Below are 144,179 nucleotides of genomic sequence, written 5' to 3' on the forward strand. Positions count from 1 at the left end.
ACATCGACCCTAAACATAAACATACTGCCAGAGTTGCAATGGAGTGGTTTAGATCAAAGCATATTCATGTGTGACAATGGCCCGGTCACAGTTCAGACCTAAATCCCATTCAGAATCAGTGGCAAGACTTGTAAATTGCTGTTCACAAGTGCTCTCCATCCAATGTCACTGAGCTTGAGCTATTTTGCAAAGAAGAATGGATATAAATCTCAGCCTGTAGATGTGCAAAGCTGGTAGAGACATACTCCAAAAGAATGGCAGTAGTAAGTACAGCAAAAGATGGTTGCACAAAGTATTGGCTCAGGTGAACTGAATACAAATATACGTCACTATTTCCGGATTTATAATTTAAAAATATTTAGAAAACCATGTAACATTTCCTTTACAATTCACAAGTACTTTGTGTTCTGTTTATATTACATAAAAGCCCAATAAAACATTTAAGTTTATGGGTGCAATGTGAAAAAATTAGGAAAAGTTCCCAGGGTATGATTATTTTGTACACCAAGGGTATACTTATTGGCAATGTAAACTTACCGTCTATGCTTACTTAGATTAAATAGAAAAAAAGAGATGAACGCTATAAAGTGTTACAATTTTATTCCAGTAAAGAAGTAGAAAATATTTCTGAATAAATTATATACAGTACATAATACATTACATATGAGCGGCTCAAGATTTACAACTGATGTCAAAACGCATTTCTTTTGTTAGGGATTATACAATGCTCCACATAGCAATATACAGTTGGACCTCTTGTGTTTGATGAAAAAATAAAAGGGGCGATCCCCCTTTACCTCTTCACCAGGAAAAGTGCGGACAGACATGACAGATGCCGTGGTACTGGCAGCCTCAGTTCCTTTTTCATTGATCTCCAGAAATGTTTGGTGATAAACCCCAGACACAAACATACCGCTCTGCTCTGTCATTCCTGAGAAATCTGCTTTGGCCTGGCTGAACGCATCCGAAATTCCGAGAGATGAAAGAATGCTTTTCATGGAGGAGCTTTTCTCTATTCTGAATTTCGGCAGATGTACTAATACATTCATCATCTTCATTTCTGAACTGTCCATCAATGAGTTTAATTTTTCAGCAGACATTTTTGTCACCTGAATAAAAAAATAAGTAGTTAAATAATCTAGAAGACTAAATATTTTCTCAATCAACCTGAAATTTAAGACCTAATGTGATACAAGTAAAATATATCTTTGTACCGTGTTAGCCAGTAGAGATAAAAAAATTGTTTAAAAGAACAGAGAGTCCTCAGTGGTTGATACCTTTTAATGGCTAACTGAAAAGATGGTAATAATTGCAAGCTTTCGAGACTACTCAGGTCTCTTCATCAGGCATGGTATAACACAAAATCTGAAGAGTCACGTATTTATACACAACAGGACTTAGAATAGTGCAGTAAAAAAAAAAAAAAAAAAAAAAAAAAAAAGAACAAGTTATATGAAACAGAACTATCTCTATGGCAGGGGGACAAGCTGTTCTAGCCATAAATACTGCTGCAGTTCAGTGTGAAAGTTTTATTGTCCTTTGATAAGGGTCTGGTCCAGGGCTGTGACATGCTCGGATGGTCAGAGGAGCACATCTTTTAACTGATGTAAAAAGACATGAATCCATGAGACACATTCATTCCTTCTCTGAATGTGTCAAAGGTCATCATAAGTTTGTACTCCCATAGTCTCCTGTCTCTCTGGGACTTGAAGTTTCCTTTCAATACCAGCAATTTCATGTCCATGATGCTGTGGTCTGGGTTACAAAAATGTTTGGCCACAGGTAGATCCATCCTTTTTTCTCTAATTGTGTGGCGGTGAGAATTCATCCTTGTCCTGAGCTGTTGTCCTGTCTCCCCTACATACAGACCCCCAGTTGGACATTTGGTACATATAATTAAGTACACCACATTGGTTGTGGTGCAGCTGAACGTACCTGGGATCTTGTAGTCCTGATGTGATCTGGGAATCTTTATCTTGTCCGTTGTCAATATTAATGGACAGGTCTTGCATTTTTTCTGGTTGCAGGGAAATGTTCCTGTTGGTGTTGGAGAGGACAGGGAGCTTCTGACAATGATGCTTCTTAGATTTGGGGGCTGTCTAAAACACAGAAGTGGGGGGTCTGGAAAAATAGATTTTAACCGGGCATCTTTTTGCAGTAATGGTTGTAGTTTCCGTGCAGCTCCTCTAAACACCTCCAGATGTGGATTGTAGGTGACTACAAGAGGGACCCGGTTGTTCTCTTCTTTGGTTTTATAATGTAGAAGATGGTTTCTTGATATTCTGGTGGCTCTTATAATCTGGTTTTCAATTGTTCTTGGGTGGTAGCCTTGATTCAAAAAGGTTTTTCTGAGGCCCTCAAGGTGATTGTCTCTATCTGTACTGTTGGAACATATCCGATTGTACCTGATAGCCTGGCTGTATACAATAGAGTTTTTTATGTGTTTTGGATGAAAACTGTCCCATTTCAGGTATGTTGGACGGTCAATTGGCTTCTTGTACAGGGATGTCTGTATTTCATTGTTCCGTAGTTTAATGATGGTGTCCAAGAAGTTGATTTCCGTGCAGGAGTAGTTGAGTGTTAGGTTGATGGTGGGATGAAACTGATTAAATTGTTCATGGAAGGTCTTCAGCTGCTCCTCAGACTCTGTCCAGATGATTAAAATATCATCAATGTAACGGTAGTAGGCCAGAGGCCTGATAGGACAAGAGGATAAAAAGTCACTCTCAAGCTTGGCCATGAAAAGATTTGCATATTGTGGTGCCATTTTGCTTCCCATTGCAGTCCCAGTCTCCTGTAGATATATGTCATTGTCAAATTCAAAGTAATTATGGGTGAGGATAAATTTTGTAAGCCTCACCACAGAATTGGCATCAGTTCCTGTATTTTCCAGGAAAATTTTGCAAGCATTTAATCCATCCTGGTGTGGAATATTCGAGTACAAGGATTCCACATCCATGGTGGCAAGGATGGTTCCCTCTGGAAGAGGACCTATTGCTGATAGTTTTTTCAATAGGTCAGTAGTGTCCTGGATGTAGCTGGTTGTATCCCTTACCAAGGGTTTAAGGATACCCTCTACCCATCCAGAGACTTGTTCAGTGAGGGTGCCCACACATGAAATGATGGGTCTTCCTGGGTTTCCAGATTTGTGAATTTTGGGAAGCATGTAGAATGTGCCTATTCTTGGACTCACCGGTATCAGTTCATCAGTTCTTATGGATATGTCAGGCAGACAAGAGGCCAACTTGTTAAGTTCCTTGTAATAGTCCTGTGTAGGGTCAGACTCCAATTTCTTATAGTAGCGTGTGTCCATCAGTTGTCTGTGTGCTTCCTTCATGTAGTCTGATTTGTTCATCATGACTATTGCACCCCCCTTGTCTGCAGGTTTAATGATGATTTCTTTGTTGGTTTTCAAAGATTTTATGGCCCTTCTCTCCTGGGCACTGATGTTGGATGGTTGCCTCCTGTGTGTGTCTAGGAAAGTGGATTTTACCAAATGTCTGAAAGTGTCTATATAGTTATCCAGATGAGGGTTGCGTCCTGGTGGAGGTGTCCAATCTGATCTTTTCCTGGTTGTCAAGATCCGTCTTCCTTCAGTCTGGGAGGATTCTGAAACATCTGCATCGCTAAAATATTCCCTCAGACGTAGTCTCCTGAAGTAATCTTCCATGTCGCTGCAGAGTTCAATTTTGTCTAGAGCTTTAGTCGGACAAAATGAGAGTCCTCTAGAAAGCACAGCAACTTCCATTTTGTTTGGTTTGTAATCCGAGAGATTGATAACACAGTTAGATGCTTTTGTGCCTTGAATGGACTTGGTTTCCAAGTTGTCAGGTTTTGGCTTTGTTCTCCACCTGTTTGTATTAAGTCCTGAATTGAGGCGCAGTCTGTGTAGCTTCTTTTCCTTGTTGTGGATCAGAAGGGTTCGTAGTCTGTAGTAGTATTGTTGTACTTCTTGTTCTGTGCTTTCTGGAAGTGTCTTCCTTTGTGTTTCAAATTCCCTCTGGATTTTACTCTTGATGCTGTAGAAGACATGCAAAAGGTGATTCCTTAGTCTCTCAGAAGTCCTGTGACAAAGGTTTTGTGCATAATGGGTATTGTAGGTATGTAGAATTGGGTTTGTAATCCAGAGTCCTTTGGGGATCAGATTCTCCTTTTTGCATTTGGATAAGAAAAATATGTCGCTGTCCAGTTGTGCGCGTTTCTTCAGAAGTGTCTTTAGTTCCATGAAGATGCGGTACATTCTGGTATCCTCCATTTTGATACAAGTAAAATATATCTTTGTACCGTGTTAGCCAGTAGAGATAAAAAAATTGTTTAAAAGAACAGAGAGTCCTCAGTGGTTGATACCTTTTAATGGCTAACTGAAAAGATGGTAATAATTGCAAGCTTTCGAGACTACTCAGGTCTCTTCATCAGGCATGGTATAACACAAAATCTGAAGAGTCACGTATTTATACACAACAGGACTTAGAATAGTGCAGTAAAAAAAAAAAAAAAAAAAAAAAAAAAAAGAACAAGTTATATGAAACAGAACTATCTCTATGGCAGGGGGACAAGCTGTTCTAGCCATAAATACTGCTGCAGTTCAGTGTGAAAGTTTTATTGTCCTTTGATAAGGGTCTGGTCCAGGGCTGTGACATGCTCGGATGGTCAGAGGAGCACATCTTTTAACTGATGTAAAAAGACATGAATCCATGAGACACATTCATTCCTTCTCTGAATGTGTCAAAGGTCATCATAAGTTTGTACTCCCATAGTCTCCTGTCTCTCTGGGACTTGAAGTTTCCTTTCAATACCAGCAATTTCATGTCCATGATGCTGTGGTCTGGGTTACAAAAATGTTTGGCCACAGGTAGATCCATCCTTTTTTCTCTAATTGTGTGGCGGTGAGAATTCATCCTTGTCCTGAGCTGTTGTCCTGTCTCCCCTACATACAGACCCCCAGTTGGACATTTGGTACATATAATTAAGTACACCACATTGGTTGTGGTGCAGCTGAACGTACCTGGGATCTTGTAGTCCTGATGTGATCTGGGAATCTTTATCTTGTCCGTTGTCAATATTAATGGACAGGTCTTGCATTTTTTCTGGTTGCAGGGAAATGTTCCTGTTGGTGTTGGAGAGGACAGGGAGCTTCTGACAATGATGCTTCTTAGATTTGGGGGCTGTCTAAAACACAGAAGTGGGGGGTCTGGAAAAATAGATTTTAACCGGGCATCTTTTTGCAGTAATGGTTGTAGTTTCCGTGCAGCTCCTCTAAACACCTCCAGATGTGGATTGTAGGTGACTACAAGAGGGACCCGGTTGTTCTCTTCTTTGGTTTTATAATGTAGAAGATGGTTTCTTGATATTCTGGTGGCTCTTATAATCTGGTTTTCAATTGTTCTTGGGTGGTAGCCTTGATTCAAAAAGGTTTTTCTGAGGCCCTCAAGGTGATTGTCTCTATCTGTACTGTTGGAACATATCCGATTGTACCTGATAGCCTGGCTGTATACAATAGAGTTTTTTATGTGTTTTGGATGAAAACTGTCCCATTTCAGGTATGTTGGACGGTCAATTGGCTTCTTGTACAGGGATGTCTGTATTTCATTGTTCCGTAGTTTAATGATGGTGTCCAAGAAGTTGATTTCCGTGCAGGAGTAGTTGAGTGTTAGGTTGATGGTGGGATGAAACTGATTAAATTGTTCATGGAAGGTCTTCAGCTGCTCCTCAGACTCTGTCCAGATGATTAAAATATCATCAATGTAACGGTAGTAGGCCAGAGGCCTGATAGGACAAGAGGATAAAAAGTCACTCTCAAGCTTGGCCATGAAAAGATTTGCATATTGTGGTGCCATTTTGCTTCCCATTGCAGTCCCAGTCTCCTGTAGATATATGTCATTGTCAAATTCAAAGTAATTATGGGTGAGGATAAATTTTGTAAGCCTCACCACAGAATTGGCATCAGTTCCTGTATTTTCCAGGAAAATTTTGCAAGCATTTAATCCATCCTGGTGTGGAATATTCGAGTACAAGGATTCCACATCCATGGTGGCAAGGATGGTTCCCTCTGGAAGAGGACCTATTGCTGATAGTTTTTTCAATAGGTCAGTAGTGTCCTGGATGTAGCTGGTTGTATCCCTTACCAAGGGTTTAAGGATACCCTCTACCCATCCAGAGACTTGTTCAGTGAGGGTGCCCACACATGAAATGATGGGTCTTCCTGGGTTTCCAGATTTGTGAATTTTGGGAAGCATGTAGAATGTGCCTATTCTTGGACTCACCGGTATCAGTTCATCAGTTCTTATGGATATGTCAGGCAGACAAGAGGCCAACTTGTTAAGTTCCTTGTAATAGTCCTGTGTAGGGTCAGACTCCAATTTCTTATAGTAGCGTGTGTCCATCAGTTGTCTGTGTGCTTCCTTCATGTAGTCTGATTTGTTCATCATGACTATTGCACCCCCCTTGTCTGCAGGTTTAATGATGATTTCTTTGTTGGTTTTCAAAGATTTTATGGCCCTTCTCTCCTGGGCACTGATGTTGGATGGTTGCCTCCTGTGTGTGTCTAGGAAAGTGGATTTTACCAAATGTCTGAAAGTGTCTATATAGTTATCCAGATGAGGGTTGCGTCCTGGTGGAGGTGTCCAATCTGATCTTTTCCTGGTTGTCAAGATCCGTCTTCCTTCAGTCTGGGAGGATTCTGAAACATCTGCATCGCTAAAATATTCCCTCAGACGTAGTCTCCTGAAGTAATCTTCCATGTCGCTGCAGAGTTCAATTTTGTCTAGAGCTTTAGTCGGACAAAATGAGAGTCCTCTAGAAAGCACAGCAACTTCCATTTTGTTTGGTTTGTAATCCGAGAGATTGATAACACAGTTAGATGCTTTTGTGCCTTGAATGGACTTGGTTTCCAAGTTGTCAGGTTTTGGCTTTGTTCTCCACCTGTTTGTATTAAGTCCTGAATTGAGGCGCAGTCTGTGTAGCTTCTTTTCCTTGTTGTGGATCAGAAGGGTTCGTAGTCTGTAGTAGTATTGTTGTACTTCTTGTTCTGTGCTTTCTGGAAGTGTCTTCCTTTGTGTTTCAAATTCCCTCTGGATTTTACTCTTGATGCTGTAGAAGACATGCAAAAGGTGATTCCTTAGTCTCTCAGAAGTCCTGTGACAAAGGTTTTGTGCATAATGGGTATTGTAGGTATGTAGAATTGGGTTTGTAATCCAGAGTCCTTTGGGGATCAGATTCTCCTTTTTGCATTTGGATAAGAAAAATATGTCGCTGTCCAGTTGTGCGCGTTTCTTCAGAAGTGTCTTTAGTTCCATGAAGATGCGGTACATTCTGGTATCCTCCATTTTGATACAAGTAAAATATATCTTTGTACCGTGTTAGCCAGTAGAGATAAAAAAATTGTTTAAAAGAACAGAGAGTCCTCAGTGGTTGATACCTTTTAATGGCTAACTGAAAAGATGGTAATAATTGCAAGCTTTCGAGACTACTCAGGTCTCTTCATCAGGCATGGTATAACACAAAATCTGAAGAGTCACGTATTTATACACAACAGGACTTAGAATAGTGCAGTAAAAAAAAAAAAAAAAAAAAAAAAAAAAAAAAGAACAAGTTATATGAAACAGAACTATCTCTATGGCAGGGGGACAAGCTGTTCTAGCCATAAATACTGCTGCAGTTCAGTGTGAAAGTTTTATTGTCCTTTGATAAGGGTCTGGTCCAGGGCTGTGACATGCTCGGATGGTCAGAGGAGCACATCTTTTAACTGATGTAAAAAGACATGAATCCATGAGACACATTCATTCCTTCTCTGAATGTGTCAAAGGTCATCATAAGTTTGTACTCCCATAGTCTCCTGTCTCTCTGGGACTTGAAGTTTCCTTTCAATACCAGCAATTTCATGTCCATGATGCTGTGGTCTGGGTTACAAAAATGTTTGGCCACAGGTAGATCCATCCTTTTTTCTCTAATTGTGTGGCGGTGAGAATTCATCCTTGTCCTGAGCTGTTGTCCTGTCTCCCCTACATACAGACCCCCAGTTGGACATTTGGTACATATAATTAAGTACACCACATTGGTTGTGGTGCAGCTGAACGTACCTGGGATCTTGTAGTCCTGATGTGATCTGGGAATCTTTATCTTGTCCGTTGTCAATATTAATGGACAGGTCTTGCATTTTTTCTGGTTGCAGGGAAATGTTCCTGTTGGTGTTGGAGAGGACAGGGAGCTTCTGACAATGATGCTTCTTAGATTTGGGGGCTGTCTAAAACACAGAAGTGGGGGGTCTGGAAAAATAGATTTTAACCGGGCATCTTTTTGCAGTAATGGTTGTAGTTTCCGTGCAGCTCCTCTAAACACCTCCAGATGTGGATTGTAGGTGACTGTTTTAGACAGCCCCCAAATCTAAGAAGCATCATTGTCAGAAGCTCCCTGTCCTCTCCAACACCAACAGGAACATTTCCCTGCAACCAGAAAAAATGCAAGACCTGTCCATTAATATTGACAACGGACAAGATAAAGATTCCCAGATCACATCAGGACTACAAGATCCCAGGTACGTTCAGCTGCACCACAACCAATGTGGTGTACTTAATTATATGTACCAAATGTCCAACTGGGGGTCTGTATGTAGGGGAGACAGGACAACAGCTCAGGACAAGGATGAATTCTCACCGCCACACAATTAGAGAAAAAAGGATGGATCTACCTGTGGCCAAACATTTTTGTAACCCAGACCACAGCATCATGGACATGAAATTGCTGGTATTGAAAGGAAACTTCAAGTCCCAGAGAGACAGGAGACTATGGGAGTACAAACTTATGATGACCTTTGACACATTCAGAGAAGGAATGAATGTGTCTCATGGATTCATGTCTTTTTACATCAGTTAAAAGATGTGCTCCTCTGACCATCCGAGCATGTCACAGCCCTGGACCAGACCCTTATCAAAGGACAATAAAACTTTCACACTGAACTGCAGCAGTATTTATGGCTAGAACAGCTTGTCCCCCTGCCATAGAGATAGTTCTGTTTCATATAACTTGTTCTTTTTTTTTTTTTTTTTTTTTTTTTTTTTTACTGCACTATTCTAAGTCCTGTTGTGTATAAATACGTGACTCTTCAGATTTTGTGTTATACCATGCCTGATGAAGAGACCTGAGTAGTCTCGAAAGCTTGCAATTATTACCATCTTTTCAGTTAGCCATTAAAAGGTATCAACCACTGAGGACTCTCTGTTCTTTTAAACAATTTTTTTATCTCTACTGGCTAACACGGTACAAAGATATATTTTACTTGTATCAAAATGGAGGATACCAGAATGTACCGCATCTTCATGGAACTAAAGACACTTCTGAAGAAACGCGCACAACTGGACAGCGACATATTTTTCTTATCCAAATGCAAAAAGGAGAATCTGATCCCCAAAGGACTCTGGATTACAAACCCAATTCTACATACCTACAATACCCATTATGCACAAAACCTTTGTCACAGGACTTCTGAGAGACTAAGGAATCACCTTTTGCATGTCTTCTACAGCATCAAGAGTAAAATCCAGAGGGAATTTGAAACACAAAGGAAGACACTTCCAGAAAGCACAGAACAAGAAGTACAACAATACTACTACAGACTACGAACCCTTCTGATCCACAACAAGGAAAAGAAGCTACACAGACTGCGCCTCAATTCAGGACTTAATACAAACAGGTGGAGAACAAAGCCAAAACCTGACAACTTGGAAACCAAGTCCATTCAAGGCACAAAAGCATCTAACTGTGTTATCAATCTCTCGGATTACAAACCAAACAAAATGGAAGTTGCTGTGCTTTCTAGAGGACTCTCATTTTGTCCGACTAAAGCTCTAGACAAAATTGAACTCTGCAGCGACATGGAAGATTACTTCAGGAGACTACGTCTGAGGGAATATTTTAGCGATGCAGATGTTTCAGAATCCTCCCAGACTGAAGGAAGACGGATCTTGACAACCAGGAAAAGATCAGATTGGACACCTCCACCAGGACGCAACCCTCATCTGGATAACTATATAGACACTTTCAGACATTTGGTAAAATCCACTTTCCTAGACACACACAGGAGGCAACCATCCAACATCAGTGCCCAGGAGAGAAGGGCCATAAAATCTTTGAAAACCAACAAAGAAATCATCATTAAACCTGCAGACAAGGGGGGTGCAATAGTCATGATGAACAAATCAGACTACATGAAGGAAGCACACAGACAACTGATGGACACACGCTACTATAAGAAATTGGAGTCTGACCCTACACAGGACTATTACAAGGAACTTAACAAGTTGGCCTCTTGTCTGCCTGACATATCCATAAGAACTGATGAACTGATACCGGTGAGTCCAAGAATAGGCACATTCTACATGCTTCCCAAAATTCACAAATCTGGAAACCCAGGAAGACCCATCATTTCATGTGTGGGCACCCTCACTGAACAAGTCTCTGGATGGGTAGAGGGTATCCTTAAACCCTTGGTAAGGGATACAACCAGCTACATCCAGGACACTACTGACCTATTGAAAAAACTATCAGCAATAGGTCCTCTTCCAGAGGGAACCATCCTTGCCACCATGGATGTGGAATCCTTGTACTCGAATATTCCACACCAGGATGGATTAAATGCTTGCAAAATTTTCCTGGAAAATACAGGAACTGATGCCAATTCTGTGGTGAGGCTTACAAAATTTATCCTCACCCATAATTACTTTGAATTTGACAATGACATATATCTACAGGAGACTGGGACTGCAATGGGAAGCAAAATGGCACCACAATATGCAAATCTTTTCATGGCCAAGCTTGAGAGTGACTTTTTATCCTCTTGTCCTATCAGGCCTCTGGCCTACTACCGTTACATTGATGATATTTTAATCATCTGGACAGAGTCTGAGGAGCAGCTGAAGACCTTCCATGAACAATTTAATCAGTTTCATCCCACCATCAACCTAACACTCAACTACTCCTGCACGGAAATCAACTTCTTGGACACCATCATTAAACTACGGAACAATGAAATACAGACATCCCTGTACAAGAAGCCAATTGACCGTCCAACATACCTGAAATGGGACAGTTTTCATCCAAAACACATAAAAAACTCTATTGTATACAGCCAGGCTATCAGGTACAATCGGATATGTTCCAACAGTACAGATAGAGACAATCACCTTGAGGGCCTCAGAAAAACCTTTTTGAATCAAGGCTACCACCCAAGAACAATTGAAAACCAGATTATAAGAGCCACCAGAATATCAAGAAACCATCTTCTACATTATAAAACCAAAGAAGAGAACAACCGGGTCCCTCTTGTAGTCACCTACAATCCACATCTGGAGGTGTTTAGAGGAGCTGCACGGAAACTACAACCATTACTGCAAAAAGATGCCCGGTTAAAATCTATTTTTCCAGACCCCCCACTCCTGTGTTTTAGACAGCCCCCAAATCTAAGAAGCATCATTGTCAGAAGCTCCCTGTCCTCTCCAACACCAACAGGAACATTTCCCTGCAACCAGAAAAAATGCAAGACCTGTCCATTAATATTGACAACGGACAAGATAAAGATTCCCAGATCACATCAGGACTACAAGATCCCAGGTACGTTCAGCTGCACCACAACCAATGTGGTGTACTTAATTATATGTACCAAATGTCCAACTGGGGGTCTGTATGTAGGGGAGACAGGACAACAGCTCAGGACAAGGATGAATTCTCACCGCCACACAATTAGAGAAAAAAGGATGGATCTACCTGTGGCCAAACATTTTTGTAACCCAGACCACAGCATCATGGACATGAAATTGCTGGTATTGAAAGGAAACTTCAAGTCCCAGAGAGACAGGAGACTATGGGAGTACAAACTTATGATGACCTTTGACACATTCAGAGAAGGAATGAATGTGTCTCATGGATTCATGTCTTTTTACATCAGTTAAAAGATGTGCTCCTCTGACCATCCGAGCATGTCACAGCCCTGGACCAGACCCTTATCAAAGGACAATAAAACTTTCACACTGAACTGCAGCAGTATTTATGGCTAGAACAGCTTGTCCCCCTGCCATAGAGATAGTTCTGTTTCATATAACTTGTTCTTTTTTTTTTTTTTTTTTTTTTTTTTTTACTGCACTATTCTAAGTCCTGTTGTGTATAAATACGTGACTCTTCAGATTTTGTGTTATACCATGCCTGATGAAGAGACCTGAGTAGTCTCGAAAGCTTGCAATTATTACCATCTTTTCAGTTAGCCATTAAAAGGTATCAACCACTGAGGACTCTCTGTTCTTTTAAACAAATTTTTTTATCTCTACTGGCTAACACGGTACAAAGATATATTTTACTTGTATCAAAATGGAGGATACCAGAATGTACCGCATCTTCATGGAACTAAAGACACTTCTGAAGAAACGCGCACAACTGGACAGCGACATATTTTTCTTATCCAAATGCAAAAAGGAGAATCTGATCCCCAAAGGACTCTGGATTACAAACCCAATTCTACATACCTACAATACCCATTATGCACAAAACCTTTGTCACAGGACTTCTGAGAGACTAAGGAATCACCTTTTGCATGTCTTCTACAGCATCAAGAGTAAAATCCAGAGGGAATTTGAAACACAAAGGAAGACACTTCCAGAAAGCACAGAACAAGAAGTACAACAATACTACTACAGACTACGAACCCTTCTGATCCACAACAAGGAAAAGAAGCTACACAGACTGCGCCTCAATTCAGGACTTAATACAAACAGGTGGAGAACAAAGCCAAAACCTGACAACTTGGAAACCAAGTCCATTCAAGGCACAAAAGCATCTAACTGTGTTATCAATCTCTCGGATTACAAACCAAACAAAATGGAAGTTGCTGTGCTTTCTAGAGGACTCTCATTTTGTCCGACTAAAGCTCTAGACAAAATTGAACTCTGCAGCGACATGGAAGATTACTTCAGGAGACTACGTCTGAGGGAATATTTTAGCGATGCAGATGTTTCAGAATCCTCCCAGACTGAAGGAAGACGGATCTTGACAACCAGGAAAAGATCAGATTGGACACCTCCACCAGGACGCAACCCTCATCTGGATAACTATATAGACACTTTCAGACATTTGGTAAAATCCACTTTCCTAGACACACACAGGAGGCAACCATCCAACATCAGTGCCCAGGAGAGAAGGGCCATAAAATCTTTGAAAACCAACAAAGAAATCATCATTAAACCTGCAGACAAGGGGGGTGCAATAGTCATGATGAACAAATCAGACTACATGAAGGAAGCACACAGACAACTGATGGACACACGCTACTATAAGAAATTGGAGTCTGACCCTACACAGGACTATTACAAGGAACTTAACAAGTTGGCCTCTTGTCTGCCTGACATATCCATAAGAACTGATGAACTGATACCGGTGAGTCCAAGAATAGGCACATTCTACATGCTTCCCAAAATTCACAAATCTGGAAACCCAGGAAGACCCATCATTTCATGTGTGGGCACCCTCACTGAACAAGTCTCTGGATGGGTAGAGGGTATCCTTAAACCCTTGGTAAGGGATACAACCAGCTACATCCAGGACACTACTGACCTATTGAAAAAACTATCAGCAATAGGTCCTCTTCCAGAGGGAACCATCCTTGCCACCATGGATGTGGAATCCTTGTACTCGAATATTCCACACCAGGATGGATTAAATGCTTGCAAAATTTTCCTGGAAAATACAGGAACTGATGCCAATTCTGTGGTGAGGCTTACAAAATTTATCCTCACCCATAATTACTTTGAATTTGACAATGACATATATCTACAGGAGACTGGGACTGCAATGGGAAGCAAAATGGCACCAGAATATGCAAATCTTTTCATGGCCAAGCTTGAGAGTGACTTTTTATCCTCTTGTCCTATCAGGCCTCTGGCCTACTACCGTTACATTGATGATATTTTAATCATCTGGACAGAGTCTGAGGAGCAGCTGAAGACCTTCCATGAACAATTTAATCAGTTTCATCCCACCATCAACCTAACACTCAACTACTCCTGCACGGAAATCAACTTCTTGGACACCATCATTAAACTACGGAACAATGAAATACAGACATCCCTGTACAAGAAGCCAATTGACCGTCCAACATACCTGAAATGGGACAGTTTTCATCCAAAACACATAAAAAACTCTATTGTATACAGCCAGGCTATCAGGTACAATCGGATATGTTCCAACAGTACAGATAGAGACAATCACCTTGAGGGCCTCAGAAAAACCTTTTTGAATCAAGGCTACCACCCAAGAACAATTGAAAACCAGATTATAAGAGCCACCAGAATATCAAGAAACCATCTTCTACATTATAAAACCAAAGAAGAGAACAACCGGGTCCCTCTTGTAGTCACCTACAATCCACATCTGGAGGTGTTTAGAGGAGCTGCACGGAAACTACAACCATTACTGCAAAAAGATGCCCGGTTAAAATCTATTTTTCCAGACCCCCCACTTCTGTGTTTTAGACAGCCCCCAAATCTAAGAAGCATCATTGTCAGAAGCTCCCTGTCCTCTCCAACACCAACAGGAACATTTCCCTGCAACCAGAAAAAATGCAAGACCTGTCCATTAATATTGACAACGGACAAGATAAAGATTCCCAGATCACATCAGGACTACAAGATCCCAGGTACGTTCAGCTGCACCACAACCAATGTGGTGTACTTAATTATATGTACCAAATGTCCAACTGGGGGTCTGTATGTAGGGGAGACAGGACAACAGCTCAGGACAAGGATGAATTCTCACCGCCACACAATTAGAGAAAAAAGGATGGATCTACCTGTGGCCAAACATTTTTGTAACCCAGACCACAGCATCATGGACATGAAATTGCTGGTATTGAAAGGAAACTTCAAGTCCCAGAGAGACAGGAGACTATGGGAGTACAAACTTATGATGACCTTTGACACATTCAGAGAAGGAATGAATGTGTCTCATGGATTCATGTCTTTTTACATCAGTTAAAAGATGTGCTCCTCTGACCATCCGAGCATGTCACAGCCCTGGACCAGACCCTTATCAAAGGACAATAAAACTTTCACACTGAACTGCAGCAGTATTTATGGCTAGAACAGCTTGTCCCCCTGCCATAGAGATAGTTCTGTTTCATATAACTTGTTCTTTTTTTTTTTTTTTTTTTTTTTTTTTTTTTACTGCACTATTCTAAGTCCTGTTGTGTATAAATACGTGACTCTTCAGATTTTGTGTTATACCATGCCTGATGAAGAGACCTGAGTAGTCTCGAAAGCTTGCAATTATTACCATCTTTTCAGTTAGCCATTAAAAGGTATCAACCACTGAGGACTCTCTGTTCTTTTAAACAATTTTTTTAAGACCTAATGTGGCACATGTGAATTCAGTGAGTACACTTAGCTGTGGAAACATCTTTCAGGTATGTGCAAGTAAGAGTAGAGGGTACCTGAGGCAAAGTAAGTGACCACTTGAGTCATGGATGGTGCAACCTGACTCTTCATATTTGTTACTCATGTACTTTTCCCTGCAAGATGAGATCACCAATTCTTACTTATTAGGCTATGTGCGCACGCTGCGTTTTTTTCTGACCACAAAGATGCAGCATTTCTGGCCCCCAAAAAAAGCAGAAAAACACACCCCCCGAAAAAACACATAAAAAAATCGCAAGCGTTTTTGTGCATTTTGATACTTTTTTTTTTGCTGCATTTTGCTGCGTTTTTTGCTGCGTTTTTCTCCATTCAATTCAATGGGAAAAACGCAAAAAGAATTGACATGTGGCATGTATGTGGTCACCATAAAACACAGCAAAAAAACTGCACTGTGCAGACAGCAAAAATGAAATCTCATAGACTTTGCTGGGGAATGAAATGCATGCAGTTTTTACAGCAAAAACGCACCCAAAAAACGCACAAATTCGCGGCAAAAAAAACGCAGCGAGCGCACATAGCCTTACAGTGAAATCAAATGTATTCATTCTATTTATGTTTTATTACTTCTGTATAATGAATATCATTTGAGAATTATTTTTTTGTCTGTGTTTTCTTTAATTCAAAAAGGGGAATGAGCACATATGAACAAAACAACAGTAATGCTGCAGGTTTTTTTTTTTTTAAATATCGTTTGCCATACTTTAAAACTGTCATTTTAATTTATGGGTCAATACAATAATTTTAACACCAAACTTAGCAACTTTTACACAAAAAAAATCACTTTCTTAAAGGGAATCTGTTAGCAGGTATTTGATATGTAAACTGAAGACAGCATGCTGCAAGGGCTAACAGAGAATTCAGGGATGCCTGTCTTGTCAAAGTCCAATCTGCAGTTTATGTGCTATGTTTGTTTAAGCAGCAGAACTTATCATTGCTCTGACTACAAAGTCATGCGCACGGCTGTCTGAGATGCCCCTCCTCTAATTGACACCTTACTGTCAATGTACAATCTGTATTAGGCCATGTGCACACGTTGCATTCTATTCCGCAGCGTGTAAGTCACTGCCTGTGCATCTCAAAACGCAGCCAAAAAAGCTGCGTTCTGAGACGCATTCGGCAGAACGCAACGTGCGCACATTCCTGGAGAATTCATGCATTCTGGATGCTTTCTCTGCCATAGACAGAGTGGGAAAAGCATCCAGAACGCACATTTTTCCCAGTGCGGTCCCACTCGGCTCTGCAGCATCCCCATAGACTTGCAGCAGAGCCGAGTGGGACCGCACTGTCAAAAAGAGCATGGCTGGCTGTGAGACAGTGCCGCGCGATCAGAATGAACTCGGATGAACTTCACCCGACTTCATTGTGATCGCGCGACTCTGTGCGCCGCGGCTTGATTTGCGGTCACACGTGAAGGACTCACCTGTGATCGCAAATCCCCTGAGTGACTGCAGTGAGCCGCGCGATCAGCTGTGCTTTCACTCAGGTTACTCGCAGCCACAGCTGCAGTCCTCCACCTGAGAGCGGTGGCCGCGAGTAACCTCAGTGACAGCACAGCTGATCGCGCGACTCACTTCAGTTGCTGCATGGAGCTCACAGGAACGGCAGTGTTCTACTGGGGCTCCTGTCAGCTTCCAATGTAGCAGAGCTGAAAGCGTCATGGGACCTTGCGTGGATTAGATCGGACCTGGAGGTATTTTTGAGGGGTTAATAAAGTGGTGAAAAAGGGTGTTTTTTTGTCTTTCATTCCAAATAAAGGATTTTTTGGATGTGTGTGTTTATTTTCTTTAACTTACAGGTTAATCATGGAAGGTTTCTCGGGGAGACGCCTGCCATGATTAACCTAGGACTCCTTATTACCCTGTTTGCCACCGCACCAGGGCAATTTGGGTTGAGCCGGGTAAAGTCCCGGGACTGTCGCATCTAATGAATGCGGCAATTCCGGGCGCGGCTGGCTGATATTGTTAGGCTGGGGGGCTCCCCTTAACAGGGAGCTCCCCATCCTGAGAATACCAGCCTTCAGCCGTGTGACTTTACCCTGGCTGGTATCCAAATTGGGGGGACCGCACGTCGTTTTTCTTTCAATTATTTTTTTTTTTACTGCTCGACATAGACACACCCACCGGCGGCTGTGATTGGTTGCAGTGAGATAGCTGTCACTCAGTGTGGGGGCGTGTCTGACTGCAACCAATCATAGGCGCCAGTGGGCGAGGGAAGCAGGGAATACGTGATGCATTAATGAACGGCCGGCATTTTCAAAAGAGGAGAAGCCGCCACAGTGTGAACGCCGTGCAGCGCTGCGTCGGTGATCGTGGATCGTGAGTATGAGAGAGGGGGTGGGAGGGAGAGACCGACATGGACAGAGAGAGAGAGACAGAGAGAGAAACCGACCGACAGAGTGAGAAAGACGAAAGATCTGCGTTTGTTATGTTAAAAAAACATGCGGATCGCAACAATAATGCAATGCTTAACATTTTGGCAGTGTTTTTCGACAACTCATTGATTTCAACGGGTGTAGAACGCTGCCGAAATGGCAAAAACAATTGACATGTTGCTTCTTCAAACGCAGAGATTTTTACATATTTTTGACAATCAAAACGCTGCGTTTCAAAAAGCATCGTGCGCACAGATTTTGCATGATTCTCATAGACTTTGCTGGGGAATCAGAATACATGCATTTTGTCAATGACACACTGCAGTTGTAAACGCAACCAAAACGCAGAAAAAAACGCAATGTGCGCACATGGTCTTAAAGGTCTGGTGTGGGCGAGACAGTTCTGTCAGCTTTGCTGCATGGCTAAATCTAAAAATTCAGATTGTGTCAGAATGGCTCCAGCCAGTAATCTAAGTGATACATTGTAGAATTCAGGTTCTCTTTGCCTACATCATGCTGCTCCCTTTAATATAGATAGCTAGATAGATACTGTTTTTTGTTTTTTTTGTGCAAAGGTAATGAATTTTAGCATTGAAATTATTGAATTGACCTGTAAAATAAAATTAAAATGACAGTTTTAAATATATTTTTATATTTTTTTCCATTTTCTAACCATAGTTGTGTAAAGAGTTTTTTTTTTTTTTGCAGGACAAGCTTTTTCACTGATTCTATTTTGGGGTGCAGCGATGGTAAAGATGGGCCAACAGTGGGAGCGTTTTCTCTTTGTGAAACTGCTGGGGTCAGAGCTACAATGCAGCAGTAGCTCAACTTCATATTACAGCCAACCCATGCTTTGGATGGCACAGACAGCCAAGGTTGTGGGGGGTTGGTGCCAATAATGGGGAGCAAGAAGACAATATAATAAATCCGTTAACTTTTTGGAGGAGGGAGGGTCACTTCCAGTCATATGTATTCGCATTTTTAAGACATGAATGCAAATTAACTACCGCGATAGGGAGCTGATTGACCCCCAAAGTGTCTATGGCAATCACCTACCTGCTCTGATGTGCAATGGTGGTTTAATGCAGCTGACATGACTGCAGCACAATTAGTTCACCTCAGCATGCTGCAGATGTAACAGCAAAGGACAACAAAGGAGAACATATACCAAAGCCAAGAGCAGGTAAGCGCTTAAAGAGCAGAAGATTCAGGGAGCTGTTTCTGTCTTCTGGGGGTTAGGAGGGCTATTACTATAGACTGCAGTTTAAGTGAGTTATTACTATAAACTGGGGATGATCAGGATAAAATGCGGTTCATCTACGCTGCCTCAATGGCTGAAAAGGACTCGAAATGGATTAAGTTGAAAATGGTTTATTAGTCTACATGTTATAAGGCAATCTAGCCCCTTACACAGGACACAATCATAGCATCTACTATCTCTACTATGGTTTTGTCCTGAGGAAGGGGCTAAATTGCTTTGAAACAAGTAGACTAATAATCCATTTTCATCTTAATTCACTTGGAGTCCTTTTTGTCCATTGAAGCAGCGCAGAGGAACAGCATCTTATCCTGATTGTCTCCTATATCGGTGTTCATCACCCGCGGACCTGCAGCAATCTGTTACACAACTATCCCAGGTAAGGATATACTAATCTCATCCCTACCCCTATTGTAGGGGTACAAAGAAAACACGCACCCGCATGACATACACAATAACATATGCTTGACTCTTGTCCCACCTTTTGGGATGTGTATCAGGGAAATTATTTATACACAAATGGGAGTGAGGCCTAAAAGTGAGAACTTTTAGATTTTAGTAACTACTCTTATGAGAGTTGTCCAGGAGTAGAGTAACGCGTTTGGTTTTTCCGTAACGCAACTCATCCCATTCACTGTAATAATGCTGTGCACAAGCCATGTGCAGGTGTGCCTTTTCTAGAAGAAAGCAGTCATTTTATTAGTTCTGGACAACTCCTTTAAATTGTTGTGGAGACTACAAATCACAGTCATATTACCATGAAAACATGGCCCATAATTCTTTCAGTATTAGAATTAATTAGGGAGCCAACTATAATACCTAATTTTTCTCTATCTAGTTGACATGTCAAACATTTTTAAGCACTGAAATGTTAATTAGTAAGGAGTGTTAACTAAATTGATACATTTCTGTACTTTTATATTTTAAATACAAATGTTTACTTTTTAATTCATCTCAAACTTACTTGTTTAAACACAGAATTATTATCTGGAACCAGTATGATCATAGCATAATCTTGTTTTACACCGTAAGGAAGCTCCAACACTTTTATGCCAGGGTTCTTTATGTATTTCACATTGAAGTAACTAGTGATGCGCATCATATTTACCATCACTTGTTCATTCTAAGAAATAGTCAAAAACAAAAAACAAAATAACCGAATTATTTTTCCAGTATCATGTAAGTATGACAACTCAGTTCACTATTACTAATTCATTTTGCCTAAGTATATAGCAGCATCCTATTCCACAGCACTTTGCAGAAAATACCATCACTGTCTTTATTGGATTCTTTGGAGGGTGGAATGAAACCCACACATCATGGGAAGAACATACAAAATCCTTGTAAATGTTGTCTTCCATGAGATTTGAAGTCAAGACCCCAGTGCTGAAAAGCATCAGTGATAACCACTGAGCCATCGTGCTGCTCACTATATCCGAGTCAGTGTATAGAAAGACTAGGTAGTAATTAATAGCGATGAATGTAAATATTCTGTTTTAGGCCAGGTTTGGATGGCCGTATAACAAAAATGAGCCAGTTAACTTCTACAAATCGTAGCTTCCTGTGCAGCTCAATATACTGCTCTGCATAGCAGACAAGTGCAAGATCTGCCTGTACTTACATACAATAGATTAGTCAGTACAAAGGACCAGACAAGTGTATGCTGAGATTATTTTCTCACATGCACCATTAATCCACATGAAAAGTTGATGGTACAGGCAAATTGGTTATTATTGAATCAGTGTGCTTTCCGTTGAGCACAATAATCCATAATGCGCCCATCTACATCCAGCCTTAGCCCAAAATTAGTCATCCGTGAAAAATGGTCCTTGTACAGATCATGACATTTGTATTAGCCATGGGTGACCCTCCCTGAACTCAGCAGACTCATATATGCCAACAAGGTTGTCAAATTTGTATAAGGAGACCCGCAGCCTGTTTGTGCAACCTGGTCTGTATTTGACTTAAATCTTAAATAGAACACTTGTTAGAACACACACACCGTGTTATATCTGAATGTAAGTTCACAAGGGCAGGGTCCTCTTCCCTCTGTACCAGTCTGTCTATCGTAACTTGGATATGTATTCTGTATGTAACCCTTTCACATGTACAGCACCATGGAATTAATGGTGCTCTTTAAATAAATATTAATAATAATAATAATAATATCTGAGATTGTGGTACATGATCAGATAAGAATTCCACCACCTGCTTAGCTGCAATAGGTAGGAGCTGCATAGCTTGAGGGCAATGCTGGATAGACTCTGTGCACAGGGCTCTGTATTGTGTATGAGACCTTATTGTGAAAGACTAAGAAAATATGATACAAAAATTTATATTTTACTATTTTGTTTCATAATTATTGGGAAACATTTGGAGGAACAATAATTACAAAAAATGAAGAAAAAATAAAAATGTAAAAATATATGAGCAAATTATATACAACAGCATTTTTAGAGGCTATTCACAATCAACAGAATTTACTAAATTCATTCTATAATTTCCAAATTTCTAGCATTGTAGAAATATACTATCTCTGCTGAAAGTATCTATTGAACGTTTAACTCCAACCTTTGCTATAAAGATGTTCTCTGAGAATGAGATACATTAGCATCTCTGGTGTAATTCAAATTGCAGCCTTTATAGTCACTTGCCAGAATGGGCTGCAGACTGAAGATATACTGTATGGCTCCAAAGACCTTTTTGTCAACTGATACAAGCTGTATCACACATATCTCAGTCAGCCTAGCCTGTGACTGAAGTATGCATGCTACAGCTCTTATAAGTTGAAACACAGGTCTCGCATATCTTCAGTCTGCAGCCCATACTGTCATGTGACTAGGATGGGCTACTGTTTGAATTATATAATTTTATATCATTCTCAGATAAACCCTGTTAGTGGACGCTATGCAATTAAGACATACCGAGATTGTTGTGAAGGGAGCCTTGTAAGTCTTCATTTCACTAAATGGTTTTGTCCAGTTTGCAGCAAAATATAATGTATTTGCAAGTATTAATTTTGTGTTTGAAGATATTGATTGATCTGGTAACAATTGCTGAATTTTCTCTGCAGAGGAGAATGAAAATATGAAAATGAGCAAACTATCCTTCAAAGAATTTCTATATGAAATATTTATTTACACAGTACCGTTAACATTTTTTAATAAGTACTATCAAATGTTCAGCAGATTCAATAACTCATGCCAGTTTTAATGAAGGAGCATAGCCGAATAAGATTATCCAATTCATTAAGTGTGGATGGTCCTTTATGTTCTTAGCCAGAAATTTTACTCCAGCCAGTCAGTGACTGGAGTAAGATTTCTGGCACACGGTACATCACATCTAGTAACATTATTTGACCAGTAGCTGTCACGCCACCTTCCTGGGTCCCATGAGGACCCAAACCCCACCAATCTGTTGCACATGTTAAGCAGTACCTAACCTTTTAAAACATTAAACAAATTCTTTTTAAATTACATCACATATACTAATGTGTCCACGTAATTATTGTTTAGAGCTCATTCAGGCGTCCAATTTTCCCTTGTATTAGAAAAACTAATTTTTTTTATAAGACTTTGATCCGAGTTTCATTACAGTTTTGTCCCTCCAAGCATCATCAGTTTTTCTTGCACGTGGAGAAAAACAACAGCTTTTCCACCTTCTCCTTTCTGACAGTCTGTGAAAATCAGACTATACTCAGATGTCATCCGAGTGAGGTCCAATTTTTTCTAGACCCATAGACTTACATTGTCACATTTGATCCGGCACTCAGATCAAAAGCGGACATATGTCCGTGCTTTTCCGAGGACCAAGAGGAAAAATCAGGGCATCTGAACGGCCCCATAGACTATCACAAAAATACACAAAAGTTGTACGTCTGAATGAGCCCTTATGGTATTTTTTGTGTGAATGCTGTTAATCTGTATGAACACAAAAGCAAATTTATTATGATCTCTAAAATCATGAAAAAATATATAAATATTAACTTAAAAAAAAAATCTTTATTTTTGTGTCATGTTCAGAGATTATAAATGTAATTTTACACTGACATACTGTATCTTATGAAGAACTGATTTTTTGTGAGAAACTGCAATTTTTGTTGGTACCATTGTTGGGCAGATACAACATTTTAATCACTATTTATTCCATTTTTGGCATCTAAGACAAACAAAAATGGTATATAGAGAATAGTGTTTTCAGGTTTATCTTTATGGTATTTACTGCACAGTATACTACCCATGTTACCTTTATTCTAAAGCCCGCTACACACGCTTCAATATATCTCACAATCCGTCATTGGGGTCAAGTTGTAAGTGACGCACATCCGGCATCGTTTGTGAGGTATCTGCGTGTGACATCTACGTGCGATCAGGATTGAACGCAAAACCGTTGATCGCAAACACATCGTATCTTTGTCTAGAATTGAGCGTTTTGTTGCACGAACCTAGTCAATTGTAACGTGTGACATCCCTCATACGATTTTGGTGTCTGAGGCTATGTGCGCAGGTGTGCGCTCTGCACCACAGCTTTAAAAAGGTCCGCTTCAGAGCGCAGCTGAAAAGCTGCGTTCTGAAGCGCCTCACAATGTCTGTCATTCACTAATCTCTGTCAGTCTGTCACTATCTCTGTCCCTCTCTCTCTGTCCATGTCAGTCTATCCCCCTCTCTCATATACTCACCGATCCCCGGCGCTGCACGGCGTTCACACTGCTCCGGCGGCTTTTACTGTTTTGAAAAAGCCGGCCGCCCATTAAACAATCTCGTATTCCCTGCTTTCCCCGCCCACCGGCGCCTATGATTGGTTACAGTGAGACACGCCCCCACTCTGAGTGACAGGTGTCACACTGCACCCAATCACAGCAGCCGGTGGGCGTGTCTATACTGTGTAGTGAAATAAATAATTAAATAATTTAAAAAAACGGCGTGCGGTCCCCCCCAATTTTAAAACCAGCCAGATAAAGCCATACAGCTGAAGGCTGGTATTCTCAGGATGGGGAGCTCCACGTTATGGGGAGCCCCCCAGCCTAACAATATCAGCCAACAGCCGCCCAGAATTGCCGCATACATTATATGCGACAGTTCTGGGACTGTACCCGGCTCTTCCCGATTTACCCTGGTGCGTTGGCAAATCGGGGTAATAAGGAGTTATTGGTAGCCCATAGCTGCCAATAAGTCCTAGATTAATCATGTCAGGCGTCTATGAGACACCCTCCATGATTAATCTGTAAATTACAGTAAATAAACACACACCCGAAAAAATCCTTTATTAGAAATAAAAAACACAAACATATACCCTGGTTCACCACTTTAATCAGCCCCAAAAAGCCCTCCATGTCCGGCGTAATCCAGGATGCTCCAGCGTCGCATCCAGCGCTGCTGCATGGAGGTGACCGGAGCTGCAGCAGACACCGCCGCTCCGGTCACCTCCACACAGCTAATGAAGACAGCCGCTACTCACCTCAGTTGCTGCGTGGAGGTGAGAGGAGCGGCGGTGAGTAGCGCGATCAGCTGAGCTGTCACTGAGGTTACCCGCGGCCACCGCTGGATCCAGTGACAGCGGGTAACCTCAGTGACAGCTCAGCCGATCGCGCGGCTGTCTTCATTAGCTGTGTGGAGGTGACCGGAACGGCGGTGTCCTCTGCAGCTCCGGTCACCTCCATGCAGCAGCGCGGGAAGCGACGCTGGAGCATCCTGGATTACGCCGGACATGGAGGACTTTTTGGGGCTGATTAAAGTGGTGAACCAGGGTATATGTTTGTGTTTTTTATTTCTAATAAAGGATTTTTTCGGGTGTGTGTGTTTATTTACTGTAATTTACAGATTAATCATGGAAGGTGTCTCATAGACGCCTGACATGATTAATCTAGGATTTAGTGGCAGCTATGGGCTGCCAATAACTCCTTATTACCCCGATTTGCCAACGCACCAGGGTAAATCGGGAAGAGCCGGGTACAGTCCCAGAACTGTCGCATATAATGTATGCGGCAATTCTGGGCGGCTGTTGGCTGATATTGTTAGGCTGGGGGGCTCCCCATGACGTGGAGCTCCCCATCCTGAGAATACCAGCCTTCAGCCTTATGGCTTTATCTGGCTGGTTTTAAAATTGGGGGGGACCGCACGCCGTTTTTTTTAATTATTTAATTATTTATTTCACTACACAGTATAGACACGCCCACCGGCTGCTGTGGTTGGGTGCAGTGTGACACCTGTCACTCAGAGTGGGGGTGTGTCTCACTGTAACCAATCATAGGCGCCAGTGGGCGGGGAAAGCAGGGAATACGAGATTGTTTAATGGGCGGCCGGCTTTTTCAAAACAGTAAAAGTCGCCGGAGCAGTGTGAATGCTGTGCAGCGCCGGAGATCGGGGATCGGTGAGTATATGAGAGAGGGCTGCTCAATTTAGTTACTCAGGGGATTAGCGGTCACCGGTGAGTCCTTCACTGGTGACCGCTAATCAGGACGCGGCACAGACAGAGCCGCAGCATGACAATGAAGTCGGGTGAAGTTCACCCGAGTTCATTCTGACAGTGCGGCTCTGTCTGTGTCTGCTGTCATCTCCCATTCAGCTCTGCTACATGGCTGTCTGTGTCTGCTGTCAGCGGCCATGTAGTAGAGCTGAACGGCAGATGACATAGTAAAAACGCATCCCTACACATTACACACGCTTGGCAAGTCAATTAATAAAAAAAAAAAAAAAAAAAAAAAAGGTGCCCAATGCATACGTCACAGAACACATGATCTAAAGGATCGCACATGAAATTGATCAATTTAACATAGACTACTAACGCTCGTGTGACAGCAAATGAACGACCTACGTGCAATCTCATAAGATCCCGTATGCAACCTGGGCGTGTCACATCGCAAATGCAATTGTACAACTAATTGCAACGTGTAAAGTGGGCTTATGAGTAACAATTATGGTGAAACCTATTTTATGAAATGTATATAATTTTTATGTTCTTTTCATTTTATACACTAAAAGCACACCCTTTTTCTTTCTTGAGTTGCCATATTCTGAGAGCCATAAACTTTTTTTTCTTCAATTTTTTGCAATGTGAGCTGTTTTTTTAAATTCAATATTGTAGTAAGTATGATTTACTGATTACAGTATTCTGGTTTCTTGTGGGGCAAAATAAAAAAAAATATTTTTTTTGCATTTTTCATTTTTTTTTCCATACTGTGTTTATCAGACAGATTACATGATAGTTTTATGTTTTTTTAATTTATTTTTCACAATACAGCATTTTTAGATTATTTCAAAAGAATGTTGTTTTTCTAATATTTTTTTAATTTCTTTTATATTTCTAAATATTTTGTTTTTCAAGGAGACTTGAGCAGTCAATTTTTTGATCACTTACATAATACTCCGCACTACTTTTGATTGAGGTGTATCATGCCTGCCTAAGTGTTTTATTGGATCTAATAACAGGCATCCTATTAGACCGTGCCGGCCAGGTTTCCATCGCTAGAAGAACTAAAGGCATCCAGTTGCCAAAGCAACACATCAGCACCCCTATCAACCTTGACATGAAGAGATTAAATATCTTGAATGGGAGGTTTCTTTGATACTGCCTGTTAGAGGAAGAATGCAATGATCAGGTCAGGCACAAGGTACTCATTAAAGTGGTTGTCTGGTCTAAAATGACAAATCTGCAGTCACTCTATGCAACTGAAGACTTGTGAATCCTCACATCGCAAGCAGTGACCACCATGAAGAGTCTCTGGTGTCCGAGCCAGGAACGGCAGTCACGTGGCCGCAAGTATGAGATGTAGGCACTCCAGGCCAAAATCAAACTAGATTCATGCAGCTTCGCTCAATGCAAGTGACCGCCATTCCGGGCTCTGACATCAGAGAATTCTCACAGCGCACAGTGCGCACGATGTGAAGATTCACAAGTCTGCAGTCACAAAGTAAATCCGAGACTACAGAACAGGAAAAGGACGTCGGTATTCTGGTTACAAATAAGCTGAGCAGCAGCACTCAATGTCAGGCAGCAGCTGCAAAAGCAAACAAGATTTTAGGGTGTATAAAAAGAGAGATTAACGTATCGTTACCCCTCTTCCACTTCTGGAAAATAGGATCCAGTTTTGGGCTCCACATTTTAGAAAGGACATTCAGAAGTTAGAGTCAGTGCAAAGGTGGGCAACTAGATTATTGTAATGAATGGAAGGCCTCCCATATGATGATAAGAGGTTGAAAAAGTTGGGTTTGTTTAGCTTAGAAAAATACGTCTCAGAGGAGACCTCATTTATATGTATAAATACATGTGTGGTCAACACAAAGGACTGGCACATGACTTATTCCTTCCAAAGACAATACTAAGGACCAGGGAACCCTCACTATGGGTTGAAGAAAGACGATTCCAGCAGATAAATAGGAAAGGGTTCTTTACAGTTAGAGCAGTCAGACTGTGGAATGCTCTACCACAAGAGGTAGTAATGCTAGACACTAGAACAGCTTATAAAAAAAGGGCTGGATGATTTCCTCAGTACACACAACATTGTTGGTTATAAATGACTTAATGACAATATAAATATTTGGTGGAGGAAGGTTGAACTAGATGTACCTAGGACTTTTTTGCAACCTATGTAACTATGTAAAAATTTCACCATGAAATACTTTATTTACATAACAATTGAAGAGACCCCTTTAAGAATTTGGTAACCGGGATAACAAAAATAAGAAAAATGCACGTAAGCTACATCTACATACTTATTACATTTTTTATTTTATATTGGCTGAAACTTTAAGCTTTTGAGCTAATAAATGCAAAGGGATAAATATGTATCAGTAATAATCTTAATGCTATGAATGAAATGTTAAGCACACCTCGTGTCTGTTGAGTAATCCAGTCATTGATGTACTTCCTTGATGTTTCTGGGTCACCTTGAAAATCCAGTTGTTCCAAACCAGCATCATATGAATTCTTCATATCTTTCAAAAATGTCTGATAAAAATATATGATATGAGTTAAAAGCAGTGAAAATTAGCTGGTACTAATAGGTGCGAATGCAACCCCCTTCATATACTGTATTAGTTATGGCCCTGAAGATCATATATATGTATATCTAATATATAAAGCTGAATGTGTGTATGTGTGTGTGTATGTATGTGTGTATGTATGTGTGTATGTCCGGGATTGGCATCTGCACCGTCGCAGCTACAGCCACAAAATTTTGCACACTCACACGTCTAGATCCCAAGAGCGTCATAGCCTATGTTTTGAAGGGAAATTTTAACCCCGCACTTTACAGTTTTTAGTTTTTAGTTTTTAGCCAAAAAACCTGCCTCCATTAAAGCGAAAGGAGCTGGGAGCCACAGTGCAGCCAGAACTTCAGAAGAATGCGCAGCCACGCCCTTATATGGAATGTATATATATATATATATATATATATATATATATATATATATATATATATATTTATTTATATTTAGGTAGGGCCACCAGCTCCTTTTGCTAATCTCTTAGCATCAACCTTCAACTCTCATTTATAATAGTTTTCTCTGCATCTGCCACATACTGAAACCTCATTCCCTGGGACAAGAACTCATTCCCTCATGAGACAGGATTCAACATACCGTACATTGGTGTCTACAACACTATCATAAGTCCCAGGTCAGTGTCCAATTTGCTGCACCAATATACTTTGTATTATGGTCAATAAATTATATCTCAACTTTTAGTGCTGCCCTCGAGATATGCATTCTACATTTGTTTCAGCGATATTGGAAAATATAATTATCATATGTCAATAAAGTGAAACACTGTCTTGATTGATCAAATAAAGAAATGGATATCAGCAGAGAAGGAAACTTGACCCCATTATTTATTTAGAAATGGTTTACCACTCCTATGTGCCGAGAATCTATGCGTCATTCTATCATAAAAGACATATGGTAAGCTAGATATTCTTAACAGCATGTCTATTGAACCTTAGTGATATAATATAGACCACCGGTGGACACAAACAGAAAAGGGCTGATGTGCAAGAAGAATATATGGGCCCTTTGCAGCCCTAGAGCTCATAAAAATGCAAAATTGCTCCTGCTTTAAAGGTAGAAATGGTCCCCCTTACCTCTTGAGCCCCCAAGTTGCACCAATGGTATGTCTGCCCCTGATATAGATCCTATATATGTAAATACAGAGCTAAATAAAAAACATATAGCTCCAAATATTACTGTATGTTTATATTTAGCCCCTCCCTGACATGACATAAAGTAACATCATATCCTGGCTCCTTGACTTCAATGCGGGTTCAGGAACTGAGCCTGCATTTCTGTCAGCTGTAATATTCAGCAATCATTGGTTGGTCATGGATCTGTTGAACACCACACCACTCAGAATTCTAAAGCTGAAGGTACACCCACATGTTATTCCCATACATTCTAAGTAGTGATGAGCGAGTACTAAAAAGCTCGGGTGCTCGAAGCTCGGGCCGAGCCTCCCAAGATACTCGTGTACTCGGCCCGAGCACCGAGCCCAATGTTATCCTATGGGAGACCCGAGTATTTTTGTGAAATGACCCCCCGGCAGCATGGAGAAACCCTAAAAATGTCACAAAAGTCTCAGAAGAGTGCTCAAATGACATGGCATCAGCATGGGGAAGACCCCTTGAAGCATTTATCACTCAAAAGTCACAGATGTGAACAATTTTGTGCGAGTTTTACGCCATTTTTACGGACTCACCAGAAAACCTTCCAAAATGACACCAAAATGAATTTTCATGGCGGAAATGTTAAGGGCACATACCCAATAGTGAGATAGAGCTGGTGTATGTTACTTTTTGAGATTAATACATGAAAGATTTTACATGAAAACCTTGTGTGGCACTCCGATGTCCAAAACGCACGTTTTGTGCTTTTTACTAGCGATGTCGGTCATTTTTTTTTTTTAATTCTATCTCCCTCAGTCCGTCGGTCTGTCTCTCTCTGTCTTGTCTGTCCCCCTCTCACAGTCTGTCGGTCAGTCCCCCCCCCTCTCTCTTACTTACCGTTCCCCGATCACTGCCGCGGCGCTGCACAGCTGTTCAAACTCCGGTGGCTTTTCCTCTTTTGAAAAAGCCGGCCGCTCATTAATCAATCTCCTATTCCCTGCTGTCCTGCTTTTCGGCGCCTATGATTGGTTGCAGTGAGACACGCTCCCACACTGAGTGACAGCTGTCTCACTGCAACCAATCACAGCAGCCGGTGTGTGTATACTGTGCAGTGAAATAAATAATTAAATAATTAAAAAAAACGGCATGCGGTCCCCCCAATTTTAATACCAGCCAGATAAAGCCATACGGCTGAAGGCTGGTATTCTCAGGATGGGGAGCTCCACGTTATGGGGAGCCCCCCACCCTAACAATATCAGTCAGCAGCCGCCCAGAATTGCCGCATACATTAGATGCGACAGTTCTGGGGCTGTACCCGGCTCTTCCCGATTTACCCTGGTGCGTTGGCAAATCGGGGTAATAAGGAGTTAATGGCAGCCCATAGCTGCCACTAAATCCTAGATTAATCATGTCAGGCGTCTCCCCGAGATTCCTTCCATGATTAATCTGTAAATTACAGTTAAAAAACACACACACCCGAAAAATCCTTTATTAGAAATAAAAAACACTAACAAAGTCCCTCATTACCAATTTATTAACCCCGACAAACCCTCCATGTCCGGCGTACTCCACAGTCCTCCAGCGTCGCGTCCAGCTCTGCTGCATGGAAGTGACAGGAGCTGCAGAAGACACCGCCGCTCCGGTCACCTCCACGCAGCTAATGAGATGAGTAGCGCGATCAGCTGAGCTGTCACTGAGGTTACCTGGATCCAGCGGTGGATGCAGCGGTGGCCGCGGGTAACCTCAGTGACAGCTCAGCTGATCGCGCTACTCACCGCCGCTCCAGTCAGCTCCATGCACCAACTGAGGTGAGTAGAGCGATCAGCTGCTGTCACTGAGGTTAATCGCGGCACCGCTGGATCCAGCGGTGGCCGGGAGTTACCTGACTGACAGCAGCTGATCGCGCTATTCCCTTCATTAGCTGCGTGGAGGTGACCGGCGGCTTTTACTATTTTGAAAAAGCCGGCCGCTCATTAAACAATCTCGTATTCCCTGCTTTCCCCGCCCACCGGTGCCTATGATTGGTTGCAGTGAGACACGCCCCCACGCTGAGTGACAGGTGTCACACTGCACCCAATCACAGCAGCCGGTGGGCGTGTCTATACTGTGCAGTAAAATAAATTAATAAATAATTAAAAAAAAACGGCGTGCGGTCCCCCCCATTTTAATGCCAGCCAGATAAAGCCATACGGCTGAAGGCTGGTATTCTCAGGATGGGGAGCTCCACGTTATGGGGAGCCCCCCACCCTAACAATATCAGTCAGCAGCCGCCCAGAATTGCCGCATACATTAGATGCGACAGTTCTGGGGCTGTACCCGGCTCTTCCCGATTTACCCTGGTGCGTTGGCAAATCGGGGTAATAAGGAGTTAATGGCAGCCCATAGCTGCCACTAAATCCTAGATTAATCATGTCAGGCGTCTCCCCGAGATTCCTTCCATGATTAATCTGTAAATTACAGTTAAAAAACACACACACCCGAAAAATCCTTTATTAGAAATAAAAAACACTAACAAAGTCCCTCATTACCAATTTATTAACCCCGACAAACCCTCCATGTCCGGCGTACTCCACAGTCCTCCAGCGTCGCGTCCAGCTCTGCTGCATGGAAGTGACAGGAGCTGCAGAAGACACCGCCGCTCCGGTCACCTCCACGCAGCTAATGAGATGAGTAGCGCGATCAGCTGAGCTGTCACTGAGGTTACCTGGATCCAGCGGTGGATGCAGCGGTGGCCGCGGGTAACCTCAGTGACAGCTCAGCTGATCGCGCTACTCACCGCCGCTCCAGTCAGCTCCATGCACCAACTGAGGTGAGTAGAGCGATCAGCTGCTGTCACTGAGGTTAATCGCGGCACCGCTGGATCCAGCGGTGGCCGGGAGTTACCTGACTGACAGGCCACCGGTGGATGCAGCGGTGACAGCGGGTAACCTCAGTGACAGCAGCTGATCGCGCGGCTGTCTTCATTAGCTGTGTGGAGGTGACCGGAGCGGCGGTGTCTGCTGCGGCTCCGGTCACCTCCATGCAGCAGCGCTGGATGCGACGCTGGATCATCCTGGATTACGCCGGACAAGGAGGGCTTTTTCGGGCTGATTAAAGTGGTGAACCAGGGTATATGTGTGTGTTTTTTATTTCTAATAAAGGATTTTTTCTGGTGTGTGTGTGTTTATTTACTGTAACTTACAGATTAATCATGGAGGGTGTCTCATAGACGCCTGACATGATTAATCTAGGACTTATTGGCAGCTATGGGCTGCCAATAACTCCTTATTACCCCGATTTGCCAACGCACCAGGGTAAATCGGGAAGAGCCGGGTACAGTCCCAGAACTGTCGCATATAATGTATGCGGCAATTCTGGGCAGCTGCTGACTGATATTGTTAGGGTGGGGGGCTCCCCATAACGTGGGGCTCCCCATCCTGAGAATACCAGCCTTCAGCTGTATGGCTTTATCTGGCTGGTATTAAAATTGGGGGGAACCGCACGCCGTTTTTTTAATTATTTATTTATTTATTTTACTGCACAGTATAGACACGCCCACCGGCTGCTGTGATTGGGTGCAGTGTGACACCTGTCACTCAGCGTGGGGGCGTGTCTCACTGCAACCAATCATAGGCGCCTGTGGGCGTGGAAAGCAGGGAATATGAGATGGCTGTGTACAGAGCACAGCGCGCCGGCCGGTATAAAGGCTCGGTCACGCTGTGCAGGCCGGCCAATCACTGCAATTCCACAACTAACAGGGCTGTGGCATTGCAGTGGTCTGCCAGCCAATCCCTGCATGAGGGCTGGCTCTCAAAAGAGCGCCAACATGCAGGGATGAAGACCACGAGTAAAGCACGAGTATTGCAAAATTACTCGGTACCCGCCGAGCAGCCCGAGTACAGTGATACTCGTGCGAGTACCGAGTAGTTACAAGCATGCTCGCTCATCACTAATTCTAAGCCATCCATTTCTTTAATTTGCAATTTTTAACAGGACTGTTGCTGTGAACAACATTCTGTTCTTTTTCACAATTCCTATAGGGAATCCTCTGTGATGTAAAACATACCAGAAAAAAAAAAACACACACACACGCTGCAGCATTTAGAAAAGAAAAAGCTACAAACCCCCAAAACACTACAAAAAAACCATAAAAACACTGTGAATGTAGAATTTTCAATAATTCATCGTAGAACGTCAAGTAAAGAAAAAAAGAAGGGCAGTGAGCCCCATAGGGGTGAATGGACCCCATGACGATCGGGAGGGTGCAAGGTTAGGAAAGGGTTAATAGGTTTGCATGGGATGGGGGATGTGTGGGAGTACAGGATTGGTAGTAGGGAGCTGTAAGGGGATTGGGGGGGAGCAAGGAAGGGGTGGGGTGTTGGGAGAGGTATAAGAGAGGGGGGTGTGCTGTTTACCTCCCCTTTCGTCGATTGATCTTTGTGTCCCACCCGCCCGCCCTGATATATAATTATATGTATATGTTCAAAAAAAAAAAAAAAATAAAAAGGTGAAAAGGTGATGGTTTTTCAAAAAAAAAAAAAAAAAAAAAAAAAAGAACTTTAAAAAAAAAAAAAAAAAAAAATAAAAAAAAAAAAAAAGAGGAATAAAGGAGAATATAAGGTTGAGTTGCTAATTTATTGTTGTCACGGCGGGGTGATAGGTCCGTCTGAGAGGTTGTGAGTACCGACAGTCGGCTTGTTGGTACGAAGTCGCTCAAGGGGAGTGGCTTCGGAGTGGATGGGAACTTGTGGGCGGAGGTCCCGCAGGTTCTGGGTAGGGGTAATTAACGATGGAACGTTGTTACCCCTCACCTCGGGCCGGGTGGTCACGGCCGAGGTGGTCCTCTGGGCCGGTTTGGAGGTTACGGCCGGGGGGTTAGGAATGATGGTTTGCCTCTCGGACGGATCTATCGGTGTTTCTGGTTATACGGGTATATATGTATAAGGTTAAGTTTAACAATTGAGTGGCATGTTGGGCCACAAGTTTGGTATACATATATACGGTAAAATAAAACTGTGGCCATTCCTGCAATAAAGTCGTGGTTCTCGTCTTCATTTAGGTAGATATGGTACGGGGGGTGTGTTTTACAGGATAACCTGCTTATCCCTTATAGATGCGTCATGACCACAGTGTTTTTTAACAAAACTCTTAAACACTACATTATAAAAGCCTCAAAAAGTATTTTAGGAATGAACTGGAAGGATTGATACACATAAGGCCCTGTCACACACAGAGATAAATCTGTGGCAGATCTGTGGTTGCAGTGAAATTGTGGACAATCAGTGCCAGGTTTGTGGCTGTGTACAAATGGAACAATATGTCCATGATTTCACTGCAACCACAAATCTGCCAAAGATTTTTCTCTGTGTGTGACAGGGCCTTTAGGCTATGTGCCCACGGGAGATTAAACCTGCGGATATATCCGCAGGTACATCCGCAGGTTTGCCGCAGCTATAGCCGTAATCTGCAGCTATTATTAGCTGCGGTAGTACAGCGAAATATCTGCGGAAAACATGCGGGTATTCATGCGGCTTACCTGCAGAAGTCCCGGCCTCTATCTCCATAGTGAAGAGCCGGGATTTCCGCAGCTAATTCCGCAGAAATCATTGACATGCAATTACATGCGGCTGCGGGACATCCACAGCATATTCCGCAGCCGCACATATCCGTAGCATGGACACAGCACTCCCCATGTCCCATAGGATAACATAGGGCGTGTCTGTACATGCTGAAACCTGCGGATTTATCTGGAAAATCCAGAAAATCTGCGGATTTTCTGCAGGTAAATCTGCAAGTTTAATTTCCCGTGGTCACATAGCCTACTCTGTTTTAGCTTTCATGTATATAGAAGGAGGATTAATTACTTTGATTTCTTTTCCAATAAATGTGAAAATACAATGCGGACCATAATGAATTTGTTGGGGGTACTCAGCACAAGTGACAATGGAGAGATGTTTAAGGTACCGTCACACATAACGAGATCGCTAGCGAGATCGCAGCTGAGTCACGGTTTCCGTGACGCAGTAGCGATCCCGTTAGCGATCTCGTTATGTGTGACACTTACCAGCGATCAGGCCCCTGCTGTGAGATCTCTAGTCGTTGCAGAATGGTCCAGGCCATTTTCTTCAAAGGCGAGGTCATGCTGGGCAGGACACATCGCTGTGTTTGACACTGTGTGACAGGGTCACAGTGACTGCTGAGATAGTTATACAGGTCGCTACTGCGACCTGTATTGTTCCTGCATCGCTGGTAAGGTCTGACTGTGTGACATCTCACCTGCAACCTCCCAGCGACTTACCTGCGATCCCTATCAGGACACATCGTTTTCGGGATCGCTGGTAAGTCGTTGTGTGTGACTAGGCCTTATTAGTCTAGCTAACGCAACATTATTAGTCTAGCTAACGCAACGTTATTTACATACAGATTGTCCTGACCAGCAAAACTGACATTTTATTTACTGAAAGTAAGGTTTTGTGTGGAATTTTCCCAAATGCCGACCACTTCTAGCAATCCATCTTAGCCATCAAGGTAAGTATGGAGGAAGTGAGACCCCTTAGTGGCCTGCACTTTCGAAATTAAAATGTCTTTCTTGGTACATAAAATTATTAGCAGTTTTATTAGACAGCACATCCGCTATCAAAGAAGGACAGGGTGTTTCAAATTGCTGTGACATTTATATGAATAGCATATAGATTTAATCAAAATGTTAATAGATTTTCTTACGGGAAGAAAATGGAAAGTCTTTTCCCCAAATAACTTGTTGACATTCATCAGTACATTATCGCCTTCATTTTCTTCTAGTTCAAGCAAAAGATTTTTGCAACTTGAATGGACGTCCTTAACATCGCTAAAATGCAGCACCTGAAACAATAACATAATCGATTAGTAATGGTAGTGATTATTATTATTACAAATGTGTACTGAGTAAGGAACTTTATTAACAGATAATAGGTATATACTGTCACAACGTTGAGTTTTGCATACCTAATAAAAAAATGTCTTAGTTCTGAAAATCTTTATGTTTTCAATTTATAAAACCAAATAGTAATTTTCATTGTATATAGTCCCCTCTTCACTGGATGTAAATTAAAAAGAATCTATCAGCAGGTTTTTGCTACCTCATCGGAGAGCAGCATGATGAAGGCAAAGAGACCTTGAATCCATTGATGTTTCACTTAGATTACTGGGTGCAGCTGTTCTGACACAATTAGAGTATTTAGATTTAGTATCGCAACAGAGATGAGAACGCTATCCCCTCCCACACTACAGCTCTCTTTGTACAATGTCTATAAACAGCTGCTAATCATAGGAGGGGGAATGTCAGACTACCAGGCACAAGGCAATGTAGTCCAAACAATGATAAGGGCCTGGTGCTAAAACAAGCATTTCAAGAAAACAACAGCAGGCAGCTTGATAAGAGATGCATCATTAAAATCTGTGTTTTAATCCCTACAGCATGCTGACTCCAGATTTCATAGCAAAAACCTGCTGACAGAATCCTTTTAAGTCTAGCCAAGCTGGAGTGATCCTATATCTTTATAAGTGTTCATGTTCTTCAGCACCACACCCCCTCTTACCCCATATAACAATACTCAATTTACATCTTATGAGGAAGAGGCTTTACCGTAAAAGGTGGAAGAACAAAAAATAAAGCAAAAACAATTCCAGTTCCAGGAGAATAGCTACATTTAGATCAAATAAAATAATTAAATATGAATGGCAAGTGACAGGTTCTTTAAACAGTCAGGCTGTTTGACCAATAGAACCACAGTTCATAAGCCTTGCTAAGGCGTTTAGTCATCATAGTGGGGAATCCACCTTTCCCCTTTTTTTCTTGTGACCCTTTGCTAAATGCAATGCAATCAGCTATGTAGATTGGTTCATGATCTGGCAGACCTGACTCATTCCTGGATTATGTGGAGTTTATGACAAATTAAAGGGAATCTGTCAGCAGGTTTTTGCTACTCCATTTGAGACCAGCATCATGTAGGGGCAAAGACCCCGATTCCAGTGATGTATCAACTACAGGGCTGCTTGCTGAAGTTTTTTTTATAAAATAACTGTTTTATATTATGCAGTTCTACCAGTTTTCTGAATATTGAGCTCCGAATAACCCTGCCCCACACCATAGATTGACAACTTTCCATCTACACTGTATATAGGCAAAAGCTGCCAATCAGAGGTGATAAAACATTAATTTTATCAAACCTATACCAAGAAGCCCATTCAGTAACACATCAAAAAATCAGGATCTCTGCCCCTACATTATGATGCTTTAAGTTTAGAAAGCAAAAACCTGGAGACAGAATCCCTTCAAATGGTACTTGATTTTTTTTCTTTTTTGCTGTTGATGGATTTCTTATGATTGAAAAAATTTACAGTTACGGAAAATACCAATAGGCCTCTTAGGACAACTTATTATGGACAACTCAGAAGTTCTATAATATCATATAATGCATGAGACCTGCAGTGCAGCTTTTTATATTAAGTTTTCAGACAGAATATCCCTAGCAAAAATTCTTTGTTATATAACACAACAAGTTAACCAAAGCACCATCGACTTGAATAAAGCATAGGGAATAAAGCACTTAAAGACTTGTCAGGTGAAGTCTGAGCTGAGATGGTGTAGATAAAACAGAAGCAGGTCACGAAACTGCTAAAGGGTCTCATAATTCTAGGAGACCCCCTCAGTGAAAGGATTGTTGTGACATCATCATAGTGACTACCTATAGTATGTGGGAGCTCAATGTATACTTATATATACAGTCCAATTGACTTCACTACTACAAACCCTGGCAAAATTATGGACTCACCTGGCTCTGAAGATGTTTATTCAGTTGTTTACTTTTGATTAAAAAAAGCAGATCACAGACATGGCACAAAACTAAAGTCATTTCAAATGGCATGAAAACATAATGTGCTAGCCAGTAACGGTTACTTTTCAAGACCAAACAGGGGGGAAAATTATGCAATCACTCAATTCTGAGGAAAAAATTATGGAATCATGAAAAACAAACAAAATAACACTTACTCCAATACATCCTTAGTATTTTGTTGCACCACCTCTGGCTTTTATAACAACTTGCAGTCTCTGAGGCATGGACTTAATGAGCGACAAACAGTGCTCATCAATCTGGCTCCAACTTTCTCTGATTGCTGTTGCCAGATCAGCTTTGCAGGTTGGAGCCTTGTCATGAACCATTTTCTTCAACTTCCACCAAAGATTTTCAATTGGATTGAGATCCGGACTATTTTCAGGCCAATGTCATTGACCTTATGTGTCTTCTTTCAAGGAATTTCACAGTTTTTGCTCTATGGCAGGATGTGTCGCGGGCGGAGGAGGGGACGCCGCGCTCTCCCACTGCTCGGGTCCGGCTGCTGCAGCTGCTCGGTGGCTCGAGCGATGGGCCGGATCCCGGGGACTCGAGCGGCGCTCCTCGCCCGTGAGTGAAAAGGGATTGGGGTTTTGGGATAGTCTATTGTCCGTGACGCCACCCACGGTTGTGGTGATTTGTTAACACCAACGCTGCTCTGTATGGGAAGCTCGGGAGTGATGGTATGGAGCAGCCAGTTGTTGATGTGCCCCTCCGTGGGTAGGGGTTTTGGTGCTCCCGGGGCCCGGTGATGGGGTTGGTATGGTAGACAGGCGGGTCTGGGACCTGTGGAGGTGCAGGGGCAGCGCTGTGCCGCACGGCACGGAGGTACTCACTCAGCCAGTAAACACGACACAGTTCTCGGTAAACAAACGGCTGGTTAGATGGGTCCCTCGGACGGTTCACGGTGCTGATGTTCCCTGCAGTTAGTGGTGACGGTCTCTTCCCTGCACCTATGAAAGTCTCTTTGGTAGCGATGGGTCGCCACCGGTTACCCACTCCTCGGCTTCAAGCTGGGCCGAAGGAGCCCTACTTTGCCCGCAGGCGCTGGCCCTGGGAAACTGGTGCCCTGGCGGTGGCGGTGTCTCCCCTTCACGGTCGGGCTGTTGCCTTCAATCGGGACTTGGTTGTTAGGAGACAGACGTCCCCTTCACTGACGGATTTGGCAAATTATGGCGACTCCTAGCCTTGCCGGGATCCGAAAGGCCCCTGCCCTGGTGCTGACTGTTCTTCGTATACTGCTCCGGTACCGCCGGGTCACCACCTGTCCACGGTCCTTCCAGCAACCTCCGAGCAGTCCCCCTGCAGACTATCACCGCCGTCTGCTGACCTTGCTGTCACTGTCCGGGGCACACACCCGGACCAACTTCAGGCTTTACAAACTGTTTCTTTTCACTTTACTTCAGCTTCTCTCCTAAGCTCCTCTACCACTTCACTTCCCTAACTGATCTGTTCAAACTCCAAACTCTATCTGCCTGGTTCTTCCCGCCTCCAGGGCTGTGAACTTCTCGGTGGGCGGAGCCAACCGCCTGGCTCACCCCCTGGTGTGGACATCAGCCCCTGGAGGAAGGCAACAAGGATTTTGGGTTAGCTTGGTGTTCCTGTAGGGAATGTGGGGTGCATGTGATGTTGTGACCTGTGACCCCTGGCTTGCCCAGGGCGTCACAGATGTGTGTCGCCCTGGGCAAGCCAGGGGTCACAGGTCACAACACCACCACACCCCACACTCCAGGTAGGCACATCACAGCTAACCAGAAATCCTTGTTGCCTTCCTCCAGAGGCTGATGATTCACACCAGGGGGTGGGCCAGGCGGTTGGCTCCGCCCACCAAGGAGATCACAGTTCTGGAGGCGGGAAGAAACCAGGCAGATGAGTCAGGGAGGAGGAAGTGGAAGGAGTGAGGAGTAGCCCAGGCAGGGGCTAAAGTAAACAGCAAGTGGAAAGTGAAGAAAGGAAAGTGGAGAAGGAGGAAAGCAAGAAGTGGTAACAGAGCAGAGAGTGTGCAAAGCCTGAGGGCCCAGCTTTGTGTAGGGCCAGAACAGCAAGGTCAGCGACGGCGGTGACTGTCTGGAGGGGGACCGTTTGGAAGTTCCTGGAAGGACCCCGTTGGCTGTGTGCCCGGTGGTCTGGAGCAGTGTTCCGAAGGACAGTCAGCACCAGGGCAGGGGCCTCTCGGACCCCGGCAAGGCTAGGAGTCGCCAAATTTGCCGAATCCGTCAGTGAAGGGGACGTAGATCCCCCAACAACCAAGTCCCGATTGAAGGCAACAGCTCAACCTGAAGCAGAGAGACACCGCCACCGCCAAGGCACCAGTTTCTCAGGGCCAGCGCCTGCGGGCAAAGTGTAGAGCTCCTCCGGCCCAGATTGCAGTCGGGGAGCGGGTAACCGGAGGGAATCCACCGCTACCATCAGTCAAACATAGGTGCAAGGAAGAGGGACATCACCGTCACCTACCGGGAGTGCAGGTGCAGCCGTCTGTGGGACCGTCCTACCAGCCGTTTGGTTTACCGTACAAACTGTGTCCGTGTCTCAGGCTGAGTGAGTACCACAGTGCCGCAAGGCACAGCGCTGCCCCCGCGTCCCTGCGCCCACCAGGCCCCGCACCTCACAAACCATCACCGGGCCCCGGGATCACCAACCCCTACCCACGGAGGGGCAACACAACACCTGGCTGCTCCCCATCACCATCCCCGGGATCCCCATCCAGAGCAGCGGTGGTGCAATCACCACAACCGTGGGTGGCGTCACGAACTATAACAATTCCCACACCCACAAATCCCCTTTCACTCACGGGCGAGGAGTGTCGCTCGAGAAACCCTGGGATCCGGCCCACCGCTCGAGCCACCACTGAGCAGCTGCCGGACCCGAGCAGAAGGGGTGAGCGCGGTGTGCTGACACCCTCCTCCCCGCCCGCGACAACTTGGCGTAACGAACAGGATCTTACCGCTCTGCCGCCTGGTAGAGGTGCGCCTTGTTACCGCCGGAGGTATCCGGCAGAAAAATTGCAGAAGTCGCCATCATTGGCGCGAAAAGTTCCCGCTCGAGCGTCTTCTCGAGCAGTAGAGGCGCGAAGGCCAAAACCCTGCACCGAGAGAGGAGGGGCCGGAAAGAGCTAAGGGGGACGGAAACAAGATGTCTGCGCCCGACGGAGCCGTTGGAGGAGCGGTGGTCGCAGCCGCAGCGGCACCCGCGGATGGGAATGGACCTGCCCAGGTCCCGGCCGTACCGGCGGGAGGTGCCGTGGCCCCCACGCTCGCTCAGGTCATGCCGTTTTCCTTGCCCTATGCGCCCGGAGCTGCCTGGCTACCGCAGTATGACGGGAAACCGGATGCCCTACAGGCCTTCCGGAAAAAGCTTAACCCGTTGCTAGAGCTGTACCCCCTGACTGATAAGCAACGTGCAGCGATAGTGCTAGGCCAGTTAACCGGTGCGGCGGAGCAGGAAGCGGAGACCTGGGCCGAGGGGGACCGGCTCTCTGTAGCCACCATCTTTGAGAAGCTACAGACTGCCTTTGAGACCCGGACTGAAGCTGAGCTGAGGATGCAGTTTTACCAGTGCCGGCAACGAGCTGGGGATAGCATTCGGGACTATGCTCTACGTCTGCAGACCGCCCTCCGCACGCTGAAGCGGGTGAACCCTATTAATGAGGCGGATAGCAACAAGATGTTAGTGGAGCAATTTGCGCAGGGGATGAGGTCCCCTGAGGATCGTAAACAACTCCGGCTGTGGGCCCTGGAACACCCTGATGTGGACTTTGCTGTGTTAAAGGAGCGGGCCATTAAAGCACTACAGCCTCCAGCAACCGAAGTTCTGGAACCCGCCCCGTGGCCCGTCGAGACGGCTCCCGTTATGGCGGCCTCAGCCAAATCTACCTCTCCAACACCTGCAGCCCCGAGCAGCACAGTGGAAGAACTGGCAGCCCAGATCCGTCGCATGGACGGAGACCTTGCCAAAATCCTGGCTGCCCTACAACCTCTGACCAGACCTCAGCCTCCGGCGCAGATACAGCTTGCTGACAGTCCCGAGGACGTTCCCTGGATGCAGCGGAGAAGTGCCGACCACCCGCGGAGCAGACCCCCAATCTGCTACAAGTGCCGTAAGCCGGGTCATTACTACCGACAGTGCCCGTTAAACGAGCAACCCCTGGGGCCCCGGGCCAATCCTCAGGAGTAGAACATCGTGGCCCCCCGGACTGGCGGGACCGATATATCGGGGCCCGCCCTATCATCCCCGTGGCTGTGGACGGCATACCAGTGATGGCTCTCTTGGACACTGGATCACAGGTAACTACCATACCGTACACGTTGTACCAGCGGTACTGGGCCGTAGACGAACTGGCGCCCCCAGACAATAGTATAACATTGATTGCCGCTAATTGACTCCCATTGACCCAGGTGGGGTATAAACAAGTGGCTATGACAGTGGGGCAAGCCGAACTGCAACACCAGGGTATGATTGTGATCATGAATGAGCCCAGTGATCATAACCCGAAAATAGTGCTGGGAACCAATGTGATGGAGCACTGCATGGCTGATGTGTTAACCCTATTACAACAGCTAGCCGCCACAGCAGCAGGGAGCCGGCAGAGGGCTGTGCAGCGTGAGATCCGAGCCCTGATGTACCGCCAGCATGTAAGCTCAACAGGAGGGGAGATTGGTGGAGTAAGAGTGATGGATGTTGCTCCATTGACTGTGCCCCCTAGGAGTGAGATGATGATCTGGTGTAGGGCAGCAGTAGGGCCTCAGGGGCGTGACTACCCTGCGATGATGGAGCCCATGCCTTCTGAGCACTGGCCCACTGTGATGGCCGCCCGAGGGGTGGTGGATGTGAAGAAAGGGAGAGTGCCTATGAGAGTGCTGAATTGTGGAGAGGAAGAAGTCAGGCTTCCCCGGTATGCCACCATTGCCAAGCTGCTCACCCTGGACCCTCACACTATCCATGAAGCCAGTCCATCCACACTTCCACCTACCACCAGCACTTCCCCACCCCAGGGGGAGACAAAGGAGTGGCATCAACAGCTACACGTAGGCACTGATGATACCCCTACACATCACAGGGCAGGGGTACACAGGGTGGTGCAGGAGTACGAACAGGTTTTCAGTAAGCACCCCCTAGACTTTGGGCAGATCAAGGGGGTCCAACACCACATTCCCACAGGTGAACATCCCCCTATCAAAGAGAGGTACAGGCCTATTCCCCCTGCCCATTACCAGTGTGCCAAGGATATGTTGAGAAATATGAAGGAGGCAGGGGTTATTCGGGACAGCTGTAGTCCCTGGGCCGCTCCGTTGGTACTGGTTAAGAAGAAGGATGGTACCATGCGGATGTGTGTGGACTACCGGAAGATCAACCAGATAACCCATAAAGATGCCTATCCATTACCTCGTATTGAAGAGTCTTTGGCTGCACTGAGAACTGCAAACTACTTCTCGACCCTTGACCTCACCAGCGGATACTGGCAAGTGGCCGTGGCCCCCGAGGACCGGGAGAAGACCGCCTTCACCACCCCGATGGGGCTCTGCGAATTCAATAGCATGCCGTTTGGGCTGTGCAATGCCCCCGGGACTTTCCAACGGTTGATGGAGTGCTGTCTGGGACATTTAAACTTCGAGACCGTCCTGCTGTATTTGGATGATGTGATTGTTTATTCCCAGACGTATGAAGCCCATCTGGAGCACCTGGCCGAGGTGTTCGCGTCCCTTGCCAAGTTCGGGATGAAGTTGAAGCCCTCAAAATGCCATCTGCTGAAACCCAGGGTGCAGTATCTAGGGCATGTGGTGAGTGCGGATGGTGTCGCCCCCGACCCTGAGAAGATCACTGCCATCCAGAGCTGGCCGAGACCAACTACAGTGAGGGAAGTAAGGCAGTTTCTGGGTCTGGTGGGGTACTATCGGCGCTTTATAGAGGGGTACACGAAGATGGCTGCCCCATGCAAGATCTCCTCGTGGGACAGACCAAAGGTGGTAGACCCATTGGAGCCCCACTGTCGTGGGAGGACAAGCATGAGGAGTCCTTTTGCCAGTTGAAGGCGGCCTTGACCGGAGAAGAGGTCCTGGCATACCCTGACTATGGGCGCCCGTTCATCCTCCACACAGACGCCAGTAACGTGGGGCTAGGAGCGGTCCTATCCCAGGTCCAGGATGGAAAGGAGAAGGTGATTGCCTACGCCAGCCGAAAACTCCGGCCGACCGAAAGGAACCCTGAGAACTATAGCTCCTTCAAGCTCGAGCTATTGGCGTTGGTGTGGGCTATCACGGAGCGGTTCCGCCACTACTTGGCGGCGGCAAAATTCACCGCGTTTACGGACAACAATCCGCTGACTCACCTGAACACGGCCAAGTTGGGTGCGCTGGAGCAGCGGTGGGTAGCCCGGCTAGCCAACTATGATTTCACCATAAAGTACCGAGCTGGTCGTGTCAACATAAATGCTGATGCACTCTCCCGGATGCCCCATTTGTCAGAAGAGGGGTGCGAGGATGACGACCTCGAGGAGATCGAGTTGCCTGCGTTTCACCAGCCGCCTACTGAGAGGGTACAAGTATGTCAGCAAAGGGTGGATCTGGACCCGCGGCCCAGTCAAGAGTGGCAGGACGCCCAGGACCAAGCACCGGCTGTCCGCCTTGTCAAGACTCTGGTGGAACAAGGTGCTATGGGAATAGACCCTGCCGCTCCAGCCGAAGCCCAACGCTTGTGGAAAGAACGGAAACGGCTTTACCTACACCAAGGGAGGCTGTACCGTGAGCTGATCAACCCGAAGACCCATGAGAAAATATGCCAGTTAGTCGTTCCTCAAGCTGATGTCGCTACTGTCCTGCGGGCATACCATGATGGTGCTGGCCACTTCGGGTGGAAGAAGCTGGAGATGCTGTTGAGGGAGCGGTTCTATTGGAGTGGGATGCGTGAATCGGTGGAAGCCTGGTGCCGAGAGTGCGGTCCTTGTACGCTGAGGAGAAAGGACGAGACTAGCCAGAGGGCACCGTTGCATCCCATAGTCACCCATCAGCCGCTGGAGCTGGTCGCCCTAGACCATGTCAAGCTCACCCCTAGCCGAAGTGGGTACACCTACGCATTGACCATGGTAGACCACTACTCAAGATTTATGGTGGTAGTCCCCGTTAAGGACCTGACTGGTCGAACCGCTGCTCGAGCGTTCCAGGCTTATTTTTGCCGACCCCATGGGTACCCCGAGAAGGTGCTGACTGACCAAGGCCCGGCTTTTGAAGCAGAAGTGTTTCACGAATTCTGTCAGTTGTACGGCTGCAAGAAGATCCGGACCACTCCATACCACGCCCAAACCAACGGCATGTGCGAGAAAATGAACCACTTGGTCCTGGGGCTCCTCAAGACGCTACCGCTGGAAGAACGGAACATGTGGCCGGAAAAGTTGCCCGACTTGGTCGACATGTACAATAATATCCCGTCCAGCTCGACGAAGTGCACCCCAGCGTATCTGATGAGGGCTCGGCCTGGCCGCCGCCGGTGGATCTGGAGATGGGGTTGGAGGCCCCGGAAGCACTCCCTTCAACGGCAGAGTGGGAAAGTCGGAGGAGGGCACAGTACCGGCAAATCCAGGAGTATGTGGAGAAAAACCTCAGTCGAAGTCGAGAACAGCAAGAGCACCGGTTCAATCAGAAGGCGCCCGCAGGTCCTTTCCAGCCAGGAGATGTGGTGCTGAAACGGAAGAGAAAAGCCCACAAGCTGGATGATCAGTGGGAGCAAGTCCCTTACGTCATACAACCCACAGAATGGGGAGATGGGAAGACCTACCAGATCAGTCGTGACCAAGGGGGCACCCTGGCCACAGTTTCCCGGGACCATCTAAAAAAATGCCCCCCAGCGTTGAAGGCAGAGGCTGAAGTACCGGTTCCTCCACCCGTGGAGAAGGCAGCAGAGGTAATCCACACTGTAATGGGTGACTTCCCAGCAAACTGGCCTACACAGAACGGCGCGGTGATACTTCCAGTGATACTGTTCCCACAACCCGTGGATGAAGAAGTAGTGGAAGCGGTTAACCGTGAGCCAGAACCAGTGCTAGTGCCCAGGGATGAACCTGTACCCAGCCCCCCTACACCTCCGCCTGCTCCACACTATAACAGGGAGGAGGAACCGATTGTTCCCTCTACCCCACTGTCTAGCAACACTGACACCGGGCCCCGAAGGTCCACCCGTTCCAACCTAGGTAGACCCCCACTTAGGTACAGGGAAACTGTTCTATGAGTAAAAGGGGTCCGCAAATGTGAAGGAGTGGTTGTTTGTTTGAAAAGTTTAAAAGTTTGAAAAATGATAAGGAAAATGAAAATTACCGAGTACTTAACCTGATTTTGTGTGATTGAACCGGCAGGAGCCGGCACCGTTGTCCCCGTGGGGACCGTTTAAAATGCATGGGAACTATCTATGGACAAGCCCGTGAACTTGCAGGGCAACCACAGACGTTAGTGGCTTGTAAATATGTTGGTTACCGTTACCGTTTTCCGCAATGCCGCCTCCGGAGAGGCAGGTTGGAGGGAGGGCCCTGAGTAGAGCAGGCCAGGGCCCAGCCACCAAAGGAACCGGTGGCTACCCTCTGGAGGGAAGGACAGATCCCGCTCGGGTACCGTGTGCTGGACTGTGGGTCAAGGGGTGCTGCCTGGGTTTTAGGGGCAGCATCAGGGCCAGGTTACTTGGGTGGGAGAGAGCGGAAACCGTAACCGTAAACCGTTGCAACGTTTAAAGTAAATGTGCCTCCCGTCTTGGGAAGAAGTTATTAAAAATGTTATTCATGTTTACTTAACCTTGTTACCCCTTTTTCAGAAAAATAAAACCGGTGTAGGACGGCAGCCCGCAGACGGTCTGCATTTTGCTAAGGGGGAATGTGTCGCCCTGGGCAAGCCAGGGGTCACAGGTCACAACACCACCACACCCCACACTCCAGGTAGGCACATCACAGCTAACCAGAAATCCTTGTTGCCTTCCTCCAGAGGCTGATGATTCACACCAGGGGGTGGGCCAGGTGGTTGGCTTCGCCCACCAAGGAGATCACAGTTCTGGAGGCGGGAAGAAACCAGGCAGATGAGTCAGGGAGGAGGAAGTGGAAGGAGTGAGGAGTAGCCCAGGCAGGGGCTAAAGTAAACAGCAAGTGGAAAGTGAAGAAAGGAAAGTGGAGAAGGAGGAAAGCAAGAAGTGGTGACAGAGCAGAGAGTGTGCAAAGCCTGAGGGCCCAGCTTTGTGTAGGGCCAGAACAGCAAGGTCAGCGACGGCGGTGACTGTCTGGAGGGGGACCGTTTGGAAGTTCCTGGAAGGACCCCGTTGGCTGTGTGCCCGGTGGTCTGGAGCAGTGTTCCGAAGGACAGTCAGCACCAGGGCAGGGGCCTCTCGGACCCCGGCAAGGCTAGGAGTCGCCAAATTTGCCGAATCCGTCAGTGAAGGGGACGTAGATCCCCCAGCAACCAAGTCCCGATTGAAGGCAACAGCTCAACCTGAAGCAGAGAGACACCGCCACCGCCAAGGCACCAGTTTCTCAGGGCCAGCGCCTGCGGGCAAAGTGTAGAGCTCCTCCGGCCCAGATTGCAGTCGGGGAGCGGGTAACCGGAGGGAATCCACCGCTACCATCAGTCAAACATAGGTGCAAGGAAGAGGGACATCACCGTCACCTACCGGGAGTGCAGGTGCAGCCGTCTGTGGGACCGTCCCACCAGCCGTTTGGTTTACCGTACAAACTGTGTCCGTGTCTCAGGCTGAGTGAGTACCACAGTGCCGCAAGGCACAGCGCTGCCCCCGCGTCCCTGCGCCCACCAGGCCCCGCACCTCACAAACCATCACCGGACCCCGGGATCACCAACCCCTACCCACGGAGGGGCAACACAACACCTGGCTGCTCCCCATCACCATCCCCGGGATCCCCATCCAGAGCAGCGGTGGTGCAATCACCACAACCGTGGGTGGCGTCACGAACTATAACAATTCCCACACCCACAAATCCCCTTTCACTCACGGGCGAGGAGTGTCGCTCGAGAAACCCTGGGATCCGGCCCACCGCTCGAGCCACCACTGAGCAGCTGCCGGACCCGAGCAGAAGGGGTGAGCGCGGTGTGCTGACACCCTCCTCCCCGCCCGCGACAGATGCATTATCATCTTGATAAATGATTTCATCATTCCCAAACATGCTTTCAATTGATGGGATAAGAAAAGTGTCCAGAATTTCAATGTAAACTTGGGCATTTATTAAAGATGTAATGACAGACATCTCCCCAGTGCCTTTACCTGACATGCAGCCCCATATCATCAATGACTGTGGAAATTTACATGTTCTCTTCAGGCAGTCATCTTTTTATTGTTTCGCTTTTCTGTATGTAAATCCCATTTCCTTTAGGCTGTTTCTATCTGTCCACTTGGTGCAACAGCTCTCCAAGGTGTGATCACTCCTTTTTAGATGCAGACTAACAAACTGATCTTATTTGATGCAGGTGTTAGTTTTGGGAATGAAAATTTACAGGGTGATTCCATAATTTTTTCCTCATAATTGAATTATTCCATAATTTGTCTCCCTGTTTGGTCTTGAAAAGTAACCGTTACTGGCTAGCACATTATGTTTTCATGATATTTTTAAGTGTTTCTTAAAGCCAGAAAGATGCCATTTGCAATTACTTTAGTTTTGTGCCATGTCTGTGATCTCCTTCTTTTAATCAAAAGTAAACAACTGAATGAACATCCTCAAAGCCAGGTGAGTGCATAATTTTTGCCAGGGGTTGTAGATGCAAAAAATAATATGTACGGAGTTCCCCCAAATGCAAAGAATCAGACTCAAGTGAATAGGAATTATTCGGGTTCCCCGCAGCTGGACCACCACTGATTACCTTCTGTAAGAATTAAAGAAGTGTAATCTAACTGTAGCTTTGCCTAATTTTTTAATAAATAAAAAAACAATGTAAATTCTGATGTGTATATTTTTTCTAGATAGTTTGACTTCACCTTAGTAAAGATTTATAGACCTTTTTATGACCTACCTTGCCCATCTGTGCAGCTGTGTTACCTCTAGCTCCTAGATATACCATTGACAGCGCAGTTATTATGCTCAAAGGAGCAATAACAACATTTTGACCCACATCAGATGCACCAATCTCCTTTAAAACATTAATTGCAAATTGGTTGTTTGCAGCACATATGTCCATCTCCAACTATTTTCCAGACCTGCGGATGAAGCAGAGATGAAATTAAGCTTGAGTGTTATATACACTTTTAAACAGTAAATTCAGTTAATAGAAAGGGACAGAAAATGTTTTGAATAACTTTTTATAACTTAAGGAGGATTTCCGTAAACAATGGATATGGGATAGCTTATTGATGACCCTGGAGACATTTCTGAGATCCCTGGTCATCACAAGATATAGGAAATCCAAAGAAACCTCCAACAGTCCTGTAGGCAATGAATGGAGCATTAGTTCACATGGTGGACGTCCACTCCACTCCGGAGTGGCTCTGCAAAGTTCTGGCAGTCCCAGTGCATGGGGGATAATTTTCAATTTTAGGAAGACCTCTTTAGTGCAGTATTATATACTATTTAGGGTATCTGCTGAAGATTGAAGGAATCAAGCACCTAAACTCAATGAATTAGTACTGCTATGTATATTTATAATGTGTGGCAGCATTTGTTTAATCATCCACAAATGTCAGTAAGAGGATAAGCATTTAAAAAAAAAAAAAAGGACGTTTGTTGGAAATCCAGATAAGTAATTCATTACCTTTGGAATGTCATTTGGGACGTTTGTTGGAAATCCAGATAAGTAATTCATTACCTTTGGTGTGTCATTTTTGGACAGGGTCACTGTTAGAGTTGGCCTAGGCCCTAGGGCATCCCGACGGTGAATGGGGGCGCCCAAAACAGTTATGGTGTCACACCCTCCATTGCTAGGTAGGAATTTCTAGGGCTCATTAGGGTCATTTGCCCGTGAACACTTATTGATTGAAAGGGATAATCCCCGTTTTACCTGCCTAGCATGAGAGCATTATATACTCTACTCGTGAGATCTTTCATGTGACTGCTATTGTCCCTCTGACCTATTGTGGTACCTTGTTCAATTTTATATTTTATATTATATGTTATTGTCTGTCTTGGGCCTTTTAACTTATCTATTAAAAGTTAATTTTTAACAGGGTTTTTCTTTTGTGGTCTTCTGTGATAATTATTTATACCCTTTTCCTACTGTGACTGATTACCTATGTACCTATTTCCATAGTTTTTTTCCCATATAAACACATTAACTGTTTTCTCTTATTTTATTGTTTGTATGTTGTTCTATGTAGAAGAACGTCTGCTGTAATACTAGCTGTTAGAAAAAGATGGCTAAGGAAAAGGTAATGTATGGAAGATGGTATCAGCAAATTAGACAATGTGTGTCGGAAACAGGACCCCTGTGAACCCATATGTACAAATCGTGCTGTGACGGTCAAAGGAATAAGAGCCTTCTGGTGGACAGTCACCCAAGAAGAGCCTGGTACTGCCAAGTAGGATGGTACGTAGGGAGATCAATACAATGCATCATCATGCCAGTAGGTGAAGTTTGGAAGGCGCTCATAAATTAGGAAAATTTGGCACCATTGAGTAGACAGTCTCATGTACTAAGTGAATTGCTTAGCTAAGGTATCACTGGTCTGAGACTTTGATCATAGAGTTTGACTACTTGCAATGAGGCAGAGGTATCAAAGTTGAAGTTCAGTGACAATGTAGTTTAGGCAGCATGAACAAATTGACAGGTTACATTTAAAGTGTAGCTAGACTTTGGTGCATTATTTTATAGTCCCTTAAAATTCCTGTAGATCAAGCTCCTGAGAACCATATGAATAGTTCAAAAGACTGCCCAGATGTGCGTGTGTAACATGGCGGTGTTCGTGGGAGAGGTCTCCATATTCTGTTGCACCCCAGCATGCAGCATTAAAAAAGGATTCTTGGCTGGGTATGTGGATTTCTGTTATGAAGGAGATACGCCTATGCAGGCCGCATAATGCTGATTGCTTTGGCTGGCCAGGACCAATTGTTAGGGTAAGTTCACACTTGCGTTGTTTTGCATCAGTCACAATCCGTCGCCTTGAGGAATTATGGTATCCAGCAAAATATTTTGCAGGAATCCGTTTTTTTCCCCATAGACATCTATTAGTGACTGATTGTGACTGATGGCATTGCATTGCATCCGCTCGTGATGGATCAGTCGTTTACTGACTGACCTTCAGGTGGGAGCAACGCTGAATGTAACATTTTTTGTGTCATCCCCCGCCGGGTGATCAGCTGATCGTTCACAAAAGCCGGCCACCGGGTGATAAGCTGATTGTTCACAATAGCCGGCCGCTGGTAAAACAGTAAAAAAAAAAAATAAAACAACGGATCTTTTTTGCAGCATCAGTCACATCAGTTGTGCCACTATCTGCAACGCATCCGTTGCATCAGTCACACAACCGATTGTGACTGATGCAAAACAACGGAAGTGTGAACTTAGTCTTAATCGAGACATTGAGAAAGACCACCAGTCCTTTAAATACATTATTTTATTGCATAATCACTTGATAGCGATTATATACAGCAGATAGTAGGTGCACAACGTCTCGTACATTTCTTCTGTTAAACAGACTATCTTCACACAGTCTCTTTACATCTTTACCCTCACTTGTTCCTGCCTCCAATAGCTTCACTTGCTTCTCCACCACCCAGCTCAGCTCCACAGTTTAGTCAATCAAAGTTATTTTCTCCTCTCGTTGTTCTACTTCTTATTCACTACTTAAGGCCTCTGCCACATTCACGTGAAATTCACGCACGTGCCGAGAGACACGTATTTCCCCTGCATGTTGCGTGCAGGTAAGTACGTGTCTCTGGTACGTGCGGGCCACGTGTGTTCTACGTGTGCTATCTGCGATAGCACACGTAGAACCGGTAATTATCATACTCACCTGGTCCTTCCTGCTGTCTGCGCTGCTGTCCGTGGTGCTGATCCTCGGTCTCCAGCCCTCCCGTCTCCCCGCTGCTGCTGCTGCCGCCAGGCAGTGAAGTGAATATTCTATGAGATTAATGAGTGGCGGTCGGCAGCAAGAGGCAGCAGCGGCAGAGACAGGAGGGCAGGAGAAGGTGAGTTAATGTTTGTTTTTTTTTTCACTGACACGTGTGTTTTCTCCGGCGCGTGTCACACGGGACCGCATCCACGCTACACCCGTGTAGTACGGGTGCAGGCCGTGTGACACCCGTGCTGCCGGAGGAAAAAACGGACATGTCAGCGCTTTGAAAAACGCACACACGTACAAACGCACACGGACACACGTTCCGTATGGTTTTACGTGTGTGTGCCTGCTACCATAGGGTAGCATTGCTGTACGTGTCTCCGTGCCGTCGGTACGTGTAAAAAATGACAAACACGTGCCGGCGGCACGGATGTGTGTCGCAGGCCTAAGGCCGAGGTCACATGAGAGAATCGGATGCCATATGTGAATGACAGCTAAAACTCTGCTGTGAGTGTTAGCCGAGTGTCATTCTACTGTGCTTCGATTCTCTTGCATGCGAGCATCAGAGCACAGGTGAACAGAAGATGGAGAGATTAATCCAGTTTGATTCAAGTGCATAGACTTGTATGAGTGCATGTGATCCGAGACATGCCAATCGCAGCATGCCAAATCAGCATGAGAAAAAAAATCACCGATCTGCTCTGCCTCATTAACTAACATTGGATGAAGTGCAATGCAAGATTTCCTTGCATTACACTCATCCAGTTTAAAAGATAATATGACCTAGCCCTAAAGGGAACGTTTTGCCAATATGGCCGGACTCAGCTTCAAGCTTTCTAATGCTTGGGAACTCCCGCCTAGGGCACTCACTTCGTCTCACAATCTGTTCCGTCCTGACCCGTTACCTCTAAGGCTATGTGCGCACTTTGCGTTTTTTTCATGCGTTTCTGCAGCGTTTTGAACTGCAGCGTTTAATGCCAAAATGCATGCGTTTTGATTTCCAAGCAAAGTCTATGGGAAATAGGGATTTCTTGTGCGCACAATGCTATTTAAAATGCTGCATTTCAGTTGCAGAAAATTTGGCAAAAACTCAGCATTTAAAGAAGCAACATGTCAATTGTTTTTGCCATTTTGGCAGCGTTTTGCTAACATTAGAGTCAATGAGAACTTTCAAAACGCATTGTAAATCAAAATACTAGCGTTTAGCATGCTTTTTTGACAAAATAAACGCATACGTTTTTGCCTTTATAATAAGGACATGATATGTCCCTTTACACACACACATAGTCCTACAATTAAATTAATGAAAATCCATAATATAACGTTATTTTAAGCATAAAAATTATAAAACAGTTATAATTTTAATAAAATTAGCTATTTTGTGCATGATTTTAATCATGATATTTGTTATAATTTTTTCTCGTTTTTTCCATAGTGTTTGAAGGTTTAATCTTTATTTAGTAGTGTATTTGTAGTCAAAACGCATCTGACTTTAAGCAATGAAAAAGCATGTAAATCGCGGGAAAAACGCGGCTAAAATGCGTTAAAAACACAAGCATATTTATAGCGTTTTTGAAGTCAAAACCAAATTTGACAAAGACCATTTCTGCCAGAGGATGAGTTTAGAACTGCAAGTAACTCGACGCAAAGTGCGCACATAGCCTAAGAGTTGTAAACTCCGTGACTGTAATGCAAGGCTTCTTGTCTCAAGGCGCATCTCCTCTGGGTCACTCAGTCATCACTCAGACTTCTGACTCCAACAGATTACTCTAACTCAGTCACTCCCTCTTCATGTCCTGAATCTTGCTATCCATTGCCCTGGTCTTCTCTCACACTGGTGAAACCCATGTCATTTAGCCTCATTGACTAACCAGACCTTAGGTCTGCTTATGTGAAATGCTGGGCCCTATCTAATGTTCTGCCAAGAAGCTGTCACTTTCCCTGCACTCAGGCCCCTTAAGGCCCCGTTACACGCAACGACATTGCTAACGAGATGTTGTTGGGGTCACAGAATTTGTGATGCACGTCCGGCCTCGTTAGTGACATCATTGCGTGTGACACATACGAGCGAACGCTAACGATGTAAAATACTCACCAAATCGTTGATTGTTGACATCTCGTTGCTCGTGCAGGATACAGGTTGTTCATCGTTCCTCCTGAGGCAGCACACATTGCTACGTGTGACACCCCAGGAACGACGAACAACACCGTACCTGCGTCCTCCGGCAACGAGGAGGCCATGACTTTCTGCAGCTGCTCTCCGCCCCTCCGCTTCTATTGGACGCCTGCCGTGTGATGTCACTGTGATGCTGCACGAACCGTCCCCTTAGAAAAGAGGCAGTTCGCCGACCACAGCGACACCGCTAGAAAGGTAAGTATGTGTGACGGGTACTAGCGATTTTGTATGCCATGGGCAGCGATCTGCCCGTGACGCAGAAACGAGTGGGGGCGGGTGCTTTCACAAGCGACATTGCTAGCGATGTCGCTGCGTGTAAAGTGCCCTTTACAATCTGGGATAGTTGCAAACAATAACTCTACTGCCTACTAACTATCTGTTGCTGTAAAGAACACAGCTTCATCACATGGCAGTGCAAAACATCATACAGACAAACATTATAATACATCACAGTTCACATTACATTACATAACAACACTATTGACGTTTTCAAGGAGGAATGTGACAAAATGTTCTCTTTTTGGTTCAGTAGGCAGAACTACTCCGCTTGTGTGTGAGTGCAGGAAGTCAAAGCGTCTGCACTCTGCCCTTCTGCCCTATGCATATTACCTTAAAGAGGAGAAAAATCATGGAACATTTAAAAATTAAATTATTTGGTCAATAGATCTGTGTCAAGGTGTGTTTTTTTGCAGCCCAAGCTGACATTTTTATTCTTACCATTTGGGGGTAGATAGTGGATATGATGTTTTATAGCCTATTGTTGCTTTCTTTTTTTTTTAGTATTGACGCTGTCGAAAAATTACAAATCTGAGAATTTTTTTTTTCATTACAGTGTTTACCAGCTGGGTTAATTAATTTAATATTTTGATGGATTGGACTTTTACGGGTGTCAAGACTTCTCATATGTGTTTTACTGGGGGAAAACAGAGGTGGGAATTAAAACTTTTATATTTTTTTATTTTTCAATATGTTTTAAGCATTTGTTTTTTACTTTTTACTGTATGTTGTATATATATCAAAAATCACAGTCTCCTATGAACGCCAGCCATAGTACTGGCATCACAATCAAAGTGTTTTCAGCAGACCCCTGGCCATCATGGCAGCCCATTTATATCCCATGATCCCATTGCAGGGGGTTGATGAGCAGTAAGAACAGCACGCCTCCAGTAAAGGCCGCTGTCACAGATTGAAAGTGACATATAATAACAAGTTAAGGCTATGTGCGCACGTTGCGTACTAGCCCTGCAGAAATTTCTGCAGCGATCTGAAGAGCACACGTGCGCTTCAAATCGCTGCAGAAAATGTCCGTAGAAAAAAAAAAGCCGATTCCATGCGCTCTGCCTGCAGCTCCTCCCATAGACAGAGCAGGAGCTGCCGGCAAAGCGCATGGAAGAAGTGACATGTCACTTCTTGAATGCAGCGCTTCGGGCAGCAGCCGAAGCGCTGCGCTCTAAGACGCCACGTGCGCACGGCCCCTGCACAATCTCCATAGATTGTGCAGGGGACGCAGGACGCATGCAGTTACGCTGCGCTACAAAGCGCAGCGTAACTGCATGAATTACGCACACGTGCGCACATACCCTAAACGTTGCAAGGAGCGTTCTGCTCCACATGCCCCTTTTAGAGGCATATGATGGCTGAATAATAGCCATAACTCATCAGTAAGGATGCGGGCTCAGCTCCTAAACCTGCATCAATGATAGGTAGCAAACAAATGACGTAAGACATATGTTTTTCTTTGTATTGCCTGAGATTAATTTGGGGAAGTTTGATATAAATGTATAAATATTGCGTAGAGGGTGTTTGCATGGATATAATTATATAGTCAGATAGATACAGTATATACTGTACATTAGTTGTTCTTTGCAAACTTAGAAACCTTCCACAACAATTATAAAGAAATAAATACCTTTTTCATGTACAAAAAAAAATCCAGTAAGTTCCTACTTAAGTGATGTAATAGGAAAAACAAGTCAGTACTGTTCTCCTATAGGAATGTCACAATGCCTATTTTTATGCCACAGACCTGTAATTACAGTAACTGTTTCCTCCCTGAACGATATATATAGTTCTTCGCCTGCAATAATAAAAAGCATGCTTGGTCATATCCTAGTTCATAACTTAAACATCAAGGTAAATGTTAGAGTACAATATAAAACCCTTTCTGTATACTTAGTAGACCACGTTCCATTGTCAGGAGTCCTGACTGAAGAGGCAACTACAGTTTAAGGCTATGTGCGCACGCTGCATCTTTATGGTGACCACAAAGATGCAGCATTTTTGGCAAAAACGCATCCAAAAAACGCATGCGTTTTTATGTATTTTTTTACCATGTTTTTACCCAATGTGTTTCTTAAGTCAAATCTATTGACTGGAAAGGCTCAAAAACGCTGGTAAAAAATGCAGAAAGAATTGACATGCTGCATCTTTGTGGTCTCCACAAAGACACAGCCAAAAATAAGCTGCAACGTGCGGACAGCAAAAATGAAATATCATAGACTTTGCTGGGAAAGGAAATTTATACAGTTTTGAGACCGAAACTGCACCCGAAAAACGAGCAAAAACGTGGCAAAAAAAGGAGCGTCTGCACAAGGCTTTACTCCTTCCTGAAGGGGCTATTTTCCACTTTTTGTTTTCTCCTTCGTTTTTTTCCAAAAGCCATAGTTTTTTTATTTTTGTGTCCACATAGCCGTATGAGAGTTATTTTTCTGCAGTCTTGAAAGACACCATTCATTTTATCATGTGGTGTACTGGAAAGTGGGAAAAAATTCAAAGTGTGGGGACATTGAAAATAAAAAGTGCATTTCTACAATTGTTTTTTCTTATTATGATCAATATAGAGTAAATCTGATATAGCAATATGACTCTCCAAGTCAGTATGATTATGCAAACATATAGTTTTTTTTTTTTATTTTACTTAAGTGGTGAAAAAAATTCATATGTTTGTAAAACAAAAATGTTTTTGCTTATTTTAACTTTAATTTTTGGGATATGGGGCTTTGTGATGGCTAATTTTTTGCACCCTAAGCTGATGTTTTTAATTACAGTATATCATTTTGGGAAGATACAATGTTTTGATTGCCTTTTATTGTATTATTGTATTTTACTGCAATGTTCTGCCGGTCAAAACCCTGTAATTCTGGTGTGTTGATTTTTTTCTCATTACGATGTGTACAGATCAGATTAATTTCTTTTTTATTTTGATAGGTTGGACGTTTATGAATGCAGCAATATTAAATATATCTATTTTTTTATTGTTTTATTTTTCTAGGCGCAAAAGGGGGTTGATTTGAACTTTTATGTATATAGTTTTTTCTCCATATTTTTAGAAACCTTTTTTGCCCCACTTTTTACTGTAGTTGTTAATTCCCTTAGGGGACTTCAAGCTACGATAATTTATTTGCTTGTACAATACATAGCAGTGCATCTGCACTGCTATGTGTAGTGAAAATCACAATCTGCTATGAACGCCAGCTAAACGCTGGCTTTCATAGAAGTATTGTAATGAAAGGCATGGGGGTCTTCAGTAAACCTTTGGCTGTCACAGCAACCCATCGGCAGTCTACAATCATGATCTCCTGCCACCATGTGTTAAATGCCATTGTCAGAGATTGACGGGGGCATTTAAGTAGTTAGTAGCCATGGTAGGAACTCCACTCCACTTGCAGCTGGTAGATGCAGATGATGCTTGAATAATTCATCCATTATCTGCCGGGAAAGGTTTAGGCTCAGCATGTGAGCCCACATCAAGGTCTGGAAATCGGCATATGACATACCACGAAAAGAGATCTAAAAATTACTCATAAAGGGTCAAGTTAATGATGGCATGGCAGTAAAGATAGTCCTGTCAATTGAGGTCAAGTACCCACTTGCGCATAGTGCCACTTTTTTAACGCTCTCTGCTAACCCTTACATACTGTACATAATTGTAGTGTTAGTGGGTACATATGCATTCACTATCTTTTTCTTAGGGGTGTCTTAGAAAAAAAATGTACAAAAAATAAACTGCGTACCATGTCATGTGACAACAAATGTGCAAAGGTATTATCACAGTCAGATGAACAGCCAAGGTTTGAAAGCTGTTTCATTAAAGGTGAGTCCTCTAATGAAAATACTTTAAGAATATATTCCGCCCTGTGCTAAAGCCCAGAATATTTACAAGAATTACTGCAATAGGTATAGTGCTAAAACATCTTCCCTGGAAGAACAAAGCACATAAAATTATATATCTGTAAGACAATGTGTAATTAGAAATGACTTATTGTTTAAATTAGGTTTTTATGTAGAATGTATTTTTAAAAATAGATTTTTCATTAAAAATAATGAAAACACTTGAACTTTCTGTTCTTCAAAAGTCATAGTGAAGAAGAGAAGGGGAAGAGGTGAGCTGTTACTATCACCTATTGCAATGGTAGATTCTGTGTTGCCTACCACGTGAACATATATAATTCTCATTGTATGTATCTTATTCTTTACTTTTTTTTTATATAGCGCTAACATATTCCGCAGCGCTTTACATAGATCAGGAACACTGTCCCCATTGGGGTTCACAATCTAAATTCCCTATCTGTATGTCTTTGGAGTGTGGGAGGAAACCGGAGAACTCGCAGGAAACCCACGCAAACACGGGAAGAACATACAAAGTCCTTGCAGATGTTGTCCTTGGTGGGATTCGAACCCAGGACCCCAGCGCTGCAAGGCTGTAGTGCTAACCACTGAGCCACCATGCCACCATAGTATGTATACCAAGGCCTGGGAGGCAGACAGGGGCGGGAATAGATAGCAAAACCCGACTCACATATAATATATTCTGTAGCAGCTATCAATCAAATAGCAGTACATTTCTGTAACTTTACTTGCATATATTTCTGAAATAAAACCTCCAATCTCAGAACAAAAGGTATGCTTACATTCAGTATCCTAGTGCCAGTATAGTACTGGCTTTACTTTATATCTGAAAATCCTGCTGGTTCGTCCTCTTTAATATTAATTTGTGCACCCTTTAGAATAAATAACTGCAGTCAATCGCTTCATACAAGCTTCTTACAGGCTGCATCCCTGTGTTGCTCCGTTATGCTCCTGCGCCTCCAGCCCAGCCACCCCCGCCATCACCTACTACTACTACCCCATCTGCCCTGGGGCCCAGCTCTACCTGTGGAGAGCTGCACCCTCTAGGCTGCGTCACCATCTGCCCCAGAGGCCCCTATCCCGCAGCGGCAGTACCCCCAACTTGACAAAGCCATCAGGAGCTACAGGGAACTGCATCCTATCCAGGATACAGGGCCTACCCCCAGGGACCCAGAAGACCAGTGCCGGTAACACCAAAGCATTCATTTTAATCCCTGTTTTTCCCTTTCCCAAAGACTTGTGACAGGCTAGGGTTGGACCCAATGGATGGCCACCTAGGGGTGGAATCGATCCAGTCCACTAGACGACAACCAGAGAGAGGGGTCAGGCAGTCAGCTCGTGGAAGTGAGAGAAGACAGACGTAACCGGATTGACAAGTGTGTGTAACGGTGACCTGAGGGCCCAGGCATGTGGTTGCCGATGGAGTACGACGGAGTACTCCCGGACGCATAGCAGCGGCAGGGTACAGAACCCTAGGTCAGGAAAATGCTCCAGGCAGACCTGATAAAATCTGCCCAGTGAGGGGACCATCCTGGACCTCACCGCGGGTAAAGTTCGGGACACAGTAGCAATGGGTGAACCGGGAAACAGAACCAGAGAAACTGACCCCACAGGGTTCAATCTACCTATCATATGGACTAAGGGGCACTTTGCACACTACGACATTGCAAGCCGATGTTGCGATGCCGTGCGCGATAGTCCCCTCCCCAGCTGCGATATCATGATGATAGCTGCCGTAGCGAACATTATCGCTACGGCAGCTTCACATGCACTCACCTGCCCTGCGATGTCGCTCTGGCCGGCAAACCGCCTCCTTATTAAGGGGGCGGGTCGTGCAGTGTCATAGCGATGTAACACGGCAGGCGGCCAATAGAAGTGGAGGGGCGGAGATGAGCGGGACGTAAACATCCCACCCACCTCCTTCCTTTCGCATAGCCGGCTTGAGCCGCAGGACGCAGATAGGAGATGTTCCTCGGTCCTGCGGCTTCACACACAGCGATTTGTGCTGCCGCAGAAACGAGGAACAACATCGTAACATCGGTATATACCAATTAATGGAAATGACCGACGCTACACCAATGATACGATTACGATGCTTTTGCGCTCGTTAATCGTATTATAAAGGATTTACACACTACGATGTCGAGAGCGACGACGGATGTGCGTCACTTTCGATTTGACCCCACCGACATCGCACCTGCGATGTTGTAGTGTGCAAAGGGCCCCTAAGACTGAAAGACGAAGACGACCAGGAGGGGAACACTAGATGCTCCAAACCACAGGGACCCACCAACCAGAGACAGGTGCAGGGGAAGACAGCCACCAGATCACCACACCGGCAATGGAACTAAGAGGACCAGTGGTGAGGACCAGCCTCCATCAGGTTGCCAGCCATAACAACGCTGTGAATAATGAAACCAGTTAGACTGCAAGCCCTTGTGTGGCCTACCTTCTTTCCATGCCCAACAACATCATCTATCCACTGGGGCCAGGCCCTACTTGAGGAGAGCCCAACATTGAGACTGCCACTAACATCAGCCCCAGTAGCGAGAAACTGTGCAGCGGCGGCTCCATCTAAATAGCCGCAAATCCCCAAGTCACGCAACCGGCAAAAGCCACCCAGTGAACTGTCCCAGTAAATACACTGCCCGGGGCCGAGTACCCCATAGCCCTTGGGCGAGTCACATACCACAGGTGACATTACAAATAAATTGTCATCATCCCCTTCCTGTTCCCTAAACAACCCCTGTCGGGGTCACGGAACCGGACCTCGCCACCGCAGCACCCCAGGAGCAGAACCGCTGCCAAGTAACGAATCACCCCAGTCCCCGGTGTGGGCATGTCATATACACACACAGCTCTGAATATGTCAAAGGTCATTATAACTTTGTACTCCCAGAGTCTTCTGTCTGTCTGGGATTGGAAGTTTCCTTAAAGCAATTTCATGTGTTTGTGTAGGATTTTTTTTTTCAGTAAAGCATAATTGTCCACTGAGGTTCAACAGTACCTACAATCAGGGTGCGCTACTATAATTATAATAAGGATAACTGGTTAGGCACCCACTCAGTTTTTGCGCCCCCACTGAGTGGAATCCCTAGGTACTCCTCTGGTTCCTTTCATAAATTTTCTATTGGATTGAGGTCAGGTGATTGTCTGGGACATTCTTTCTGCTTTATTTTATTTCTCTGACACCAATTGAGTTTTCTTTGCTGTGTTTTTGAGATCATTGTCTTGCTGACATGTCCACCCTTTCATCTTCATCATCATCATCATCATCATGCTAAATGGCAGAACATTGCAGCTGGTGTCATGACTTTCCATGGCTATTTGCACCTCTCCTTCTTCCTGTATTCCATACTTTTTTCCTGTATCATTTCTCATTATTACACATAATTTAGTCTGATAATGGCTGGTAACAACAACTACTTATTAAAGGGGCTGCCCACTAGTCTGACATCCCTTTCTGAATCCCTATGTTGCTCCTCAGTAAAATAGTAACACCTATACTCACCTCAGGTGCTGGCACTTTCCTGTGTTGTCGGTACTGGCTCTCCTGGGGCTTGACTGACATTATGTCATGAGATATCTGTTATTCAACACTGTTTTTACTCTCCACTCCTTTTCACAAATAAAGTCATCTGGAGTTATTGAGCGCTGCTGTTGCCGTCTCACTTCCTCTGGATGTCATTTATGTCTGTAGGAAAGGAGAGTGAAGCTAGTGCTGATTGTCTCAGAGGACCATGTGACATTATAATGTCACTTGAGCCCCGAAAGAGCTAGTGCCAACATAGCTGGAATGACACCGGCCATGGAGGTGAGTATTAGTGATGTTATTTTACTTGTGGAAAACATTGGGATTCAGAGTAATGGACAACCCCTTTAAAAACATTGTAGGAATTGGAGGTTCAAATCTTACAATTATGGGGCTGACCTGACATTACAATTGATTGATGTAGTTAGCTTGGTGCTATGTTCATGGACTGATGGTGGTTCTGTTGATTTATTTCTGTACTGATAATGGTTATGGAATGTAAATCCAGCGCAATCACATACATTTTAAAAAAGTTATCTTCTTTATTGTTGGTTTTCCATAAAATCCAAGCAGGTACATGCAGCATAAAAATATAGATGTGCCCAGGTCAGAGCGACGCGCTTCAACAAACTGTCTTAATCATGGTCTGAACCAAGACTGACCAAATCCTTGCTTAAGAAGGCAATCCACCCAAAGTTAATTGTTCACCTGTGAGGTTAACTATAAGGGGGTTGATACAAAGAGGTATACATACATAGTTAAAAACACATATACAAATATATAGAATACCATATTTAAACATTGTGAATAATATTTAGGAATCATGGTAAATATATCCCATGTAGAGGGAAATGAAACCTTATCAATTTTATAGATATAGACATCATAATTTATTTTTTATTTTCCAATTTTATAGATGTCAAATTTCATCACAAAAGGTTCCATAGTGAAGAGTAGTCCAGAAATTAGTTTAATAAAATAGATCAATAATGCAAAATTAAATCCTGTCTACTGTTTAAGCCATGGGGATATCTACTTTCCAGGGTGAAGATCCAGAAGGTTTCTCGGTTGAGAAGTTTCCTTCTGTGATCTCCACCCCGCAGCGGTTTTGTTACCTTTTCAATCCCCATGACTTCCATGCTATTTAAATTGCCTCCATGTATATCGCTGAAATGCTTTGAAACCGCAGATGCGGCTAATGCATTAGGATTCCCAGCATCTAAAATATGTCTCCTGATTCTCACCTTTAAAGGGCCACTTGTACATCCTATATATTGAGTAACACACAAAGTACAAACTATTGAATACACTACATACTCTGCGTTACAATTAATATAGTTTTTAATCGAATATTCTTTTTTATTGTGGCTAGAAGTAAAGTTTTTATCATTTTTAACATATCTACAAGTTTTGCATCGGTTCGCACCGCATTTATAAAAGCCATCCGCATTCAACCAAGTTTTCTTTAACCTGTTAGTACCCTCTCCCAAGTACAGACTTGGTGAAAGCAGATTAGCCAATGTAGGCGCTTTTTTTGCAATGCAGTGTGCACCGTTGCTTAAAATTCTTTTCAGTTTCAGGTCCTCATTTAGAACTGGTAAATATTTCTTTATTATTTCAGCGATTTTATTATATTGCAGGCTATCGTTAGTGGTAAAAACTAAATTTCTATTATTAATATTTTTACTTTTATTTTTATTTTCATTTTTATCAGCAAACAGGAGTCTATTACGATCAGTTTCCCCCATTATAGATTTCGCTCTATTTAAAGACCAAGCTGGATAACCTCTATATGACAATCGTTCACATGTCATTTTCTCACGTTTTTTTTATAATCCTCAATGTCCGTACAATTACGTTTAATGCGAGTAAGTTCACCTACTGGGATGTTTTTTATGGTGTGTGGCATATGGCAGGAGGAGGCTTTTAGAATGGAATTTGTCGCAGTGGATTTCCTAAATGGTGTAATATTAACTTTATCATTTTTTATTTTCAAGGATATATCCAAAAAATTAATATCCCTAGGATTTGAATATGATGTAAATTTGAGATTAAAATCATTATTGTTAATATAGCATATGAAATCTGCAATCTCAGCATCTGAGCCTACCCAGACGATCAAAAGGTCGTCCAGGTATCTCCCATACCATAATAGATTACAAAAAGGATTTTCTTCATTATAAAGCATATCTTCCTCCCACCTGGCCATCACTAAATTTGCTAAAGACGGGGAGAAGCGAGCCCCCATACTCACTCCGCGTCTTTGCAAAAAGAATCTTCCATTAAAGTAGAAATAATTATATTTCAGCAGAAATTCTACCGCTGAAATTAAAAAAGTTTTTAGATTGTTATCATATTGGCTATATTTATTAAGGTGGTCCGTGAGGCAACGTAATGCTATATGGTGGGGGATGGAGGGGTAAAGTGAAACCACATCACAGCTGAGCCATTGGTACGTTGACTTCCATGGGAAATTATCAAGTGCTTTTACCACTTCCTTGGTGTCTTTTAAGAAACCAGGAATATCATAAACTAAAGGTTGTAGATGGTGATCCACCCATCCCCCAAGATTCTCCCCCAATGACCCGATTCCCGAGACAATCGGTCTCATTGGGGGAGGAAAAACATTCTTATGTATCTTAGGGAGTGAAATATTAATAATAGAAATTTAGTTTTTACCACTAACTATAGCCTGCAATATAATAAAATCGCTGAAATAATAAAGAAATATTTACCAGTTCTAAATGAGGACCTGAAACTGAAAAGAATTTTAAGCAACGGTGCACACTGCATTGCAAAAAAAGCGCCTACATTGGCTAATCTGCTTTCACCAAGTCTGTACTTGGGAGAGGGTACTAACAGGTTAAAGAAAACTTGGTTGAATGCGGATGGCTTTTATAAATGCGGTGCGAACCGATGCAAAACTTGTAGATATGTTAAAAATGATAAAAAACTTTACTTCTAGCCACAATAAAAAAGAATATTCGATTAAAAACTATATTAATTGTAACACAGAGTATGTAGTGTATTCAATAGTTTGTACTTTGTGTGTTACTCAATATATAGGATGTACAAGTGGCCCTTTAAAGGTGAGAATCAGGAGACATATTTTAGATGCTGGGAATCCTAATGCATTAGCCGCATCTGCGGTTTCAAAGCATTTCAGCGATATACATGGAGGCAATTTAAATAGCATGGAAGTCATGGGGATAGAAAAGGTAATAAAACCGCTGCGGGGTGGAGATCACAGAAGGAAACTTCTCAACCGAGAAACCTTCTGGATCTTCACCCTGGAAAGTAGATATCCCCATGGCTTAATGAGTAGACAGGATTTAATTTTGCATTATTGATCTATTTTATTAAACTAATTTCTGGACTACTCTTCACTATGGAACCTTTTGTGATAAAATTTGACATCTATAAAATTGGAAAATAAAAAATGAATTATGATGTCTATATCTATAAAATTGATAAGGTTTCATTTCCCTCTACCTGGGATATATTTACCATGATATTCCTAAATATTATTCACAATGTTTAAATATGGTATTCTATATATTTGTATATGTGTTTTTAACTATGTATGTATACCTCTTTGTATCAACCCCCTTATAGTTAACCTCACAAGTGAACAATTAACTTTGGGTGGATTGCCTTCTTAAGGAAGGATTTGGTCAGTCTTGGTTCAGACCATGATTAAGACAGTTTGTTGAAACGCGTCGCTCTGACCTGGGCACATCTATATTTTTATGCTGCATGTACCTGCTTGGATTTTATGGAAAACCAACAATAAAGAAGATAACTTTTTTAAAATTTATGTGATTGCGCTGGATTTACATTCTATTTCTACTTGGTGACTTCTGACCATCCGTGCGCTGATCATCCTCCACAGGACGACTATAGGTCTGCAGCAGGCTTGGTGTGCTGATAATATATATTTTGATAATGGTTATGGTGTTGTAGATTTGTATTGCTGGTGGTTCTGGTGATGTTTTCCTGTACTGATGGTGGATTTGATGATCTATTCCTGTACTAATGGTGGTTCAGGTACTTCATTTCTGTAATCATGGGGGTTCTGGTGATGTATATTTGTACTGGGGGTGGTTCTGAATATGTACTTCTGTACTGATGGGGGTTATGGTGCTGTATTGTTGTTGAGGGTTTAAGTTATACATTTCTGTACTAGTGGTTCTGGTGATGTATTCCTGTCCTATTACTGGTTATTATGATCCTGTACACATGTGACACATGGCCATGTTAATAAAGTATTGTGCCATGTGACAAGTTAAGGGTTGCTACATATGTATTTATGTTGGGAGCATTAAAAGGATTGTCCAGGTTTATGATGAAAGTTTGCAGTCACACTATGTGTCACTTTAGGTGTCGTAAAACCTATATCCACTTCTGCTTATGGATGGACTTGGGTATTCTGGTTAGAAGTAATCTAAGCAGATGTCAGACTTAATCTCAGGCACCAGATGGACTATCTATGATGGTGTGACCCTGGCATAAAAAGGATATTCAGATGTTAGTCAGTTCATAGGTGGACAGCTAGATTATTACAAGGGATGGAAAGCCCCTCATATTTTGAGAGATTGGAAAATTGGTCTTGTTTACCTTGAAAAAAAGATACCTCTGAGAAGATCTCATTTTTATTTTTAACTACATGTGTGGTCAATACAAAGGACTGACCCATTACGCATCTGTTTTTAAAGACAATACTAAGGACCAGGGTCATTCAATAAGTTTGCAGGAAAGACAATTCCATCAGCTGAATAGGAGAGGGTTCTTAGAGCAGTTACACTGTAGCTGTGCCCTACTTTAAGGCTACATGCGCACACTGCTTCTTTTTCGTGTTCACAAACTGCAGCCAAAACTGCACCTTGTCAGAGAGAGCCTGGAAATGTCACAAAAAATGTAGGTGCTTTTTTGGTGCGTTTTTGCTGCTTCTTTGGTGCGTTTTTGGCTGCAGTTTTGTCAACAATTGTTTCATGTATTTTTCAGTTCAAACAAGCCCATAAAGCTTGTTAAATTGAAAAGAAAAAAAAATAGAAATAAATAAATAATTAAAAAAAACTGGCGTGCGGTCCCCCCCCATTTTAATGCCAGCCAGATAAAGCCATACGGCTGAAGGCTGGTATTCTCAGGATGGGGAGCTCCAAGTTATGGGGAGCCCCCCAGCCTAACAATATCAGTCAGCAGCAGCCCAGAATGGCCGCATCCATTAGATGCGGCTGTTCTGGGACAGTACCCGACTCTTCCCGATTTGCCCTGGTGCGTTGGCAAATCAGGGTAATAAGGAGTTATTGGCAGCCCATAGCTGCCAATAAGTCCTAGATTAATCATGTCAGGTGTCTCCCCGAGATACCTTCCATGATTAATCTGTAAGTTACAGTAAATAAACACCCACCTGAAAAAATCCTTTATTAGAAATAAAAAACACTAACAAATTCCCTCGTTCTCCCATTTAATAAGCCCGACAAAGCCCTCCATGTCCAGCGTAATCCAGGATGGTCCAGCGTCGCTTCCAGCTCTGCTGCATGGAGGTGACCGGAGAAGCAGCAGACACCGCCGCTCCGGTCAGCTCCACGCAGCAACTGATGAGAGCCGCACGATCAGCTGAGCTGTCACTGAGGTTACCCGCAGCCACCGCTGAATCCAGCGGTGGCTGCGAGTAACCTCAGTGACAGCTCAGCTGATTGCGCTACTGCGTGGAGCTGACAGGAGCGTGGAGGACGGGACTATCAGCGGCGGCGGTGGCAGCGAGAGGGGTCCATCATCTCCCCTGTGCGTGCACACTGGGGACAGCGGTACTTCGGGGAACACGTGGAGGACAGGACTATCAGCGGCGGCAGCGAGAGGGGGATGGACATTGGCAGCTGAAAACATTGATTTTTCCCTCTCGCTGCCGCCGCCGCTGATAATCCCCGTCCTCCACATCATCTCCCCTGGGGACAGCGGTACTTCGGGGAACACGTGGAGGATGGGACAGGACCACTTGCCTGTTACCTCACTTCCTGACAAATCACCTGCATTTTTGGTACCAAAAACGCAGGTAAAAGGCAGGTAAAATGCACCACTTTTGATTAGCATGCATTTTTCCTGCGTTTTTGATGCCCTCATTGATTTCAATGGGTGACAAATGTTGACAAAAACATAGGAAGAATGAACATGCTGCATTTTTTTTGTCACAAACTTTTGACAAAAAAAACGCTGAAAAATAAACTGCAACGTGCGCATGACAAATCTGACTTCTCATAGACTTTGCTGGGAAGTCAAATATCAGAAAGTTCTGCTGACAAAACTGCAGCCAAAAAAGCAGCAAAAAAGCAGGAAAAAAAGCAGCGTGAGCATGTAGCCTTAGGCCTCCTTCACATGTTCGTTTTTCACGGACGTGTCAAAGGTGCGTTTTTCACGGACACTGTTTTTATGGCACAACGTGTGTTCTCCGTGTGTTATCCGTGATAACACACGGAGATTGGGAACTTTCTAGTCACCTGTCCCTGGCGTTGCTGTCCGTGGTGCTGATCTTCGGTCTCCAGTCCTACCGACTCCCCACTGCTCCTACTTCTGCCCGCAGTGGAGTGAATATGTGATGAGCATAACGAGCAGGGGTCGGAAGCGAGTGACAGCAGCGGCAGAGACTGCAGCACTGGGAACAGGTGAGTATAGAATTTTTTTTTTTACCAACACGTGTGTTACCAACTCTCTCACATTCTCTCTCACATTCTCACATCGCTCACATTTCTCTCTCACATTCTCCGGTGTGTGACACACGGATCACATCCGTGCGGTCCGTGTGTGCTCCGTGTGACACCCGTGATGCCGGAGAAAAACGGACATGTCTACGTGTGGAGCACACGAACACACGGTCCATAGCAGAACACACAGTCCATAGCAAAGCACACACACACACGCACACACACACACGTGTGCGCAGACCCATTGATTTTAATGGGTCTAGGTGTGCCCGTGTCTTCGGCACGTGAAGAAATGGACCAAACATGTACCGGAGACATGGACGTGCAAAGGGGGCCTTAGAGGTAGTAAAGGCAGATACTATATAGTATTTGAAAAAGAGCTAGAAGCTTTTTTCACAACAAATTGCATTGTGGATTATATTTAATACCAGTAGTAACAAGAGTACTAGTGAAATGCAAACCTAGCGAAGAATTATCCAAGAAAAATAAGCAATTGCCTTTGGCTTACTCCCGAAAATCCATTTTTTGGGGGGGGGGAGAAGAAGTCTGAGGTTGATTTGCAGTGACTTGAAAATGAGGTTTTTAGAGCAGAAACTGAGTGAAAATTCTTCAAATTTACCTCAGTTTATTCTCCAAAAACTCTGCAAAAAGACTTAGGGGTACTTTGCACACAACAACATCACAAGCCGATGCTGCGATGTCGAGCGCGATAGTCCCCGCCCCCGTCGCAGCAGCGATATCTTGTGATTGCTGCCGTAGCGAACATTATCGCTACGGCAGCTTCACATGCACTCACCTGCCCTGCGACGTCGCTGTGGCCGGCGACCTGCCTCCTTCCTAAGGGGGCGTGTCGTGCGGCGTCACAGCGACGTCACACGGCAGGTGGCCAATAGAAGCGGAGGGGCGGAGATGAGCGGGACGTAAACATCCCGCCCACCTCCTTCCTTTCTCATTCCAGCCGGGACGCAGGTAAGGTGATGTTCCTCGCTCCTGCGGCTTCACACACAGCGATGTGTGCTGCTGCAGGAACGAGGAACAACATTGTACCGTCGCTGCTGCAAAATTATGGAAATGTCGGACCCTACACCGATCATACGATAAAGACCCTTTTGCGCTTGTTAATCGTATGTAAAAAGATTCACATACTGCGATGTCGACAGCGACGCCGGATGTGCATCACTTTCGATTTGACATCACCGACATCGCACCTGTGATTTCGCAACGTGCAAAGTACCCCTTAGTGTGTACATAGCCAAGAAGTGTTTCCCACAGAATTTTTTCCAACCTGGTAATTGGTACCCCAAACAATGTTTTGACCAGTAACATTCTGTAACATTGTGTATATGAATATGATTTCATAATTTTGCTGTCACCGGCAATATATCTACCCACTGCGGTAAAACGCTACAATGCCACATAACCACTACAAAAGCAACTATAAATTCCGCCTAATATCACTTTCACATGTCAGAAGTGTGGTTAGTATTTTGCTGCAGTAAGCCAAAATGAGGAGTGATTACAAAACTTTCAATTGGTAGGTGCAAATATTTCCATGATACTTTTCTTCTGTGTTCCAATTCTGGTTTGGCTTACAGTTTCTGATGCAAAATACTGAGCTATAGGCTGCCATTTAAGATTAACTTTACACCGTATTCAGAGGTGCTTTATTGTATGAAGACTATAGCACCTATAGGTCATCAGATGTCCCCTGTACATGTCCCCTCTTAATTGTAAAGCGCTGCAGAATATGTTGGCGTTATAGAAATAAAACTTATTATTATTATTATTATTATTATTATTATTATTATCAGATCTAAAGGTATTAAAATCTTCAAATCTTAAAAAAACATTAAAATCTTTATTAAAAACCATGGAAGGTCTGGGTGTTTTGTCTGTACTATGGGTGATATTACAGACAAAACACCTGAATCTCCCTTGTAATAAAGATTTTAATGGTGGGATATCATAAGATATGATGACATATGGATGCTACATTCCTCATACACGAGATAAAACACATATTACAACTAGAGATGAACGAAACTGAACTGTATGAAGTTAGGGGTTCGTACTAAACAGCAGGTGTAAAAATAAAAAGTCTGTGTCCAAGTTTGGGTACTATGAATTTACAGCTGACATCAAGCACATGGATTAGTAAGGGATAGACAGATATCAGACACCCCCATTACTAACCTGGCAAGTACAGAGTTAAAAAAACAGACACAGGAAAAAAGTTTAATTGAACAAAGACTTCCCTACATGCCCTTATTCACCAATTTTTTACATCAAAATAAATCCTGGAAGTTACAATATAATCCAAAGAGTAATGTCCCACGATGCCCATTGATTTCGATTGAGCTTCCTTTCCTTAAACTTTCTCAGGACAAGGCTCCATAAGTCACTGCCGTGAGAAATTCCATTTGTACCGCTGCCTGGTAGTGACTTATGCCTCCTAAGAACGGTCTCAGAACAAAGCTCCATAGGTTACTGCTTGTCAGCGGCAGGCATGGAATTTCTCACGAGTGGTGACATCAGAAATTTAGTGACGTCACCGTTAGTGAGAAATTCCGAGCTGGTGCTGACCGCCAGTCACCTATGGGGCTTCCACTGGAATCTTTGGGCATCATGGGATATTATTTCACTGGATTATGCCACAATTTCCAGGATTTCTTTTTAATTAGTAAATTGTTGTACAAATGAGTGTGAGAGTGTCTATTCCCCCAATTTGTTTTCCCTGTGTTTCTGTGTTTTTTAGCGATTTACTTACCGGGTTAGTAATGGGGAGTGTCTGATAGACGCCTATACATTACTAGCCCAGCTGTCAATTCAAAGCTGACATTAACTCCAAAAGTATTACCTTGATTGCCACCACACCAGGGCATTTGGGAAGAGGCGGGCAAAGCACCAGAATTGGTGTATCTAATGGATGCACCACTTCTGGGGCAGCTGCAGCTGTTATTTTTAGGTTGGGAAGGCAAAATAACCATGGGGCCTCCCAGCCTGATAATACTAGCCCCCAGCTGTCTCCTTTACCTTGGCTGGTTATCAGAAACAGGGTGAAGCCCATGCCATTTTTTAAAATCATTTATTTAAATAATTTTAAAAAATGGCTTGGAATCCCCACTATTATTGATAATCAGCCAAGGTAAAGCAGACAGGTGAGGATTGTAGACTGCAGTTGTCTGCTTTACCTGCGCTGGTTATCAAAAATAGGCAGGACCCCACATCATTTTTTTTTTTTATTCCCTATCCTCATTTGTTTGCAGGGCAATTGTCCCCATTTTACAGCCCTTACTATGACCATTTTATAGCACAGAATTTCAGGTCTCCATTAACTTATATGGTGTCCGGGGTCAAGTTCTGGTCAAGTCTTTCAACTAGAGTCCGGGCGAACCCGTACATCCACTGGTCCAATCATCTCTAATTACAACCATAATTACAACCATCTGAAAGTGATTGTAAAACGTTTTTCACATGGCAGTATTTTGCTCAGTAATTTGCATCAGTATTTGTAGGACACTACTACACAGCCATGTTTCACTTGTATTTTATACATTTTCCTAACAGATAGAATAACACACCCATTGTACTCCATGAGGCTGTTCTCATGACAGAATTTTTGGTAGAACGACTGTACACATGGAGAAAAACGTCCATTTTTCACATTTGCATCTGTTTTTCAGATAAAACACTCTGATTTAAATCAATGTCTTCTAAAATCTATGTGACACGGAAGTGCTTCCAACTTTTGACTAAGGGGTGCTTCACACACAGCGAGCTCACTGCCGAGATCGCTGCTGAGTCACGGTTTTGGTGACGCAACAGTGACCTCATTAGCGATCTCGCTGTGTGTGACAATGAGCAGCGATCTGGCCCCTGCTGCGAGATCGCTGCTCGTTACACACAGCCCTGGTTCGTTTTCTTCAAAGGCGCTCTCCCACTGTGACACACAGATCGCTGTGTGTGACAGCGAGAGAGCGACAAATGAAGCGAGCAGGGAGCAGGAGCCGGCGTCTGACAGCTGAGGTAAGCTTGTAACCAAGATAAACATCGGGTAACCAAGGTGGTTACCCGATATTTACCTTAGTTACCAGCCTCTGCAGCTCTCACGCTGCCTGTGCTGCCGGCTCCGGCTCTCTGCACATGTAGCTGCATTACACATCGGGTTAATTAACCCGATGTGTACAGCAGCTAGGAGAGCAAGGAGCCAGCGCTAAGCAGTGTGCGCGGCTCCCTGCTCTCTGCACATGTAGCTGCATTACACATCGGGTTAATTAACCCGATGTGTACTGTAGCTAGGAGAGCAAGGAGCCAGCGCTCAGTGTGCGCGGCTCCCTGCTCCCTCCACACACAGCTAAGCGGTGTGCGCTGGTAACTAATGTAAACATCGGGTAACCATACCCGATGTTTACCTTAGTTACCAGTCTCTGCAGCTTCCAGACGGCGGCTCCGTGCAAGCGCAGCGTCGCTTGCACGTCGCTGCTGGCTGGGGGCTGTTCACTGGTCGCTGGTGAGATATGCCTGTTTGACAGCTCACCAGCGACCATGTAGCGATGCAGCAGCGATCCTGACCAGGTCAGATCGCTGGTCGGATCGCTGCTGCATCGCTAAAGTGTGAAGGTACCCTAATTCTGTAAGAGTAAAAGCTCATTCACAAGTCTGATTTTCACGTATAAGTGTTATCCATGGTTTTCACTAATAGTACTCGTACTTGGGGCTATTCACATCAGTGACTTTTCATAGACTGAGAGAACAGGGAAAAATTGCAGAGACATGTTTAATTTTGATCCAATGGTTTTATCAAAATCGGTAATGCAAGTCAATGGGTCCGTTGAAAAAAAATCATCCCTCACTCGTATGGTATCGGAGCACAGCCCTATTTTCACTAACTGTCAATATGGAGAACATTGAGATTTTTTTTTTAGATGTAGATGGAGATCTTTTTTTTTTAATTTTTCCACATAACGAGAACATTTGATGACACTTATACTGATCACAACAATCTGTCTGTTTCTCTCAGACATGGAGAAATTGGACGTGTAGATGACTCTAACTTGGGGGGGGGGGGGTTGCATTCAATATAAATGGATGCCACACTGATAATGCAAATGGACCAAAAATGGATAATTGTTGGACTGCGCACAGTAATAAAAAATAGTTTGTTATTTCTCATTTAAAAAAAATTGATGTGAGAGCTATGCCTAAACCAAAACCAGATGTGGGGCCACAATAAATAAAAGGTGCAAGTCTTTTTTTTATGTCTTTTTCCTCTTTGTTCAACTCCTAATTTTGGCTTTAAAATACTAAGCTTTAGACCTGGGTAAGGTGAGTATAGGAAAAATAATCTACTTTTCATTTTTTATATAATCCATGTGCCATCCGTGTGTCTGTATTTTACGTATGTGTGACATCAATATTTTAAATTGAACATAATTAAATACAGTTTCCTAGATTAATAGTAATGTATCTGGAAAAATCAGATGGTATACGAATCTTGTATCGGATTTTTTTCACTGACAGAATCTGTGAAAATATTGCAGTACACATCTCTGTAATACACTCATCTGAATAGGCCCTAATGAAAACCACTAATAATTGTTATTTTTCTAATACTTTGCACTTTAAAAATGCTGGAACAACTAGATATATTACCTTTTACCCATTTTTCTTAACATTGTATATTAACCCCTTCCACCCACCCCCCCAAAAAAACATCTTTCTATAAATCAATAAGTTTCATAGTAACCCCTCACTGAGCTTACACATTGTCTTCCTGAATTTGTGGTATTCTAAACTCCATTTTTGTACTGGACATCCCAAATCTATTGTCACTAGAGTATTACTAGCCATCTAAGGGCAAATAATCTAACAGTTTGAAAAAATAACTAAAGTAAGTAGTAAAAGAGGTTAGATACCTTGTCTCCTGAAATCTGCAGGTTCCTGGTATGAGCTGTGCACCTTCATATATAAGCACCTTGCCACTCCCCTGGCAATGATCCAAAACTAGGTTTGAGCAATACTATTATTTGCTTTAAGAATCATGAGACATTAAGATGAGAAAACAGAAGCTAAATGTAAAGTTTTACAGTCTAGGTGTGGTGTCAGGTTAGTTTTGGAATAATACGTGTCTGCTTTCTCTAAGAAATTGTTTACCACCCTGATAGCCTGATAGCTGGCCTTTCATCTGGACTATCAATTAGGCACCATGTAACATAAATATATTTTACGGCACAGTGAATGGCGTAAAAAAAAAAAAGATTCCTGAATGGCTGTTTCTTCTTCATTCTGCCTGACAAAAAGGAATAGAAAGCGATCAAAAAATATTATGTGGCCCAAAATGATAACAATAAAAATTCCAACTCATCTTGCAAAAAACAAGCCCTCACATGATTCTGTAAGCAGAAAACTAAAAAAAAACTACAGCTTTCAAAATTCAGTGATGCAAAAAACCTCTATTTTGTAAAACAGCATTTTTAGCGTAATAGTAGCCAAACCTAAAAAAAAACCCAATATAAATCTGATATTGTTTTAATTGTACTGAGTAGTAAATAGCAGTATACCCAAGGATCCAAAGTATTACAACAGTGAATAGCTGGATCAACAGAGGAGCTAGTAACTTTTAATGTGCATGTTTAAAAAGTGAACCCAGTGGTAAAGTGAGATTTCTTCTCTTCTTGCACTTAGGGGCTCTGCAAATTGAATCTGCAAACTATTCTAGGAAAATCTGTGCTCCAAAAATCAAATGGCGCTCATTCCCTCCCGAGCCTTGTAGTGCAGCCAAACAGTACTTTACAATCACATGTGAGGTATTGCCATGTTCAGTTGAAATTCTGTAACACATTATGGGGCCTCTTTTACTTATTCCCTTTGTAAAAATTGGAAATCTGGAGTTAAAACAACATTTTAGTGGTAAAAATATAATTAATTTTGTTCACTGCCCAATAGTATAAAATTTTGTGACACATGTAGTGTCATTATGCTCACGGCACCCCTGGATGAATTCATTAAGGGATGCAGATTGTAAAATGCGGTAACTTGTTGGGGGTTTCTGCTTTTCTAGCACCTCAGGGCCATTGCCAAGGTGACATGGCATTTACAAACCATTCCAACTAAATCTGAAATAAAATATGGCACTCCTTCCCTTTGTACTGTGCCTAAAAAGCAGTTTTCAAACACATGTGGGGTATTGGCGTACTTTGCAGAAATTGCACAACAAACAGTAGAGTCAATTATCTCGAGTTACCCTAGTGAATTTCAAATATTTGAGGTTAAAGCAACATTTTTATAGTTACAAATATATATTTTTATTTTCACAGCTCAACGTCATAAAAATCTGTGAAGCACCTGTGGGTTTAAAGTGCTAAAGTGCTCACCAAACATCTAGATAAACTCCTTGAGGGGTCTAGTTTCCAAAATGGGGTCACTTGTGGGGGAACTCCACTGTTTAGGTACCTCAGGGGCTCTCCAAATGCGATATGGCATCTGCTAACGATTCCGGCTAATTTTGCACTCTAAAAACCAAATGGCACTACTTCCCTTCCAAGCCCTGCTGTGCACCCAAACAGTTGATTTCCTCTACATATGAGGTATCACCATTCACCATACAATTTGTTGTGGTATTTCTCCTGTAAGGCTGTATGCGCACGCTGCAGTTTTAACTGCATCCAAACTGCAACCAAAACTACACCATGTCACAGAGAGCCAGCAAATGTAAAAAAAAAACAAAAAACGTTTGTAATGATGGTGCGTTTTTGCCGTGATTTTGTTCATGCGTTTTTTAAAGGAGAAACAAAATATGAAAGAATAGGATAATTGATAGATAGCTAGGATAGATAGATAGGTAGATAGATAGAACATATAGAATAGATAGAAAGAACATATAGAATAGATAATAAGAAAGAACAGCTAGAAAAAAATAACAGACTAGCTTGATAGAGGGATAGCTGTCTTGGCCAGCTGTTTTTTTTTTACATTTTTTTAGGTAAAAAAAATGACGTAGGGCCCCATAATTTTTCATATTCAGCACAGGTACAGCAGCAGCTGCAGGCTGCAACCCTCAACTGTCTGCTGTACCTTGACTGGTTATGAAAAATAGAGGGGATCCCACGTTTTTTTTTTTTATTTTTTTTAATTATTAGATTTATTTATTTAACAAAAAAAAAAAATGACATGGGGTCTCCCCCATTTTTTCTAAAACCAGCCAAGGTACAGCAGACAACTGGGGGCTGATATTATTAGGGTGGGAAGGGCCATCGTTATATGGCCCTTTCCAGCCTTACAATAGCAGCCCAAAGCCGCCTTATGGATGCGCCAATTCTGGCACTGGACCTGTCTCTTTCTGATGCCCAGTGTGGTGGCAATTGGGGTAATAAGGAGTTAATGGCAGCGCGCAGCTGCCACTAAGTCCTAGATTAGGGATGGCAGTCGTCTATGAGACCCCGCCCCCATCACTAATCTGTAAGTCAAAGTAAATAAACACAAACCCCCAAAATCCTTTATTTGAAATAAAATACAAAAAACACCACTTTCACAACTTTATTAACCCCCAAACACCCCTGCAGGTCCGAACTAATCCACACGAGGTCCCACGGTGATTCAGCTCTGCCACATTCTTGTCCTATCACAGCGAGCGTCATAGAGCATGACTGCCCGCTGTGAATGCAGACAGAGCCACGATCAGAATGAACTCAGGTGAACCCCTGATGTCACAGCTGTGGACCCCGCAGTACGGCGTGTATCGCGGCAGTGACATCTCGGGTTCACCCGTGTTCATTGTGAGTGGTATGGCGGCAGATCACGCGGTCACTTTGGTCACAGCCTGGAGAGAGAGAGAGACAGAGAGAGAGAGAGACAGAGACAGAGAGAGTGTTTTTGTGTCAAAAACGCAAGTACAACGCTTGCAAAATGCTGGAATAATAGTACCTTGCATTTTTCCATGCGTTTTTCATCCCCTCCTTTATTTCAATGGGTGAAAAAACATGACAAAAACACAAAAGGTTTTGACAAATAAAGTGCAGACAAATAAACTGCAACATGCGCACAGCATATCTGAATTTTCGCAAGCGATCGTACCCGCCCCCGTCGGTTGTGCAGCACGGGCAAATCGCTGCCCGTCGCGCACAACCTCGCTTACACGCGTCACACGCACTTATGTACCGCCCCGCGGGCTCGGCTGCAACCGCCGAGCCGCTCGGATCCGTGCTCGTACTGTGGGTGGTGGCTCGAGCCTTTCACAGACCCATGGGTCATGTCGCTCTGCAAGGGAGTTGGCGTTATATGCGGGGATTTGGGTGAGGAGTTCCACGGCCGGGGCTGCGGTGGTTTGATTTGGAATGTAAGTTCGTGACGCCACCCACAGGTTGTGGTGATTGTAGACACCACCGGTGCGGTGAGGGTATGGGGGACTCCTGGAAGCGGTGTAATGACGCAGCTAGGTGTTGACCCCTCCGTGAGTAGGGGGTGTTGGTCCCGGGGCTCGGTAGGCGAGGGCCGGGGTGCAGGGTGAAGTGTTGCGGTGCAGTGCGGTGTGGTGCCTGATGGCACTGGTGTACTCACTCTGACACAAGACACTGGAGTCTCTGGTAAACCAAACGGAGTGATGAACGGGGCCCGCAGCCGGCTGTAGCTTCTCCCAGAATAGGTTGGTGGTTTCCGCCTTTCTCCTGCACCTCTGTGTGTAAATGTTTGACTCCTATGCCTAGACACCGGTAGTCCACTCCCCGACTTGTATATGCCGTAGGAGCCCGTTTGCCTGCAGACGCTGGCCCTTTGGGTCTCTATGCCTTGGCGGTGGCTTTACCCGGTATCGTTGGGCTGTTGTCTTCTAACGGGACTTATGTGGGTTAGGTCCTAAGGTCCAGTCCGCAATCAGTTGATTCGACTCGGCCCTGTCGGTTCAGGGCTTTGTACTGAGTCTGAGTACCCTGCCTGGTGCTCCGGTATCCAGTTGGCTCCCCAGTTCGGTTCCGGCGGGCCATTACCCTGTCACGGGCCCTTACAGTTCCACCGGTCATCTTCCCGGTCTTCTGCAGGTGGCCACCACCGTCTGCCTCCTTGCCAATGGCGACTGGGCTCCGACCAAGCCACCTGGTAGTCTCTTGGCAGCCTGGACACAGGACTGCCCGTGAACTTGACTGCTCTACACTTACACTTGAACTAGACTTCTCTAGACTGTGTGTTTTCCCGCCTCCAGGCCTGTAAACTCCTCAATGGGCGGAGCCAACCGCCTGGCTCTGCCCCCCTATGTGTGGACATCAAACCTGGAGGGTAGTGACAAGGTTTTTAGTTTGACTGATGTCACCTAACCGGGAGGGGGTGTGGTGTTGTGTGTGACTACCTGGGACGACCCGACTAGTCTGAGGCATCACACTTACCTGCCCTGCGACGTCGCTCTGGCCGGCGATCCGCCTCCTTTCTAAGGGGGCGGGTCATGCGGTGTCACAGCGACGTCACACTGCATCCATCCAATAGAAGTGGATGGGCGGAGAAGAGCGAGACGTAAACATCCAGCCCACCTCCTTCCTTCCGCATTGGCGGTGGAGGCAGGTAAGGAGATGTTCCTCGCTCCTGCGGTGTCACACACAGCGATGTGTGGTGCCACAGGAACGAGGAACAACATCGCTAATTAGAAGAGAATGATTTTTTGTTTTAGGATGACCTCTCCGCAGTAAACGATTTTGGCCACTTTTGCGATCGTTTTAGGTGACACATACCATATTTTTCGGACTATAAGACGCACCTGACCATAAGACGCACCCTGGTTTTAGAGGAGGAAAATAGGAAAATAAAATTTTAAGCAAAAAATGTGGTCACGACACACCTATGGGGAGAGGATCTGCTGCTGACACTGTTATGGGGTAATGTCCTGCTCAAATACTCCCCATCCTGCTCATATACTCCCCATCTTGCTCATATACTCCCCAGCCTGCTCATATACTCCCCAGCCTGCTCATATACTCCCCAGCCTGCTATATACCCTCATCCTCCTCATATACTCCCCATCCTGCTCATATACTCCCCAGCCTGCTATATACTCCCCATGCTGCTCATAATATACCCCTATCCTGCTATATGCCCTCATGCTGCTCATATACTCCCCAGCCTGCTCATATACTCCCCAGCCTGCTCATATACTCCCCAGCCTGCTATATACCCTCATCCTCCTCATATACTCCCCATCCTGCTCATATACTCCCCAGCCTGCTATATACTCCCCATGCTGCTCATAATATACCCCTATCCTGCTATATACCCTCATCCTGCTCATATACTCCCCAGCCTGCTATATACCCTCATCCTGCTCAAAAACTCCCCATGCTGCTCATAATATACCCCTATCCTGCTATATGCTCTCATCCTGGTGTACGGCCGCATCCTGTGGCACATAAAAAAAATAAACGTTCATACTCACCTCACCTCACTCCCTGCAGCACCACTCCTCTTACCGTCTATGTCAGCGGCAGCGCCGCTGAATGCAGCCGTCCCCCTGCAGCATCGCGATGTCCTCCGGTGGTCTGTGCCGGCGACTGCGTGTGGACACGTGCGCACAGCGATGACGTCATCGCTCTGCGCGCCGTTAGTCACGCAAGTCAGCTGACCGGACAGATGGGAGGAGGAGCGATGCTGCAGGGGAACGGTGAGTAATCTGTACTTATTCACTGCCCCCCGCACTGATGATGATGCGCGGGGGGCAGTGAATACAGCCGCACATGATCACTGCAGGCTGCAGTTGCCAGGGGTGATCATGCGGGCCGACTGTTTATCCCTGCCCATTCTCCTGCCCACCTGTCAGCGCCGACTTCACCGCTGAGAGATGGGCGGGAGTATGGGTGTGCATATTAAATGAGCGGGCCAACGTAGTCACGGAAGGCTGCTACAGCATGCTCGTGCCCCCGATGACCCGCTCCACTGCAGCACCCTCATTCCCGCAGCCACAGTCAGACCATAAGACACACCCCCAACTTTCCCCCTACATTTGGGGGGGAAAAAGTGCGTCTTATGGTCCGAAAAATACGGTAAGTGTCACACACTGCGATATCGTTAATGACGCCGGATGTGTGTCACAAACAACGTGACCCTGACGATAAATCAATAACGATATCGTAGCATGTAAAGCTCGCTTTACTCTTGTGAAAATGAAAAACTTGGGGTTGAAGCAACAATTTTGTGATAAAAATGTATTTTTTTTATTATTCCGGCTCAATGTTATAAAATTCTGTGAAACTCCATGTTGTAGAGGTTCGAGTCTGACTGATTAATTGAGTCTGTGGACAGGAGTCTAATATACATTTGGCAATTTAGGACAGCGGTCTTTAATGCAGGTAATGAGTTGATTAGGAGCGTTTAACTGGTCTGACGGAGCCAGAACCTAATGGTTGGTAGGGCATCAAATACTTATTTCTTTCTGCAAAATGCAAATACATTTATATAATTTATACAATGTGATTTTCTGGATTTTATTTTGGATATTCTATCTATCACTGTTAAAATTAACCTATCTTTAAAATAATAGACTGTTCATGTCTTTGTCACTGGGCAAACTTACAAAATCAGCAAGGGATCAAATAATTATTTCCTTCACTGTAGTTTCACGTATATTTCCTTTACAACATGGATCATTTTCATACAGAGTTTCATTACTTCTGCCAACATAATTTCTTTCTTTCTTCAAATCTACCAACACAGCTCCACCATCTCTCAGTTACTTCACCACAACCCTAGCTCAGTACTACAGTCCAGTTAGTGAGAGTCCTATTCTCCACCAATGGTTCTTTGTCTTCCTTTTAAAGGAATTATTTTGCCAATATGATCGTCTCTTAACTATTCTTCTCCTTAGGAACTTCCACCAAGGATCCTCTCTACTACTCATGTTATATGTTCCATCCTGGCCTATTATCTTTCTGAGTTATAAACTCGGGGCCATATGACTAGGCGTCCTATTCAAGGAACAGTCTGCAGTCAGTCGATTCTCTCTCTTTGTTCAGGATCACACTATCAGTGTCCTAGTCTCCTCTCACGTTCAGGACACTCAAGACATGCGGCTCTGCTCATTAGTCAGACCATAGTTCTGTTCTTACGGCATACTGGGCCCTATCTGACCTCCTAACAGGAGGGTTCACTAGGGTTCACTTTAGCCCCTGGGTTCAACTGGGTTCACTTTAGCCCCTCCCACTCTGGGCTGCTCCCAAACATTAACTCTCCCTAATATCTGCAAAACACAATCTTATCACTAATAATGCAATTGGCTTTACTGTCACAATTCACATTACACATAATAACAATGCATGTGTCTATAAGGGGCAACATAGCCAGTATGTTCATATTCTTACACTTTGAGTCATCGGAGATCAGCGGAATTCTGTGGCCTACAGTTGCGTGCACGACTTGTAGTACATACAACAGAGTTGAATTCCAATTCCATATGAACTAAGTAAGCAGAGCAGACAGGTTATGTTAAAACACAATGTCTCTCGATCGTCTTTACATCACCCATTTTTGACTCCTCATTCTTATCCAGTAATGAAATCTCTGCAAATTCATTTGCCGTAAAACTAATTTTGGGGGAAAATTCGTCAAAGCCTGTGAATTGGAATTTCAAAATTTTATTGATTATGCATTTGTGCCCATCTGAAAAGAGAAACACATCCTCAAAGCAGCATAAATAAAATTAGCTTGAGCTCATTTTGTCCCATTTGCCAGAGCCATTAGACTATTGCTGAACACAATGTGTAGCTAGCCTTTGTAACTGATACCATTTTGAAAATATATACAGTGGAAGCTTGGATTACGAGCATAATTGGTTCCGGGAGTGCGCTCTTAAACCAAGTTACTCTTATATCAAAGCGAATTTTCCCATAGGAAATAATTGAGTCCAAAAATATTTAGTGTATTTATACAAACATATTACAGTAATACATAATGTACAGTATTCATATAAAATTATTATAGTACACTAATACAAAATACTGTGCAGTACAATAAAAAACGTAAAACGAATTAAACTGCACTTTAGCTTACAATAGAAATGTTGGTGTGCAAGAGGTACTGTACAAGTAATGTGCTGTACTGATTAGCAGAAAGAAAGTACAATACTGTATCCACAAATGCAAATTTATAGATATGCAATATAGTATATAATGTACTGTACAATGGTATACTGTATGCAGTATACAATACATATGGACAGAAAGTTACCTCCAGAGCAGGTCAGGGCGCAGTGAAAGGATGGAATCGGAAGTGTACATGGTGGGAATTTGCTCTTATTGCAAAGCATTGTTCTTAAATCAAGTTACAAATTTTTAAAAAGCTTTACTTGTCCTGAAAAACGCTCTCAAACCAAGTTACTCTTACACCAAGGTTCCACTGTATTTCATTAAATAATTTTTGGAGAAAAAAAGAAACATACTGAATAATTTTTTTTAAAGAAAATCATTTGTTCCTTTCCTCTATTATTACTACTGGAAAATGTATGAATACATTGATGACTTAACATTACTATTCCTCTTAACAAAATGATGTGCCCATACAGACTCATACACAATATCAGCAGTGCTGGAAAGTGTCAAATTGTATAAAATACACCCTATTGATAAGGGGAATGGGAAACCACATTTGTTTCTATATTTTCAAGAGTATGGACAATTATTTAGAATAATGAATTGAGCTTAATATAATGGGCTTGCTTCATTAACCCTGGAGCTGTGCATGCCTGACTTAGGGAATCTGTCACCTGGTTTTATCCACCTAATCGGAGAGCAGCATAATGTAGAGAAAGAGATCCTGATCCCAGCAGTGTTTCTCTTACTTGGCTGCTTAGGCTATGTGCGCACGCTGCGTTTTTATGACGCTGTGTTTTTGTGCGTTTTTGGCCGATAAAAACGCATGCTTTGGTGCGTTTTTGGGTAAGTTCACACAGTGCGTTTTTCGCGGCGTTTTTGCGCAGTTTTCGGGTGCGTTTTTGCTCAGAAAACTGCATGACTTTGCTTCCCCAGCAAAGTCTATGAGTTTTCATTTTTGCTGTCTGCACACAGCGTTTTTTTTTCAGCTGCGTTTTTGTGGTGCCACAAAAATGCAGCATGTCAATTATTCCCGCGTTTTTCACTGCGCTTTTCATCCATTGAGTGCAATGGGATGTTGAAAGACGCAATGAGAAACGCAAATAGCTGCGTTTTGGTGCGTTTTGGTGCGTTTCTAAGACCAAAAACGCAGCTATAAATGCAGGAGGTGGGTAGTAAAGTGACATGTACAGGAAGAGGATTCCTTCTGTCAGTAAACACAGAAGCGTGAATCCTCCCGGTACCATCACCGCCGCTTCCACCTCCCGTCCTGTGCATGTATGCTGCCGTGCGGCGTCATGTACAGGCATTAGGTGGAAGCGGCTGTGAAAACAAAAGTGAACAGTAGAAAAAAAAAAAAAGTTATACTCACCTGTCTGCAGCCTCCCGGTGCCATGCCCGCTCCCAGCTCCTCTCACGGTATCGCCGCTCCGGCTGTGTGCAGACGGCCGAGACATCTCCAATAGATGCAGGACCTGGCAATGGATCACCTGATGCAGTCACCTGACGCATCAGCTGATCGTAAGTATCGCGGTGACGCCTGCGGCCGGCCGGTTTAAGCTATCAGCGGATGCGTCAGGAGACTTCATCCCTGATTACTGGCAGCTGCTGCAGCGATCGGACAGGATCAGACTCCCGCCCCATCGCTCCAGGAGCTGCCGGTAATCAGCACATAAGTATTTTTTTTTTTTTTTGCACCGATGCATCTGCTGATTGTATAAACGGCTTTTATACAATCAGCTGATGTGTGATGTGATTCAGGCACTTGATCCTGACACATCATCTGATCGCTTTGCCTTCCAGCAAACCGATCAGATGATATTGGATCCGGATTGGACGGTGCGGGACCCTTGACCCAGGATTACTGCAGAGGGGGGTTCTTTATTTCAATAAAGATGGAGTCACTAATTGTGTTGTGTTTTATTTCTAATAAAAATATTTGTGTGTGTTGTGTTTTTTTTTTATCTTTACTAGAAATTCATGGTGGCCATGTTTAATATTGCGTGACACCATGAATTTAGGGCTTAGGGCCAGCTATACAGCTAGCCCTAACCCCATTATTACCCAGCGAGCCACCCGGCATCAGGGCAGCTGGAAGAGTTGGATACAGCGCCAGAAGATGGCGCTTCTATGAAAGCGCCATTTTCTGGGGTGGCTGCGGGACTGCAATTCACAGCGGGGGTGCCCAGAAAGCATGGGCACCCTGCACTGTGGATTCCAATCCCCAGCTGCCTAGTTGTACCCGGCTGGACTCAAAAATTGGGCGAAGCTCATGTCATTTTTTTTTTTTAAATTATTTCATGAAATTCATGAAATAATTAAAAAAAAGGGCTTCCCTATATTTTTGGTTCCCAGCTGGGTACAAATAGGCAGCTGGGGGTTGGGGGCAGCCCGTACCTGCCTGCTGTACCCGGCTAGCATACAAAAATATGGCGAAGCCCACGTCATTTTTTTTGTTTGGGGAGGCAAAGAAATCCTGCATACAGTCCTGGAAGGAGGATGCTGAGCCTTGTAGTTCGACAGCTGCTGTCTGCTCTCCTGCATACACTATTGGATGGAGGATGCTGAGCCTTGTAGTTCGACAGCTGCTGTCTGCTCTCCTGCATACACTATTGGATGGAGGATGCTGAGCCTTGTAGGTCTGCTCCCCCTGACTCTCCCTCAAGCATACAGTCCTGGATGGAGCATGCTGAGCCTTGTAGTTCTGCAGCTGCTGTCTGCTCTCCTGCATACACTATTGGATAGAGTATGCTGAGCCTTGTAGTTCTGCAGCTGTCTGCTCTTTTGCATACACTAGTGGAGAATGAAGAACACATTGAAGAAGGAAATTACATCAGACCTTTTTTTTTTGTTCACTGATAAAAAACGCATAAAGACGCAGTGAGCAAAAACGCAGCAAAACGCAGCAAAAAACGCACCAAATCGCGGCAAAACGCGTGCGTTTTTTGCCGCATTTTTTTTACGCACGTGCGCTTTTGTGCGGTTTTTGCCGCAAAAACGCAGCGTGAAAAAAACGCAGTGTGTGAACCTAGCCTTAGGCTGCGTTTTGCTGCGTTTTTGATCTCTGCGTTTTGCTGTGTTTTTCCAATACATTGCATGGGCGGAAAACGCAGAAAAACGCAGGAAAGAATTGACATGTCCATTTTTTTTTTCAAGCTCAAAAACGCAGCTTAAAAAAAAAGTTGTGTGCGGACAGCAAAAATGAAAACTCATAGACTTTGCTGGGGAAGCAAAGTCATGCAGTTTTGAGGCCAAAAACGCACCCGAAAAACGCGCAAAAACGCCGCAAAAAACGCACTGTGCGCACATAGCCTTAGTGTAGTTTTGATAAAATCACAGTTTAATCAGCAGTAGGTTATGATTAGAGGACTACTTGGCATGCTGCCAGCTAGTCCAGCATATTCATGATCTCTGTATAACTGCTAGATCTGCAGCAGAGAAAACATTGGTTTTATCAAACTTACAGCAAATAGTTCAGTAAGGCTAAGTTCACACTTCAGTTGTTTTGCATCAGTCACATGCGTTGCTTGACGCATGTGACTGATGCGTTGTACAACGGATGACAACGGTGACAAAGAAAAGAATTTCTTTGTCGGACTCCGTTGTGTGCTGGGGGCAGAGTTTGGGGGCGGAGCTCGGGGGGCGGAGCTCGGGGGGCGGAGCTGAGGACGTCAGTGCCGCGGTCTGCATGGCTGGGGACAGGTGAGTGAGTGAGTGTGTGAGTGTGAGTGTGTGTGTGTGTGTGTGTGTGTGTGTGTGTGTGTGTCTACATGCGTGTGTACATGCGGAGTGTGGAAGGGGGCGGAGCCGAGAGGTGAAGTGTCGGCCTCCTTGCACAGTGTATCCAGGGTAAATATCGGGTAACTAAAAGCAAAGCACTTTTTGCTTGGTTACCCAATATTTATCTTGGATACCAGCTTAGCGCGGGCTCCGTGCACCCGTAACCAGTGTAAATATCGGGTAACTAACCAAAGCGCATTGCTTGGTTACCCGATGTTTATCCTGGTTACGGGGGCGGGGAGCCAGAGAGCGCATGCGCAGCAAAATCCTACGGATCGCGCTGCTCAAAAAACGTTACATGCTGCGTTGCTCCCGCCCAGCGGTCAGTTAAAAAAACAACTGACCGCGACGCAGCGGATGCAACACAGCATCATCAGTCACAATCCGTCACTAATAGAAGCCTATGGGGGAAAACAGGATTCCTGCAAAATATTTTGCAGGATACCGTAATTCCTCAAGGCTACGGATTGTGACTGATGCAAAACAACTGAAGTGTGAACTTAGGGTATGAGACACATTGCTGGAATCAGGGTCTCTGTCTCTACATTATTCTACTCTCAGATGGGGGAGCAAAAACCTGGTGACAGATTCCCTTTAATGATTGGAGTGCTGGAGAAGATGCACCCAAATTTTTAAGAGGCTATGTGTGCCTATACTAGGAATGTTACTCTAGTCAGTCCTTGAATTTAGTAACATTTCTGGAATAAGGTATGCCCCTACTTTTCATTAAATTGTTGGGTGGGCTTTTCTAAACCCTCTCCTGCCCCATCTCTTCTCACTTTGGTGGAGCTGGATAACAATTGAACCAAAAGTTGCAAAATGTTTGCAAAACATCATGTTGTACAATATTGTTGGTGCATGTGATGGTTTTTATGCCAGAAAAGTGTTGAAAAATCCTTTGTGAGCTGTGCCTATTGTGTTCAACAAAATTGCGGCTAAACATGCTATTTCATGGGGAATATACATTTTGCAGGCATGCTAGGAAAGTTGACATGTCCGTTTCAGAATGTCAAGCCTAATGTTTCTTGTGTCCTTACTTTAAAGGGGGGGGGGTTTCACCCATAATTATTACTTGCTAGATCGATATTATGTTAAGAAACAATGTTTCTCAAATACCTTATGTTGGCAATAGTGTCTGTGAGAGGCGCTATTGTGGACCGCTGTTCCCCATCGCGTGACCTCGAGGACCCGGTGATGTCACATCAACTTCTTGATTACGTGACATCACCCCTGGCAGCCGCAGTCTCTGTGAGTGATTGGCTGTGGACAGAGTTTCTCAGCACAGCCCAGCGTGACAGCCCATCAGCTCCCTCCCCCCTCCTCCCTCACAGCAAAGTGCTGCAAGCAGGAGATACGCTGGGCTGTGACGAGCGGTGAAACACCACCCACAGCCCAGAGACTCAGGAAGACTGGGGCTGGATGTGGTGATGTCAGGTGAGCAGGACATTGACATGACATCACCGGATCCCCGAGGTCACAGAGCCCAGGGGTCTGGCGATGGGGAAGGGCGGACTGCAATATCACCGCTCACAGGCACTATTGCCAACATAAAGTATTTGAGAGAAATATAGTTTATCAACATAATATCGATCTAGCAAATAATAAATATGGGTGAACCACTTCTTTAACTTTAGCTTCTTTAAAGGGATTGTCCAACAAAGGCAAGTTATGATTTATCCATAGGATAGGTGATAACTTGCTGATCAGTGGGTGTCCCACTACTGGGACCTGTACTGGTCTGCAGATTGGGGAATGTTTGTTACCACAAAGGACATTTATTCACCCTACAAAAAGGAGCAGCAGGTAAGACACATGACTTTTGCTCCACTTATTGTATCAAAATGAATGTAGAATGAATAGAGTGGGGGTTGAGCATGCAAAATGCCTCTCCATTTTAACAAGGATGAACGTTTGCCTTTGAAAGGTTGGTTCAGGTAGGAGCGGCTGGACCCTACCTGTAAATAAGTTATGATGACTGGCTTTTGTGCCGCCCCAGCAGCGGATCGAACCGCTCGGATCCGGGGGTAGTGTCCGTTCGTGGCTCGAGGGTCACCGGACCCGTGGGCTTAGGGGCCACACTCTAAAGTAAAAGGGGATATTTACAGAGGAGTTATAGTTTGTGACACCACCCATGGTGTGCAGTAACTGGGAGTACTGCCGCTGCCGTTGGGAGTACCCGGGGTGATAGAATGGGGCAGAAAGGTGTCGTTACCCTCCACAGGTAGGGGTATGCCCCGGGACTCTGGAAGATGATACTGGGTGCTGTGACGAGGAGATCACTCATGTACTCACTCAGCCGGTAAGCAGACGCTGACAACCGGGTCAACCAAGTCTCTGGGTGCCACTGCCACTCAAAGGGGAGCTCGTCCAGGTCCCGTCCCCTGCAGTGCTGCCTGATGATCCATGACCTGCCTCCTGGCAAAAAGTTTAAATTCACCGTAGTGTCCCGGTAGTCTGGAACTTGCTGGGCCCCGCTCCCCACTATGGCTAAGTGTGGGAGCCTACTCTCAGGGCTCACGCTTGGGATTTTAGTGGGCTGCTTGTATGGAAGGCCCTATCCCCCTCTTTGCGCTAGTGCCCTGATTCTGGAGCTAGTGGGAACAGTCCATGAAGGCTCCGTTTTCCACAGGTTAATTGCCGGATTGCCTGAAGATTCTCCCTGACCTAGGATCCATGTACCCTGCCGTGCGTTCGGTCCCAGACTGGTGATAGGACCAGGCTGCTGACCGTCCTCTTTGACAGGTCTAGACACCTTGCCTCAATCCACTGCGACCGGGGGTCCAACTCCTCTAGGTCCAGACCACCGTCTGCAACCTTGACAGCTACTCTTGGGAGCCACTGCTCCCAGCCTCCTCCACTTCACAACTCCACTTCACTCTCCTTCACTCTCCTTTCTCTCCTTTCTGACACTTCTCACCTCCCCTTCCTGATCCCTAGGTGGGTGACCTTATTCTGCTCAAGCCGCCCACTGGTTTGTCTGGTGGGTGTGGTGCAGGGTGTATCTAGGATTTGATTTGCTGTTGGGGGCAGCACCGCAAGATGGGGACCCAGAACCATGAGGGATTTGAATACTGCACTAAGGAGAAAAAGCGTGCAGTACCCTGTGACGACCTGATAGTCCAGGGACGTCACACTTTCACTTGGTAACCCCTTTAATAGTTTAAACAGGTAGACTGTATGTATGAAATGTATGTACTTAAAAGTCAAGTTCTACCTGGCTGAGCTCTGATTTTCAGGGCAAATTCCTGCTATAGGGGAAATATTCTATGCACACATTGGTGTTGTTGGGCTTGTTAACCTAATTACAATATTATTTTGAGTTCCAACATTTTAAAATCTTTCAGGGAACAATGGCAACTGGCACTGACGAAAAGTCGGACAGGGAGGTTGAAATGGAAATATTTCTATTGTATGCAAATTAAGACTTTTTTAATGGAACAGCGTGGCCGCGATAAATCAAGGCCAGCAATGTTCAGACTAGTTTTGATGAGGGGAAGTGCTGCAATCAGTTGCTCCTTATTTTTTAAGCGGTACATACCTCTTAATGAATCTGTTGCATCTGACAAGTGGTGATACACATTGAAAACCAATCAGTCCAGTAAGAGATCAGAATAAGATTTCTGGTTGTGGAGAGGAATTGTTGGAGAATAGATATATATATATATATATATATATATATATACATATATATATATATTTATGTACTAAGCCCCCTCTTCACACTGTCCGCTACACTGTGTCCCCACTATACTGCCCACCCTCTATACTGTGCCTCCTCATTACACACCCCTCTTCACAATGGCCTTACACAGATCTCCCATGCTGCCCTCTCTCCATACCCCTCGCTACCCAGTCTCTAGTTTGTGCCCACTCACATTTTTTTCATCTCATATTGTCTCCTCACTACCTCCACACTCATTCCGCCTCACTCTCTATACTGTATTTGCATACATTTGTTCCTTGCTTCCCATTCTGCCTGCCTGCTCCCCATACCATGTACTCAAAATTTCCCCCTGTCACACATATAGACTTGAAATTCCCCATACTGTGTCCTCAAAAAATCTTCCCCCATTTGCTCCCCATACTGGGGTCGTGTGCCCTCCCCCCTTCTTACTATGTCTGTATACTTTCCCCTTTACCCTCTCTCCCCATACTGTCTCCATATACACATCCCCTTTCCCCACCCTCTCTCCCCATACTGTGTGGCCATATATACTTTCCCCCTCCCCAACTATACTGTGCAGCCATATACACTTCTCAATCCCCACACCGTCTCCCCATACTGTGTGGCCATATATATGTAAGGGGTGGGCAGACCCCTTACAAAGGAGCACAGTTAACCCGGAACGTTGTTATTAATAAAAATGTTTTTATTGTTATTATATTGTGTTTGTGGGTTCCCCTAGTGGCCAGGTGGGACGGCTGTCTCACAGAAACAGGTGGTAGGAGGAGCCGGCAGCAGAAAGGGGAGGGAGGAGTAGTGTTGTTGAGGAAAAAGTGGGAGCAAGAAGGCAGTTGTGTCCGGGACGGGAGAGAAGAAGCGGAGCAGGGGCAGAGTGTGGGAGCTGGAAGAATAGGGAAGCCGGAGAGAAAAGGAGCGGGCGGAACCTCGAAGTGCGAAGCAGTCCCGGTGTGGGTCCGGTCTGTGGGTAGCCGTAGTGGGAGCCGGGTGAAGCAGAGTAGCCGGGCACATCCCCACTGGAGGAGACGTCAGGGCAGGCTTTCCCCCCAGCTAAGGAAAACGTGAAGTCATCTGTAACTGCCGGTTTTGGAAAGAGTTGTGAAATAAAGAATGTCTTTTATTTGCACCGAATCATGCCTGGAGAGTGTTTATACGTCGGACGACATCTGCACCACCACACCCTGCCCCACCAAGTCATCTCCTGTCCCGATAGTGACGGCGGAGCCAGGGGTAAGCCTGGTATTAAGGGCCACGACTACAAGCCCGGAGGCGCCCCTGGCACCCTGTTACATATACACAGTCCACCCATACTGTGACCGCATAGTCAATCCTCCCCTCTCCCACTCCCCATACTGTGGCTGTATATACTACCACCCTCCCTGTATACTGTGGCCGCAAATACAATCCTCTCCTCAAGCTCACCCATAGTATGGCCACATGTACATTCTTCTCCTACCCATACTGTGTCTGTATATACTGGCCCCCATACTGTGACGCATATACAATCCTCCCCTCACTTTCCCTAATACTGTGACCACATGTACATGCTTCCCCTGTATATACTGCCCCCCTCCCCCATACTGTGACTGCAGATACAATCCTCCCTTCACCCTCCCCCATACTGTGTCCACATGTACATTTTTTCCCCTTCCCCCATACTGTGTTTGTATATACTGCCCCCCTCCCCCCATACTGTGACTGTATACACAATCCTCTGATCACCCTCCCCCATACTGTGGCTGCCTGTACATTCTTCCCCTTCCCCTATACTGTGTCTGTATATACTGATATACTGCCTCCCATAGTGTAACTGCATATACAATACTCCCCTCACACTCCCCCATACTGTGGCCACATGTACGTTCTTACCACCCTATACTGGGTATGTGTGACGCCCTGACAAAATCAAATTGTCACAGGAAACTGTATCCTTCTTCCAGATACAGGATTCCCTCCTCCTTAGCCTTCCAACACAACCCCACACAGGTACATACACCAGCCAAAAAAGCCTAGTCACCATTCCAAGACAATAGGGACACACCAGTGGGCGGGGCCAGGCAGATGGTGACACCCACCTAGGGGACCTGAGGTGTCAAGGGGAGGGAACAAGTTAGTTGGGTGCTGACAGTGGAAGTGAGAGGAGTAAAGTGGTAGTCAGGGGTTGTAGCTCCCGGACTACCGGACTACCTGGGCTGACTAGGTGGCAGACGGCAGAGCAGGGCCACAGGCGACGGAGATCCGGTCATGGGAGACCTTAAGTGGTCCAGGACAGGGTTGTAGCCTGCCGGTGCCGACAGCGGGAATCCGGTCCGGAGGCCGTGCACAGTCGGGGTACCTGGACCCTCGGGCGAGGACAGCTGCAAGCACCTTTCCAATTAACCAGCAGGGGACAAGATTCTAATGCGGGCTTTACACGAGACGATATATCGTGCGATATGTCGTCGGGGTCATTGTTTTCGTGACGCACATCCGGCATAGCGCACGACGTCGTCTCATGTGACACCTCCGAGCGACGCAGTATCACTCACAAATCATGAGTTGTGTACTCGTCGTTAACTTTCATAATATCGTTTATTTTCATGGGTGCAGGTTGTTCATCATTTCCGTGGCATCACACGTTGCTCCGTGTGACACCATGGGAACGATGAACACAGCGTACCTGCATCCCACAGCACCCGCCGGCTTAATGGAAGGAAGGAGGTGGGCGGGATGTTTACATCCCGCTCATCTCTGCCCCTCCGCTTCTATTGGCCGGCTGCCGTGTGACGTCGCTGTGACGCCGAACGTCCCTCCCACTTCAGGAAGTGGACATTTGTCGCCCACAGCGAGGTCGTCTGGAAGGTAAGTGCGTGTGATGGGGGTTAAATGAGTTTGTGCGCCACGGGCAGTGATTTGCCCGTGACGCAAAAACGACGGGGGCGGGTACGATCGCTCGTGCTATCGCACAATAGATCGACTCGTGTAAAGCAGGTTTAAGTCTTGTCCCACTAGCAGCCAAGATAGAGCGAGATGGAAGCCCAACGCGGGGGATAGGGTGTCTGCAAGTGCCTTCAAAAATCCCAAGGGTCAGATCTCGCGGGCGACAGCTCCCACAACAAAGACACCGGGAGTGGACTTTTCCTGTTTCATGCGGACTAGTCAACACACGAGACACCAAACTAAAGTGCAGGACGAAGGGCCCCTGTTCTGTTCACCGGTGTGTGGGACCCGAGCACACCCCTCCTGAGGCTACCAGTATCCGGCCGTTGGTTTACGATCTGGACTCTGTGTGATTTATTCAAAAACAGTGATTACACCGGTATCATCAGGTCCAGCCCTGCAGACTGCGTCCCAGCACTCTATTCCACCTACATCTGGGCCCCGGGACTACACCTTCCCTACCCGTGGAGGGGATACCATCCTGCTGCTCTGCTCCATCAGCCCCGGGCACCCCATACCAAGGCAGCGGCGGTGTCACCAATAATCACTGCAACCCACGGGTGGCATCACTGACAAACTCTCCCCTGTAAATAACACCCCCTTATTCAGTTGTGGGCAACAGACGGCTGCACGAGCCACAGCAACCGCCCGGACCCGAGCGTCTCGAGCAGCCCCCCTGCTGTGGTCTGTTCCTTGCCTGCAACATATGTATACACTGCCTACCTCACTATTACTCTTCGGTATCTTCAGCTCCCAACTGGTGAACTTACCACCACCACTGTTTGACAGCTATGCAAGCTGCAGTGCCGACGAGTGAAGTCAGCCGTGTGATCAGCTGACCTGATCACACTGCTGATGTCGCGCTGACCCGGAAGTGCCCGCAGTCACAAGGTTCAATTGTACTTGCGTCTGAAAGATAGAAATATAATTGTTCACAGGAAGCTGCACACTGTACTTTCTCTCGGTCTCGGCTGTGAGCTTAATGGCAGGACTCAGAGAATAGCCGGCTCCCACTACAGAGGGCACCAAGACTCAGCCCCTGGGGTAAATGTCGGAGCGCGGCATCAGGTGCCAGGGGCTCAAGCCCAGCCGGCCCCCCGTAGATACGCATCTGCTTTTTATAACTGTCCAGTACATAAGGCACAAGCCTAGCCACTAAAAATTATGGGTCCTATTATCAGGGTTCACAGCATCCAGGTCTCCTAGCAGCTGGAAACTCCAGGAACCTTACAGGCTTACGAACCTTACAGCTACTGGACTGTTAGCCTGCTGTGCCGCAGTGTCTCTTAATCCCAAAGTCCGTCAATCTGGTTGTCAGGTCACCGGTGTTCACACTCGGGGTTCAGGCAAGCTGGCCTTCAGGTCACCGAGTTCACACTCAGGGTTCACACTTGGGGTTGTGCCAGTTGTGGCAGCTGCAGGCTGCTATTTTTAGCCTATTGAGGGTTCACTACCCATGAACCTTCTCAGCCTGAGAATACCAGTCCCTAGCTGTTTGCTTTATCTGCGCTGGTTATCAAAAATGGGCACTAGCCCACATAATTTTTTGTTTTATTTATTTAAATATTTAAAATACAAAAAAAAAGTCATGGGGGAGACTATATTTTTGATAGCCAGCCAAAATAAAGAACACAGCTGGGGACAGACATCCCAGGAGGGTCCACCAGAAAATTATTCACATTTCCAATTGATTTGCATTAGATTCATTATTTGTGATGAATACATGAATAATATGAAATATTCAAAATGAATAATCCGAACTCAAATATTTTAGTATTCGCCCATCACTAGTGAGGACTTGCTTTCATCAGATAACCTCTTTAATGGTTTAAATAGGTAGATTTTATTTCTGTACTTAAAAAGCTGATTTCGTCTGACTTAACACTGATTTTTTGGCAAATCCCTCCTCCAGAAGAGATAGTGAGTTTGTGACACCCTGGCAAAATCAGGTTGTCACAGAGACTGCACAAATCTTCCAGGTGCAGGACTTCATCCTCCTTGGCATACCAACACAAACCCAAACCCAGGTACACAACATCAACCAGCAAAGCCTAGTCACCCCCCATGACAATAGGGACACACCAGTGGGCGGGGTCAAGCGGATGGTGACGCCCACCTAGGGGTCCTGAGGTTTTCTGGGAGGGAACAAGTCAGTTGAAGTTAGAGAGAGTCAAGCTTAGGAGGAGGAAGTGAGAGGAGTGTGAAGTGACAGGGTAGTCAGGGGTTGGAGCTTCTTGACTACCGTACTACTGACTAGGTGTCAGTCGGCAGACAGGGCCACAGGCGACGGAGATCCGGTCGCGGGAGACCTTAAGTGGACCGGGGCAGGGTTGTAGCCCGCCGGTGCCGACAGCGGGGATCTAGTCCAGAGGCGAGGACTGCTTCAAGCCCCTTGTCAATTAGCCAGCAGGGGACAAGATTCCACGTTTTGTCCCACCAGCAAGCCCAGAGAGTGAGACGGAAGCCCAACGACGTGGATAGGGCTCCGCAATTGCCTGCTAAGATCCCACGGGTCAGTTCTCGCGGGCCACAGCTCCCAACACATAGAATCACCATGAGTGGACTTCCCCGTTTCAAGTGGAGTAGTCAAACTGAAGACACAAACACTAAGGGGTACCTTACACACTGCGACATCACTAGCGATTGCTAGTGATGTCGAGTGCGATAGCACCCGCCCCCGTCGCTCGTGCGACATTTGGTGCTCGCTGCCGTAGCAAACATTATCGCTACGGCAGCGTCACACGCACATACCTGGTCAGCGACGTCGAGGGGGAGGTGCAATCGGCGTCATAGCAACGTCACTGCAGATTCACTAAGCGGCCGGCCAATAGAAGCAGAGGGGCGGAGATGAGCAGGACGTAACATCCCGCCCACCTTCTTCCTTCCGCATTGCCGGTGGACGCAGGTAAGGAGATGTTCGTCGCTCCCGCGGTGTCACACATAGCGATGTGTGATGCCGCAGGAATGACGAACAACATCATACTGGTGGCTGCAGCGATATTAAGGAAATGAACGACGTGTCAACGATCACCGTTTTGGAACGATTTTGCGATCGTTGATCATTAGTGTTACACGCTGCAATGTCGCTACCGGCGCCGGATGTGCGTCACTAACGACGTGACCCCGACGATATATCGGTAGCGATGTCGCAGCGTGTAAAGTACCCCTAAGTGTAGGAGGAAGGGACCCCTGTTTGCTGTACCAGGGTGTGGGACCCGAATACACCCTCCGGAGGTCACCCGTCACTGGCAATTTGGTTTACCATTGGACTCTGTGTCAATTTCTCTGGAACTGTGAGTACACCATTACCACCCGGTCCAGCCCTGCAGAACACGCTCCACAGCATTCCTTCCGCACACCTGGGCCCCGGGACAACACCTCCCCTACCCGTGGAGGGGATACCATCCTGCTGCCCCGCTCCATCAACCCCGGGCATCCCATACCAAGGCAGCGGCGGTGTCACTATCCATCACCAAAACCCACGAGTGGCGTCACTGGCAAACTCTTCCCCTGTAAATACCCCCTTTTTATTGTTGTGGGCGACGGGCCGCTGTACGAGCCCCGGATCCGGCTGCCACTCGAGCCCCAGCCGCGATCCCGGATCCGAGCGCCTCGGGTAGCCTTCCCTGACGTGGTCAGTCACTCCCTGCCCGAGACATATTCATATATTGCTGGTATGGGACTTGCTGACCTAATTGCAATGTTGTCTTAACTACATTGTACTCAAATCTTTTAGGGAACACTGTCACTGATGAAACAGGGAGGTTGATGTGGAAATATTTCTATTGTATGCAAATGACTTTTGTGGACTCTAGCAAGATACACCTTTGACTTAATTATTTGTGAATGTTTTATTTAATATTTTATTTAATCTCTCATATATTTCACTTCAAAGATTCTAATAGGAATGTATACAGAAAATGGTAGAAGTGGGAGCCTTTTTTAGGCATTGTCTAACATAGCAAACCCATTTGCATCACAGAGGTAAATGGGCTGACTGAGGGAGCCAGCTCCCTCTGTCGCAACACCTTAGATACTTTGGTTTCTATTAGCCTTTGAACGGTGACACATCTGAGGTCAGTTATTGCTCATTATTACCATTGCAGCTGAGTGTCAGGTGTATTATATAACTGACAGCCACTAACATTATTACAGGCACAACTCCTGTGCAGAAGTTAAACTTGTGTTTGTGGGTAACAACACATACTTTGTATAGTCTTTCACCTAAAATAAAAAATGCAATTTTTATTGGTCTTGGTTGCCTTGAATCTAATATTTGACAATAAGATAACAATGTAGTTCAAACAGAAAGTGCAAAGGGTGCTTTACACGAGACGAGGGATCGTGCGATGCATTGTCGGGGGTCACGGTTTTCGTGACGGACATCCGGCATCATACACGACGTCATCTTGTGTGAAACCTCTGAGCGACTCAGTATCGCTCACAAATCGTGAGTCATGTACTCGTTGCTCAGTTTCATAATATCGTTTATTTTTACTTGTGCCGGTTGTTCATCGGTCCCGTGGCAGCACACGTCTCTCCGTGTGACACTACGAGGGTGATGAACTCTGCTTACCTGCATCCCACGGCTCCCACCGGCTATCCGGAAGGAAGGAGGTGGGTGGGATGTTTACATCCCGCTCATCTCCGCCCCTCCGCTTCTATTGGCCCATGGCTGTGTGCCATCGCTGTGACGCCGAACGTCCCTCCCCATTCAGGAAGTGGACGTTCGCCGCCCACAGCGAGGTCGCTCAGCAGGTAAGTACGTGTGACGGGGGTTTCACGACTTTGTGCGACACGGGCAGTGATTTGCCCGTGACGCACAAACGACGGGGGCGGGTACGATCGATTGTGAAATCGCACGATCGGTCGTCCCGTGTAAAGCAGGCTTTAGACACTAGCTGCATGTGCTTTATTGAGAAAAGTGGCTATGACTAAAGGCCGCTTCATACGCAACGACATCGCTAATGAGATATCATTAGGGTCACGGAATTCGTGATGCACATCCGGCCTCGTTAGCGACGTCGTTGCGTATGACACCTACGATCGACCGCTAACGATCAAAAATACTCACCTAATCGTTGATCGTTGACGCGTCGTTCCTTTCCCAAATGTCATTGCTGGTGATGGATGCAGGTTGTTCGGCGTTCCTGAGGCAGCACACATTGCTATGTGTGACACCCCGGGAATGACGAACAATAGCGTTCCTGCGTCTTCCGTCAACTAAGTGGGCGTGTCGTTAATGCGGCTGGTCTCCGCCCCTCCGCTTCTATTGGCTTCTGTGTGACGTCGCTATGACAGCGCACTAACCTCCCCCTTAAAAAAGAGGTTGTTCGCCTCCCACAGCGATGTCACTAGGAAGGTAAGTACATGTGAAGCGCACTACCGATTTTGTCCACCACGGGCAGCGATTTGCCCGTGATGCACAAACGACGAGTGTGGGTGCTTTCGGTAGCAACAACGCCCTTAAGGGAAAAAACAGAAAATGCAGTTGTGGGGCAGTTGATGTGTAAAAAAAAAGCGCGTTCAGTTGACTGCATGCAGTTTTTTATAAATAAACATGGTTTTACAATTTATTTTCTGATTACTTGTTGCGTAGCAGGGTCAGCACCACGGGTGTTCTACGATTCATAAATTGACCTTATTAACACCTTAACCCCCCATGACAGATATAACAATCATGGAACTTGGAGCGATGCAGACGCAAAGCCCAATCCACACAGGGCTTATGTGAGCTATAGAATATAGCTGGTGTGCCGTCCCAGCAGCGGTCGAACCGCTCGGATCCGAGGGTAGTTATTCATGGCTCGAGGGTCTCCGGACCCAGTGGCTAGGGGCCACTAGGGGACTAGCGCCGCTGCCGATGGGAGTGCCCGGGGGGGAGATGGAAGGGGGGCAGCCAGATGACGTTTCCCTCCACGGGTAGGGAAGGCCCCGGCATTCTGGATAGTGGGGTGCAGGGGAGCACAGGCTTGATGGAAGCAGAGGATGACCAAGTACTTACTCAGACAGTGTCGGTGATGAAAAGCAGACTCTGATCACAAGGTAAACCAAGTTTCTTTGTGCCGCTGCCCTCTTGGGGGAGCCCGTCCGGGTGTCCATCCCCTACAGTACTGCCTGATGGTCCGGAGCCTGCCTCCGTTCACAATTTTAGGAGTGTCCAAGTGTCCCGTAGGCATAAAGCTGTCTGGGCCCCGCTTACTGGTAGTGGAGCTGTGCTCTCAAGGGCTCACGCTTGGGATTTCTGTGGGCTGCTTGGGTTGGAAAGCCCTATCCCCCTCGTTGCGCTAGTGCCCTTGATCTCTGAGCTTCGTGGGGACAGTCCATAAAGTCACTATCCTCCGCAGGTTAATTAACGGGTTGATTGAAGCTACTCCCCGGCCTAGGGTCCAGTACCCCGCCATGCTTTTGGTCCCGGACCGGCTATTGAACTGGAGTTGCTGACCATCCTCCAAGACTAGGTCCAGACACCCAGTCCCAATATTCCGAGACTAGGTCTCCGACTTATCCGGGCCCCGACCACCATCTGCAACCCAACCTTTGGCTCAGCCTCTCTAGGAGCTCCAACTCCCAGTTTCCTCTCAATTGGAGAGCTTCTCCTACACTTCCTCTCCCTTTGCTCCCCTGGAGCCAACTTATCTACCTCCTCTCACTTTGCTCCCCTGGAGCTAACTTTTCTAAACCCTCCCACCAGTCTTCCTGACCCCTAGATGGGCAGCCCTATTCCAGCTCAGCAGCCCACTGGTGTGTATGACAGGGTGTGGTGTGAGGTGTGATTGGGATTTTGGATGCTGATGGAGGCAGTACTATAGGTTGGGAACTCAGAACCAAGAGGAGTTGAGTCCTGCACTAAAGAGTAAAGCCCGCTTTACACGCTACAAGATATCTTACGATGTGTCAGCGGGGTCACCGTTCATCGCATGCACGTCGTTCATTCCTGACAAATTGAACGTCAGGTTGTTCATCGTACCCGGGGTAGCGCACATCGCAGTGTGTGACACCCCGGGAACGAGGAACAGATCTCACCTGCCTCCTGCAGCTCCCGGCCCACAATACGGAAGGAAGGAGGTGGGCGGGATGTTTACGTCCTGCTCAGCTCCGCCCCTCCGCTTCTATTGGCTGGCTGCCGCGTGACGTCGATGTGACACCAAACGTCCCTCCCACTCCAGGAAGTGGACGTTCGCCGCCCACATCGAGGTCGTATGGTAGGTAAGTATGTGTGACGGGGGTTAATCGTATGTGCGGCGCATTCAACAAATTGAACGTGCTGCACATACGATGGGGGCGTTGCAAATCACATACGATATCGTATGCAAAATTGCAACGTGTAAAGCAGGCTTATAGAGCGTGCAGTACTCTGTGACGCCCTGACTAGTCCAGGGACATCACACTGGCATATGCCTTTAACAGCAGCGATTACTCAAGGGTGGCCCATTGCCAGATTTCCCTCATCATATTTCCCTCATGCTTTGTGATCCACGTCTCCGGACAGGGAGCTTTCCTAGAGCCCTGCTGCTGGCAATATAGAATGGCAGTGTAGCTCCAGGTGAGCTCCCGTAGCCTGTTCTGTGAAATGCTGGCACCAGTGCAATGACGTCATCAGGCGGTGCTGGTGCCTCAGCTGACAACAAGAAGAAGAGTAACCACAGAAGGTCGTATGAAGAGGTAAGTATGAAAAGCTTTTTTTTTCAATAAAATTGGGGTGGGAGAGAGTAGATTATAATGAATACAGGGTGGGGAGTGGTATAGAGGAAAACATAATGAATTAAGAGTGGGGACTGGGAGATAGGACATTATATTATAATTAATAGAGGGTGGGAGGGAGGACATTATGAATTGGAGGGGCTCGTGTAATTATAATGAATTCGTGGAGTGGGAGGTGCACAGTGGTGGTGCTTTGAGGATGCAAGAGAATGACTGCTAATGTATCAGGAAAAAGAACACACTGGCTAATAATTTATATATTTATTGGGCAGCAAAAAATGTCTAATAAAAGTTAGTAGGGGGCACAATAGTGAATTATCGAGTTATACTTGGGTTGCATAAAAGCTAATTATATATTATTGGTGGAAGCACGTGTAAGGAAGTGAACTGGGTGCTGTCTAATATTCCCTTGAAGACACCAATCTCATGTTACACTGACATGCACACGTGGAATATATTGTGAAATAAGGATTAATTTAAAACTGCTACACCTAACTAGCCCTGTTCTTGTACAGATCTCAGGTCCTAGCAGAGCAGTCCCCAAGGGCCCCTGTGCAGACTGAAACAGTCTTCCTTCCTCCTGATATCCATAATATGTTCCAAATTCTCTGCTTAAAGAGATGGATAGTTTTGCCCATATCTTGGGGATATCAGGAAGATACACCCATTGCACAACATATTTAGCAAACACATAAGGATGATGTTACATCGATCTTGTTCCAGGGTATAGAAAAAGTGAGGGAATCACCAAGACAATTATTTTTGTTGTTTTTTTGTATTTATGGATCTATACTGTCTCTTCAATGCGACTAACTTTAGTAATTTGGAGGGCTTCTCCTAAAATTATCCTGATCATATTTCTGGTCAATCCTTGTGGGACGACATAGACTCTCATGGGTTAAAGTTTCTTAACATTCAGCCAGACGTATTGTTCTACTGTGTGGTAACTCATGTTTGCTTAACTATTGTTTGGGACCAGACCCTTCGGAGCATTCATTGTAATGTAGTTGTGTATTGCTAATCTAATGTAAATTACCTTAGTAGCCATTGTCGAGTTTGTGACTTGCAGACTCCATGTAGATATCTTCAGTCTTTCTGTAGACATCATTTGGATGAACATTGTCCATGCAGCTTGAGATTCATCCAATGGGAGAGGCGATCTTGTCCAACCAATCCAATGAGGACGCAGTGTATCCAAGTGGGAGGGCTGTGGCTATAAGCCCTCAGCAAGCGGAAGGGTGAGACTCTGTTGCCTGTTACATTTGTGTTTTGCTGGTTATGTGTTATGTGCCGTTAATTGTTTGGGGATCCAATAAAGTCTAATTATTGTGGTTCCCTCACCCTGTGTTGTCAGAGTAGTGTTACGCCCATGGTTAAGGAGGCCGGCGTTCAGTTGGGATGAGCCCTGAGCCACGCTGTCTTTCTAAAGGCGGCGGGTTGTAGTGGACGAGAGCACCCACTGAGCCCCGTGTCTCCACACCTTGTATTAAAGGTTGGTAGTGAGTAGCAGTGTAGATGATAGGTGGTTGGGATATAGAGTGATCGCTATTTTCCTGTATTAATATATACTTACGTTGCGTCTCTCTGTTTCCTAGTAACCCCACATCGCCCTTTGCCTAGTGACGTTGGGGATTCCCAGCATCAAAAGGAGAGCCGTACATAAAATAATCCTCCTGATGCGTACCCCCAACATAGGGGTGACAAAACACGTGTTAAAGTCTATAGAGGTTGAATCTAGAGGGACGTCTAGATCAATTTTATTTTGTTTTAATAGAAATGACCTAATAAAGGTTAAGTTTTAATATTACAGTCCACCATAGTCACTGATGATACTCAAATGAAGCATCATTAGGGGGTAGAGTCTGCAGTCTCTGCCGCATGTGTATAGCACTATGTTACAGAGGGGAAAATAAATATTTGATACGCTGCTAATTTTGCAAGTTCTCCCACCAACGAAAAATGTAGAAGACTCTAATTTTTATCGTAGGTACACTTCAACTGTGACAGAAACAATAAAAAATAAGCCAGAATATCACCTCATTGTGTGATTTTTAAATAACGAATTTGCATTTTATTGCATGAAATAAGTATTTGATACAATAGAAAAACAGAATTTCATATTTGGTACAGAAACCTTTGTACAATTACATTACCTACCAACCAGCAACAATTCTAGCTCTCACAGACCTGTTATTTTTTCTTTAAAAAGTCCTCCTACTCTGCACGCACCTGTATTAATTGTGTGGCACCCTGAGGCTTCAGTCGCCACAGAGGTACTGCATCTCATCCAGAGGTGTGGTATTCCATCCTGGGTATAGAGAAGGTCACAACCGGTTCACACAAAAGCACAACACCCTCACTCAGAAACATCACATCAAACATGGCAAGGGAGTGATTATACCCGAAGCCAGGCCGGGGGGTGGAGTCTTTAGAGTGAAAACATTCAGACAGTGTGAAGTGTGGAGGGAGAAGAGAAAGGAGAGGAGCAGTGGGGGAGCGAAGACCCGAGGCCTGGAGCTGGTACCGCTTGGCCCGGACACAGACAGAAAGGGTCCTAGAGACCACGGGAAGTGCAACATCCTCTCGTGGCCTTGTTCTACAAACAATCTACGAGTGGAAGGACTTGGCTGCAACTCGGGGACTGGTCCCTAGGCTAGAGGAGAAGAACCTATGTACTCCACTAGTAAAACCAGCGGCTGAGGTGACTGCAAGCACCGAAGCCACAAACGCGCACAAATTCACTGGAAGGTGACCCAAAAGGACCAAGGGATAGAGCTTCACGCCACCCAAAAGGGTCCACGGGCACTGGCACAGGGTTCAGTGAGCGAGGGCGCAAGGCAGGAGGGCAAAGCAAGCGCAGGAATACAGCCAGGGAAGGTACACATAAGAACGTTGCACCAGACTCAACCTCCAAACTACCCGGGATCAGCTGGAGCCCAGTCCAGTAAAACCCCAGCACTCCAAAGGCGGTCACTGGCATGTTGTGTTACCCTGGAACCTACTACAGTGAGTAAAAACCTTGGGACTGCATCCCTGTGTTGCTCCGTTATTCGTCTACGCCCACCATCATAGATTACTACCACACCCATCCGCCCTAGGGCCCATCCCGCAGCGGCGGCACATAACTTGCCACATACCACAGGTGGAGTCACGAATAAACTATCATCATCCCCTTCCTATTTGTTAAACAACACCGCCGGGGTCACGGAGTTGGGCCACGTCACCGTGGTGCCCCAGGAGAAGAACCGCCACCCAGTAATGAGTCACCCCACGGCCACGGCACGGGCGTGTCAATTGCACCTATTTGAACTTGTTACCTGTATAAAAGACACCTGTCTACACAATCAATCCCACTCTAACCTCTCTACCATGGCCAAAACCAAAGAGCTCTCTAACAACACCAGGGACAAAATTGAAGACCTACACAAAACTGGGATGGGCTACATGACAATATTCAAGAGCTTGGTGAGAAGGCAACAACTCTTGCCGTAATTATTAGAAAATGGAAGAAACACAAGATGACAGTCAATCTTACTTGGCCTGGGGCACCATACAAGTTCTCACCTCCTGCGGTAAGGATGATTTTGAGAAAGGTCAGGAATCAGCCCAGAACTTCACAGGAGGACCTGGTCAATGACCTGAAGAGAGCTGTAACCACAGTCTCAAAGATTGCCATTAGTGGCACACTACGCCATCACAGATTAGAATCCTTCAGGGCCATTTGAAATTTACCAATGAGCATCTGGATGAACTAGAAGAGGCATGGGAGAAGGTCATGTGGTCACATGAGACCAAAATAGAACTTTTTGGTACCAACTCCACTCACTGTGTTTGTAGGAAGAAGTAGGATGAATACAACCTCAAGAACACCATTCCAACCATGAAGCATGGGGGTGGAAACATCATAATTTGAGGGTACTTTTCTACAAAGGGAACAGGACGATTGAACCAAATTGAAGGGAGGATGGATGGGGTCATGGGTCACGAGAGTTTGGCCAGCAACTCCTTCCCTCTGTAAGACTATTGAAGATGGGTCATGGCTGGGTCTTCTAGCATGACATGACCCAAAACACACAACCATGACAATTAAGGAGTGGCTCTGAAAAAAGCATTTCAAGGTACTGGAGTGGCCTAGCCAGTCTCCAGACCTGAACCCAATAGAACATTTTGGGGAGAGCTGAAAATCAATGTTGCCCAATGACAGCCCCGAAACGTGAAAGATCTGGAAAAGAGTTGGACAAAATCCCTGCTGCAGTGTTTGCAAAGTTTATCAAGAACTACAGGAAATGTCCTACTTCTGTAATTGCAAACAAAGTTTTCTGTACCAAATAGTAAGTTCTGATTTGCTATTGAATCAAATATTTATTTCATACAATAAAATGTAAATTAATTACTTAAAATCATACAATCTGATTTTCTGGATTTTTTTTATTCTGTCTGTCACAGTTGAAGTGTAACTACGATAAAAATTACAGAACTTTCCATTCTTTGTAAGTGTGAAAACTTGCAATATCAGCAGTGTATCAAATATAAATTTACCCACTTAATGTGTATTTAGAGTATATATAGTTGGTACGGAAAGTATTCAGACCCCTTGTGTGAGAATTTTATGTGGGTGAGATATATAAAGGGGCAGTGTGGGAAGACATTTTGGAGAGATGCAGTTTGGTGGAATTTTATAGAAGGGCAGTGTATTGACAGTGGTTCTGGTGCTGCATTCATGTACTGACAATGGTTCTGGCAATGCATTCATATACTGGCAGTGTTTCTTGTGCTACATTGATATACTGACGGTGGTTCTGGCACTGCATTCATGCATTCATGGTAGTTCTGGTACTGCATTCATGTACTTACAGTGGTTCTGATCTTGTACACATATAGCAATCGATAACATGTTTCATTGCTATGTTAAAACTTAAAAAAGTGTCAAAACTTAGAGATTATGAGTTGGATGTGGCAAGTTTCTATTCCAGAAATGCAGTTTATGTTAGTGTGTGTTCACTCAGATTTTTTGGCAGCAGAAATTTTCCAAATCCTTCTCAGGCTCAAAATTTTGGGGTCAGCCAGGACTTGAACCGTGAACCTCATTGTTCTATAGGCAGCAGCTCTACCACTGAGCCACTGCCTGTATAGAAAAGCAGAGGAAGTTTTGGTTATCTTGACCTCTATATTGCAGTTGTGAAACCAGAAGCAGATTATTCAGTTGCAAATATGAATGGAGGGATGGATGAATGGAGGGACGGAGGGAGGATGGAGGGATGGATGGATGGAGGGATGTATGAATGGAGGGATGGATGGAGGGAGAGAGGGATGGATGGAGGGAGGATGGAGGGATGGATGGAAGGAGGACGGAGGGATGAACGGATGGAGGGATGGATGGAGGGATGGATGGAGGGATGGATGAAGGGATGGTTGGATGGATGGATGGAGGAATGGATGGATGAATGAATGCAGGGATGGATGAATGGATGGAGAGATGGAGGAATGCAGGGAGGGATGGAGGGATATATATAGATAGATATAGACATGATAGATAAATAGATGGATAGATAGATAGATAATAGATAGATAGATACTGTATCTCTTTGTAGGTGAAGGAAAGAGTCAGATTCATTTGTTCCCATAAAACTACTATAAAGAAATGAGGAAAAAAAAATAATTATGTTCACCACCTTGGATTCAAACCAGCAACTTTCAAACAAGAAGGGCAATGAGCCCCATAGGGGTGAATGGACCCCATGACGATCGGGAGGGTGCAAGGTTAGGAAAGGGTTAATGGGGTTTGCATGGGATGGGGGATATGTGGGAGGACAGGATTGGTAGAAGGGAGCTGTAAGGGGATTGGGGGGGAGCAAGGATGGGGTGGGGTGTTGTGAGAGGTATAAGAGAGGGGGGTGTACTGATCACCTCCCCTTTCGTCGCTTGATCTCTGTGTCCCAGGACGTACTGCTGCCTCCTGCCATGGCTGCCCTTGCTGAACTGCTGGAGATGGTGCGGGGGGCCTCCGAGGTATTAGGCGTGGATGCCCTGAGGCAGCAGCTGGCAGCGGTCTGTGGGGCTGGAGCGGCGCCGCCTGCTGTTCCAGCGCCCGGGCCGATGCTACGTGCTCGGCGGGCGCGACCGCCGGAGCGCTACTCCCCCAGCGGGAGGGGGAGAATACGATCAAGGAGCCCCTGCGGGGACCCTCCGGAGCAGCGGCGGAGCCCTTCCACTCACCTAGGGGAGCAGCCGGCCACCGGGAGGAATCCGCGTCGGAGATCCCGTGGGTCGGGGGTGGGCGGAGCCTCGGCGAGGCCCACTTCCGGTCCGCGGCCTGCGCAGCATCGGACCGAAGCAGGGATGACGGCAGCCCCCAGTGATGTGCCGGCTGGGGGTGGCGCTCGGCGTGCCGGATTGCCGGAGGAGACTCCCTGCAGGCCGCAGGGGAGAGCTACAGGACGGAGGACGGGAGCGGATGCGCGCGGCGAGGGCGGGAGATCGGAGGAGGGGTATGGTGGCCCGCAGGCACGGAGGAGATCGGTAGTCACGGTCCCCCCCGGCGAGGAGCGTGCTGGGGGAGGGTCCCGGCGAGGAGCAAGCTCGGCACGGCCTTCCTGCAGTCGGCAGGGAGAGAGCCCTCTGAGGACGGCAGGAGAAGTGGCGGCGCAGCAGGATGGCACGACTACAGCGAGGAAAGACGGCGGCAGGGCGCCACGGCGGGAGAAACGGAAGAGGTCAAGCAGGAGTCGCCCGGACGAGCAGGGTGCGGTGACCGTGGGGGTCGACGGCCGCCAGGTGCGGGCTGTCCCCTCGCTGGTCCCCCCTGAGGATTTCGGCAGCGCATCTGACTCCAGCGAGGAAGAAGGAGCAGCGGCGGGTCGGACGGAGCGGCAGCAGGAAGATCGTGGCACGGCTGTTCCGGGGTCGGCGCAACGGCAGCCTGGTGAGCAGACAACAGAAATGTTTCATGCTGTGGGTAGTGCGAGCGGGGGCGGGGGTTCCGTCGCGGGACGCGTTGCGCTGGGGGCGAGTGCGGTCGGGCAGTCTGGTTTACCGGGTCCGGAGTTTTGGGGGCAGCTTATGGGGGTGTTGCAGGGGTTGTCTGCGGAACGGGTTAGTCGGACTGGGCCTGGGGCTCCGGTGGGGGCGTGGGTGGGCCCCACGGAGGTGGTGCGGACAGATGCGCCGGTGCGCGAGGTTGCGGCGGGGGACCCGACCTCGGCGGCAGGTACGGGACAGGAGGCAGGTGGGGCGGCTTCCGGGGGCGCAAGTAAGGAGGCGGAAAAGGAGAAAGAAAAGGAGGATGAGGTTGTGCGCTTGGATGATAGGGCGAGGAGTGAAATTTATGTGTGTTTTGAAGGTCAGTTAGGGGTTCATTTGAAAAAGGAGGTGAGGGAAAAGATTTGGAAAGGGGAGTATGTGGAAATTTTTTCCCTGCTTCCCTTGGAAAAGTTTAATTTGGATAAGGTAAAGCCCAGTGATACAAAAAAGGAGAAGGAGGATGAGGAAAAACGGAGGTATAGGTTGATTCCGAGGACGTTTACTAACTGGCTACAGGCCTTTGCGATCTTAGCCAGCGTGATCGGGGAAAAGGAGCCGGAGCATTGTTCCGCCCTATTTGGATATATGGATGCGATAGGGGAAGCGTATAGAGTATACGGCGGTTTAGGGTGGTTGAGATATGATGAGCAGTTCCGGCAACGGAAGGCTCTGCGGCCGGGAGTCCAGTGGGGCCACAAGGATATTTCTTTGTGGATGCGGTTAATGACGGCGCCGGTTCAGCCCTTTCGAGGGGGTGCCGGGAGCCCGGGTGCGAGCGGCGGGTCCTCGGCTGGACAGAAAAAGGGAGCTTGTTGGCAGTATAACGAGGGACAGTGTAAGTTCGGGGCCTCTTGTCGGTTTAAACACGAGTGTTCCGGATGTGGAGGGTCCCACCCTCTGGCCAGGTGCTTCAAGAAAGGGAAAGGAAAGGCGGGGGATGGATCTGGAAAAAGGGAGGACGCCAGTGAGGGTCGAGGCGATGCTTCCCTATTTAAGTAGATACCCGGATGTTCGGGCGGCGGAGTTGTTGGAACGGGGTTTTACGGAGGGCTTTCGGATTCCGTTTGAATCTGAGGCGCCGGTGTTTCGCCCGGGAAACCTGAGGTCCGCAAAGGAACATCCGGCGGTGGTGAAGGAAAAGCTGCAGAAGGAGGTGGAGTTGGGAAGGATGGCGGGCCCATTCCAGGACCCGCCATTCTCCAATTTACGGATTTCCCCCCTTGGGGTGGTTCCTAAGAAGGAGCCGAACAAATTTCGGCTCATTCATCATTTATCTTATCCGGCGGGATTGTCGGTGAATGATGGGATATCACCGGAATTGTCGGCGGTATGTTATGTATCGTTCGATAGGGCCTTGGAGCTGGTAAGGGTAGCGGGGCGGGGGGCCCTGATGGCAAAGGCGGATGTGGAAGCAGCTTTTCGTTTACTCCCGGTGCATCCAGAGAGCTTTCATCTCTTGGGGTGTATGTGGGATGGTGAATACTATGTGGATCGTTGTTTGCCGATGGGCTGTTCCATTTCGTGTGCTTATTTTGAGGCATTCAGTACGTTTGTGGAATGGGTAGTCAAGGAGGTGGCAGGAGTCCATTCGGTGATTCACTATTTGGATGACTTCTTTTGCGTGGGTCCGGCGGGCTCTTCGGTTTGCTCCTTGTTGTTGTTTACGTTAGAGCGGATCGCGCGGAGCCTGGGTATTCCGTTGGCAAAAGACAAAACAGAAGGGCCGGGGACGGTTTTATGTTTCTTAGGTATCGAAATTGATACACTGGCAATGGAATGCCGGTTGCCGGAGGGGAAGCTGTTGGATTTGAAGGCGTCGGTGCGGTTTTTGTCTCAGGCCAAGAAGGTGCGGTTGCGCGAGTTGCAGTCAGTGCTCGGAAAATTGAATTTCGCTTGTCGCATTATGCCGATGGGGCGGATATTTAATAGGAGACTGGCGGGCGCAACCGCGGGGGTAAAAGCTCCAAATCACTTTGTCCGAGTGACAAAAATGATGAAAGGGGATTTGTTGGTGTGGGAGGAGTTCTTGGACCGGTACAACGGTCGGACCCTTTGGATGAGCGAGGCAGTGTCCAATAGCCAGCTGGAATTGTACACTGATGCTGCTGGGGCGACGGGTTTTGGAGCAATTTTTCAAACACGCTGGTGCGTGGGAAAGTGGCCGCAGCGTTGGGTGGAAGCAGGTTTGGTGAGGAATTTGGCGCTGTTGGAATTGTTTCCCATTATTGTGGCGGTGGAGTTGTGGGGCCCTGTTTTTGCTGGAAGAAGGGTTTGCATGCATTGTGACAACATGGCGGTGGTGCATTCCATCAACGCACTGTCGGCAAAATCCCCGCCGGTTGTGGGGTATTTAAGGCATCTCGTGTTGCGTTGCTTGGAGTTAAACATTTGCGTGGTGGCTCGGCATGTGCCTGGGATTCACAACGAGGTGGCTGATGCGCTATCACGGTTTCAGTTTTGCAGGTTCAGGAAGCTGGTGCCGGAAGCGGACGCGGAGGGAGAACCTTGCCCGAACTGGCTGTGGGACCTGGCATCGGTATAGCATTTGAGGGAATTCGGAGATCGGTGTCTGAGGCTACTTGGTGCCGATATCAGGCGGTGTGGAAGGAATGGGCAGAGTTGGAAAGTAGGGAGTTCATGGAGTCGGGTTACAAGGGTCGAGTATGGGGGGTACTGATGTTAATAAGTGGGGATTTTTCGGAAGGCAGGTCGGTTTCGGTGATTGGTTGCAAGTTGGCGGCGTTGGCCTTTTTGTTCCAGATGCAAGGGGTTCGGGACGCAACTAAGGATTTTCTGGTGCGACAGGCAATGAAGGGTTTTCGGAAAGGGGCTCAGTCGCGTGACTCTAGGCGGCCGGTGTCATTGCCATTGTTGGTGCGTTTAGTGGGGTGTTTAGGGGAGTTATGTTCGTCTCCTTATGAGCGGGTGTTGTTTTCGGTAGCTTTTGTACTGGCGTTTTTTGGGGCCTTTCGTATTGGCGAATTGGTCAGCCCATCTAAGCAAGCGATGGGTGGTTTGCTGTTGGGTGATGTAATGCTGGGGGAGGATAGAGTGGAATGTCGGCTTCGCTTTTCTAAGACGGATCAGAGGGGCCGGGGGCGCTTAGTAGTGTTGTTCGCTTTATCGGGGCACCAGTTGTGCCCAGTGTTACATGTGTCAGAGTTTTTAAAAGTGCGCGGCGGTTACCCTGGTGTTTTTCTTAGACATGCGGACGGATTGGCTTTGTCGCGGTATCAATTCAATGCGGTGCTGAAGATGGCTCTAGCAAGGGTGGGGGAGGAGCCACGTGAGTACGGGTCTCACTCTTTCCGGATTGGGGCGGCAACGGAGGCCGCCAGGTGGAGTTTGAGTGAGGACTGTATCCGGCGGATTGGGAGGTGGGAGTCTTCCAGGTTCCGTTTGTACATTAGGCCTCACTTGGTCAGGTGATGGTCAGGGGTGGGGGATTCAAGGTTGGTGTTTGATGCCGGTTTTGTGGGGCAATTTCTTGTTCTGTTGCTGTTTTTATTCATGGTCTTTGTATTTTAGGTCCATGTCTTGTGTGGATCCTCGGGCACTCCTATGTGTATTGGGGAGCGTTACGGGCGGATGTGCGACGTGACGGTCGGCAGCTTGGAGTGTCGGTGTCGGAAGCTCGAGTAAAGTGGCTCGGTATTCGGGGCATGACCTGGGGTAGAGTGCGCCCTGAGGTGGCTTATTATAGCCGGATGGATCGGGTCCCTGATGTGTTAATTTTGCATGTGGGGGGGAACGATTTGGGAGTGAGGTCGGCGAGGGAATTGAAAAGGGATATTAAGCTGGACCTGTTGCATTTGTGGAGGGCGTTCCCGGGCATAGTTATCGTTTGGTCAGACATTATAGCTCGGGCGCAGTGGCGTTTTGGGAGGTCGGTAGACCGTATTAATAGGGCCCGGAGCAAGCTGAACCGGGCTATTGGCAGGTTTGTGGCGAGAAATGGGGGGTTGGTGGTGCGGCATAGAGAATTGGAGGAGTCCACGGAGCAGTATCTGAGGAGAGATGGGGTTCATCTGACTGATGTGGGTCTGGATTTATGGATGTTGGGTTTGAGGGATGGCCTAGAGCAAGCACTGGGGGTGTGGGGGGCTCGGGCCAAGTAAGGGTGTCACTTGGCTGGCCTGTGGCGGGGTGATAGGTCCGTCTGAGAGGTTGGGAGTACCGACAGTCGGTTGTTTGGTACGAAGTCGCTCAAGGGGAGTGGCTTCGGAGTGGATGGGAACTTGTGGGCGGAGGTCCCGCAGGTTCTGGGTAGGGGTAATTAACGATGGAACGTTGTTACCCCTCACCTTGGGCCGGGTGATCACGGCCGAGGTGGTCCTCTGGGCCGGTTTGGAGGTTACGGCCGGGGGGTTAGGAATGATGGTTTGCCTCTCGGACGGATCTATCGGTGTTTCTGGTTATACGGGTATATATGTATAAGGTTAAGTTGAACAATTGAGTGGCATGTTGGGCCACGAGTTTTGGTATACATATATACGGTAAAAATAAAACTGTGGCCATTCCTGCAATAAAGTCGTGGTTCTCGTCTTTATTTAGGGAGATATAGTACGGGGAGGTGTTTCTGCAGGATAACCTGCTTATCCCTTATAGATACGTCAAGAAGGGCAATGAGCCCCATAGGGGTGAATGGACCCCATGACGATCGGGAGGGTGCAAGGTTAGGAAAGGGTTAATGGGGTTTGCATGGGATGGGGGATATGTGGGAGGACAGGATTGGTAGAAGGGAGCTGTAAGGGGATTGGGGGGGAGCAAGGATGGGGTGGGGTGTTGTGAGAGGTATAAGAGAGGGGGGTGTACTGATCACCTCCCCTTTCGTCGCTTGATCTCTGTGTCCCACCCGCCCGCCCGGATATATAATTTTTATGTATATGTTTATAAAAAAAAAAAAAAAGTGAAACGGTGATGGTTTTTTCAAAAAAAAAGAAAAAAAAAAAAAGGAATAAAGGTGAATACAAGGTTGAGTTGCTAATCTATTGTTGTCACAGCGGGGTGATAGGTCCGTCTGAGAGGTTGGGAGTACCGACAGTCGGTTGTTTGGTACGAAGTCGCTCAAGGGGAGTGGCTTCGGAGTGGATGGGAACTTGTGGGCGGAGGTCCCGCAGGTTCTGGGTAGGGGTAATTAACGATGGAACGTTGTTACCCCTCACCTTGGGACGGGTGATCACGGCCGAGGTGGTCCTCTGGGCCGGTTTGGAGGTTACGGCCGGGGGGTTAGGAATGATGGTTTGCCTCTCGGACGGATCTATCGGTGTTTCTGGTTATACGGGTATATATGTATAAGGTTAAGTTGAACAATTGAGTGGCATGTTGGGCCACGAGTTTTGGTATACATATATACGGTAAAAATAAAACTGTGGCCATTCCTGCAATAAAGTCGTGGTTCTCGTCTTTATTTAGGGAGATATAGTACGGGGAGGTGTTTCTGCAGGATAACCTGCTTATCCCTTATAGATGCGTCATGTGTCCAGCAGCCTCCTAGGCTTTCTACCTGATCTAAGCTGTTGAGCCACTAAGAGAGACAATATCGGAGGGAGGATTTTACATATATGGACCTACAATGCTGCCTCTTACACAGGACACAGACCTCCATTGTATAAAGCAGCGTCTCTGTGTTCTGTATTCTACAGGGAGTGGAAAAGAGATTTTTTTTTCTTCTAATAAAATTACTAAAAATAATAAAAAAAAATAGAATAATGTGATTTTATTACATTTTTTTAATAAAATAATAAACCTCACACATCAGCAAATACCAGGGACATGTTTGGTGTCCCTGTAATCGTAACGACCCGAACAACACAGCGATCAGATTATTGATGGGGATCGGTAAATGGCGTAAAAAAAGGCGCAATTTATTATTTTTCTTTATTAAAACCCATAAAACGTAATAAAAATGTATTGTTGAGGCCGTGTAGTGTAAATGCTGCATTTGTTCTGCCGCTGTCCGCACCATGAGCACAATAACATTCTTCTCTGATTATTGCGTGTTTGCAGTATTTTTTATGCATTGTTCCCTTATTTGATACATGTTTGGGACAGATGTGAATCCTGAAGCTTATAAAGAAAAAAACATCAAATCCGCACAGTTCAGCAGTGTCTTTAGAGGCACCAGGAGCGGAGATTTCAGGACGTCTCATCCACTTTGCTTGGAAATTTAGTCCATGTTCACATGTAGTGTAAATACTGCATTTTTTTCTGCTGTTTTTTTGCACATTTATTCTGCTGTGTTTAATTGTCCAAGCAAAGTGGATGTGATTCCATGAAAAGACGCTGCTGAATTCTGCGGTTTTGATGCTTTTTTTCTCTGGAGGTTTCTATGTGGAGCTTAAAAAAACCGCAGGAAAAAGTTTCTCTCTACAATAAAAACACTTAAAAACGCAGATTCACATCTGAACCAAAAATGCATTAAATAATGGACAAAAGGCAGAAAAAATACAGCAAAAATGGAAAAACCAGAGAAGATTGTTATTGTGTAGTTTGGTGCAGACAGCGGCAGAAACAAAAAACACCGAATTTATACAACGTGTGACCACGGCCTTATAGGCACAAATAAGCAACATGTCATATAATAACACATATAAATATAAGAAAATTCTGGCAGCTACTGACTGGAGTACGCCACCAATGGATCGCTATTTGAGGGGTTCTTGGTAGCTCTGTACAAGTGGCTCCCCCTCTGAGATCCTATAATCACCAGGAAATAGAGCATGAAGAGATACCGGTGAGATCTTTCCAATTTTATGCCTTATATAATAGGGTTTTCCTTGGCACCTTTATTTTGAGCCCCTGCACTGTTTTTTGTTTAGTGGGCCCTTTTTGTCTTTACTGATACAGGTCAGTTGACCTTTCGGCTTCTGACAATCGTATTCAGTATTGGTTTATCACTATATGTGTTTTTTTGTTTGTTAACTTCCCCTGTTTTTAAAGAAACATTAAAAGTTATATTTTAATATTACCCTGCTGATACACTCATGCCATTTAACTCCTTAAATGGCGCTGTCAAGATGTGACAGCGCCATTATAACGGCATCGGCAGGAAACATTTACTTACCGGCCGATACCGGAAGTCACGTGACATGATCACGTGACTTCTGGTGGTTGTCATGGTAGCACAGGGTCATGTGATGACTCCTGTAGCTCACATGAATTACTTTCGGTTTTGCCCGGAGCTGAGTGATGCAGAAAATGAGCATATCTGCTGCTTACAGCTGTATAGCTGTGATCAGCAGATATGGCAGAGCGATCAGATTATTGATCCATATAGACCCCTAGGGGGACTAGTAAAATAAGAAAAAAGTTAAAAAAAAGTTTTAAAAAATTAAAAAAAACAAAAACCTAAAAGTTCAAATCACCCCCCTTTTGGCCCATTGAAAATTAACGAGTTAAAAAAATAAAAAATATACACACATTTGATATTGCCGCATTCAGAAATGCCTGATCTATCAAAATATAAAATCAATTAATCTTATTGGTAAACAACGTAGCGGCAAAAAATTCTAAACACCAAAATTACGTTTTTGGGTTGCCACAAATTTTGTGCAAAATGCAATAACAAGCGATCAAAACATAGCATCTGCGCAAAAATGGTACAGCTAAAAACAGCAGCCTGAGACGCAAAAAATAAGCTGTCACTGAGGCATAGATCCCGAAAAATGAGAACGCTATGGGTCACGGAATATGGCGTAAAACGTACGCCACTTTTTTTGGACAAACTTCTGATTTTTTTTTTAACCCCTTGTATAAAAGTAAACCTATACATGTTTGGTGTCTATGAACTTGCACTGACCTCAGGCATCACATCCACACATTATTTTTTACCATATAGTGAACACAATGAATAAAATATCTCAAAAACAATAGTGTTATCGCACTTTTTTTGCAATTTTTCCACATTTGGAATTTTTTTGCCGTTTTCCAGTACACTATATGGTAAAACATATAGTTTCATTTACAAGTACAGCTCATTCCGCAAAAAATGAGCCCTCACATGACCATATTGACTGAAAAATAAAAACGTTAGGTCTCTCGGAAAAAAAATGGCGAAAAAACAAAACGGAAAGCGAAAAATCGGCCAATCGTGAAGGGATTAAATAAATTTTTACATTTTATTTGCCGGTGCTGGATTTTTTCATCGCCTATTTTGTTCTTCACCTGCCAGCTGAAGCAGGTTGTCATGCACCACCACCCTCAATTTTCTCCAGTAAGCTGTGCATTTCTCCTTTTTCTGCTACATGAATACAGCACCAGAACCATCATAAGCACATGAATGCAGAGCCAAAACCACAGTCAGCACATGAATGCAGAGCTAGAACCATCATCAGCACATGAATGCAGCGCCAGAATGACTATCAACATGAATGTATCATCAGAACCACTATCAGTATATGACTGCAGTGTCAGAACCACGGTCAGCACATGAATGCAGCTTCAGAACCACCATTAGTACATGAATAAATCACCATGCTTAGCCCCATCTACAAATGTATTGCATGAATCTATGAATCTACAACTCCCATCTTGTCCTTAACTATGGTAAGCAGATGCTGGGAGTTGTTGTTATCAATAGACTGCAGACCATACAGGAACCACAGTATTGATAAGACACAGGCAGTTTCACAAATAAACATTTACTTACATCCAGGTACCTTATAGATTACATCTTCTCTGATTTGAGTTGTTCCCGTCCCTTTTGTATCTCCAGAGTATAGATGCCACGATGAGATTTCATGCCCACATCTCATTTCTAAAGACCTCCCTCTTTGTTCTTCAGCCGCACTTCCTGACACAGTGTCTTTAAAAATAAAAGTAACATTATACTGCCCTATAAATATATTCCATACTGCACCCCCAAATAAATAATTGCTGTGTTTCCTTCACAAAATATCACCACCCATATACACACTACCGTTATCCAAAAAAATACCCTCCATGCTGCCCCTCTCTATAATGTCCCCCCACGCTGCACCTCTCCATAATATAGTCTCCACACTGCCACTCTCCATAATATTCCCCATGCTGCCACTCTCCTTAATATACCCCCATGCTGCCTGTCTCCATAATATAAAACACACATTGCCTATCTTCATAATATACCCCTCATGCTGTCCCTCTATAAAATCCCCCACACTGCCCCTCCATAATGTCCCCAAACGATACTTCTCACTATAATATAACCCCTATGCTGCCTACCTCCATAATATACTCCCCATGCTGCCCCTCTCTATAATATACTCACATGCTGTCTATCTCCAGAATGTACCCCCCATGCTGTCACTCTCCATAATATACCCCCACGCTGCCCCTCTCCATAAAATAACCCCCATGCTGTCTATCTCCATAATGTAACCCCCATGCTGCCCTTCTCCATAAGATATCCCAATGCTGCTCCTCTTCATAATATACCCCCATGCTGCCCCTCTCCATAATATCCCCCAAACTGCCCCTCCATAATGTCCCCATACGCTGCCACTCTCCATAATATAACCCCCAAGTTGCCTATTTCCACATGCTGCCCCTCTCCATAATAAACTCCCACGCTGCCTAGCTTCATAATCTACCTCCCATGCTGCCTCTCTCCATAATATACCTCCCATACCGCCCCTCTCCATAATGTCCCCACATACCACTTCTCTCCATAATGTCCCCCCCACACTGTCCCTTTTTATGATATACCACCCACACTGCATCTCTCAATAATATTCCCCTTATATTGCCCCTCTCCAAAATATTCCCCCCCAAATTGCCCTTTTATAAAATATCTCCCCCCACACACACACTGCCCCTCTGAATAAAATACTCCTCCACTGCCTCTCACAAAGCTGTGTCCGATTCACAAATGTTTCCACATTATGTGCCCTAATCCCCTCCTCACTCATCCACATTGATTATATTTCATCATCAGCTCCTCCATGGAATGCTTACTGCTGCCTGAGTCTCTGTGGTGAAGACAGCAGTTTGATGACGTCATCAAGGTGCTGACCTCATCACGCTGCTGCACTTCAGGGGCAGGCTGCAGTCTTTGCGCTACACTGTTCAAATGTATTTACATCTGAGAGATGCAAATACATTTGATCAGGAAGGAGGGAGCTGCAGTCACTTCCACTCTCCTCAGCAGTGGGCACACCGGGCAGCACTTGCACACACGATCGCACTGTACAGCAGGACCAGGGCGGCACAAAACAGCACAGTGTGCTGCCTCCTGGTCCTGCTGCTTTCAGCTGTGCAATGCGATCGTGTGTGCATGGCACACTAATGCTGCCTGGCCTGCACACTGCTGAGGATGGTGGTGGTGACTGTAGACTGAGTGGCCCACTACAGGGACCGGACCTTCTGGAATTTGCCAGATGGCCAGTCCGGCCTTGGTGTAATTGCTTTCTATTAAAATTAGTTACTGTACTGCTGGGAGAGTTTCTTCACACTAAGAGCTGTTTATATTATATAACAGAAGATACATTGGGTGTGTACGTTGTTAGTCATAGTATATGCACTACTTTTTCTGGAAATGATAATTATAGATGTTTAATGTATTAATAATGAAATGTGTTGTGTAAGAAAAGAATTCATTATTCAAACTCAATTAAGGAAAGTTTCAAGAAAAGTGCGTAAACAGACAGACAATGATCATTTCTTTCTAGCATTAATTAGAAAAGATTGGTATGTAACTAGACTATGACTAATAGCAGACGCTCCTTTTCCTCAGGCTGATGTCACACCACTCACTGTCATTTTATTTTCAATGCACCTGTTACTACTACAACCAAACATACGTAATGTAATAAGTAGCTATATATTTTACATTTACTATATATAATAAATTAATTATTGAACCCACAATGTATATTTGTTTTACTTACAAAATTTACAAACTTTCTTCTGTTTGCAGAAAAACAAACTAGAACAACTTAAACAGGTGGTTCGGCACCTTAAATGTATTTTCTAAATATCTAACCTTAACACTAACCCTTATATAATAATCATTATTACACAATACACTACACTTTTCCCTATCTAGCTAAACCCTACATCTAATATATAAAGCTGAGTGTATGTATGTATGTGTGTGTGTGTATGTGTGTGTGTGTGTATGTGTGACGCCCTGGGCAAGCCAGGGGTCACAGGTCACAACACCACCACACCCCACACTCCAGGTAGGCACATCACAGCTAAACTACAAATCCTTGTTGCCCTCCTCCAGAGGCTGATGATTCACACCAGGGGGTGGGCCAGGCGGTTGGCTCCGCCCACCAAGGAGATCACAGCTCTGGAGGCAGGAAGTACCAGGCAGATTAGCCCAGGTAGGGCAAGAGTGAAGTCTAGCTGAGGGCTAGAAAAGAGTAAACAAGCAGTGAAAGTAGAGAAGTGGTAAAGGAGGAAAGCAAGTGAGGTGACAAGAAGAAAGGAAAGCCTGAAGGGTCCAGCTTTGTGTAGGGCCAGAACAGCAAGGTCAGCGACGGCGGTGACCGTCTGGAGTGGGACCGTTTGGAAGTTCCTGGAAGGACCCCGTTGGCTGTGTGCCCGGTGGTCTGGAGCAGTGTTCCGAAAGACAGTCAGCACCAGGGCAGGGGCCTCTCGGACCCCGGCAAGGCTAGGAGTCGCCAAATTTGCCGAATCCGTCAGCGAAGGGGACGTAGATCCCCCAGCAACCAAGTCCCGATTGAAGGCAACAGCTCAACCTGAAGCAGAGAGACACCGCCACCGCCAAGGCAGCAGTTTCTCAGGGCCAGCGCCTGCGGGCAAAGTGTAGAGCTCCTCCGGCCCAGATTGTTGTCGGGGAGCGGGTAACCGGAGGGAATCCACCGCTACCACAAGTCAACCATAGGTGCAAGGAAGAGGGACGTCACCGTCACCTACCGGGAGTGCAGGTGCAGACGTCTGTGGGACCGTCCTACCAGCCGTTTGGTTTACCGTACAAACTGTGTCCATGTCTCAGGCTGAGTGAGTACCACAGTGCCGCAAGGCACAGCGCTGCCCCCGCGTCCCTGCGCCACCAGGCCCCGCACCTCACAAACCATCACCGGGCCCCGGGATCACCAACCCCTGCCCACGGAGGGGCAACACAACACCTGGCTGCTCCGCATCACCATCCCCGGGACCCCCGCATTGAGCAGCGGTGGTGAAATCACCACAACCGTGGGTGGCGTCACGAACTATAACAATCCCCGCACCCAACAAACCACTTTCACTCACGGGTGAGGAGTGCCGCTCGAGAAACCCCCGGGATCCGGCCTACGGCTCGAGCCACCACTGAGCAGCGGCCGCCGGACCCGAGCAGAAGGGGGCGAGCGCGGTGTGCTGACACCCTCCTCCCCGCCCACGACAACTTGGCGTCACGAACAGGATCTTACCGCTCTGCCGTCTGGTAGAGGTGCGCCTTGTTACCGCCGGAGGTATCCGGCCGAAAAATTGCAGAAGCCGCCATCTTTGGCGCGAAAAGTTCCCGCTCGAGCGTCTTCTCGAGCAGTAGAGGCGCGAAGGCCAAGACCCCGCCCCGAGAGAGGAGGGGCCGGAAAGAGCTAAGGGGGACGAGATGGCAGCTGGCGGCATGTAGTCGCGGCTATAAAAGCAGGGACGCCAGGACCCTGCAAACATACCGTTCCTGGAAGAAAGAGAGAAAGTCACCATGTGGATGCCGTCCCGAAACACCGTGGCCCCCGCGCCGGGAACCGCAGCGTGGGTGGAAATCCGGACCGCGCAGCTCCACCTGAGGCTGCAGGTCAAGATGCAGCTCCTCTTGGAGGAGTGGGAGACCGACATGGCGGACGTTATAGCCACCGTGCGGAGACGCGAGGAGGAAGTGGAGGAAGGGAGGGTGAGTGACCCACGCCCCTATGTCCCGGAGGGACCGGTCGCTGCGGCTGAGGGACCCGGTCCAAGCCCTCTCCCCCCGTTGCCTCCCTCGCCACCCGTCTCGGAGGCCGTGACCCCGCCACTAGGCCCGCTACCACCGCCACCGGTAGCGATACCCAGCCCGTCCGCCCCAGCGGACCGACCCGTAGCAAACCGGAAGTGTTGCCATGGAAGGCCCCGAAGAGTGTGCCAGAGACAGTCCCCGAGCCGGAGCCGATGACCCGCTCCGAGCCGAAGCCCCAGCTGCGGAAAGCTCCTGTGCCCATCCCCCACACCTCGGCTGAGGTGGCGCCGGGTTGTTGCTGCAGGGCAGCGCCCAAGGCCATGACACCGCAGGATACGCCGCCCACCTTCCTGACAGTGGGTAACGTTCTGGATGTCCCGCGGGGCCCGACCCGTGCGCCGGAGCTGGCAGCAGTGCCATATTGGGAAAGGGAGCCGACAAAGCTGGGCCTGGAGATCGCGGAGAGGGAGAGAAGGAAAGCCGAGCTGGTGGCCCGAGCCATTCGGGAAAAAGAAAATCTGCGGCAAGCGACCTTCCGTGTCCGGGGCCCGTTGTACGAGGGGCAGGTGAGGCGGTTTGATGTCCGCCGGGGCTACGGGTTTATATATGAACCGGGCCTGGAGGCCGAAGTGTTTGTAGCCCGGCGGGACGTGAATGCCCACCTGCCCGAGGAGCATCCTGGCCGAAACCTCATACCGGGAGACATGGTGCGGTACACCCGACACTGCGGAGAGAGGGGGTGGTTTGCCCTGGATGTAAAGCTCAGGAGCAGCAAAGAGAGCAAGGTGAGCCCTGCACCCCCTCCCTCAGATGAAGCAGCAGAGGGACCGGAGTAGGGCAGCGGAGCACCGTTGTCCAGTCCCCGTTGGGACCACCACTGTTTGTTTGTTGAAAGTTTGAAAAAATGAAGAATAATAATTACCGAGTTTTCACCAGATTGTCTGTTGTGATTGAACCGGCCGGAGCCGGCACCGTTGTCCCCGTGGGGACCGTTTAAAAATGCATGGGAACTATCCATGGACAAGCCCGTGAACTTGCAGGGCAACCACAGACGTTAGTGGCTTGTAAATATGTTGGTTACCGTTACCGTTTTCCGCAATGCCGCCTCCGGAGAGGCAGGTTGGAGGGAGGGCCCTCAGCAGAGCAGGCTGGGGCCCAGCCACCAAAGGAACCGGTGGCTACCCTCTGGAGGGCAGGACAGATCCCGCTCGGGTACCGTGTGCTGGACTGTGGGTCAAGGGGTGCTGCCTGGGTTTTAGGGGCAGCATCAGGGCCAGGTTACTTGGGTGGGAGAGAGCAGAAACCGTAACCGTAAACCGTTGCAACGTTTAAGAAATGTGCCTCCCGTAAGGGAAGATTTATTAAAAATGTCATATGTTATGTTTAACCCTGTTATCCCCTTTTTACAGAAAAATAAAACCGGTGTAGGACGGCAGCCCGCGGACGGTCTGCATTTTGCTAAGGGGGAATGTGACACCCTGGGCAAGCCAGGGGTCACAGGTCACAACACCACCACACCCCACACTCCAGGTAGGCACATCACAGCTAAACTACAAATCCTTGTTGCCCTCCTCCAGAGGCTGATGATTCACACCAGGGGGTGGGCCAGGCGGTTGGCTCCGCCCACCAAGGAGATCACAGCTCTGGAGGCAGGAAGTACCAGGCAGATTAGCCCAGGTAGGGCAAGAGTGAAGTCTAGCTGAGGGCTAGAAAAGAGTAAGCAAGCAGTGAAAGTAGAGAAGTGGTAAAGGAGGAAAGCAAGTGAGGTGACAAGAAGAAAGGAAAGCCTGAAGGGTCCAGCTTTGTGTAGGGCCAGAACAGCAAGGTCAGCGACGGCGGTGACCGTCTGGAGTGGGACCGTTTGGAAGTTCCTGGAAGGACCCCGTTGGCTGTGTGCCCGGTGGTCTGGAGCAGTGTTCCGAAAGACAGTCAGCACCAGGGCAGGGGCCTCTCGGACCCCGGCAAGGCTAGGAGTTGCCAAATTTGCCGAATCCGTCAGCGAAGGGGACGTAGATCCCCCAGCAACCAAGTCCCGATTGAAGGCAACAGCTCAACCTGAAGCAGAGAGACACCGCCACCGCCAAGGAACCAGTTTCTCAGGGCCAGCGCCTGCGGGCAAAGTGTAGAGCTCCTCCGGCCCAGATTGTAGTCGGGGAGCGGGTAACCGGAGGGAATCCACCGCTACCACAAGTCAACCATAGGTGCAAGGAAGAGGGACGTCACCGTCACCTACCGGGAGTGCAGGTGCAGCCGTCTGTGGGACCGTCCTACCAGCCGTTTGGTTTACCGTACAAACTGTGTCCGTGTCTCAGGCTGAGTGAGTACCACAGTGCCGCAAGGCACAGTGCTGCCCCCGCGTCCCGGCGCCACCAGGCCCCGCACCTCACAAACCATCACCGGGCCCCGGGATCACCAACCCCTGCCCACGGAGGGGCAACACAACACCTGGCTGCTCCGCATCACCATCCCCGGGACCCCCGCATTGAGCAGCGGTGGTGAAATCACCACAACCGTGGGTGGCGTCACGAACTATAACAATCCCCGCACCCAACAAACCCCTTTCACTCACGGGCGAGGAGTGCCGCTCGAGAAACCCCCGGGATCCGGCCTACGGCTCAAGCCACCACTGAGCAGCGGCCGCCGGACCCGAGCAGAAGGGGGCGAGCGCGGTGTGCTGACACCCTCCTCCCCGCCCGCGACATATGTATGTGTGTGTGTGTGTGTGTGTGTGTGTGTATGTGTCCGCTAAAGGAATCCGTACGGTCGCATTTACAATCTTGAACTTTTGCACAGACACCTCACTTGACTCAGGGAACGTAAAAGACTATGTTTTGAGATGTAAATTGAACCCCACGCTTTAGTTATTCATCAAAAAACCTGGTTATATTAAAGTCCATGGAGATGGGAGCTACAGATCATTAATAGGAGCTCTGATTGGTTGCTATAGGCAACGAAGGACATTCTTAGTATAAAACAGTAAATGTGTAAGTTAATATGATGTCAGCAGAGAGAGACACACAAAGACAGAGACACACGGAGACAGCGACACACAGAGTAAGACACAGAGACAGAGACACACAGAGACAGCGACACACAAAGTAAGACACACACAGAGATAGAGACACACAGAGACAGAGAAAGTGACACACAGAAACTAACACACACAGACACAGAGACACACAGAGACAGAGACTCACATACATAGAGACTGATACAGAGACACACACAGACAGAGAGACAGGCACAGAGACCCAGAAACACAGATTCGAGAGACAGACACACACACACACACACACAGAAAGGCTATGGCTATGTGCGCACAGTGCGTTTTTTGCGGCGTTTTTGCACGTTTTTCGGGTGCGTTTTTGGCTTCAAAACTGCAGGACTTTGCTTCCCCAGCAAAGTCTATGAGTTTTCATTTTTGCTGTCCGCACACATCTGGTTTTTTTACTTGCGTTTTTGAGTTAAAAAAAAATAATGGACATGTCAGTTCTTTCCTGCGTTTTTCTGCGTTTTCCCCCCATGCAATGCATTGGAAAAACGCAGCAAAACGCAGAGATCAAAAACGCAGCCAAAAACGCACCAAATCGCGGCATAAACGCATGCGTTTTTGATGCATTTTTTCAACGCAGGTGCCTTTTTGTGCGTTTTTGGCCACAAAAACGCAGCGTCAAAAAGACGCAGTGTGCGAACCTAGCCTATGTGCGCACAGTGCGTTTTCCGCGGCGTTTTTGCGCGTTTTTCGGGTGCGTTTTTGGCCCCAAAACTGCAGGACTTTGCTTCCCCAGCAAAGTCTATGAGTTTTCATTTTTGCTGTCCGCACACATCTGTTTTTTTTACCTGCGTTTTTGAGTTTAAAAAAAAAATGGACGTCAGTTCTTTTCTGCGTTTTTCTGCGTTTTCCGCCCATGCAATGCATTTGAAAAACGCAGCAAAACGCAGAGATCAAAAACGCAGCAAAACGCAGCCAAAAACGCACGAAATCGCGGCAAAAACGAATGAGTTTTTTGATGCGTTTTTTCGACACAGGTGCGTTTTTGTGCGTTTTTAGCTGCCAAAAACGCACAAAAACGCAGCGTCAAAAAGACGCAGTGTGCGAACCTAGCCAAACACAGATAGAGACCCAAACAGACACAGAGACAAACACACACAGACAGACAGAAACAGACACAGAGACCAAGAGGGAGACAGACAGACAGAGAGGGAGAGTGGAGAGTGGGACAGAGACAGAGAGACACTTAATTACTATCCCGGGCAACACCTGGTACCACAGCTAGTATATACACTGTGTGCAGAATTATTAGGCAAATGAGTATTTTGATCACATGATACTTTTTATACACGTTGTCCTACTCCAAGCTGTATAGGCTTGAGAGCCAACTACCAATTAAGTAAATCAGGTGATGTGCATCTCTGTAATGAGGAGGAGTGTGGTGTAATGACATCAACACCCTATATAAGGTGTGTTAGTTATTAGGCAACTTCCTTTCCTTTGCCAAAATGGGTCAGAAGAGAGATTTGACGGGCTCTGAAAGTCCAAAATTGTGAGATGTCTTGCAGAGGGATGCAGCAGTCTTGAAATTGCCAAACTTTTGAAGCGTGATCACCGAACAATCAAGTGTTTCATGGCAAATAGCCAACAGGATCCCAAGAAGCGTGTTGGGTAAAAAAGGTGCAAAATAACTGCCCATGAATTGAGGAAAATCAAGCGTGAAGCTGCCAAGGTGCCATTTGCCACAAGTTTGGCCATATTTCAGAGCTGCAACGTTACTAGAATATCAAAAAGCACAAGGTGTGCCATACTCAGGGACATGGCCAAGGTAAGGAAGGCTGAAAAACAACTACCTTTGAACAAGAAACATAGGATAAAACGTCAAGACTGGGCCAAGAAATATCTTAAGTGTTGATTTTTCAAAGGTTTTATGGACTGATGAAATGAGAGTGACTCTTGATGGGCCAGATGGATGGCCCAGAGGTTTGATCAGTAAAGGGAAGAGAGCTCCACTCCGACTCAGACGCCAGCAAGGTGGGGTACTGGTATGGGCTGGTATCATCAAAAATGAACTTGTGGGACCTTTTCGGGGTGAGGATGGAGTGAAGCTCACCTCCCAGACCTACTGCCAGTTTCTGAAACACAACTTCTTCAAGCAGTGGTACAGGAAGAAGTCGGTGTCGTTGAAGAAAAACATGATTTTCATGCAGGACAATTCTCCTTCCCATGCATCCAACTACTCCACAGCGTGGCTGGCCAGTAAAGGTCTAAAAGATGAAAAAATAATGACATGGCCCCCTTGTTCACCTGATCTGAACCCCATAGAGAACCCGTGCTCCCTCATAAAATGTAAGATCTACAGGGAGGGAAAACAGTACACCTCTCAGAACAGTGTCTGGAGGCTGTGGTGGCTGCTGCACACAATGTTGATTGTAAACAGATCATGCAACTGACAGAATCTATGGATGGTAGGCTGTTGAGTGTCATCATAAAGAAAGGTGGGTATATTGGTCACTAGTTTTTTGGGGTTTTGTTTTTGCTTATCAGAAATGTTTATTTCTAAATTTTGTGCAGTTATATTGGTTTACCTGGTGAAAATAAACAAGTGAGATGGGAATATATTTGGTTTTTATTAAGTTGCCTATTAATTCTGCACAATAATAGTTACCTGCAAAAACAGATATCCTCCTAAAGCCTGCTTTACACGCTTCAATAGATCTTTCAATCCGTCATCGGGGTCAAGTTGTAAGTGACGCACAGCCGGCATCGTTCATGACGTATTTGCGTGTGACAACTACGTGCGATCAAGATTGAACGCAAATACGGTGATCGCATACATGTCGTTTATTCCTCATACATTGGACGTTTTGTTGTACGAACATAGTCAATTGAAACGTGTGCCAACCATCATACAGTTTTGCAAATCCAACTTTTATACGTCAGAAGCTGTGCGGGAGTGTTGTTGAACCCGCCCATCCCCATACATTTAAATAATCGCACTTGCGTTATGGCTTAATCTCTCTTCAAATGGCATCCTGCAATGCCTTGAAACACTGCCATGATTCATAAACATTATTAAAATCAAGCCATTACCTAGCAAGTTACAAAAACAAGAATGACAATTCAAGGAAAAAAAAACAAAAAAAAACAATTTGCAATTTTAACACACGTGTGATATTTTTATAGTGGGTTGCCAGATTAAACATGCATTGCAAGCCTTTAGTAGTCTTGAATGCAACGCACATAGTTCTGGTGTATTTTATAAAACAAAAAAATAACGTAATTGCGTCAATTGATGGTTGTAATTTAAATTTTAAAAAAAGGGTGCACAATGGATATGTCAGAAAACACATGATCTAAAGATCGCACACAATATTGATCAATTAAAAAAAGACTACTAACGCACGTGTGACAGCAAATAAAGGACTTACGTGCAATCTCATTAAATCGCATATGCGACCTGGGCGTGTCACATCGCATACCAGATCGCACACCTAATTGTAAGGTGTAAAGCTGGCTTAAGATAGCCAAATCTAAAAAAAAACACTCCAACTTCCAAAAATATTAAGCTTTGATATTTATGAGTCTTATATATTTTACTGGACTCTTTGTGATGTTTCATTTGAGACTATTTTCAAACATCACGTCACAGGAGGCTGGGACTGCACTTACTCCCCTGTCATAATTTTTCCAACCCATTAAGTTTTCAATTATCCTGAGGTGACGTTTTTATTCACACAATTTCTGGTCAGATATGAAGTTTTCATCTCCGCTTATTGCATTTTATTGCAGTGTTGCAGAGGCCAAAAAACTTATATTAAGCGTATTTTTTTTTTATCTTAAAGCCGTTTATTAATCAGATCAATTTACTTTAGATTTTGTTAGATCAGGTATTTAGGAGCACAGCAATATAAAATATGTGTATTTATATGTTTTTACATTTTTTTAAGGCTGTTGCCAGTATAGCTCCTGCTGTAGACCCTGAGGCCCTCCAAGGGACCACTCACTTGGAGAGCCCCAGGGTCTACAGCAGGAGCTAAAATTGCCTAGTTTGCCCTGCCCCCTAAGCCACCTATATCAGCATGCAATTCATAGTAGGTTGAATAAATTGATACCTTGATATCTGTAATCCAATGTCATAGCCCATAAAAAAGTCATCATTTTTTTTTAAATTTTTAAATAAGGTGTTAAGATCTATGGGCTGGACACTGATGTCTACGTGAATCAACTTATGTTAAATAAAAACTGGTATTACCAGTGTGAAACATATAGATAAGGATTACTCAGGAATGCTCTGCCTCAACACATCAGACTCTTGCCTACCTTGACAAGCTTCAAAAGGAACCTGAAGACCCATCTCTTCCGACAAGCCTACAAGCTGCCGTAACCCTCAGTCTGATACAGCGCCGCACAATCAGCTCTACCCTAACCTATTGTATCCTCACCTATCCCTTGTAGACTGTGAGCCCTCGCGGGCAGGGACCTCTATCCTCCTGTACTGGTCTGTGTCTTGTTTATGATTATTGTACTTGTCCCTATTATGTATACCTCTTTCACATGTAAAGCACCATGGAATTGATGGCTCTATAATAATAAATAATAATAATAATAATAATATTAATAATAATAATAATGAGAGCAGACTGTCAGACATTAGATGTCTCACTCTGTATCTCCCTTTTTTAATAAAAATAACTTCTTAAGACTATGTCCGCACACTGTAGTTTTGTTTTTCAGCAAAAAATGCACCCTCTGGCAGAAAATCACACCTTTGGACGAAAAAACGCATGCGCTTTTGCTGTGTTTTTGCCACATTTTTGGTCCAATGATGGGTATGTTTTTGCCCTTGCGTTTTTCACTATGTTTTCACTATATTCAATGAAAAAAACCACAGTTTAGAAACACAGGAAGGCTATGGCTATGTGTGTATGCTGCATGTTTGTGGTGAGTACAAAGACGCACTTTTTTGGCCTAAACAAAACACACCCACGGCTAAAACGCATTCAAAAAGCGCATGCGTTTTGCCATGTTTTTTGCCACATTTTTGTTAATGCATTTTTTAAAGGAAAAACAAATATGACCAAGTCTCATAGGATGCCAAAGAGTACGAAAAATTAAAATTGGAAATATTGGCGCGCTTGGGTGTACAGTGCTGGCCAAAAGTATTGGCACCCCTTCAATTCTGTCAGATAATACTCAGTTTCTTTTTGAAAATGATTGCAATCACAAATTCTTTGGTATTATTAACTTCATTTATTTTGCTTGCAATGAAAAAAACACAAAAGAGAATGAAACAAAAATCAAATCATTGATCATTTCACACAAAACTCCAAAAAGGGGCCAGGCAAAAGTATTGGCACCCTTAGCCTAATACTTGGTTGCACAACATTTAGCCAAAATAACTGCGAACAACCACTTCCGGTAACCATCAATGAGTTTCATACAATGCTCTGATGGAATTTTAGACCATTCTTCTTTGGCAAACTGCTCCAGGTCCCTGAGATTTGAAGGGTGCCTTTTCCAAACTGCCATTTTGAGATCTCTCCACAAGTGTTCTATGGGATTGAGATCTGGACACATTGCTGGTTAGTTTAGTAGCGCTCTCTATCAAACCATTTTCTAGTGCTTTTCGAAGTGTGTTTTGGGTCATTGTCCTGCTGGAAGACCCATGACTTCTGAGGAAGACCCAGCTTTCTCACACTGGGCCCTACATTATGCTGCAAAATTTGTTGGTAGTCTTCAGACTTCATAATGCCATGCACACGGTCAAGCAGTCCAGTGCCAGAGGCAGCAAAGCTACCCCAAAACGTCAGGGAACCTCCGCCATGTTTGACTGTAGGGACCGTGTTCTTTTTTTTGAATGTCTCTTTTTTTTTCCTGTAAACTCTATGTTGATGGCTTTTCCCAAAAAGCTCTACTTTTGTCTCATCTGACCAGAGAACATTCTTCCAAAATGTTTTAGGCTTTCTCAGGTAAGTTTTGGCAAACTCCAGCCTGGCTTTTTTATGTCTCGGGGTAAGAAGTGGGGTCTTCCTGGGTATCCTACCATACAGTCCCTTTTCATTCAGACGCCGACGGATAGTAAGGGTTGACACTGTTGTACCCTCGGACTGCAGGGCAGCTTGAACTTGTTTGGATGTTAGTCGAGGTTCTTTATCCACCATCCGCACAATCTTGCGTTGAAATCTCTCGTCAATTTTTCTTTTCCTTCCACATCTAGGGAGGTTAGCTACAGTGCCATGGGCTTTAAACTTCTTGATGACACTGCGCACCGTAAACACAGGAACTTTCAGGTCTTTGGAGATGGACTCATAGCCTTGAGATTGCTCATGCTTCCTCACAATTTGGATTCTCAAGTCCTCAGACAGTTATTTGGTCTTCTTTCTTTTCTCCATGCTCAATGTGGTACACACAAGGACACAGGACAGAGGTTGAGTCAACTTTAATCCATGTCAACTGGCTGCAAGTGTGATTTAGTTATTGCCAACACCTGTTAGGTGCCACAGGTAAGTTACAGGTGCTGTTAATTACACAAATTAGAGAAGCATCACATGATTTTTCAAACAGTGGCAATACTTTTGTCCACCCCCTTTTTTATGTTTGGTGTGGAATTATATCCAATTTGACTTTATGAGCAATTTTTATTGTTTTTTTCACTGAAGACAAATTAAATGAAGACAATAATACCAAAGAATTTGTGATTGCGATTATTTTCAAGAAGAAACTGAGTATTATCTGACAGAATTGTGTGGGTGCCAATACTTTTGGCCAGCACTGTAACTATGTCTGTCAGGGTTCAACGGGTCCACCATTGGACATATTGCGATGACAACCCCCCCCCTTCCTCGCTCTCAGATGTGTGATTTGGTTCATCTCATCCAAAAGTGGTTGCAGCCAGGGACTTCCATCCCAGGACAAATGATCGAACAAGTGGTTATGCATAGGTTCATACACAATCTTCCAAAATCGATACGTATGTGGGTGACACAAGGAGATCCCCAAAATGCTGATAGCCTTATTGGGCTAGTAGAAAGGTACCAAGTGGTAGAGAGTTCCCTGGGAAGGCAATGGGATTTACCATCTCAACAGGGGACTGATACCCAGGGTCAGACTGGGGTGTCTGGGGCCCACCAGGGGAATTGACTCCAGGGGCCCACCATACAGCTACATGCTAATACCTATTAGCCATTATCACCATTATAGTGAAGCACTGCTTGTAAAACACAGACGGCTCCTGCACCTCTCCTGTGCTCACCATAACTGATGTACAATTACAGTAGTTTGCAGTAGAGGGTCTTTGGTGACAAGTTATCACCGATCCACAGGTTTGGTAGGTGATAACTTATTGATCGGTGGTATCAAACCAGTGGAAACCGCACCAATCGGAAGAATGAGGAACTTCTATCCCTGACAGGACACTTTATCCCCATTATACAATCCAGCGGCAGGTGGGGTGTGTAACCACAGCTCCATTCGTCCTCTTTGAGGCAGTCAGATAAAAACAAGCACAGCGCTTGCAGCCACTGAGGGAATGAATCGATCAGGGGTTGAGTCGAACATGAGCTCCAGTGTAATGGGGATAAAGGTTGCTCATTTTGCCGATCAGTGCAGGTCAACAGCAATTGGACCTCACTGATGAATAAGTTATCACTCATCCTTAGGCCACGTGTACACTTTCAGTATTTAGTCAGTTTATTACCTCAGTATTTGTAGTCAAAATCAGGAGTGGGTGAAAAGTGCAGCAGTGGTGCCCGTGTTTCTATTCTACTTTTCCTCTGATTTTATCGCTCCTGGTGTTGGCTTCAAATACTGAGGTAAAAAACTCACCAAATACTGTGTACACGTGTCTTTAGAAGAGGTGATTATTTATTTTCACTGGAGAACCTTTCTAAGTGCATATTTGCTGCTCTGTATTAATCACAGGACAGGGAGGGGTTAAACGTTCAAATATTTAAACTATTGGAAATGAAGAATCTACCCCCTATTTAGATATCAGAGAGAAAAAGTGACCTCCATACACTACACAATCCACTATACCAAGACCAATAATACCACCTACAAGGGAGAAATCCTACCACACCATGACCAGACTACATATTACCACCACATAGTGACCGAATACAACCACATACAAGGGAGAAATACCGACACATTGTGATCAAATATATTACCACCACATAGTGATCAAACACAACGACATACAAGACAAGAGTGTAATACCGCCACACCATAATTAGACCACATAGTAACCAAATATTACCACATTCAAGGGAGAAATACCACGACACTATGACCAGACTACATAATGACCAAACAATACTACATACAAGAGACAAATACCACCAAACCATTACAAGACCACATATTACTACTACACAGTGACGAATACTACAATAAATGATCATGAATAAAAACCACAATACTAATAACACAAATATTACCATCAATGCCATTATACAGGAGCTCTATATATAGTGTCAGTGTACAGGTAATACAGTGAACACCAATAACTTTATAAACAGGAGATCTGCATATAGGTAATACAGTGATCATCAGTGACATTATACACAGGAGATCTGTATATAGTGTACAGTGTGTATACATGTAATACACTTACTTACCAGTGATGTCTCTAGCTGAAGTTATTCATCTTTGCTTTTTCTCTTCATTCGGCGCTGACCGTCATCACTTCTTCCTGCCATGACGCGACTCTGCAGAAAATAACACACAGTCACCTATAGCTGATCACCAGAGCACATTCCACACTTTTTCCCCAATTTCTACACTACATCAGACTTTTGTTCCCCTATGGAAGACAGTATCTTCAAAATTAACTTATATTATAGCAGTAATAATCTCCCTTAATTTGCCCCTACAGTAATTATCTCCACTTGCCACCATAAACCAATAATGAATGCCCCTCATCCTGGCCCCTTTATTTAATAATATCTGGGGGAACAAGTGGAATCAGAAGAGGTTCCCTCTGCCGTGTAGCAACGGGCCCCGCATCCCTGTGCCGGGTAGCAATGGGCCCCCCCCACCCCTGTGCTGTGTAGCAACGGGCACCACATCCTTGTACAGTGTAGCAATGGGCCCCCTATACTTGTGCAGTGTAGCAATGGGCCCCCATCCTTGTGCAGTGTAGCAATGGGCCCACCATCCTTGTGAAGTATAGAAATGGGCCCCCCCATACTTGTGCAGTGTAGCAATGGACCCCCCATCCTTTAGTAATGTCCTCATTCAAGTCCCCTTCTTGTCTTCTATTATGCCGTTGTTTACAAACATAACACACAAAAGTTATTCTCACCTTTCCTCCGTTCCTGCGGTGTCTTTACCTTACCAGTCCGCAGGCTCATAGACCCCTCCATGATCTCGTCCAGTGTACGGAACCACCGCCGCAGGATGCCATCATGGCTTTACTGCAGTTAAATGCTTTGCGGCGCCGTTAAGCAATTAACTGCAGTAAAGCCATGAAGTCAGCTTGCAGCGACGGCTCTGTGCAGCTGAAGGGATCACTGAGGGGTCTATGTGTCTTATAGTCTGCAAGAAACAGCTGGAGGCACCGCGGGAACGGAGGAGGACAGGTGAGATTTTTTTTCCTTCAGCTCCTCCTGAGCGCTTACCTCTTCTCTGCAGCCCTGCGCATCCTCTTCTCTGCTGCTCTGGTGGTGTGATGACGGCCGCTGCATGTCGATGCGGGCTGAGGAGCTCCACTGCCTCCTGTCACCGGCTGCACTGTTCAAATGTACGCGAGTCTGAAAGATGTGCATACAATTGAATAGTGGCGTGGTCTCCAGGACCTGTATGCCGGATATCTACAGGCCTGGGACTTCCGCAGTGCAGAGCTAGGACCTTTGGTGAATCACATGACTGTGATATCAACACAGTTCCTTCTGCAGACGCGGAAACTGCAGCGACAGTACAGAACTTGTGCTATCGCTGCAGTTTGTGCTTGAAAGGCTTGGGGCCCTCAGAGCGTGGGGCTCTCAGTGCATGAGGCCCTGCCCAGTCTGCTCTCATAGAACGCCAGCCCTGAGAAACAGGCAGCCTTGCAGCGCTGTACACAGCCCCGCACTATATAGGGCACAGTGACCCACTGAGGGCCCGGGGCCTACCGGGGGATTCCCCGGTATCCCGTCGGGTCAGTCCGACCCTGCTGATTCCCAAAAGAAGGGGACTAAAGCCACAACTCGGGGGTGACCAAGGTCACCAGGGATGGCTGAGAGAGGTAATGCCAAGGAACTCCACTAGGGACATAACCTCAAAACAAAATTCCAAACAAGCATGGCTATGGTAAATGCCATGCAAAATAATTAAGATGACTCCAGAACAATTAATGAAATGCAGGAGAAAATGGCATCAAAAATGCATATCAGTAACCAATGTTCAATAGAAAATTACAAATTTTTATTAATAACAATGTTAAAATGAGAATCCACAACCATAGAACAACCAACGTCCATATTTAACAGTAAGTGATCCGTGTATAGCAATACGTAGATAAGGCAAAGGACGCCAATAAAATAAACGGACCAGAAATTCAGTCATATGGTAATGACTTAATACTCCACGTAGAGAGTAAAAGGGGTACAATCTGATCAAAGGTCAAAAAAATTAAAAATTATTGTAGGTACACCAAAACATTACAGCAGCGACCCTAACTAGCATCATGGAGGTTCAAGCAAACAGACAATATGACCATATAACCATCTGTGATTAATCAAATATGACCAAGTAAATGCAGAGACCCCCGTGCATGCTAACCAATTAGGTAAAAACATGTCGCAGTGTACAAAAAATAGTTGACCATGATCAGATATACATCACCCACATACTCACAGTGTTGGGTAGTCAGAGGACAAAGGTTATCCAGAGCAAAATAAGACAGGAGACCTAACGTACATTTCGCTTCTTAAAAATAACCAAATACATGGCTTCCTCAGAGGTCACAACGCCATGTGGATGCCTTGCAGTTTTATAACACCGCTAAGTGATCAGATGACCAGGATCTGGCCATGTGACCGTCCAGGGGGCGTGTACAATGATGATATCATGTTTAGAGTCACATGGGGTGATCAGATGACCAGGATCTGGCCGTATGACCATCCGGGGGTGTGTACAATGATGACATCATGTTTAGAGTCACATGGGGTGATCAGATGACCAGGATCTGGCCATGTGACCATCCAGGGGGCGTGTACAATGATGACGTCAACTAATTCATTTCATTTGTTCACTACAGTAAAAGACACCTACATTTTTGCAAGGAAACGCATTTTGAAAAAAATATACTCCAAGGATTCTGCCCTTGGTCTTGAGAGCGACACTGAACGTGAGGCTTTTCATGCTTTGCAAGGCCTACTTGACGAACAGTCTCCACGCCACACAGGTAATTTTCCCACTCAATTACTGCCCAGATCAACTAGATTTCCCTCCTTGTCCGTCTGCCCAGCTGTCGACATCTTCACCAAATTGGTGGTCAATGATTTGAAAAATGTCAATAGGAGACGTAGATTTGACAATTTGACCAGGACCCAACGGGACACCCTGGCCGAACTGCAATCTTGCTGGGATGTCATCATCAAGGTGGCAGACAAGGGGGGAAATGTCGTGATCTGGCCGGTATCACTTTATGAAAGAGAAGCTCATAGGCATTTACGTGACCGTGACACATATGTTAAGCTTACTCACAGCTCCCTTCAATCTTTTCTTGGACATCTGCAATTTATTCTCAATAAAGCCATTGATAGCGGCCTTATTGACTCCAAAGAATGTGATGGATTGCTCATTAAATGCCAATGTATCCCTATTTTTTATCTCCTTCCTAAAATCCACAAAAACGCCGCCAACCCACCGGGGCATCCGATTGTGTCTGGCGTGGATGGGTTATGCGATTCTTTATGTAAATATATTGATTTCCAACTTAAACCACTTGTTGAGACGCTCCCATCCTATGCCAGGGACACGACGGACGTCCTTAATAGGGTTGGTAGCATTTTTGTGGATGACGGCGTCCTACTTGTTACAGATGATGTCGAAGCACTGTACACTTGTATCAGAGATGATGACGGCATTGAGGCAGTGCACCTTTTCCTGGGGATAGCTGATCATGGTGGCATTTTTGGTGACTTTATCTTGGAGCTGTTCCGTTTTGCCCTCACACATAATTTTTTTGTCTTCAACATTTTTTTATCATCAGAAGCATGGCACTGCGATGGGCACGGCCTGTACTCTTTCGTACGCCAATCTCTTCCTAGGATTCTGGGAGAGGGACTGCCCAGGTGCAGTGCTGGATACGCTATATTGATGATGTTTTATTCTTGTGGCAGGGCACTTCAGAGCAGCTCGAGAACTTCATGTCTGAATTAAACCAGAATCCTTACAACATCAAATTAACCTATAAATTCAGCTCTCAGACTATTGATTTTTTAGACATCTTAATCTATATAGGGGAGGATCGGTTGATTCAGACTGATGTTTTTCGGAAGACTAAGGCTACAAACTCTTATGTACAGTACAGACCAAAAGTTTAGACACACCTTCTCATCTCTAGAACAACTATTAAGAGGAGACCTTGTGCAGCAGGCCTTCATGATAAAATAGCTGTTAGGAAACCACTGCTAAGGACAGACAACAAGCAGAAGAGACTTGTTTGAGCTAAAGAACACAAGGAATGGACATTAGACCAGTTGAAATCTGTGCTTTGGTCTGATGAGTCCAAATTTGAGATCTTTGGATCCAACCACCGTATCTTTGTAGAAAAGGTGAACGGATGGACTCTACATGCCTGGTTCCCACCGTGAAGCATTGAGAAGGAGGTGTGAGTGATGGTGTGGGGGTGCTTTGCTGCTGACAATGTTGGGGATTTATTCAAAATTGAAGGCATACTGAACCAGCATTGCTACCACAGCATCTTGCAGCGGCATGCTATTCCATCCGGTTTGTGTTTAGTTGGACCATCATTTGTTTTTCAACAGGACAATGACCCCAAATACACCTCAAGGCTGTGTAAGGGCTATTTGACTAAGAAGGAGAGTGATGGGGTGATATGCCAGATGACCTGGCCTCCGCAGTCACCAGACCTGAACCCAATCGAGATGGTTTTGGGTGAGCTGGACCGCAGAGTGAAGGCAAAAGGGCCAACAGGTGCTAAACATCTCTGAGAACTCCTTCAAGACTTTTGGAAGAATATTTCCGATGACTACCTCTTGACGCTCATCAAGAGAATACGATGAGTGTGCAAAGCAATAATCAAAGTAAATGGTGGCTACTTTGAAGAACCTAGAATATAAGACATATTTTAAGTTGTTTCACACTTTTTTGTTAAGAATTTCATTCCACATGTGTTACTTCATAGCTTTGATGCTTTCAATGTGAATCTACAATTTTCAGAGTCATGAAAATAAAGAAAACTCGTTGAATGAGAAGGTGTGTCCAAACTTTTTGTCTGTACTGTATATTTTGGTAGTTTTGGACCCTTAAAATGTATCTAACCTTGTGAGCCAGTTTCTGTAACTTTGTCCCTGGCCTATGGCTCCCGACGTCTTCTGCGTCTGTGCACGCACTCCTGGGGTATCGGACGATTGCCCCTGTGTATCCGTGGCGGGCGTTGACAGTTGGGTGTCATGAGTTATGGGGCCTGCGGCAGCCGCGCGTGCGCATGCGCACATGGGCTTTTCCATGTGGTTTCAAGCGCCTGTGGCATCCGCGCTATGCGCCACTGCCACAGTCACATGGGTGGTCGCATGGTCTTCCCCATGTGATTCTAACATGTCATTATTGTACACGCCCCCGGACGGTCACATTGCTAGACCTTTATCATCTGATCACCCCATGTGACTCTAAACATGATGTCATCATTGTACACCCCCCCGGATGGTCATACGGCCAGATCCTGGTCATCTGATCACTTCATGTGACTCTAAACATGGCCAGATCCTGGTCATCTGCTCACTTAGAGGTGTTATAAAACCGCAGGGCATCCACATGGCGTTGTGACCTCTGAGGAAGCCATGTATTTAGTTATTTTTAAGAAGCAAAACGTACATTAGGTCTCCTGTCTTCTTTTGCTCTGGATAAACTTTGTCCTCTGACTATCCAACACTGTGAGTATATGTGTGATGTATATCTGATCATGGTCAACTATTTTTTGTACACTGCGACATATTTATACCTAGTTGTTCTATGGTTGTGGATTCTCATTTTAATATTGTCATTAAAAAAAATTGGAATTTTCTATTGAACATTGTTTACTGATGTGCATTTTTGACTCCATTTTCACCTGCATTTCATTAGGGACATAACCTGTTGGAGGCGTCATGGCCCCGGTCATATAGCCTCCCATTCGCCTTTTATCAATGAACCAATGGACTGCAGCATTGGTTGGCACTGTTCATACTATGCGTATCCTGCTTGCAGTATAAACTTTACACCCAATGAGGAGCCACACATGTGTACTGTGGAGCTGGAGGGGAAAAAGGTCACTGGACTGTTAGACTCAGGGAGCTCGGTAACCCTTGGTTAGGAGTACTCCCGATGTCTACCTAAGTTGGAAGTAATCTGCATCCATGGGGACTCTAAAGGCCGCTTTACACGCTACGACATTTGTGACGCACATCCGTCGTTGCGTGTGACACCTATGAGCGATTTTGAATCGTCGCAAAAACGTTCAAAATCGCTAATTAGTGACATGCCCCCCTATTCCCAATTATTGTCGCTGCTGCAGGTACGATGTCGTTCGTCGTTCCTGCGGCAGCACACATTGCTATGTGTGACACCGCAGGAACAAGGAACCTCACCTTACCTGCGGCCGCCGGCAATGAGGAAGGAAAGAGGTGGGCAGGATGTTACGTCCCGCTCATCTTGGCCCTTCCGCTTCTATTGGACGGCTGCTTAGTGACATCGCTGTGACGCCAAAAGAACCGCCCCCTTAGAAAGGAGGCGGTCTGCCAGTCACAGCAATGTCGCTAGGCAGGTAAGTCCGTGTGACGGGTCCACGTGATTTTGTGCGCCACGGGCAGCGATTTGCCCGTGACGCACAAACGATGGGGGCGGGTACGCATGCTAGCGATCTCGCTAGCGAGATCACAGCGTGTAAAGCGGCCTTAAGGAATATCCATTGGCCAATGTGTTCATTGAGACGGCCAAAGGCATGGAGTTACAGCATGTTGCTGTAGTCTCAGACCTACCGCATCCAATTATAATATTCCGGGACTCTATGTTATTTTGGGATCTGTGCGAGAAAGGGGAAGTGTCTGGATTCTTAAGTAAGAGCTGGAATGGCCTTAAGGAAGTCCCACCCCAGCGGGAGGCTGTAAGGGTTCCTTTTTGTATGTTGGGATAAAATGAAGAGAAACTAGTGCCTCCTAACAATGACAGTCCTGTGTTGGGGGATACCAAAAGGAATTATGAGTCTTCCCAACTAAGTGACCTGACATTTAAAGACGTAAACGATAGTATGACCATTGGAAATGGCGTTTTGTTGTTCAAAGGTACCAGGGTGAGTGACGATAACTCCAGCATAGACTGTAACAAAGGGAAAAGAGAGTATAATCTAGAACAAAGCCTTTTAATACCTGCTTCAGTCACCAGAAACTAAAGGGTCGAAGAGAGGATGGACAAGTTGTACCCTCTCAGAGTCTGCTTAAGAAAGGCATAAGGTTGTGTGCTTTCTTTCAAAATGAGGGTCCTTGTGCACACTCAGAGTGGACAATAAAAGGTGATGAAGTTATGTTATCAATATCAACTACTGGTAATAAACCCACCTCTGCAGTTGCAGAAAGTGGAAATAGCATTGACGTTCCAGAGACCCAAGAGGTAATTAAAGGTAACATGGTGAAGACCCAATAGGAGGCTGAGACTGTACGGTTGATCAGATTAAAGAAGAAAGAAGACCGCCTTGTTTTCCTTGAAGAGGTAAAGCAGTTTAAACTTGACTGACTTCAAGTCAAGAGTAAGCTTCAAAAAATAGTTAGAAGTCTCCGTCCATGATTGAGGTGGGACCCACAGAAAGAGAACTGTTGTATACCAGAAGGAGATATTGTCTCATCTGTTCAGGAAAGCAGGTTCTATAGTGGAAAGGCCCGACATCATAGAGGACCCTGTTATATGTCAGGCTATGCTAAAAATGCAAAGCAGTCCAAACCCTCTGAAACTGAAGATGAAGATGGATGGAGCAACTTGTATATGTTTGGTGAGAGAGATAGAGTAGTTTGCCTACAGAGAAATAGTCAGAGATGCCCTGTGAGAAAAGGCCAGGGAAGATCTCAAAAACGAGAATGTGTAGGATATAGAGGTAGCAAATCTGTCAGCTTGATGCTAAAGGTCTCAAACAATCACCCTAGAGTGCACTATATAACCCACAATCAGACCAGACTGTAGATTAGACTGTAAATGAAACTCAAGGCTACACTGTCACAGGCGGTCATGAAGGGAGAGGTCTCTCTCTCGTCGTGGTGCTGCATGAGGATTGTAAAGGAGACACACACGCTGCAGGTAAACCAAATTCTCTGTGTGCCGCTGCCACTGCTGGAAGTCCGTCAAAGTACCCGGTCCCACCGGTGTCACATAGTAATCCGGAGCCTGCCTCCCTTCACAGTTTCGTGTCCGTGTGGGATCCCTCTAGCTTGAAACTATCAGTTCCGCTCTTCAGTTTTTAGGTGAAGATGTGCTCCCAAGGGCTGGCACTTGGGACATTAATGGGTTGCTTTCTCTGGAAAACCCTGTCCCCCGTGGTGTGCTGATTACCTCAGTCTCTGAGCTCTCTGGAAAGGTCCCTGAAAGTCCCCTTCCTCTGCAGGTTAATTGCCAGAACATTGAATCGGCTCCTGACCTAGGGTCCTGTACCCTGTCGTGCTTGGTAATGGTCAGTTCTTTTGGGCTTTGTGGTGCTGACAGTCCTCCAAGACTATGTCTGTCGCAATCTTATCCAATGTCACTGCTACAGGTCACCGACTCCTCTGGACCACTGTCTGCGACCCAACCTCGGTTTTTCTAGCTCCCCGGGAGCTAACACCCCCCAACTTCTCTCTCTTTGAGGGCTTTCACTAGACTCTTCTACTTCCCTCCCACCAGTCTGCCAGACCCATAAGTGGGTGGCCCTTTTCCAGCTGGATCAACCCACTGGTGTGTCTGACAGGTCATGATGTGAGGTATTGGTTGGGATTTGTGGTGCTGATGGAGGTGACACCGGTTTCTGGGAACTTGGAACCATGGGGAGTAGCCCTGCATCCTGAGGGAACAGGGTGCAGTTCCCTGTAGCACCCTGATGTATTCAGGGGTGCTACAGAACCAAATGTTGCACCCATTCCACTCTGCTACATCCTGCTTTATATACAGTATAATTACAATACCATAGCACTACCTTCATAGGAGTGGTAGCTATTCGCACCCCTCGTACACCTTCTTTTAAGATCGGCTGCCCCAGCCAATTTGCTCCTCAAGACGCTTAGCATCCTATTTTTTTCAAAACTACTATTTCTCAAAATATTTTTCATACCACATCTTTTACCAGATAGACTTCCGGGCTACCTCAGGATCCGGGGCTCTGCTCAATGGCACATTGTACCCAAAATACCCCACACATATTAAACCACATTTTTTTTCTCATACATAATCCTTGATATTAAACCACAATTTTTTCTCTTACATAACTCTTGAAATTAACGGTACTTTCCAGTCCCACTCTATCCGGTCCACCATGACCCGGATGGGAAAAACATCTCTTCTGGGAGTCTGATGACTGCAACAGTTCACTTCACCAACAGCTCCTGGGGCAGCCCCAGTTTCCAATGCCCCCCATACACCAACAGTTCGGGGTCTGTACTCCTCTGCCTCCCTCCTTCTACTGTCAACTCCCGGTGCAACAGGCACCCCCATAAACCCAGCTGCTGGGCTCTGTTACTTTGGCTCTCCCATCCGCACGGTGTCACCAGAGCGATGGGCGTCAGGCCCAGGGCAACGGTCACTGATGGAGCCAGGTTGTCCGCTGCTGCAGTCCATTCACACAAAGAAGAACTTTTTTCTCCCATGTGTGACGTCTGCCCGCACACTGACTCAGCGGTCCTCACTTACACTGGAGGGGATTGGGCGGAAGTCCATTCTTCACAAGTGTAGCTTCCAATATGGCTGCCGGCAACTCTTTCTGGCGGGTAAGTCTTAATCCCAGGCCGTGCCTGGTAAGGTGAGGCCTCTTCCGGCCGCTCCACCCATTTTCTCACCACCTCTTCCCATTGCAAACATCCAGACAACTTCAGGCGGGGCCACAGTCTTGATCGCGCCTCCAAAGGAGGCTCTTTAGCCTTTGGCCCTCCCTGAGGCCGGACACAACTTAGCGCTTTTGAGCAACAAATACACTTACGACGGGCCAGTCTTTGTTGCCATGCGGCAGTGGCCATTTTCTCCAGTTTCAGCCATATATGAGCTGCAGCTTGCCATTTCAACTTTGTTGAGCCCATAGCGCCAGGACATGCAGGCTGACCCTGCTCTCAGTGCCACTTAAAGAGGGGGGCCAGGTGATGGCTGGCAATGCTTCCACTGGCTTCAGTAAATGTAAATGTCCATGTAATGCATCCATTGGGGCATGAGTCAGTAGTCGTCACAGTCTCTATTACCTTCATCTGAACTTGCTGGATCCTTGTTTTGACGCCCCTGAACTAGTCAGGGTGTCACAGAGTTCTGCACCCCTATCCTTCTGGTGCAGGACTCAACTCCCGATGGTTCTAGGATCCTAACTTTTGGTATTGCTCTATCAGCATGCAAATCTGTCATGCTTCCGGTGTATTGGCGCCACTTCTGATCCGGTCTCTACGTCACGGCACCGCTCCTTACCCACTGATCTGATCTCACCATCACGGCACCACTCCTTACCCACTGATCCGGTCCACGTACCCACCGATCCCGCTCATGCTCCCCTGCATCCTGTCCCCGGCCTCCTGTGTTTGCCTCTGGCTCCTAGGCTCATGCATGTGTATAGGGCGGGGCCGTGCCCACTCACCTTGTCTTATAGGCCCAACACTCCTGAAACAGGATATGGCTGATACAGGTGCTGGGTATATAAGACTTCCCTTTCCAGGTGGGCGGCGCCTGATCAACGTGTTTCCTTAGCTAGGTGTCCAGGTCTCTCTGTGCCTTGTCCCCTGTATAACACTGTGTCTTCCGCAGAGTCCATCTGCCGCCCTGATCTGGTCCAGATTGCTGATTGCCCAGGAAGTGTCCTGGTGGCTGTCCGCTGTGAGTCGCACCATCTTCTGTCAGCCTGATTCCGTCACCGGTCCTCGATCACACCTGGTAACCTCAGCCTGCAAATCCCATTGGACCCGGACCCTGTCTGCTGTATCTTCTCGGCACCTGAACCTGGTTCCGGTCCTCTGTCCTGTCTCCGGCTCCCTGTCGATTCATAGACTTTCCTGGTGCAGACCTTTGAAGGACTCAGACCCCGTGCCCCTAGTGTTCCGGCTGTCGTGCATCTAGCCTCTCTGGTGGGGTAACCGGTCAGTCCCTGTATAGGGGTTAGCTCTGAGTTGCCTCACTGGGGGAGTCCGGTGCACGGCCCCGTGAATCCACCTCCGGACGTTACAAAATCCTAGTCACACCTCACACCAAACCCTGTCAGGCACACAAGTGGGTGGTCTAGCTGGAACAGGGCCACCTGCCTAGGGGTCAGGCAGACTGGTGGGAGGGGCAGAGTCAGAGCAGTGGTAGCCCTCAGAGAGTGAGGAGCTGGAGAGAGTTGGAGCTCCCTGGGAGACATCGGCTAGGTCGCATACGGTGGTCTGTGACTGAAGGAGTCAGAGACCCGGTCTCAGGGTATTGGAGAAAGGTGTCAGGCTTAGTTTTGGGGAATGGTCACCACTGGAGTACCTAGTGACCGAACCAGTACTGAGCACGGCGGGGTACTGGACCCTAGATCAGGGAGTAGCTTCATACAACCTGATAATTAACCTGTGGAGGATAGTCTCTTTATGAACTTTCCCCAAGAGCTCAGAGATCGAAGGCATCAACACAACGAGGGGGATAGGGATTTCCAGCTTATGCGGCCCACTGAAATCACAAGTGTCAGCCATCAAGAGCACAGCTTCCCTACTTAACAGTGGGGAGTGGAACTCCGACAGGTTCAAGTATAGGGGTCACTCGGAACATCTAAAATACAGTGCATGGAGGCAAGGTACAGACCATCAGCAATACCAAAGGGAGCGGACTCCCAGACCAGCTCCCCTGAAGTGGCAGCGGCACCCAGAGACTTGGTTTACCTTTGTGTCAGAGTCTGCTTTGCGGTCGCATCACTACCAACACTGCCTGAGTGAGTACTCTGTCTTCCCCAGCTTCCAATTTGCACCACGCTCCCCTATCCCTCCATCATCCAGAGTCCCGGGGCCTCCTTTACCCGTGGAGGGAACGTCATCTGGCTGCCCCACTCTATATCCACCGGGTACTCCCTTCGGCAGCGGCAGTACTCCCCATACCGTGACCCACGGGTGGCGTCACAAACTCTTATCCCCTGTAAATACTCCCCTTTTCATTTGAAGTGGCCGTGAGCCCCCGGCTTCGGAGACCCTCGAGCCACAGCAACCCTCGGATCCGAGCGGTTCGACCGGCAGCAGGGGCGGCACACTTGTCATAGACTGGGATGGCGACATAAAGTACA

The 144,179-nt window shown here is 45.8% G+C and overlaps 1 protein-coding gene across 2 annotated transcripts; it reads right to left on the reverse strand.

Annotated features, from left to right (window-relative positions):
- Nucleotides 1-307: 307 nt before the first annotated feature.
- On the reverse strand, nt 308-74,506 carry LOC142243183 (leukocyte elastase inhibitor-like). Of its 2 annotated transcripts, none has more exons than XM_075314825.1 (7): nt 74,435-74,506; nt 49,006-49,189; nt 35,874-36,011; nt 27,907-28,024; nt 22,003-22,145; nt 20,043-20,201; nt 308-1,109 (listed from the first exon to the last, which is right to left on the reverse strand). In XM_075314825.1, the coding sequence occupies exons 2-7, from the start codon at nt 49,168-49,170 to the stop codon at nt 711-713; spliced, it is 1,122 nt and encodes a 373-aa protein (XP_075170940.1). In that variant the 5' UTR covers nt 49,171-49,189; nt 74,435-74,506; the 3' UTR covers nt 308-710. The 2 variants fall into 2 exon arrangements, with proteins under 2 accessions (XP_075170940.1, XP_075170939.1); XM_075314824.1 differs by lacking the exon at nt 74,435-74,506 and adding an exon at nt 56,185-56,238.
- Between the last annotated feature and the right edge of the window lie 69,673 nt (nt 74,507-144,179).

The sequence above is a fragment of the Anomaloglossus baeobatrachus genome, chromosome 6, assembly GCF_048569485.1.
Source record: "Anomaloglossus baeobatrachus isolate aAnoBae1 chromosome 6, aAnoBae1.hap1, whole genome shotgun sequence".
In the NCBI taxonomy this organism is placed as follows: Eukaryota; Metazoa; Chordata; class Amphibia; order Anura; family Aromobatidae; genus Anomaloglossus; species Anomaloglossus baeobatrachus.

Bases quoted from the DNA above. Each gene is read 5' to 3' on its own strand.
- LOC142243183 (XM_075314825.1), bottom strand. From the start codon at position 49,170: ATGGACATATGTGCTGCAAACAACCAATTTGCAATTAATGTTTTAAAG. The intron at 22,146-27,906 runs GTGTGCTTAACA...TCTCCTCTGCAG, and splicing joins GATTACTCAACAGACACGAG to AGAAAATTCAGCAATTGTTA. The intron at 20,202-22,002 runs GTATGTCTTAAT...ACTATTTCTTAG, and splicing joins CTCCCTTCACAACAATCTCG to AATGAACAAGTGATGGTAAA.